Genomic DNA, 144,179 nt, shown 5'->3' on the forward strand with positions numbered 1-144,179 from the left:
AGTAGATGTAAGGATGAAACCATCATATTAAACATGAGGTCTATGTCAATATATATTGTGCATATATTATTATAATGATTCAATTACACCCCCCCACACACACATTTTATCCCAATCCCACTTTTTAAAACAAACCCATATGAAAAAATACTACAGTAATTTATAGTAAATACTTTTGTGTTTTTGAATCATACTATAGTAAATTGTATACTGTATATCAGTGTTTCTCAACTCCAGTCCTCGGGACCCACTGCTCTGCACATTTTGTATGTATCCCTTATTTAACACACCCGATTTAGATCATCAGCTCATTAGGAGAGTCTGCATGAACTGAATTGAGTGTGTCATATAAGAGAGACATACAAAATGTGCAGAGCATTGGGTCCCGAGGACTGGAGTTGAGAACCACTGCTGTATATATTATAGTATTTACAACACTTTGTTAATGAATGTTACAGCATACTGTAGTATTAACTATAGTGAACTGATAAACTGTAAGAAATACTGTAGTATATATTACTTTTTACTGCAGTAAACTAGTGTACATTGTAGTATAATACCCTATAGGCCTAGTTGTAGAAAACTTAGTAGCTACAGTATTGAGTAAAGTAATTTTTGGGTAAAGTTACGCCACTGCATTCAAGGCATAATATATGTGCTACTTGGTGATTAGTATATTGAAACTATTTTAATAAAATTAATGATAATGCTAAATTATATCCAGCAGAAGAGGAGCACATTCCGCTTTTCCGGCTCATGACAACAAAGGCTGAACTGTTTCAATGTTTGGACAGACATTGCCAAAAGTACAGCAGAGAGCACTGAGGACCTCATCTCATTGCCTTATGTGGTTTGTCTAGTATTGTAATGTGGTGCCTGCAACATCTCTTGAATTCTTGAATACAGGCTTTGATTAAATGTTATTTTTTTATTTTTTTACAATGCATCTGATACTATCACCGTACCATGGTGCTACAGCTATAGTATTTTAAGGTACGACTCTCGTTTAGAAATAAGATAAAACTGTAAAAACATTATGAATTGCGAAAGCAAATGAAAATTCCTGACACTCATAATATGATAGATGCATCATCAGGACATACAATTACAAGTTATTTTTTATGCATATTGAACTGATGATACTTACCGTCAGTGGCAGTGCACATGTGTGCAATTACAAATGAAAGCAAGATTATTTTCATCCCCATGACGATCATCTGTCTATTTCCAACTCTAGACGTTTTACTCCAAAATCAATAGGCACGAGTTGGAACCAGATCAGTCTTATTAATATTTCACACAAAAAACATGATGCACACACGCGTAGCCAATTGCACATGCATGAATCCTAATTCACGCAAAACGCAATTCATAGATGTACAACTGCACAAAAAGTTTCGAGTGTTTAAAATTTACGAGTTTATCCTTGAATCTGATTTGCAGATCGTTATTAGCGTGTGAATCAATCGCCTTGGTATTTGTGAGTGTATGTGTGTGTGTGTTTATGTTTGAGCCTGTAAAGGCAGCGCTCTCCTCCCATCAGAATCTGTCTTTAGCCAATCAGATTTAAGCTTTCGACTACAGTTCATGCCATGGCTTAGCAAAGGTGTGTTCAGTTGATCGGTTCATTTCAGATCTGAGAATAGTTATCTGTGGAATGGGGAAGTTATGCTTGATCTGCACAACAGATAAATATAATGCAACAGAAAAAATGACTAAGCAACCTTATCACTCCTCTACTGAAGATCTTAGCATTTCAGTTTTGTCACAAACTGAGAAAAGTAGCTATATTATATACAGTAGGACCTTCACAATATGATTTAGGCTAGGGGAAACCAGGGCATGTTGTTACACTTTTTACTTGAATCAATATTTCACACATTAACATGACAGTTTTGAGAACAGAATAAAGAATATAGGCTATTTAAAAAAATAAAATAAGCTTGTTTGACAACTCCGCTTCGCGTCTTGTCTAACAACGCCCTTCAGCCGTGACTTATTTACAATACGGCACTATTAGATGGCAGCAAAGACTGTCTTTATGAGTGTGTCAGTCAGTAGCGAAGACTTTTAAATTTAAAAAGACTGAACTGTTTCGAAAACGGAACAAGCCACAACTGACAAATGCTTTGACTAGCGCTGTTAGTCACGTGAAAAGAAAACCCCTTAAAGGTGGTACAGAGGATGTTTTGTTTTATACATTTTTGCAATATTACTTGAAACTGTCTTTACTAACTGATAAAAGACTATTTATTAGGTGCACTGAAAGGAATATTATTAATATACATCATCTGTGCACGAGGTAGGGCCTTAAAAACATCAGCCAATCGTTTACGCGAGGCCCTCTGGCTTGTCAATCACTGCCATGACGTTCCTTGTGAGAGACGCGCGGCTGCGCGCTCTTGTAACTTTCCACACTCCGCATGCAATGTTTTTGTCAGGAGACAGGAGTAACAACTGCAGATTATGAGTTACCTGCGGTGAGTCCGACATAATGAATCCACTAAGTGTGTGCGCGGCTTAACGATTGTAAGGCCGATTATGAATGTAAATTGATACTTATGACTGATCGCGCTCAAACGCGTCCAGTCAGAGCCAGTTGCGTTCAGTCTGCGATTACAGTCGGTGTTCAAATTCCATGTGAAAGTATATAAATCTGCTTCAGGAGCAGGAAACTATCGCTGTATGTTGAGCATAGTCAGAATGTTTTAGCTAGTCGTTAAATGTGTGCCCGGCTTAATAACACAGCGAATGCTGGTGGTAAACAACTTGAAATGAGCTGTGAAGGAGGGGGGTTGTTCTTCCACATGTGCTCATTTCAAAAACTCGGTCGACGAAAACAGCCTCTGTACCACCTTTAAATGTTAAAAGGGGGTACATGTGTGTACATGCGGCTTATGAGCGTTCTCATTAGCTGTGTGTTCATGTCTTGTTTTGTTTGAGCACATGGCTGGTGATTTGTTTTGCTGGCCATGTGCTTGAGTTTTTGTCATGTTTTGTGTGAGCACATGGCTTGCTAGGCCTATGTCTTTCCTTTTGCCACCTCCTATTCTGAAACGGAAAACCCAGAGTTTCGCTTATTCCAGGGTTAACATACTCAGAGTTTTCACTGAACCTCCTTTCTGAAAAGGGCCACTGTGTGTGTCTCTCCTTCAAATGTTTCCCTCCCATGTGGTTCCTTGCTGTGTAGTCAAGTCAAGACATGTTTTCCCCCTTGGGGTAGTTTTTGTTTGTTTTATTTTATTTTTATTACTGACTGGCATTGGCTACTGGCATTTTCCATGAATTTGGCACAAACTAGAGCCTGAAACTTTTTTTTTTATTTTCTTTTTTTCTTGTCTTGGTCTCAGACTAAAAGGACTCTTTTTATTTCAAGACCGGTCAAGACCACAAAAGCGGGGATATCACTAAATTGCAGTTGCATTGTCTGATTTCTTTCTTAACATCATTCATTTTATTGGATGTAAAACTTCCTGCTTCAAATGCAATCAACTTATTTCTAATTTCATTTATTTTGTTACTGTTGTGCCGGGTCAGAAATCAACAAGGGATTGTGTCAAAAATGTCACCAAAATTAATACAAATGCCCACAAAATTCAAGATATGATTGCAAAAAAGTACTTGTATAAGATCTTGATATTTATATTATAGCATATGATATAATTGAGCAATATCACAAGAAAGAGAGCTGTTTTCACAAATATGAGCACAATTGCAAACGTGATAGTGATTTTTTTATAAATGTTTAATTATCAAAATTTTATTTTTAAAACATTAATCTCAACATCATTTATGCATTTGTGATTGTACCAATTCAGATGCAACTTCTGTTCCACCTCTGCAGCTCTATATAGTGTCTTATTATTCTAACCGTAATTTTTGATTAAAAATAAGACATTTATCAGGCAGTAAATGTGGATCTTTCAGATGAATTTGAGGAGTGCTAGTCTGGTCTTGATCTTGACTTGGTCTCGACTTGCCTTGGTCTCGACACACACTGGTCTTGGTCTCGACTTGGTCTCGGTTTAAGTGGTCTTGACTACAACACTACCAAATGGTTGCTGGTCCCTATTGAATTCCATGGGGAAAAAAATACTATGGAAGTCAATGGGGGACCGGAAACTATTTGGTTACCAACATGATGAATCTCCCTTCCCTCTGATGCCTAAACGAACACAGTGGTACAACAGGATGCTATTGGTTGGAGAGAAACACACCACAAACTCCATCAGCACGGCGATAACCATAATCACTGCTCTCTTTCGTTTTCCTGAGAGTGATGACGATTTTGCTAATCGAGACTTGCCACTGAGCACATTTATGATGGTAAAGTAGCTCACTAAGGTGACAATGAGTGGCACAAAGTAGTAGAGGCAGGAGAGGATGGAGAACAGGTACATGTATAGCTGATCTGTAGGGTCGTCATGGTCATGGATCAGTGCATTGTGACAACTAACACCCACATCCTTAATCTTGAATGTTTGTCTCAAATGCTGAAACTTCTGTTTATACAACATGCAGTGACTAACCATTCTGTGACTAACCAAATCATGTGAATATGATGTCTGATAACATTCTTTAAAGGTGCGGTCACATTTACCGTTACTGCTTCGTGGGTGAAACCCAGTCATTCCTAGGAATCGGTGCAATCAGGAGTTTTGCGTGAGAGAGAAATGTTCCCCATGCAGATTCCACTCATTTTCAATGGCTCATTTCATCATTGATCACATAAATTTGCCTCACTGACCAACAGAACGCTACTTGGTTTGAAAGGGACTTCTGCATGAGCTGTGCTTTATACATCTTTTGCATATGAGCACTTCTGTTTGGAATTAGAATTTGATCTCCTATGGAAAAGTTTCTGGAAAAGTTTTCAGAATAGATTCTGGAATCATTTCCAGAATGTTCTTTAGAATAGTCTCTTCATCATACAACACCCCATCTGAAAAGGAAACATTTTCTGTTGTCTCATAGGTCTCTGTTGTAACAGCAAAATTGCGTCAAGTCAAAAACAAACTGTCAAGTTTCCATAACATTACCAGACAAGTAAAGGCTAATATGACGAAGAGAACTTTAAGAACATGTAAAGATTAATAAACCCAGTCATAAAACAAAGCCATCTACAGTAAAAAGTACTAGCAACCTAGTCTCTTGTGATTGAGCATTTACAATGTTTTCTATCTGCCTGCAAGGTCATGAATTTAAAGACTTCCTTTTTCTGTTTCAGCCCATAAACAGTTGCTCATTTTCAACAGTGCTGTAGGCCAATTTATAAAAAGTAATTTAATATGAATTCTAGTAGATCAGCAAGTCATAGCACTTTTAATTACTGATGTACTGATGTACCACACATAGGCTATGCACAATTATAGTAGAAAGCAAAAAAAATTTGACCCCCCATCAATCTTCTCACTCTAGACTTAAAAGTCGTCAAACCTCAGTATCTAGATACTTGATACCCTCATACAGTGCTCAGTCTGTTCTGCTGATACAGACACAGACACTATGCTTGCCATTTCTCTTTAAACAGCTATAGGTTAACATATGAGTTTGATAAACACTAACAAATAAACATTGTATTAGATAATACTAGTTTATCAAAGCGATCTAACTCTTATCATAAAAAACAAGGGTTATCGACACTTATATGGTCTGTAAATGATCAACTTGTATTTGAAGTAGTAACCGTGACATTTTATCGGTTAACAGTGCAGACTCAGAGTAAAACATGTTGTGGTTAGATTAACATGCGTGTACTGTATAGTGTTTCCTTGTGCCCTTAAATGCTCTAATTATCTAAATACAAGGGATTAAACATGAAACCTGTTCAACCTATTATTAGTTGTTATGAAAGCTATATATATTTTTTAATCTTTAGATCATTATGATATGAAAATATGAGTTTTGGATTTGGCAAGGCAAGTTTATTTTGTTTAGCACATTTCAACAACAAGGCAATTCAAAGTGCTTTACATAAAACAACAGCAACATAGGTCAATATAAAGACAATATAAAAAGACATTTGAAAATGCTTTAAACAGTGGCAAATGCTTTAAACGCTTTAAGGCAGTGGCAAACAGTAAAGTCTTTTCAATTTTCAAAAATTATGTCAATTTGATGGGGGATTTTTTCGACATCAATTGGACATCAGTGTGTGGACGTCAAATTGACGTAAAAAAAATTGACGTCAATTTAACTTTTTTTTTTTTCAACATCAATTGGACATCAGTGTGTGGACGTCAAATTGATGTAAAAAAAATTGATGTCAATTGAACATTTTTTTTTTTCAACATCAATTGGACATCAGTGTGTGGACGTCAAATTGATGTAAAAAAAATTGATGTCAATTTAACTTTTTTTTATTCGACATCAATTGGACATCAGTGTGTGGACGTCAAATTGACATCAATTTGATGGGTTTTTTTCAACATCAGTGTGTGGACGTCAAATTGACATTAAAAAATTGACATCAATTTGATGGGGGGTTTTTTCGGCATCAATAGGACATCAGTGTGTGGACGTCAAATTGACGTCAAAAAATTTACGTCAATTTGATGGGGGGTTTTTTCGACATCAATTGGACATCAGTGTGTGGACATCAGTCTGATGGGTTTTTTTCCAATATCAATTGGACATCAGTGTGTGGACGTCAAATTGACATAAAAAAATTGGTGTCAATTTGATGGTTTTTTTTTTTTTTACATCAATTGGACATCAGTGTGTGGACGTCAAATTGATGTAAAAAAAATTGACGTCAATTTAATTTTTTTTTTCGACATCAATTGGACATCAGTGTGTGGACGTCAAATTGATGTAAAAAAAATTGATGTCAATTGAACATTTTTTTTTTCAACATCAATTGGACATCAGTGTGTGGACATCAATCTGATGGGGCTTTTTCCAATATCAATTGGACATCAGTGTGTGGACGTCAAATTGACGTAAAAAAAATTGACGTCAATTTAACTTTTTTTTTTTTCAACATCAATTGGACATCAGTGTGTGGACGTCAAATTGATGTAAAAAAAATTGATGTCAATTGAACATTTTTTTTTCGACATCAATTGGACATCAGTGTGTGGACGTCAAATTGATGTAAAAAAAATTGATGTCAATTTAACTTTTTTTTATTCGACATCAATTGGACATCAGTGTGTGGACGTCAAATTGACATCAATTTGATGGGTTTTTTTCAACATCAGTGTGTGGACGTCAAATTGACATAAAAAAATTGACATCAATTTGATGGGGGTTTTTTTCGACATCAATAGGACATCAGTGTGTGGACGTCAAATTGACGTCAAAAAATTTACGTCAATTTGATGGGGGGGTTTTTTCGACATCAATTGGACATCAGTGTGTGGACATCAGTCTGATGGGTTTTTTTCCAATATCAATTGGACATCAGTGTGTGGACGTCAAATTGACATAAAAAAATTGGTGTCAATTTGATGGGTTTTTTTTTTTTACATCAATTGGACATCAGTGTGTGGACGTCAAATTGATGTAAAAAAAATTGACGTCAATTTAACTTTTTTTTTTCAACATCAATTGGACATCAGTGTGTGGACGTCAAATTGATGTAAAAAAAATTGATGTCAATTGAACATTTTTTTTTCGACATCAATTGGACATCAGTGTGTGGATGTCAAATTGACGTAAAAAAATGTACGTCAATTTAACTTTTTTTTTATTCGACATCAATTGGACATCAGTGTGTGGACGTCAAATTGACATAAAAAAATTGGTGTCAATTTGATGGGTTTTTTTTTTTTTACATCAATTGGACATCAGTGTGTGGACGTCAAATTGATGTAAAAAAAATTGACGTCAATTTGATGGGGGTTTTTTCGACATCAATTAGGACATCAGTGTGTGGACGTCAAGTTGATGTCAAAAAATTGACGTCAATTTGAACATGGGGGGTTTTTTCGACATCAATTGGACATCAGTGTGTGGACATCAATCTGATGGGGTTTTTTCCAATATCAATTGGACATCAGTGTGTGGACGTCAAATTGACATAAAAAAATTGGTGTCAATTTGATGTTTTTTTTTTTTACATCAATTGGACATCAGTGTGTGGACGTCAAATTGATGTAAAAAAAATTGATGTCAATTGAACATTTTTTTTTCGACATCAATTGGACATCAGTGTGTGGACATCAATCTGATGGGGTTTTTTCCAATATCAATTGGACATCAGTGTGTGGACGTCAAATTGACATAAAAAAATTACATCAATTTGATGGGGTTTTTTTCAACATTAATTACACATCAGTGTGTGGACGTCAAAAAATTTACACCAATTTGATGTGTTTTTTTCAACATCAATTGGACATCAGTGTGTGGATGATTTGACGTCAATTTGATTGGGGGGTGGGGTGAAGCAGACCTACCACAGATGACCTGAGAGGTCTGGATGGTTCATAATGTAGCAAATTAAATTAAATTGTATTATATTTTAGGGTTTTAAAAAATTCCTTCATGTCAAAATTCAATATGAAGGGGGGTGGTGCGCTGCAGAAGGAGGCTTTTGAGAACACTGCATTGTTTTCGGTCATTAGAGGTATGTGTGTGCGTGCAAACATTGACCAGACAACTGAATGGTGATACACAATGTTTATCTTTTTTTTTCTTCTTTTTTTTTAAGAACTGGTTGAATAAATTATTTTAATGTGACATCAGGCTATATTGATATAAATGATATAGTCTCAGTCTATATTGCTTTGAAAAATATATCCATATATTCCTATAAACTATATTGCCCAGCCCTAGTGTGCATCTAAAAAAAAAAAAGAGAATGACTCCCTTATATCAACAATACTTTTCTCATGCATTTTTTTTCTTATTTGGCAGATGAACTTTCCAGCGGCAACATAGTTAAAGAATGCCATGGAAATAAAACCAACAATTAATCAGATTTTCATCCTTTTTTATTTAACTTTTTTTGAATCATTTTTTGTAAAGTTGTAAAATGTTTCATATTTAAAAAACAAACAAAATTATATTGAATAGTATTGTATTTGTAAAATTGTATTTATTATTTATTTTTCATTTTGTATTATCTTGAGTTCTTTTTCTAATTAAAACCTTTATATTTGTTTGAATGGATTGTCATTTATGAGTTATATTTAAGTGAAAAGAATCCTTTAGACATTATTTTGTTGTCTATTACATGTATATATGTAGTCATTCATTAGCTGTATATTCGATGACTAGTCTATTCTTGGGCTGCGGTTAGACGTCTTTAAGAATGATTTCATAGATGACATTAGTTTCATTAAGAAACTAATGTCAGAGTGACAGTGTCAGCACAATTATATACATATTTAAAAATGTTTGAAATACAGTAGTTTATTAGCACGTTAAAATAACATGTTCAGATCTGAATCGCATAGAAATGATGCTTATCTGTACAGATAAATATAATGCTGTATGAGAAGATCTCAGCATTTCAGTTTTGTCACATAGAACTGAGAAAAGTATACAGTCTGACCTTCTGATACAATATGATAGAGGAGACCAAAGGCATGTTTTACACTTTTTACTCCAATTAATATTTCACACAGTAGTTCATTAACATGACAGTTTTGAGAACAGAAAATAATATTTAAAAAAAAATAAAATAAGCTTGTTTGACAACTAGCCCCTATATTGTAAATATGTTCAATTCACTTATAAAATATAATAATCTAAGAACATATGAATTACATATATTATGTATGTGCACATATTATTAAATGCGAACAAATATTTACACATTCCATCTGGCAATTTTATATAATGCAGTGAAGAACCTGTAAAGCAACAGAGGTTATAGAAAAAACTGTAATATACAATATACAGATAATGCCTTTATATGCATACAATGAAATACACAATTGCAGCTTAACATTTTACGTTCAGAATTACAAATTAGTCAACAAGCACGCATATATATATATATATATATATATATATATATATATATATATATTCAGACACACTTACTATGGTTTTGAATGCCTTCTTTATTTATTATATTTTGCTGGCTGGCACTTTCCACAAATTTGGCGCTAAATAGAGCCTGAAACTTTTTTTTTTTTTTTTTTTTTTTTTTTTAATAAATTGTCAGAAAATGCTGACAAAATATTAAAAGAACAACATATTTATTTGTATGATTTTGCAATTGTCTAGCAATCTACACTGAATAGATATTGAGATAAAAATTCACAATTACTATTTTTATTTTTTAATTCTGTGGTTACTACAGATCTGCAACTTAACTTCAGATTTTTGCAACCTGAAATCTCATGACATTCTCCAGATGTGATCTGAATATAGCAATGTAAAAAAAAATGCTTTCACTGTCACCATATTTCTCACACAAGCTCAGTCACAAACAGGAAATGGAGTCCCTTAAAGATGTGATTACACGGGGTCAATCTGTCAAGCTAACAGCTGGACATTTAACAGCATGGAAGGGAGATTCATCCTGCTTTAGCATGAATCAAGATTTGTGGCTATTTCAGATTCAGTTTTCTGTTAATGGCTCAATGAGCAGCAGTATAAACAATAAAAAGTATTTTGTTTTTTTGAAAAAAAGTTAAAATAATTTTCTAAATAATTCATATCTTTACACTAACACTAGCTTGACTATACTCACAACTCACAAAAGAGGATCCTGTCTGAGTGCTTGTATTTGATAGGTTGTTTTTTGCTCTTCTCCACCAGAACACAGATCTGATCTTCTGTCTGCACTGAGACGAGCCGTAGTAATACAGAAGAGGGTCTAGAAAAACACTTGTGCTCCCCAAACACACAGCCACCAGGTAAACAGCATATGATGAATCTCCCTCTCCGCTGTTTCCTCCAGCTAAACGAACACAGTGGTACAACAGGATGCCATTGGTTGGAGCGAAACACAACACAAACTCCATCAGCACGGCGATAACCATAATCACAGCTCTTTTTCGTTTTTCCGAGAGCGATGGCGATTTTGCTAATCGATTAGACTTGCCACTGAGCACATATATGATGATAAAGTAGCTCACTAAGGTGACAATGAGTGGCACAAAGTAGTAGAGGCAGGAGAGGATGGAGAACAGGTACATGTATAGCTGATCTGTAGGTTCGTCATGGATCAGCGCATCATGACAAGTGACGCCCACATCCTTAATCTTGAATGTTTGTCTTATTGAAAGAAGTGGCACCGTACCAGCGAGCGCCAGCAGCCAGACCAGCACACACACGCATGTGGCTTTCCTTGCACTCCTCCAGGTTAGAGAGGCGACGGGAAACGCCACGGCCAGCAGTCTGTCCACACTCATGCACATCATCAGCAGTATGGAGCAGTACATGTAGCAGTAGTAAGCTGCACTGATCACACGACACGCCACCTCACCGAACACCCAATCTGAAGCGTTCAGCTGGTAGTGGATCTTCAGAGGCAGCAGCAGGGTGAAGAGCAGGTCCACACACGCCAGGTGAGACATGTAGATCACCGCTGGTTTCTTCGCTCGAATCTTACAGGTGAACATCACCAAGGCCAAAGCGTTCAGGGGCAAACTAAAGAGGATGATGAAGATGTAGAATGAGGGCATGACGCGTGTGACCAGCAGGCCTTTGAGGAAGAAAACAGCCTCATCTGAGATCTTCAGGATTGTAGTCTGGTTGCATTTTGCTTCATTCAGATCAGTGCTGTTACATGGATGTGCACCTTTATAGTTAGGCTGAGACAATTCTGGCCGTCTAATAGTATAACTTAAAAAAACAATCCCTGTAACCAAAAACACAACACCATCAGTTACATCTCTTATTACACCAGTAGACAAATGAACATGACTAAGAGGCCTTGATGAAGATTCAGAGTTAAAACAAACACAAGGCCATTTCCTTCATTGTAAAAGTGTTGTTGGTGTGTGTCTATGAGGATTTTGTACCTTCACGGGTTTTATTTGGAGTTGAGGAAGAGTCAGGCAAAGTCTCATCCATGTTGAAGTCAATTGGCTCATCGGTTTGGGTTATTTGGCCACGATTAATTGCAAAACTGCGTGGGGCTGCTGCTGTAACCAAACACAGAAGCATCAGTAATAGCTCTCATAACACTGCCAAACAAATAAATGTTACTGGGACACATTTACACAAAGGCCTTGATAAGTTAAGGCCCGTTCACACCAAGAACTATAACTATACAGATAACTATATTTGCGTCCACATTAACGAACAATAATGGTTTGTTAATTCTAAGCATAGTGATGGCCCATATCTGGTCCGCATGTAATCCACATGTACCAGATGTGGGCTGGATCTGGGCCATGCTACGTTATTGGGTGCGGTTTCAAAGTGTGTACATCATGTTTTTGCTGTTCTTTTTGCATTTACAGACACGGCAGATGTCCTCAGCATGCTAAGTTTCGAGTGAATAGTTAAAAAACAACGCCTAGTCTTTTTCACGGAAAAGCAAGACCTTGTTATCGAAATGGCTTTGGATAGGTAATTTTATGTTACACTGTTTGTTAGCCTGACATAACCCAGATAGCAACATTGTGTCGGCCCAGATCCGGCCCACATCTGGCACATGTGGCATGATGATCTGGCCCACATGCTGCACTGAATTACGATCCTTGTGTGGGCCGTTTCTGTGTGCCAGATCTGGGCCACAAGAAGGCCACAGCAATGCCAGATGTCAGCCAAGAGCAAAGAAATAAACCTAAACTGGACCTTATCTGGGCTGACACAATGTTGCTATCTGGGAATGATCTCATCTCTGTTAATACTTCTCACCGTTTATTCCGAGGGTATATATGACCGTTTGTTTTCCATATATCCATGTTCTTTAAAGTACATTGAAAAGAGGGGTTGACATGTCAAACAGTGGTGGCTTTTTCTGGGCCTCTGCAATTAACTTCTCCGCAATGACGTCTGCCATTTTAAATGCGCAAGCCCTTAAATTAGAGTGGAATCTGATTGGTTGTCAGTGTTTAATCGTTCGATAGCTGGAAAAAAAATAGCTGAAAGTGATCCCAACGATATAGTTTCTCTATATCGTTATAGCTGTGGTGAGGACAGTGCTATTCCTTTATATTTAGAATGATTTAGAACTATATCTTTATAATTATCGTTCTTGGTGTGAATGGGCCTTTAGTCCAAGCTAAAGGCAAGAGCAGCCTACTGTAGCCTATATTAGGACTTTATGTAATAGATTTATGTGTTTTTCTCTGTAAATTATAGTAATTCATAGTTAGTTTACGTACAAAAACTATATATTTGACAGTATTTTACAGTAAAATTACATTTAATGTGATGTTAAACCATTTGCAAAGTTATACTGTACTGTATATGGTAAAGTAATTTACAGTTAACCAATTTACAGGTTTTTACTTTAGCATTTTTACAGTCAAAAAAAATATTTTTTTTTTTCATCCTTTTTTACATTAATGAATGCATTCAAAATCTCCATGATAATGGTAGGGACTCAAAATCTTAAGTGGTTTTCAAAAATATTTTTTTGCAGATTTTTTTTAGGCCTATGCAGTTTGTGGTGATATTAATAAATTGAATAAAAATGTATGGATTTTTAGGGGGAAAACAAACAATTCTTTCCAATGTATAATCTGTATCCCAAAGCAAAACCAGTATTGAACACTAATTTTAATGTCAAAAGTAAGATAGAATTTAGAGGATCTCTTACTATACCTGTTCTGGGTTTCTCATGGTCTGGTGGATTAACTGGCTTAACAGTTGCTGCAGTATCAGCTAAACTGTGTTCAGCACTAACTGTAATCAAACATACAAAAGAAATACATGTTATGTAACACTACTAGACAAATAAAGGAAAAAGACCACATCTGAGATCATGGATCTGTGTTAGACCCTCTGCTATTTTCAATATATATGCTGCCACTTGGTAATATTATAAGACAGAGTGTGTTAAAAATATAAAATATTGGATGACCAGTCATTTTCTTCTATTAAATGTAGTATTACTTATTAACCAAAAACCTGTACACAGAATCTCTTAGAATACAATTAAATACAATTACTTCATCCTATACAGTTAAAGACCTGGGTGTTATATTAGACAGCAACTTATAAAATCATATTTCATATATTACAAAAACAGCCTTCTTCCACCTCAGAAACACTGTTAAGCTACAGAACATGTGTTGTCTGTTTCTAATGCAGAAAAGTTAGTTCATGCATTAATGACCTCTTGATTTCTGTAATGCATTACTAGCTGGTTGTCCTGCATCCTCAATAAACAAGCTACAATTAGTCCAAAATGGAGCTGCTAGAGTTCCTGCTAGGTCAAGAAAATATGATCATATAACATCAATTTTATCATCTCTACACTGGTTACCAATTAAGTTCCGTATATCAGTTATAAAGCATTGCTACTGACCTATAAGCCCCTAAATGGTTTAGCTCCCGTGTGTTTAAAGGATTAGTTCACTTTAAAATGAAAATTGCCCCTTTGGGTCCCACAGTAAAAATTGCATTCTGGGGGCTAAACATCATGTTATTTGGGGTCGCTTCAACCCACAGCAACAGTGTAAAAGTAGCCCAATTCCGTGGGAAAAGCGCGGACTTGGCAACGTCAGTTTTTTTTTTTCGTAAGTTAGATACGGAGGGTGGTCTGGTGGAAGCTAGATATTTTACTTCATAACTTATATTATTTTTCTTACATAAACACATCACTTCACTTCAGAAGGCCTTTATCAACCCCCAGAGCCATGTGAAGTACACTTCATACTCGTTGGTCCTGTTCACTGCCATTATAAAGCTTGGATACATTAGGATATTTATTAAAGGTGCCCTAGATTCAAAATTTGAATTTACCTTGGCATAGTTGAATAACAAGAGTTCAGTACATGGAAAAGACATACATTGAGTTTCAAACTCCATTGCTTTCTCTTTCTTATGTAAATCTCATTTGTTTAAAAGACTTCCGGAAAACACGCGGATCTCAACATAACACCGACTGTTACGTAACAGTCGGGGTGTACGCCCCAATATTTGCATATGCCAGCCCATGTTGAAGCATTAGACAAGGGAAGGCAGTAACGTCTGGATCTGCACAGGTGAATCATCAGACTAGGTAAGCAAGCAAGGACAATAGTGAAAAATGGCAGATGGAGCAATAATAACTGACATGATCATTGATATCATGATATTTTTAGTGATATTTGTAAATTGTCTTTCTAAATGTTTCATTAGCATGTTGCTAATGTACTGTTAAATGAGGTTAAAGTTACCATCGATTATTACTGTATTCACAGAGACAAGAGCCGTCGCTATTTTCATTTTTAAACACTTGCAGTCTGTATAATTCATAAACACAACTTCATTCTTTATAAATCTCTCAAACAGTGTAGCATTAGCCGTTAGCAACGGAGCACAGCCTCAGACTCATAGAGAATCAAATATAAACATCAAAATAAACACTGTACTTATGCGATTAGACATGCTGCATGACGAACACTTTGTAAAGATCCATTTTGAGGGTTATATTAGCTGTGTGAACTTTGTAAATGTGCTGTAATATAATCGAGAGCTCGTGTGGCAGGGAGCACGCGAATTAAAGGGGCGGCGTGCTGAAAAAATCAGTGCATAGTTAATGATGCCCCAAAATAGGCAGTTAAAATTAATTTAAAAAAAATCTATGGGGTATTTTGAGCTGAAACTTTACAGACACATTCAGGGGACACCTTAGACTTATATTACATCTTGTGAAAAAGCATTCTTGGGCACCTTTAATATAACTCCGATTGTGTTCATCAGAAAGAAGAAAGTCATATACAGGATGGCTTGAGGGCGAGTAAAGCTTGGGGTAATTTTCATTTCAAAGTGAACTAATCCTTTAACCGATCTTCTATCTTTGCTGAACAGCAGCTACACTAATTATTCTCCATTTGCTTTTCTGTTTTATCTCAGGATGCCCTTCCCAAGGTGACTAGTCAGCTCCAGTTTTGGATCCAGCCTCCTATGAAGACTTCAGATGCCTCAACACTTGTGAAGAGATGACCCCAACCCCTGTGAGGACTTCAGATGAACTTCACATTGTTTAAATTAATGTTAGCTAACTGCGTGATTTGTATATGTACATTTCTGAAATTACAAAATTTGGACACAGTCACCTCTGATAAAAGATTACTCTAAATTGTAATGTTGACATGCATTTTCTCTAAAGCTGCTTTGAAACAATATTTTTGCGTTATCTACAAATAAATGTGAAATGAAACAAAATCTTTATAAAGGCTGAATAGTCCCAGCCAAACAAACACAGGACATTTCCTAGGAATGCTGTGAACAGACTCTCTATCAGAGCCTTGGTGCTTTTGATGTGCCTGGAAGGATTAAGTTTGAGTATAAACTTAAATGACAAGTTATATTTAAAAAAAATCCTGTTGGTTGGTATTGGTAGCTGTTTTGGAACATGGTAGATACTTTTTAGCTGGTAATTTAACAAAAAAATATCAGGGTGCTTTAAATGAATAAATATATAAATAGTATTCTGTTTTTATCTATTATCACTCATTATTATTATTTTTTTAAAACATTTTTTTTTTTTTTTTTTAAAGAATATATGTGACCCTGGACCACAAAACCAGCCATAAGTAGCACAGGTATATTTGTAGCAATTGCCAACAATACATTGTATGGGTCAAAATTATCAATTTTTCTTTTATGCCAAAAATCATTAGGATATTAACTAAAGACCATGTTCCATTAAGATATTTTGTACATTTTGTACCATAAATATATCAAAAAATTATTTTTGTGAGTGGATATGCATTTGCTAAGGACTATATTTGGACAACTTTAAAGGCGATTTTTTTTTTTTAAATATCCTATCCTAACAAACCATACATCAATGGAAAGTTTATTTATTCAGCTTTCCAGATGATGTATACATCTCAATTTCAAAAAATTGACCCGACTGGATTTGTGGTCCAGGGTCACATACACATATAAAAGTATAGGCTATTTGGGATAATATTTTATTCGAGCAGTAACAATAGTAAAAAGATGATTAAAAGTAGTTCAGTTTCAGTTATTCATTTAAGTTAAAGGGCACCAGCAAAAATATATGCTACAAAAAGTCATGAAAAGTTTGAAAATCATAAGCTCATTTTCTTCATGCACAATTGAACTTACCGTTAAAGATGGCAGTGCATGTGTGCGCATTCAGAATTAAAAACAAGATAGCTTGGATTTCCATTATGTGTGAACAACTGTCCGTTAGAACAAAAAATGCATTTCAGTACGAAAAAAAAAACAAGCTCTTCAAAATGAAGAAAGAAAAGGTTGTTTTGAGAAACAAACTCGCGCGGGAAGTCTTCAGTCGCCGTCTGAACAGCAGTTGCGCTTTCCGCACTGTGATGTGGCTCGAGCTCGAGCGAGGATGTGAGTTACAATGCGGTGACATCACGGACCCACGTCCCATTTAGCTGTTATTATAAAACCCAGACAGTGTGTCCCGTCTGTACCACAGCGCCCCTGGGAAAGTAGGCTGTTACTTACACTTTACAGCTCAACATAGAGAGAAAATGTCGAAAATGCTTCCTATGCGTTAATAAGGTTTTCTGTGTGGTTGCTAAGCAGTTGGTGATAGATGGTTGCTATGACATAGTCAGACGGACAGAAAGAAAGAAAGAAAGAAAGAAAGAAAGAAAGAAAGAAAGAAAGAGAACAGTGCTGAGGGATCTTTGACTCGAAAGCCTGTTGTTAATTTATTACATAATTTCCTGATCTGTACTTGGTGTGTTTTAGATAGTATGTCTGCTGTATTTGAATCTTATATGATCAACAATATATTTCAATGATCTAATTTTGTTTATGCTGCTTTATAGACCTGTTTACAAAATACCAGAATGTTCTAGAAAAATAGCATATTTGCTTATTCTTGTGAGATGCTAGACCTCTGACTGATTAAGATAACAGACACACACATTTACTGTGTTGCCGTTTCCGGTTTGCAAGGAAAGCCAATTCTGGCAGGAAAAGGCATGTGAACAGGGGAAACATAGATCAGAGTCTAATTGCCGTTTAATTCCAGTAAACTAGCTTTTTTAAACAGTGCATTACCATGTTTGTGGACTAGTTGCTGAAATGCTGAGAGGTTGAGGTTTTACATCTGGTGAAATCTGGTCATTCTGGCCTGTTTTTAACATTGAGATTTCAAATGTGACTCAATTTACAGAGATTCATTTATCTCACTACACAGCAAAATCCCCAGAGTTAAATCAACTCTGCTCAGAGAACATATATATTATGGTCCCTCTCTACATAGAGTTAAAATAACATTGAAGCAGAGTTAAAGTTAATGAGATAATATGCTGTTTGTGGAGTTGTTTAATCAGATCTTTAGAGATTTAATGTCTTTTATCTTCAGTCGATTTCATCTAAGGCTGTGGCTGGAAGTAATTCGTAGTTATTGTGTTTCTCTTCAGTGATTTTGTTAACAGCAGGTGTTCATCACTAATGCTCAATCATAACTTAATTAATCACTTAATTATCTCTACCAAGACCAAATACATTAACATTATGCATCTTCAGAGAGTTGTCATGATTGAAATATATATATAACATCTAGCAACTCTGAAAGGATAGTGTTATTATCTTGGTTCATGTGCTTGTTTTCTCACAACCTTGATCTGAAAAAAGATGCACACTTTTAATCACAATCTGAAAAAGTTAATGAGATAATATGCTGTTTGTGGAGTTGTTTAATCAGATCTTGAGCGATTTAATGTCTTTTATCTTCAGTTAATTTCATCTAAGGCTGTGGCTGGAAGTAATTTGCAGTTATTGTGTTTCTCTTCAGTGATTTTGCTTGTTAACAGCAGGTGTTCATCACTAATGCTCAATCATAACTTAATTAATCACTTAATCTCATTAACTTTAACTCTGCTTCAGTGCTACTTTAACACTGTATAGAGAGGGACCATATGTAATCTGAGAAGAGTTCATTTAACTTGCTGTGTACAAATTTAAAGTTGGCATGAAATCAAAATGGGCAATTCTTTTTCAATTCTTTCTTTTTATGGAAAATGGCCGGATATATTACAACCCGAAAACTAAAAGACTTTCAAATCACATGAGCCAATATTTTATTCACAATAGAACATAGATAACATAACAAATGTTTAAACTGAGAAATGTTACAATTTTATGCACAAAATGAGCTCATTTCAAATTTGATGCAATAATCTACAGCAGCAGCGTAGCAGATCTATTCTGCCAAGACCAAATACATTAACATTGTCACACCCATTACCATGCATATTCCGAGAGTTGTCATGATTGAAATATATATATATATAACATCTGGCAACTCTGAAAGGATGTGTTATTATCTTGGTTCATGTGCGTGTTTTCTCACAACCTTGATGTGAAAAAAAGATACACACTTTTAATCACAATCTGTCCAGAGTGATAACGGTTTTATTTGGAGACTGAATAGTAACATTCCATTCACAGGACGTAGAATGTAGAATGCTGATGATATACAACACACACACACACACACACACACACACACACACTTTTAATGCGATATCTAAATGGGGACATACAGCTAAAGACTATAAACTAACCCAAACCCACACCCCCAGACTTTTAAATATGTAAAATAAACATTTTTTTTTTATATTTTAGGCTTTATTGAAATCTTGCAGATTCAGTTTCAGAACTCCTATGAAGAACACATTAAAATCATTTACTGTACATCCACTTGTGATGTTTGTTTTAGACTCCCATCTGTTTTCCATCCTGCTTTACTGTTTATATAAACACTAAACACTGTTCAGTAGCTTTTTGTTCCATCACATTCTAAACAACAATTTAACTTCCAGAAGTAGATTAATCGGCAGTGTTCATTGTGTAATGTAAATTGGAGATTTCTGGTGTTTTACAAAGTGTATCAGAGATGAGTTGAAAACGATGTCACGATAGCAATGAACTCAAGTATAAGCACCATTTGTTTGGGGGGGTTGGGGGTAGAGAGAGATGGGGGAAGATGCCTCCATGAAAGGGATAGTTCACCCAAAAATGAAAATTCTGTCATCATTTACTCAACTTCAAGTTGTTCCAGACCTCTATGAATTTCTTTATTCTGCTGAACATAAAATAATATATTTTGAAAATTATAGGTAGTCTTTTTTCAATAATATGGAAGTCATCAACTGTTTAGTTACCCATTCTTTAAAATATCTTATTTTGTGTTCAACAGAAGAAAGAAACTCATACAGGTTTGGAACAACTTGGGTGCGTAAATGACAGAATTTAATTTTTTTTGGGTGAACTATCCCTTTAAGAACAATGTTGTGCATTTCCTTTTAACACTTAGCCTACTTAATCCTCTTTATCCTATGTAAGAAAAATTTACTTCTAAATTGTAACATATTTTTAGAAATAAGTTTAGCATATAGCACAGTATTATTAAAATGATGGCTTCTTGCCACCTTTGATATAATTCTTTTTTTAAAGTGTCATTAATGTAAAATAAAACAATAGTGACACTTTTACTCACAGAGTAAATGAATCACGGCTGACCGTAAATAGCACGTTTGGTATTTGTAAATGAAAAGTTTTGCCTTTTTGTAACGCTGCATCCTCGCCACTAGATGTCCGTATAAATCCATCGACCAACGTGACTTCCACAAAATATACTGACTGACTGACTGACTACCTGACTACCTGCACTCTTGTGTTTATCGTTATTGTGTAATATTAATTTAGCTGGAACTAGAAGCAGGTGTGATTTGAGCTTGAAGACATTTTTTTTAGTTTAACTCTTGGGTTTTAAATGCTTTAAAATAAAAAAGTGTTTCAGGAAGATCTTTCTGAACGCAGCACTGATCATGACGCATTATTTTTGTACGGTAGGCCTACTTCTACTTTGTCATAAAGTTCCATTTCTTCACTCCTGAAACCAATTTGATCATGGAATTTGTGTAATTATATTTTGACTTGTTAGACTTACAGTGTAAATGTGTGAGAAATTATAGTTTGTTTTGTAATAATGTACACGTACATCCTTTTTGCAATGCCAATTCAAAGTAAACAGCCAAATCTAACTCTAACCTGTATAACGCTGTATAATATCATTCAGAATGCCTTTGTTGTAAACCTAACAGCAGCACAAGTGACACACAGATGGACAGGAAGCGCATGCATCCTGGCATTTCTACATTCACTCCTTCTGATGTTGCTCAGACATTCAGTCTCCTCTAACACATGGTAAATCACAGTGATGAAGTGACGTGTGTGCATGTGTGGGAGAGCATGAACACACTCATGCATGGATGTCTCCAGGGTCGTGTGTGTTTGATTACAAGCATAAAGCCAATCACTGACCTGATCTGTGGCTTAATTCATTAACTCTAAAGACACCGCAATGAGTGCGGTTGGCGTTTACTGAGTCTGTTGGGAACAAAATGTGATTTAATGCAAAGGCTTTAAAGTTATAAGCACACAAATGTTTGTCCAGATAAACAAAACATTACGTTTAACAAATCTCAAAAGTCTACTGTTTATGTTGTCTTAAATTAGATGTCTTAGTCTCACAATCTGGAAACATTATCTTTGCTAAATTGTTTCCTGTCATGAGGTTGGCAGTAATTCTATCAACCTTTATGTCTCCAGAATTTCTTTCTTATAACTCCAATTTAGAGCCCGCCCTAGGCAGAACATTTCACCGGCATAATTAGCCGCCAAGGTCAGAGCTAAAACAATCCATTAGAAAACAAGCTAGTATTTGCCGCCTATTAACCTATCAACCTGCCAGCACTCACAGAGCCAATCAGAGTCAATTTCTGCTCCTTCTGGGCCATTCTTTATGACATCATAATGACCTCTTCCTGCGATTTCCACTGGAATCGCAGGATTCTGCCTGCTTCAATTTCCTAAACCTTTAGTTCTCAAAATAGACACTATCTCAGATCATGCTTAGGAAACTGCAGTGACAGTAAAGACATTTAAACTATTTTCTATTTCAAAGAAATACTGTTGTTTTGAACTTTCCATTTATCAAAGAATCCTGAAAAAAAATCCATCATGGTTTCCAAAAAAATATTAAGCAGCACAGTTGTTTTCAACATTGAAAATAATAAGGAATGTTTCTTGAGCAGCAAATCAGCATATTAGAATGATTTCTGAAAGATCATGTGACACTGAAGACTGGAGTAATGATGCTGAAATTCAGCTTTGATCACATAAATAAATTACATGTTAAAATATATTCAAATAAACCATAGTTATTTTAAATTGTAATAATATTTTAAAATATTACTCTAAGTTTTACTCTATACACAAATAAATGGTGACCATAAGAGACTTCTTTCAAAAACGTTGCATACAAAAACAAAATCTGACAGACCCCAATTTTTTAGCTTTTTTTAAACTTACCAATATCAAATGAATATTTGTTTGTTTTTAAATTTATTACTACTTAAATATAAATACACATATAAAATGAATAAAAAACAAATTAAAGTAAAAAACATGAAAAACAGTGACAGGTTTGGGAAACTTGCTTGGTATATAAATCATTAGGCTACTTTTGCAATTCCACTTGTGATGTAGAAATGACACACTTCACCTTTTTTTTTTTTTTTGTACTCCATTTACAACATGCAGATTGGATGAAAAACTAGATACAGTGGGTACAGACCCCCTTAAATTTTTCACTCTTTGTTATATTGCAGCCATTTGCTAAAATCATTTGTTCATTTTTTTCCTCATTAATGTACACACAGCACCCCATATTGACAGAAAAACACAGAATTGTTGACATTTTTGCAGATTTATTAAAAAAGAAAAACTGAAATATCACATGGTCCTAAGTATTCAGACCCTTTGCTCAGTATTTAGTAGAAGCACCCTTTTGATCTAATACAGCCATGAGTCTTTTTGGGAAAGTTGCAACAAGTTTTTCACACCTGGATTTGGGGATCCTCTGCCATTCCTCCTTGCAGATCCTCTCCAGTTCTGTCAGGTTGGATGGTAAACGTTGATGGACAGCCATTTTTAGGTCTCTCCAGAGATGCTCAATTGGGTTTAAGTCAGGGCTCTGGCTGGGCCATTCAAGAACAGTCACGGGGTTGTTGTGAAGCCACTCCTTCGTTATTTTAGCTGTGTGCTTAGGGTCATTGTCTTGTTGGAAGGTAAACCTTCGGCCCAGTCTGAGGTCCTGAGCAGGACCAGGTCCTGGAAGGTTTTCTTCCAGGATATCCCTGTACTTGGCCGCATTCATCTTTCCCTCGACTGCAACCAGTCGTCCTGTCCCTGCAGCTGAAAAACACCCCCACAGCATGATGCTGCCACCACCATGCTTCACTGTTGGGACTGTATTGGACAGGTGATGAGCAGTGCCTGGTTTTCTCCACACATACCGCTTAGAATTAAGGCCAAAAAGTTCTATCTTGGTCTCATCAGACCAGAGAATCTTATTTCTCACCATCTTGGAGTCCTTCAGGTGTTTTTTTAGCAAACTCCATGCGGGCTTTCATGTGTCTTGCCCTGAGGAGAGGCTTCCGTCGGGCCACTCTGCCATAAAGCCCCGACTGGTGGAGGGCTGCAGTGATGGTTGACTTTCTACAGCTTTCTCCCATCTCCCGACTGCATCTCTGGAGCTCAGCCACAGTGATCTTTGGGTTCTTCTTTACCTCTCTCACCAAGGCTCCTCTCCCCCGATAGCTCAGTTTAGCCAGACGGCCAGCTCTAGGAAGGTTCTGGTCATCCCAAACGTCTTCCATTTAAGGATTATGAAGGCCACTGTGCTCTTATGAACCTTAAGTGCAGCAGAATTGTTTTTGTAAGCTTGGCCAGATCTGTGCCTTGCCACAATTCTGTCTCTGAGCTCTTCAGCCAGTTCCTTTGACCTCATGATTCTCATTTGCTCTGACATGCACTGTGAGCTGTAAGGTCTTATATAGACAGGTGTGTGGCTTTCCTAATCAAGTCCAATCAGTATAATCAAACACAGCTAGACTCAAATGAAGGTGTAGAACCATCTCAAGGATGATCAGAAGAAATGGACAGCACCTGAGTTAAATATATGAGTGTCACAGCAAAGGGTCTGAATACTTAGGACCATGTGATATTTCAGTTTTTCTTTTTTAGTAAATCTGCAAAAATGTCAACAATTCTGTTTTTTTTCCTGTCAATATGGGGTGCTGTGTGTACATTAATGAGGAAAAAAATTAACTTAAATGATTTTAGCAAATGGCTGCAATATAACAAAGAGTGAAATATTTAAGGGGCTCTGAATACTTTCCGTACCAACTGTATTTGTCTGGAGTGAACGTTATGTTTAGGAATCATGTTTGTTTAATAATCATTTCCTTTTCCCTCTAGTTCTGTTTGGTTCCACTAGTGGCGCATAAACAACACACCAGCTCTAATTAGAGATAGAGCTCCAATAAGAGCGTGTGGATGAGTAAAAAAGGAGGGAGGTGATCGGTTCTTGATACTGACATTAATTATAATGATCTCATTCAATAAACATCTCCCAATGAGCCAAACCACATACACACAACACATGTTTTTTTTTTTTCTTTCAAAACATGTCTGTCTGGATGGTGAAATGGAGAATTGGTAAAGAAAGTGTGATGCTCAATGGAAAGTGAAGTTAAATGTATTTGAAATATAAAACATTCTCAGCACTACAATGGAAAAAGAAACCGCAATAGCCTCAGTGAGCCTGGTTAATATAAAACCGGCAATGGTGGAAAGCACTAACTGTTTTCATTTTTAGCTTATCAGAGCCACTTCAGCAGTTCAGCAAACATGCATTTTGACTGCCAAATGTCATCAGTGCTGCTTGTATAAGTGTGTGTTTGTTGTGGAGCTGTGTTACGCTGTCAGCCATTTACTGAGCATCACAAAGTGTTGTGTTAGATTCATTGGAAGGTTTGTTGACTTTAAAGTCTCTGTTCTGGTCAGCATTCTAGAGTATTATAGCGCAAGTAACTTTACCCTCTTGAGTGTTGAATCTCCACCAAGAACACCAAAGAAAATTACATCATGACAACATGCATTGCTGAAGACAGCACAAGAATGTGCACAGTCCCAAGCACTGTGCTCACTATATTTCTTTAAAGTTACATGGGTCATTCCGTGTCAAATCAACCAAACTTGGCTGGCTCATTTCTAGTTTGAACATTATTTATTCTTCAGACATTCCTCTTCAAATGCAATATGTATCAGCTGTGTGCAAAGTGAATCACATTTGGTTTTCAATCACTGAATATGGGTAAAATTCAACAATTTGAGATCTCCATATCTATGGGACTGAACTATACAAGGCCTTGAAAATTAGGATTTCAAAAGGAAAGTTTATTAAGAATGAGAATCTAGAAGGATATTAAGGTATCTTGAATACTTTTAGAGTTACAGGCATGCAAACTTTGGAAAAGGGATATTTATGACACTCAGGCATGTTCTATGCAAATGAGTTGATAGAAAAACACAAGATTATAGTTTCAACATTATTTGTTCTTCAGATATTCCTCTTTGAATGAAAAAAGTATAAACTGTATGCAAAGTGACCCACATTTGGTTTTTGACCACTGAAAATTTATTGAGTTTGCCAATTTACTCATGGTGCCGCATTAAGATCTCAATATCTCTGGGATTGAGCCATCTAGGGCCTTTAAAATGATACCAAAAGGAAAGTTTGTTAAGAACCAGAATCTAACAGGATATTAAAATATTTTTAATACTTCTTGAGTTACAGGCATGCAAACTTGAGGCAAAAAAAAAAAACACAAAAAGTGCTTTTTTCCCCATTTTTGAACAGTCACCGTTGGCACATAATGAAACAAAGATTGCTAAAGTCAACAGATTTTACTAATAGACCTTCCAATCTCTGTGTAAAAGTTAAATAGCTGCCATCTTTCTAAAGTCATCTGTACACCCCTCCAATTTGACTCCAAATCTCAAGAGAAAATTGTCATTTTGACCCCCTACAAAATAGTGGATTATTACTCAGTAATTATACATCTGTGACATTTAATATTTTGGCTTTTATCACTATTTATGTTTATCTTTCTACAGAAAAAAATATTAACAAAATCAAAAATTTGAGCCAGGGACCCTCTGGTTGGGTTGACATGGAACGACACATATAAAGTATATTCACTTTATCCGAGTAATTACATTTTGGGAACTTTTCACCAGGTTCCAAAGAACAATACAAGACTTCAGAAAAACATACTGTTCTTCTTTGTTTTGATGCGACTAAATTCATACCCACTCCTACGCGATGTCTGATTCATGAACAAATCATTCTTTTGAACCAATTCTTTTGAATGAAATGGCTGAACCGGTTCTCAAATCGCCTTCAATGATTCATTAATTAATTCTACTGTTCTGAGTCCAGCAGTCAGTGCTGCCAATTTAGCAATTTTGTCGCTAGATTTAGCGACTTCCACGCTCTTTTTGAAACCCTTTTCAAAAGTCTAGCGACAAATCTAGCAACTTCTTGGACAATCCTTATCTAGATTCCGTGACTCGCCTATTGATCTATATTTATATTAATGTAAATCAGTGGACTCGCCAGTATGATGTCATCTAGCGACATTTAGCGACCAGTAGCAAATGACCCTTCGTCAGGAGTTTGATTGACAAGCGAACTAACCAATTATAACGCCAAATCCACCATTTTGTCCTACAAAGCAGTCAGGAGTTAGAAGATTAACCTCGGTGGACTTGAACTTGAAAAATGGTGTGTATTTACGTCTTTCCGTGTTTGAAACAACACAGAAACAACACGGAAACAACATTCCATGTTCATTCATGTTTCTTTGATGCTATAAATGAACTAGTAGGAAGAGATGATTGGTTCACAAGCCACTTGAACTGAGGCGCTACAGCAATCTGTCACGACACATTAAAGAGCCACAAAATGGTTTTTATTGTTCGAATTTCTTAAAAAATTAAGCTGGGACTTTGTTTTAATATCATAAGTAACCTGCTTTGTCTTGTCTGTCGACGTGTTGTCAGTGTCCTCTTTGCTCCGCAATGTATTTTTCACTGTGTGTGGCGTGACGGCGCCATGGCTTGTCGGACAAAGCAACAGTAACTAAGGGAGGTGGGTCTTTGCGAAGGGTCAGTTGGCAACACTGGCAGCAGTAAGTCAAGAATTGTGGGTAGGCTAAGGGGCTGTTTACACGTCACCATTTTCAACTAAAAACGGAAAACGGTTTATGCGTTTTGGCTGTTCATTTTCACAACAATGGCGTTTTGGTCGCCTGAAAATGCAAACTTTTGAAAAAAGTGCAAGGTTTTGAAAACAGTCTCACAAGAAAAACGTGAAACTGTGAAATTGATGACATTATGCACGTGCATTACACATTCAGTCTATAGTGTTTCATTGTCGTCTAATGGCCTGCCAGCAGAAAACAGTGTTTTTAGTCATTTTCATGGATTCGTATGAATGGGGATCGTCCTTTAGACTTATAGGCCTACTTACTTCTGATGCTTTAGTTCGTAGATTAAAAAGAAGTAGGTTACATTTGTTTATTTATATATATGGAAGTACATTTGTTTATACACAATTCAACTTGCCACTAAAATGCAGAAATGACACACGTACTTCGCCTTTAGGAGTGCAGGGTTGGCACAGCTCTGCCAATAGCCTCATTCTGTTCACACATTTATAATCAGCTGAACAGTATTAAGTCACTTACCAAATCCCTGTAATGATTTTCATCCATATTGCTGTATGGAAATAATAAATCTTGCACCTGCAGGAAACATGGCCCGTCGTCCAAAAGCCTGTCCCAACCACAGCACATCCTAGTGGGCGTAACTGCTATGACAGTTTGCCAGCAAGGCCTGAAACTTCCAGCATTTACAGTTGAATGCCATGACAACCATTTAATGATTTTGTTTATATTCCATGACTCTTGGGTGCAATTGTTTCCTTCAGAAACATTTTCCACAGTACTGACCACAGATGTGAGCCCGTTTTTTCTTCTTCTTCTGCTAAACCATTTTCATAAAAGATTGTTGAAACCTTTGATTAGATTTTCTGTAACTGTTGAGTTGTGTGTATGCATGAAGAACATTCCTCAGTAATCCAGGGTTAAGAGTCAAGTCTATAGGTTAATGAGATTGACACGCGCTCCGTCTCTCGCTCTGTGTGTGTGTGTGTCTGGGAGAATATCTCTGACCTTTCTATCCCTTTGAAGGCTGGAAAATTTGAGTTGAATACACTGGAAGAATGAGTGGGAGAGTAACATAGTGGGGGTGGAATGTCAGTCGTGTCCCATGAACCAGTTTATTCACAGTTTTTGGACTGCTATTTCTGCATTATTCTAATAAACCATGCAAAGGTCAGTGATACTCTCAGAGACAGACAGAGACCAAAAATACGATTCATAAACAGCTTTAATATGTGTTGCTAAGGCAAGCATCAGTATTATTATGTTTTTGCATGGAGAAACACCACAATCAAAAATCTAAATATGATTTTTAAACAAAATGAACTTCATAAAACAATGAATTATATTAATGTTATTCAATTCAATTCAATTCACATTTATTTGTATAGCGCTTTTCACGATTCATATCATTTAAAAGCAGCCAACATTACAAGTTAGAGTGACTCTGTGTAAGTCTTGATGTTATATGCATGATTATATGGTTGACTGCATTTTATTATCTGCATTTATGACAACTAATGCAAGTATTCTGTAATGCAGAGCTCTCGACTGCAGGTGTTTTCTACAGCAGACCCTGACAAGCATCTGGTTTGTGTGGCTTGAGCAAGGCACTTAACCTCAGTCTGCACCAGGAGGACTAACCCTGCCGTAAATGCACTGTAAGTCACTTTAGATAAGAGCATGGTTGTCTTTTGTGGTTTGTACAGTAGTACCCTCTCTCACTTGTTCATAAATGCATACACTTTGATCTTACACATAGTTGATGGCCTTGCAGAAAACCAGAAAATATGTTCCACACTCTTGAAAGTACTTAAAATTTACTGAGCAAACACTACAGTATGTGCGTGTGTGGGTGAAGCATATGTCAGACTGATGTTTGTGCTTGGTTAGCTTGGCTGATTTACATGCTTATGCTTTCCCAGCATGCTGTCTGTCTGGAGGGCATCAGGTGAATGACCTGTGACTTCAGAATCAGCAGGTTTATGAGTTAATGACCATCATCACCTGATTCCCCCCCTCTTCACACACACACACACACACACACACACACACACACACACACACACACACACACACACACACACACACACACACACACACACACACACACAAAAAGCAGCTGGTCATTTGTCTATTGGTCAAAACTGACTAGTTAGTAGGTTGCCTAAACTATTCGGTCCATGCATAATTAGGCTGGTTTGGGGTACACCTGACCCCGATCAGATGCATGTCACATCACCTCAAAATGCAAATTCTCATTAAATATCACTGACTACTTTTTCTTTACATATACTCAGGCTACATTTTCATTAATCTGGATATTTTGTTAAAAAATGCACTCTGTCCACACTGGCATTTTCAAGCGATTTCCAAAAATTGCTAGTCCACACTAAAAACATCACAATACACTTAAATCATCTTCCTGCACATGCATAAAAATAAAATCTCCCTGAGATGATACCGAGGCCCTGTTTACACCTGGTATTAAGATACATTTTGGTTGCTCGGATCACAAGTGGACAACACTAAATACAGGTGTAAACAGGGTGTAAAACATTTTGAGCTTGTCCACTTTCAACCGCTTCCAGAGGAAGTCGGAAACGCATTCGACCGGATTGCTTTCGTACTGTAAACGCTCATGTGGTTGAATGTGTTCAAACAGCTCAAAAGTTCACCTACTCTCCGCCTACTGACCTAAGCGTGCAAGATGAGATTTAAACTTTGTTGGCTGACGACCCAAGTTTGGTTTGAAGATGAAAAATGTACCAAGCACAATGTTCTCTCACCATTCCTAATTTCTAATACACGGTTTCGCGGCTGTCAGAGCAGAAACGAAAGCTGATGCCCTCCATATTTTCCCGTCATCTCTGGGAGCATTCATATGTAAATTGTGCAAGCTTATTTTGTCCATTAGATCAAAATATCTGAAGCCACCCATACATAGACCCTCGTCTCGAAAGGGACTGAAGTGGTTGAAAATGGACAAAAAAGATGGATTAACCCTTAAATGCATGACTGTTTCGCCAATCATTCTTACATATTCGGGTCTTTATCGACCCGGATCAATATCTAACACGGAAGGATCTCTACCTGTCGTGATAAAATAAAACTCCTCTGATATTAGAGTAACAATTACAGAAGAATAAAATAAAGCATATTTTGTTACCTTTTGGAGCGTGAAAGGGCTCCGTTTGAGCAGATGTTTTATGCCATCACCACTGTCCTCGTCAGAGCTCATTTCCCAGTAAATTCAGCAAATAATAGGCCATTTTTATGTTTGAGGTCACTAATATGAGCCCATTCGTGATCTCAAACGTATTCTCAAAACTATATAATTTTCAACATCTTCAAAATCAATATTTTGATTGCTAACAGCTTCACCAGATCCATGCAGTAACAGTTACAGTCATATTTGATTGCGTTCAGTACTTGCTCTGCAATAAATCGCTGAGCCATTTCATGTTTGTTTTATTATTTAGTTTTCTGTCTGAATGAGTCGTCACTTCAGCATTGTGTATCAGACATTGCCACCTTGTGGAATAAAGGTGAATTGCACTTTTTCCATCATCTAAGATTCAATTATTGTTGTGCAGAAAAAATATACGTACACTCATACACACCTCGGGTCGCTAGCGACCCTATACAATTTTTACACAAAATGAACGCAAAAATAGGCATTCTTTTATAATTGTATGATTTTTTTTCTTGTTATATTCTTTATAATAAATTGATTGAGGAATACCAAGATGTCACGGCTACACAACCTGCACCTTCAGACACGGACACCTACGCCACGCCCACTCGTTCACAATCACCGGAATACTGAACACCTGTGCATCATCACCAGAGCCACATATAAGCACACCAGTCCCATTCACTCATTGTCTGGTCTTGCACCGATCCCTACACGTCACTCGACCTCTTTCTACCTGGACATTGTACTTACCTGTTGTCTTCATCGTCTTTGTCTCCAGTCCTGAGTCCTTCATCATCATCTGCGTCATCGTCTACATCTGTCAAGGGAAGTTATCATTATTATATCAGTTGTCTGTTCTACGTGTCAAGATTCCCAACTTGTGTTATCACCTGTGTCTGAAACCTCTGTCAATAAACACTGATGCACTTTACCTCATCTGTGTCCTCGTCTGTGTCTGACACAAGAAGGTTGATGTCTAAATTTAAAAAATGAACAAGGAGGAGGGTAGTGAATGATGTCCCGGTCACCAAAGACCCGAGGTATGCATTTAAGGGTTAAAACATCAGATGTAAACGGGAACATGTCTCCCTCATCTACTATTGATCCTACCAAAACACATCTTAATACCAGGTGTAAACAGGGCCTGAGAGACCATACGTATTAACTTTCCCATGCTATTCTTCTGGCATGATCATTTTATTAGGAAAATATCTCACTATTTACTAGTCTGTCCATGTAGCACTCAATCGGTATTCCATGTACGCAATTACCCTCATGTTTTGCCCCAGGACAGCAATAGACCTATTTCACAGCAGCGCCATCTTTGATTTTTAACAGGAATGAAAGTGAGCCTGTGAGGGATAGACATCTCTTTAGTGGATTGTACTGTTATTTAGGGTATGTTTACAGGACATTGATGTACTAAAAACGGAAAAGTTTTTCTTTCTACAGATGACAATGTTTTCAAAACTATCCCTGTTCACACGGATCCGCGCAAAGACTAAAAACGCTGCATTACGCATACCAGACAAGTAGTTGGCGATGACACTTTTGTAAAAAAAAAAAAAAAAAAAAAAGACTATACGCCTGTTGTCCATGCTGCTCTTGACAAATTAATCAGTAAAATAGTTTAGCAATGTTAAAATCTACATGACATTTCTCACCAGCAAGGTAATGACTGTGTGGTTCTTGAGATAGATAAACTTACAGTTTCGCTATTAGTACACAGTAAATCAACTCTGCTCAGAGCACATATGGTCCCTCTCTAAATAGTGTTAAAGTAACACTGAAGCAGAGTTAAAGTTAATCAGATAACTAAGCAATTAATTAAGTGATGATTGAACATTAATGATGAACACCTGCTCTTAACAATCAGAATCACTGAAGAAAAGAGAATTGCTTAATTATCTCATTAACTTTAACTCTGCTTCAGTGTTATTTTAACACTATTCAGAGAGGGACCAAATGTACTCTGAGCAGAGTTGATTTAACTCTGGGGATTTTGCTATGTAGAGACACTGCTGCAAAACACTGTTGACAGATGCAGAAAATCAGGTAGGCTAATTCACATGCTTATTTTTCTCTCTCTCTCTCTCTCTCATAACTGCGTTAATAACATTAGTCTGCTATTAGCTTGCTAGTTAGCTTGCTAGTTCTGAAATGACGTTTTGAAATTAGCAATGGATACTTGGGATGAGATGTGCAAGAAATTAGTCCCACACAAGAGTGTTTTAAGGACAAAAACCTGACACTGAATAGTATCTTGAATTAGTATCTTGTGTGGTAACAGTAGTATAAGCGGAATAATTGACTCCGGGCCATTGAATTATTTGAAAATAATGCACACCGAGGTGCTCCACTTCGGGTCGTGACCACATTACCATCTCGGATGTGCATTATTTTCTAATAATTCAATGGCCCGTTGTCAATTATTCCTTACGTAATATGAAGAGATCGTACGTACAAAGTAACATTTATCTTTAGCAACACTGTGGAAATGAATAGCACACACAGTAGCAGGCACATGCCTGTATAACCATAGTTAACCATGACTAAACATGACTGAATAACCATGACTAAACATGTCATTGCTTTCGAATACCTGAGTTTTCACAGTCTGCACTACAACACGAAAATTTCTTTTTCAAATGTATCCACTTGGAGAACATCTTCAAAAGCTTTGTGAACGGAAGGCCAAACATAGAAAAAATGAACTGTATGCAGTGCATAAATTGCAAATAAAATAAATGTCTCGTTTCTATATTCTTCTCTGAATCACATTTCTAACATTGTACATTCTGCGATATTCGCATCTTTACTGGATGACATAATTTTCTGCTATTGAAATGAATGTGCAGTCCAATGCGCTGAGACACATCAAGCCTGTAATAATACTCCAGCTTTCAGAGAAGGAAATCCCCCTCACTACACTTGCCGCATTGGAAATCCCCACGTGTTGCGATTGAACAATGGAGGATCTCACATTTTTTCAAATAAAGCATCTTTATTTTGGCCAGGACATGTATGTACAATTGATTTGGAGTGCTGGAACACAAATTGACAAATCCTTTTAGTTTGACGTGATATACGACTGCTGCCCTTCCTAAATCAGTATGTGGCTCACGACTAATTAATTAGTTTTGTTGACAGAAAGGTTTAGCTAATCGATAGATTGATCTAAAGTTGTTTAGACTAGCCAATTACTTTACAAGCTAACATACACAAACAGATGCATAATGCTCAGAAACACACCCATGTCAAAAACAAAAGCCGAGACGGGGCCCAAAATCTGCTGTGTGTTTCATGGATATATGACTGTAGAGTAAACAGAGCAAAGTGTTTTTTATGGTTATGTTTTATGACAAAAATATCAAGGAAATTTAGACGCAGTTCAGGCCTTAGATTTACAAACATACTCAACAATGCTGGCTGATGGTCATTTTTTGTTGTTGTTGTAGTAATAAATATATACTGTATGTATATATATAAATACAGTACAGTCCAAAAGTTTGGAACCACTAAGATTTTTAATGTTTTTAAAAGAAGTTTCGTCTGCTCACCAAGGCTACATTTATTTAATTAAAAATACAGTAAAAAACAATAATATTGTGAAATATTATTACAATTTAAAATAACTGTTTTCTATTTGAATATATTTCACAAAGTAATTTATTTCTGTGATCAAAGCTGAATTTTCAGCATCATTACTCCAGTCTTCAGTGTCACATGATCCTTCAGAAATCATTCTAATATGCTGATCTGCTGATCTGCTGCTCAAGAAACATTTAATGTGTGTACAAAATATTTGTGTACAATATTTTTTTTCAGGATTATTTGATGAATAGAAAGTTCAAAAGAATAGTGTTTATCTGAAATCTAATCTTTTGTAACATTATAAATGTCTTTACTGCCACTTTTGATTGATTTAATGCATCCTTGCTGAATAAAAGTATTCATTCTTTCATTTCTTTTCAAAAAAATAAAAATAAAAATTCTTACTGACCCCAAACTTTTGAACGGTAGTGTATAATGCTACAGAAGCTTTGTATTTCAGATAAATGCTGTTCTTTTGAACTTTCTATTCATCAAGGAATCCTGAAAAAAAAAGTACACAACTGTTTTCAACATTGAAAATAATCATAAATGTTTATTGAGCAGCAAATCAGCATATTAGAATGATTTCTGAAGGATCATGTGACACTGAAGACTGGAGTAACGATGCTGAAAATTCAGCTTTGCATCACAGGAATAAATTACTTTGTCAAATATATTTAAATAGTACACAGTTATTTTAAATTGTAATAATATTTCACAATATTACTGTTTTTACTGTATTTTTAATTAAATAAATGTAGCCTTGGTGAGCAGACGAAACTTCTTTTAAAAACATTAAAAATCTTAGTGGTTCCAAACTTTTGGACTGTACTGTATATAACACTAAATTACAGAATATTACATCACTGTTGCATTGTTACTGGATGTTGGTTACAAAGCCCCGCCCATCTGAGAGCCAGTCACCGCACTCACAAAGAGAAGCTGGGATTTCAGGTGGAAAAAAAATACATTGATTGAAAATCCCATGATAACTATCAGGGCGGCATTTCTCAAAAGCATTGTGTGCTAAATCGATTGTAGTGACCATTGGTGCTTTTGAGGACAGCATCCAAAGACAATTGTTGTCCAATGAATGTTGATCTTTGCTCCTTTGAAGAAATAAGTGTCTGAAGGATGAATTCAATAGGGACTCTATGAACTGAACCTGAAACCAAAAATGGCACCATCCAACACATTGCTCAGAAATAAACGTATGGTTCAGGATGAGTGCAGAGGCAGAGGAAAGTGTGTCAATGGCACTGGCTAAACACTCTCTGTGCTTCAGAAGAGATGGTCAACAATATGATAAATCTTTAGTTGCGTGTCTGCCTAGTGGTACATGTGTTCAGCAGCTTTATGGCTGGTATTTGTGTGTGTGTGTTTCAGTCTTTAGTCCAAGGTCTTAAATGATCCCTTCATATTAATTAAAGAAATTGTCCATCAAGTTGACAATCAAGTATGTTAATTTCCTGTGAAACAGGAAGTGATAAAATATAAAGAGGTTCTTTTTGGGTTCTGAATGTAAAAGGCAGCAGATGGCCTCCAGGCAATGCAGAAATGCAGTAACAGGAATCATCTGCAGCGGAAATAACTCCTCACTCTCATCCGCTCACTCCAACTTCTGCTGCTTTTCCTGCAGCCGTTCTGCCTCTCTTAGCAAAGATTGACCGATTCTCTGATTATTATTTCACTGCCCAGGGAAATGAAGTGATGTTGCTACAAATTATTATTTATTATATAACCTGACTTGCCATTTAGGATGCTTCTGTTGTAGCCTTTATCAATGTTTCTCTTGTTTACATTTTTTTTTATTCTTTGTTCTTCATTTTCTAGAAGTAGAGTTAAAAAAACTTGCTGTAGAAAGAAGGTAGACCACCATCTTGCTCCGATGAAAGTGACTTGAATGCACCTGACGGTGTAAAATCTTCCCACTCATAACTACAATCTTCCCAGGAGGACTTGAATGCACCAAATGTCCACAGTTTGTCAATTAGTCAGCCTTGAGCCCTTTGTTGCTATGCAAGTCTGCCAGCTGAGGAGTGTTTCTTTTGTGTTTACAGGGCACAACCTCAATCTCTGGGGACAACAGCTGGCAAACAGAAGGGAAAATCACCAGAGTCCAGAAACACACAATTTATCTTGCTAAGCCAACATTTTGATTAGAGATTTATGATATAAAGTGCCATTTTATGCGAGTTATTAGGCCTACTCATTATTTTGTGTGTGTGTGTGTGTGTGTCAGCTGCATAAAGCAAAGCCAGTGATCTTTAGCAATGTGCATGTATGCTAGTGTGCATTAAAAGTCAGTGACATTTTACATGTTTGTGCATTTGGCATTTGCTCCACAAGCCTGTGTTCAGTTTGAAGGAGAGATAGAGAATGAGTATAAATGTGTGACGTTTGAAAGAGGGTATGCATTGATCTACAACGTAAAGAGCTCTTTGTTCCCGGTAACAAAGAACAGAGCGTGACATGAGCTAATTAATCACATAGCCTTTAACAAGCCACGGCCTGAGCAAGATTAAATGACTGAGATATCGAGTGAGAAATGAAGGACATGGGAATGTGATCGAGAGATAAAAGGAAAGTCAGTGGGGGAGAAAGGAATACAAAAGGAAAGTACACAGAGACACAACAGTGAAGAAAGTGACAGTACCGGCAGCACATTGCCCTGGGCACCCAGTAAACATTAAATAAACAGTTAATAAAACCCCTTAAACAGTTAATGAACAGCTCATGAATTGGTGAAGATGAAGCCTTTATATTCTCTGAAGTTTTGTTCCTTTTGTGTGTTGTGTGTGGTTTCAAGCTGGCACTAGTGGTTTTCTAGATTGTTTTCAATGCAGAAACATGCTGAAATGTCAATAACAATGGTGATTTTTTTTTTTCTGTTTAGCTTGAAGCATTTTGCTGAAAATTTGTGCACTTTTTAAATGCTAATTAATATTGCATTCTTTGAAATATGGGCAGCCTAAGGTTTTTGGAGCTTATTTTCTGATGAAGTTGTTTTTCTTTTCACATAGAGTGCAACAACCTAACAGTAAAAAAAATTAGTCGATAAAGAAAATAATGAGATTTTTACTTAAAACCTTACTGTTGTGATCTCCAACATCTCTAGCCCCACTTACTGGTCTATATTGATATATTTACTGGTCCCCACTTACTATGTCATTATTAATTGTTAAAAAAAAAATGTTTGTCTTTCCCAGTCCTTCCTCATCCTCACTTCTTTTTCGTTGGGAAATCCAAAATCTATGGAAGCTTGTTTCCACCACTGAATACCAAAAGAAAAAAGGTATAATTGCAACTTTTTTTATCTTGCAATACTGACTTTTTTCTCAGAATTGCGTGATATAAAGTCAGAGTTGCGAGTTATAAAGTCAGAATTGTGAGTTATAAAGTCAGAATTGTGAGTTATAAAGTCAGAATTGCGAGATATAAACTCAAAATTGTGAGTTATAAAGTCAGAATTGTGAGATATAAAGTCAGAATTGTGAGTTATAAAGTCAGAGTTGCGAGATATAAACTCAAAATTGTGAGTTATAAAGTCAGAGTTGTGTTATAAAGTCAGAATTGTGAGTTATAAAGTCAGAGTTGTGAGTTATAAACTCAAAATTGTGAGATATAAAGTCAGAATTGTGAGTTATAAACTCAAAATTGTGAGTTATAAAGTCAGAATTGTGAGTTACAAAGTCAGAGTTGCGAGATATAAAGTCAGAATTGAGTGATATAAAGTCAGAATTGTGTTATAAAGTCAGAGTTGCGAGATATAAAGTCAGAATTGCGAGATATAAACTCAAAATTGTGAGTTATAAAGTCAGAATTGTGAGTTATAAAGTCAGAGTTGTGAGATATAAAGTCAGAATTGAGTGATATAAAGTCAGAATTGTGAGTTATAAAGTCAGAGTTGCGAGATATAAAGTCAGAATTGCGAGATATAAACTCAAAATTGTGAGTTATAAAGTCAGAATTGTGAGTTATAAAGTCAGAATTGTGAGTTATAAAGTCAGAGTTGTGAGATATAAAGTCAGAATTGAGTGATATAAAGTCAGAATTGTGAGTTATAAAGTCAGAGTTGCGAGATATAAACTCAAAATTGTGAGTTATAAAGTCAGAATTGTGAGTTATAAAGTCAGAGTTGTGAGATATAAAGTCAGAATTGAGTGATATAAAGTCAGAATTGTGAGTTATAAAGTCAGAGTTGCGAGATATAAACTCAAAATTGTGAGTTATAAAGTCAGAATTGTGAGTTATAAAGTCAGAATTGTGAGTTATAAAGTCAGAGTTGTGAGATATAAAGTCAGAATTGAGTGATATAAAGTCAGAATTGTGAGTTATAAAGTCAGAATTGCGAGATATAAACTCAAAATTGTGAGTTATAAAGTCAGAATTGTGAGTTATAAAGTCAGAATTGTGAGTTATAAAGTCAGAGTTGTGAGATATAAAGTCAGAATTGAGTGATATAAAGTCAGAATTGTGAGTTATAAAGTCAGAGTTGCGAGATATAAACTCAAAATTGTGAGTTATAAAGTCAGAATTGTGAGTTATAAAGTCAGAATTGTGAGTTATAAAGTCAGAGTTGTGAGATATAAAGTCAGAATTGAGTGATATAAAGTCAGAATTGTGAGTTATAAAGTCAGAGTTGCGAGATATAAACTCAAAATTGTGAGTTATAAAGTCAGAATTGTGAGTTATAAAGTCAGAGTTGTGAGATATAAAGTCAGAATTGAGTGATATAAAGTCAGAATTGTGAGTTATAAAGTCAGAGTTGTGAGATATAAAGTCAGAATTGAGTGATATAAAGTCAGAATTGTGAGTTATAAAGTCAGAGTTGCGAGATATAAACTCAAAATTGTGAGTTATAAAGTCAGAATTGTGAGTTATAAAGTCAGAATTGTGAGTTATAAAGTCAGAGTTGTGAGATATAAAGTCAGAATTGAGTGATATAAAGTCAGAATTGTGAGTTATAAAGTCAGAATTGCGAGATATAAACTCAAAATTGTGAGTTATAAAGTCAGAATTGTGAGTTATAAAGTCAGAATTGTGAGTTATAAAGTCAGAGTTGTGAGATATAAAGTCAGAATTGAGTGATATAAAGTCAGAATTGTGAGTTATAAAGTCAGTTGCGAGATATAAACTCAAAATTGTGAGTTATAAAGTCAGAATTGTGAGTTATAAAGTCAGAGTTGTGAGATATAAAGTCAGAATTGAGTGATATAAAGTCAGAATTGTGAGTTATAAAGTCAGAATTGCGAGATATAAACTCAAAATTGTGAGTTATAAAGTCAGAATTGTGAGTTATAAAGTCAGAATTGTGAGATATAAAGTCAGAATTGTGAGTTATAAAGTCAGAGTTGTGAGATATAAAGTCAGAATTGAGTGATATAAAGTCAGAATTGTGAGTTATAAAGTCAGAGTTGCGAGATATAAAGTCAGAATTGCGAGATATAAACTCAAAATTGTGAGTTATAAAGTCAGAATTGTGAGTTATAAAGTCAGAGTTGTGTTATAAAGTCAGAATTGTGAGATATAAAGTCAGAGTTGCGAGATATAAAGTCACAACTGCTTGTTATAAAGTCAGAATTGCGCAATGCTTTCTCACGGCAATTCGTACGTATTCACATGACCTCACTCGTATGAATTCATACGATTTGTCTAAACCCCAGTGACAGATAGGTTTAGGGGCGGGGTTAGGGGTAGGTAATTCGTACGTATTTGCCACCTCGTAAAATACGTACGAATTGCCATGATCGGGTTGCAAGAATTGTGAGTTTATATCTCGCAATTCTGAGAAAAGAAGTCAGAATTGCAAGGTAAAATTCGCAATTACCTTTTTGAATTTTTTATTTAGTGACGGAAACAAGCTTCCATAAAAATCTGATCAAGTCAAGTCAAGGCCCCCCTTATTTATATAGCGCTTTTTACAATGCAGATTGTGTCAAAGCAGCTTTACATTGATAATTGGTATATAATTTTCCTTTTAAAGAATAGTGTCAATGCAGGCAGATCAAAAGCACTGTTGAATAAATGTCAAGAATACTGTTGAATATCAAATGTCAAGTCAAATTAAATTAAATTAGGGCTGCACGATTAATCGTATTTTAATCACGATAACGATATCTGCTTCTCCCGATTGATTTTAAATAATCGTCACGATATTGGCCCACTCTATGAAAATGAACATAATTTGGAAATATTGGAAGTAATATTAGGAGTTTCGCTGTTTTATCTTTTGAAGTTCCTAAAGGTTTCACCAGTTTTCATAATGTTGATCAGCTAGAAATGATTGTTCTTTGCTTTACAAATTTGCCAGGCAAATTTTGTTCACTCAAAATGAATAACACAAAACCTTTCCTAAAGCTGCATGATTTTTGGTATCAGTCACCACAAACAGAATGGGATGAAATACGCACTAAAGTTTAACACACAACGATAGGGGAAAGCAGGCCAATTTTAACATAAAAACTGCACTTCATATAGTTTACTGCTCTGCCTATACAATCTATTTTCCTCCATAGTTGCATTTTTACAGGCAAATTAACAGTTTGCCTCTTATACAGCAGAGTATTGTAAGGTTAACGCTGATTTTAATTAGTGCTGGACCACCAGATTTACCATCTGGCTGTTTCTGATCTGTCCTGTGGTTATGGAGTTTGGTTTTAATCATAATTCTTTGCTATGCATTTTACAGTGAGGTCTAGCATCCCACAACAAACCTGGACCACAAATATATAAACAAACAGCCACTCACTGCACTGGATCTAGGGATTTCATGGATAATCTCACTTTTGGAGCCCTTCATACCATCATACACTGGTGTCATTTTTTTCATCAGCTAATGGATGGCCGGGGTGAAGGTGCTGACCGATGTTTCAGTGAGTAATAATGATAATGCAGCTGGTGAACTGTACTCTGGTTTATATGGAAATGTAACACAAGTGAATTGAGTCTCAATTTTTATGACTCAATATATTGAGTGAAAGATTAATAGATTAAATGGATGCCAGACTCCCTAGAGGTCTGAAAAGGTGGTGTGTCATTGACAGAGGGGAGGGGCTTATAAATTAGTTTCATTAAAGAGGCGGGGCCAAGACTATTGGGTACAGAACATGTGTGACAATAGGCCTACTTTTGATCATCATTTTGAAAAGTACATTTATTGCTTTATTCAACATCTAACATTGTATATTTTTATTACTAGTGCTTTTTTAAATTAAATGGTTTGACATTATGTTTTCTAATATAATGACATACATACTTTTTTATTTTTTTTGTTTTTGCTTAAAGTTTAGTGCTATATTTAATAAATATTTTTTTATATATATTTGGTTTTATAATACAATTCCATTCATGCTTTGTTGTTTTTTATTTTAATCTCTTTTTGTATATATCTTTTATTGCTAGTGCTATCTTAAAGATTAAAGTTTTCTCATAAAATGACAGTCATATTTTTGTCATTATTTATTGCTTAAACTTTGCTAGTGCTATATATATATATATATTATTGTTTTCTAATGACATTTATGCATTGTTGTTATTTATTTATTTTAGTGTCTGAATGTTTTCATCATCTTAAGCAATTAAAAATATCATCTGAAAGGTCAGAGTAAAATATTGTGTTTTCACAAGCAAGCAAACACAGTTAATCCCTGTTGTGCTCATACGGAGAGAAGAATAAGATCTCAGTTCTCAGAGGCTGTTTTTCTTCAAGACAATCTGATTATTGAAACAAAGAAAGCTCTGCTATACATCAATAATGAAATCCGACTGAAGATCTAACACACATGCACACACCCTCCGCTCTCACTTTGAATCTGTTATGTGTTTCCTATAGATCCATCGACCTGTGTGGAAATATTCATTAAATTGATTTCTTATGTAGAAACCATCAAGTCTTGTAATTTCAACACACCAAGCTCATTGAGAAAGAAGAAGGGTGAAAGTAGATAAAATGTATTTATTTATTTTACAGCAAAAGAGGTGAATCGCTGTCTTCAGGTGCTTTCTGTGTTCAGAATTTGTTAGGCAAGTGAATTGTATAAGTATTTGCTTTTAATATATCCAGATGTCTTATCATTGGCTTTAGTCGCTCACCCCGCATAGTTAATAGGGTGGCACATATTTAATGCGATGATGGCATCTTCATTATTACTGTCGATTAATAATAAAGTCTTCCTGAGACAGTAGTGACCCACCCTGACACCCACAACAATCACATATCATGGCATGTTTGTGTGTGGTTCAGGTAAACCCTACGTTATAGGGACTAAATGTCCCCACAAAGATAGAAATATCTATAATCCTTGTCCTTGTGGGGACATTTTTTTGCTTATAAATCACAATTTTTTTTTTCTGTGATGGGTATAGGTTAAAGGACAGAATATACAGTTTGTACAGTATAAAAATCATTATATATGGAATGTCCCCATAAAACATGAAAACCCATGTGTGTGTGTTTTTTTTCCATGTGCAGATCTTTCCTCGCCTCCAGTTCCAGTTGAATAATCAAAGACTCCGTTGTGTTGTTTCTGAGTCTCTCTTATCTGTTTCTGAAGGACTGTGTGTGAGTGTTTGAGCTGCGGTACAGACAGACACATGATATTTTCAGAAAAGTATTTTCTGTTGACTGAATAGCCAAGGTCAGCTGAGAGCAAAAAACCTTCAGATGCCTCTTAAAAAGATACACACACATTCTCTCCACTGGAGACTTGAAGTCACTCTTAAAAATAAAGATTCTTTACTTGCATATGGTTAAAGAACCTTTAACATCCAATAGAAACTTTCAATTGCATACAAGGTTCTTTATAGTGGAAAAACGGTTCTTTCGTTTTTTTTTAAAAAAATGTTCTTCACACCTTTTTTAAGAACTGTTCACTGCAAGGTTCTTTGGGGAACCAAAAATGGTTCTTCTGTGATTGCTGTGAAAAACCCCCTTTTGTTTTTTAAGTCGGCCTGAAACAGAAGTTGTTAGTAGAAGTCTTTTCTTCTCTATTGTGATGTATATCCAAGTGAAACGGCTTCTCGAATGAGAAAAAATGTAGGGTGGGACTTGATTTTGTAGATCAGGAATTGATTGGATGGTTGTGGTTGAGTGACAGGTTGTCCCACCCTCGCGCCAGTAAACACGTCATCAGAGAAGAAATGTTGCTGCAAGTTATTTTGATTAAAAATTATGGTACATGATTAAAAAAAATCATATAGATAAATAATTTATAAAAATACAGAAATATTCCATAAAAATGCTATTTTATTTTATTATTTTATTTTATTGAAGCCTTTAGATACATTCATTCTGTTATTGCATGAATATCTTCCGACTTCTTTCCTGGGATAAGTCCAAATAAAATCTTTCTCTGCCATGCTTAAACATAATTCAATGAGCACTGCCTCCTTAGGTTTCTTAATTTAGAGCTGATATTCAAAATTTGCTCCATAGAAAACATGAGAATGAAGAGAGTCACTTTCATATTCCCATGAAAGCAAAGAAAAGTCCTGGAAATCCGAATTGTTTGCTTATATTGATGATTCTCCCATTTAAGGGAATCCATGGAGAATCACTGTTATTATCCTGACATCAGGATCAGCTCTAAACTAAAGCTTTTCATTTCCTTGTGTTTTGTTTGGATTGTGCACATTTTCACACTGAAGGAGCAATTCTAAAAGGATAAATTTGACAGCATCATTTACACTAAATGCATTTTCACTAAGGAATTATGCAAACATTTGTATGTTACATTTCCCACAGGCCAGATACCTGAATCAATCAGCTCTATAAAATGCCAAAAGTGTGCATGACTCCGTTGTGGGTTTGGGTTTATGCCTGGTTATAATGCACTTCCCAATCATTTGATTAATTTCTTGCTGTCATGATCAATAAAAACGTACACAAACATCTCTTTTTAATAACATTCCATTTACCGCCTGCTATTCACAACATTAATTGCAGCAGGCAGATAGTGCTGAGTTTTGTAAATAAAATGCAATCTATAATAAAAAGCTTAAAGGATTAGTGCACTTTTAAATACACTTTTCCTGATAAATTTACTCACCCCCATGTCATCCAAGATGTTCATGTCTTTCTTTCGTCAGTCGAAAAGAAATGAAGGTTTTTGAGGCAAACATACTTTCGTACAAACGTACTTTCCGCTTCCGCATTCTTCATAACGCTTACGCTGAATGTTCTACGCCTTCCCTATTCAAGTTACGGAAAAAAACAAAACTGGCGCCGCGTTCGTTCCGTAAGTAGAATAGGGAAGGCGTAGAACATTCAGCGTAAGCGTTATGAAGAATGCGGAAGCGGAAAGTACGTTCAAGGCGATATTTTGTTTATAAAGCATAAACGGTTGTATTTTTTTCGAAAATGACCGATCGATTCGCTAGATAAGACCCTTATTACTCATCTGGTATCGTTTAAAGCCCTTGAAGCTGCACTGAAACTGTAATTTTGACCTTCAATCTGTTGGTAGCCATTGAAATCCACTGTAAGGAGAATAATCCTGGAATGTTTGCATCAAAAACCTTCATTTCTTTTCGACTGACGAAAGAAAGACATGAACATCTTGGATGACATGGGGGTGAGTAAATTTATCAGGAAAAGTGTATTTAAAAGTGGAATAATCCTTTAATTTAGAAGCCATGCTTTTACTAAAAGAAATGACAATGCCTTTATTTGACCTGATAATCATTTAAATCTTGCACAAGACACGCATTACTTCTGCATTCTCCAATTCCAGTGGAAGTCTATGTGAGTGTCGCAGCACTCTTTTTTCCAAGATCTCTTGTCTAAACAAAAATGACAGATGTTTATATTTCTCAAGTCTGACTTTATACTTGCAATTGCCAGTTTATCAAGAAAAGATTTAAATTAATTAATTTTGAGTTAAAAAAGAAAATTCAGTTTGAATGATTCAGTGACTCACTCGTAAAGACTTTGGCTACATCCAAAATCTCATACTTCCCTACTATGTAGTAGGCGAAAAACGGTATATGTGACAAAAGAAGTATGTCCGAATTCACATTACTCATAAAAGAGCAGACAAAAAGTCCCTGGATGACCTACTTTTTTCTGGCGAGATTCTGAAGAGTGCATACAATGGACACTTTACTATCCCATGAGGCCACGGGAGAGGATTTGTGAATGGCGATAAAGCGAAGTAACTGATGCTGGGAGGTCACGTGATAAGGGCAACATGGCGAATGTAGCATGTCTGGATTACATTCATAATACACACATTAATACTATACTTTTTTTAGAGGTCGTGAAGTAATTACTTATTCAAAATAAGTGCCTACTTAAGAGAGTATGCGATTTCAGATTCAGTTTTTAAAAGTTACTTGTCGCCACCTACTGGTGTAATGATGTAATTGATACAATCCTCATCTGAAGCGTCAAGTTACTTTTGATCACTACCGTAGACATCAGTGTTTATATCTGAACTATAAACTTTTATCCCAGTACTTCTGTGATAGTTTGTATTATTGTAACAGTTTGAAATAATGATACTGTGTGGTTGAAAAGATGAAGCTGTTTCATACCTATACATGACAACTGCTTTCTCTGAGTCAGCAGCAGCTCCAACATAGATTTACTGATCGTACTTGTGATCGTAAGGTTTAATAGACAGAGCCGTATCATTGTCTTTTAGGAATAAGATTGCTTAGATGTTCGATTCAAGATCACGGTCTTTTAACGATTAATCGTGCAGCTCTACTGACACTCTTTCCTTTTCCCACTTTTGAAACGAATACAGTTGAGCCATAAGAACAATCACAAATCTCATTCATCAAACGTGCCTTTGACTGCAGCACTTAACCCAGGAAGCCTCAGAGGGATTGTTGCTTTTGGACATTAAATGATAACATATGACACTTTGGTGTCTGTGTGTAGAAGCACAGTTGGAGGACTATAGCTAAATAACCCCTGCTACCCCAGCCCAAATACCACAGGATGAGATGCTAGATAATGAGAGTGAGCTTCCTCTGTTCTATCTAATCTGGGGCTCACTTTTAATCCCTGAAACCTCTGAGGCCTTAACAAATGCACAAACACATATGCCCTGAATGCATGTGTCAGCAGAAAATACACTGCTGGAGCTGGTGAATCAAGCTTGGTAGGTCTAGACCACCGCGAAACGACAACAAACCTACCAGTTACCATGTTCCTTAATCTGGTTGGACCTAGTTTTTCCAGCACTGTGTCATCTAATGCTTGAAAATTTAAATGAGTCAATACATAATCAATCCTTCTTCCAAAATCTGTTTATGTCTTACCCTGTTTGACTACTATGGTAACCCTGTTATAAGTGTTTATATTTTAGGCCTGACAGGATGGTTTTCGCATGAAATTGAGTGCTTTTGTTACTCGCCCATGCGTGTTTCATCATATACATAAATAGAGAAAAGTTGCTATGGCTACTTTGATAATAGCGAATCCGCCTTGGTGCGAACGCAACTGGCTAATAAAGGGAATGGGAGATGAGACTCTGATTGGTTTAATGCACGTTATGCCCAAAACACACCCATTACCTATTAAGAGAATAGGGACAACCCTTTTAGTCCATGCACCGGCACGCCGACCATTTTTATATCCTTAAAGGTGCCCTAGATTCAAAAATTGAATTTACCTCAGCATAGTTGAATAACAAGAGTTCAGTACATGGAAATGACATACAGTGAGTCTCAAACTCCATTGTTTCCTCCTTCTTATATAAATCTCATTTGTTTAAACGACCTCCGAGGAACAGGCGAATCTCAACATAACACCGACTGTTACGTAACAGTCGGGATCATTAATATGTACGCCCCCAATATTTGCATATGCCAGCTCATGTTCAAGCCATTACACAAGGGCAGCCAGTATTAACGTCTGGATGTGCACAGCTGAATCATCAGACTAGGTAAGCAAGCAAGGACAATAGCGAAAAATGGCAGATGGAGCAATAATAACTGACATGATCATTGATATCATGATATTTTTAGTGATGTTTGTAAATTGTCTTTCTAAATGTTTTGTTAGCATGTTGCTAATGTACTGTTAAATGTAGTTAAAGTTACCATCGTTTCTTACTGTATTCACAGAGACAAGACTGTCGTTATTTTCATTTTTTAAACACTTGCAATCTGTGTAATGCATAAACACAAGTTCATTCTTTATAAAGCTCTCCAACAGTGTAGCATTAGCCGTTAGCCACGGAGCACTATCAAACTCATTCAGAATCAAATGTAAACATCCAAATAAATACTATATTTACGTGATTAGACATGCTGCATGACGAATACTTTGTGAAGATCCATTTTGAGGGTTAAATTAGCTGTGTGAACGTTTATGGTGTTTAAGGCAAGCGCGAGCTCTTGGGGCGTGGAGCACGAGATTTAAAGGGGCCGCGTACCCTGAATCGGCGCATTTATAATGATAGGCAGTTAAAAAAATTAATAAAAAAAAAAACTATGGGGTATTTTGAGCTGAAACTTCACAGACACATTCAGGGGACACTTAAGACTTATATTACATCTTTTGAAAACATGTTCTTCGGCACCTTTAAACTAGCAAAAGTGGATTCGGACACGCCCTAAGTGCACTTTTATATTTATATGTCTTTTTTGTCATGTTTATATAGTGTTTATTAAGTTTTGTTTTTTTTTGTTTTTTTGCATGCCTATAGCCTAAACACATTATACACATGTGTACGCATGGTATCGTTTTCAAAAACTTGTACTTTGAAACCTGTTTTCAGGTCACCAGAACACCGTTGTCAGGACATGTAAAGGAATGGTTAAAACACAAAAATCTTTCCTTTTTTAGTTGACAAAAGGTGTTGTGTAAATGGCCCCTTAGTTTGGTTCTCCCTGTGCTCGTTTGCCTGTGTTCTTGATCCTGGTTTGTTTCCTTGCTTGTATTTTTATTTTATTTCTGATGTTTTTTTTTTTTTTATGGCTTTAGTTTTAGGTAACGTTAATATCTGTAATGTTACCAAATGTGAATTATTAACAGCAATGCTCAAACATCCTCTTACTCTCTGTATTTTCTGAGAAAATAGTGTCTCTCTTCTCCTCAAACTATCTGTTAGCTGCAGCCAAAGCCATAAAATGCTTTCAGGCACGTCTCACATCCGCTGCCTGATTCTCTTCATTGTGAGTTTGATTAATTGCAGATTACAAATTTTACAGTTTCATTCTCCATAACATCACTCCACAGTTATTAAAACAAACTTCTCTTGAATTAATCTGAATGATTTACAGACAGTGACTACTGCCAAAAACACTGGACTACCACACAGAACCGCCCATCAGTGAGCGAAACCCGCTCAAAAACAACAAAAACACATTATCTGACCAATTATTCACTGACAATAACACTAAGCATTGCAGCAAAGGCTGATAAAACGCACCCTTTGAATTCAGTCAAATAGATCATTAATGCAAAACATTGAGTATAGTCCTTTCACAGTAATTTTCAAAGCAGAATTGTACTAACAGGCTCAGGAAATGACTGAAGTAACAGCACTGATCTATAGAATAACAGTGAGTATCTGTGTTTGCTTTACTGTGATCTCTTGTGTATTTACAGATTAACTGTAATAGTGTGATGTTCACAGTAGTATACTGGAGCTTGGGTTCCCAGTGTGCATTGTGGAATTAATAAAAGTTATATCGTAATTTTATTGTTTAAATAAAAAATAATGAAATATAAGTCATTCAATTATATTTATAATTACATTTGGATTATGTAACCATGTGCAAATTATTGTCTGGAAATATTATTGCACCATGAAGTAAATTAAGTTAATAAGATCCAAGTTCCCAGTCAAAGGGAACACTGATTATCATAATGGCGAACTATTTACACCAGTGGTCACCAACCTTTTTAAGCCCAAGATCCCTGACCTCGACCTTTATGAAAGACAAGATCTACTTGATAGAAAAAGACAGCCCAGATTGTAGTTGTATTTTTTTCATGGCCAATTTAGATTCTGAATTATTTATTTATTTTTACAAGCAAATTGGCCGATTCTCATACTGGTTGCAGATATTTATTATTATTATTATTATTATTATAAACAAAAATACATAGCCATTTCAAATTAGAGGGAACCACTGCTTTTTAATCACAATCCAAACAAAGATGCTATCACATTGCATGAGCAGTTTTTTTTTTATTTGAATTAATTGAGATTTAATTTCAAGATTTAAAGCAAAAACACAACGGTCTGATTTTATCTTTGTGAAATTTTATGCTACACAAAAAAGCTTGAAACAAAAACAGCAGGCTGAATGAGACGCAAATTCACTCTCTGACAGCAGGTGGCGCTTATGGAGCAGCAGTGACACAGAGTTTCCTTGGTTACCGATGTGTAAACAAAGCTGAACTGCGCTAATAATTAGCTACTTTATTTGGAGATAAAGAGGAAAATAAAATGCCATTACCATCGGTTTTTTTCTGAAGACAGTAATTCCTTTTAGAGATGCATTCATATAACCCTTCACCCCTAATTCAATATTTATATTTTCTTCCTATATTTCGAGCATCGTGAACAGTGAGCTGCTCTGCCTGCTACAGAATTTTCTCCTCTTGTTTACGGTCCGTCTTCAGCGTCTCTGGCCTCTTGTTTACGGCCGTTTACAGACTCGGACATGATCTGGGATATTTACCTTTATCACTGTCCCAGTAGCTCCCGAAAATAACAGAAAAATAAATACAAAAATACAGTACAAAGACTGGAGAAATGTAATGTATTTTTGCACTCATATTTCTGTTGTTTTCGCGAGCTACTGGAACAGTGATAAAGATCGCGATCGACGGGTTGGCGACCACTGATTTACACCATATCCCACAATGCAATACAGTTTCTTTTTTTCAGAGCTCAAAAATGTGACAGCCTACATTGCCTTCCTCAGCAAAATTCTGAATACCAAATATTTTGTAATATTTTATTGATATTCAGAATTTTGCAAGACTTGATTTTATCCATCGGTTGCAACATTTTACCCATTTTTACGGAAGAGGATTAGGGCCAAGCAATAATAGAAAAATAAAACCATCTCGAGATTAAAGTTGTTAAATTTCGAGAAAAAAGTCGAGATAAAATGTTGAGAATAAACTCGTTAAATTACAAGAAAAAAGTCGTTAAATTACGAGAACAAATGTGTTAAATTATGAGAAAAATGTCGTTAAATTTCGTTAAAAAGTCGAGATAAAATGTTGAGAATAAACTCGTTAAATTATGAGAACAAATTTGTTAAATTATGAGAAAAATGTCGTTAAATTTCGAGAAAAAAGTCGAGATAAAATGTTGAGAATAAACTCGTTAAATTACAAGAAAAAAGTCGTTAAATTACGAGAACAAATTTGTTAAATTATGAGAAAAATGTCGTTAAATTTCGTTAAAAAGTCGAGATAAAATGTTGAGAATAAACTCGTTAAATTACGAGAAAAAAACTCGTTAAATTTCGAGAAAAAAGTCAAGATAAAATGTTGAGAATAAAGTCATTAAATTACGAGAAAAAAGTCGTTAAATTATGAGAACAAATTTGTTAAATTATGAGAAAAATGTCGTTAAATTTCGAGAAAAAAGTCGAGATAAAATGTTGAGAATAAACTCGTTAAATTACAAGAAAAAAGTCGTTAAATTACGAGAACAAATTTGTTAAATTATGAGAAAAATGTCGTTAAATTTCGTTAAAAAGTCGAGATAAAATGTTGAGAATAAACTCGTTAAATTACAAGAAAAAAGTCGTTAAATTACGAGAACAAATTTGTTAAATTATGAGAAAAATGTCGTTAAATTTCGAGAAAAAAGTCGAGATAAAATGTTGAGAATAAACTCGTTAAATTACAAGAAAAAAGTCGTTAAATTACGAGAACAAATTTGTTAAATTATGAGAAAAATGTCGTTAAATTTCGTTAAAAAGTCGAGATAAAATGTTGAGAATAAACTCGTTAAATTACGAGAAAAAAACTCGTTAAATTTCGAGAAAAAAGTCGAGATAAAATGTTGAGAATAAAGTCATTAAATTACGAGAAAAAAGTCGTTAAATTATGAGAACAAATTTGTTAAATTATGAGAAAAATGTCGTTAAATTTCATGAAAAAAGTCGAGATAAAATGTTGAGAATAAACTTGTTAAATTACAAGAAAAAAGTCGTTAAATTACGAGAACAAATTTGTTAAATTATGAGAAAAATGTCGTTAAATTTCGTTAAAAAGTCGAGATAAAATGTTGAGAATAAACTCGTTAAATTACGAGAAAAAAACTCGTTAAATTTCGAGAAAAAAGTCGAGATAAAATGTTGAGAATAAAGTCATTAAATTACGAGAAAAAACTCGTTAAATTATGAGAACAAATTTGTTAAATTATGAGAAAAATGTCGTTAAATTTCGAGAAAAAAGTCGAGATAAAATGTTGAGAATAAACTCGTTAAATTACAAGAAAAAAGTTGTTAAATTACGAGAACAAATTTTTTTAAATTATGAGAAAAATGTCGTTAAATTTCGTTAAAAAGTCGAGATAAAATGTTGAGAATAAACTCGTTAAATTACAAGAAAAAAACTCGTTAAATTGAGAAAAAAGTCGAGATAAAATGTTGAGAATAAAGTCATTAAATTACGAGAAAAAACTCGTTAAATTATGAGAACAAATTTGTTAAATTATGAGAAAAATGTCGTTAAATTTCGAGAAAAAAGTCAAGATAAAATGTTGAGAATAAACTCATTAAATTATGAGAAAAAAGTTGTTAAATTACGAGAACAAATTCGTTAAATTACGAATTTGTTCTCATAATTTAACAACTTTTTTCTCGTAATTTAATGACTTTATTCTCATAATTTAATGAGTTTATTCTCGTAATTTAACAACTTTTTTCTTGTAATTTAATGACTTTATTCTCAACAGTTTATCTCGACTTTTTTCTCGAAATTTAACGAGTTTTTTCTCGTAATTTAATGAGTTTATTCTCAACATTTTATTTCGACTTTTTTCTCGAAATTTAACGAGTTTTTTCTCAAAATTTAACAACTTTAATCTCGAGATGGTTTTATTTTTTTTATTATTGCTTGGCCCTAATCCTCTTCCGTATATTTTCCTATCAATTGGATTGTGAAAAGTGATTATTGCATTGGATATCAAGTAAGTCATATCACAAGAAGAGCAAGATACATTTTGATTAAAGATTACAAGACAGAAACAACATGGTAAAAATGCCCAGATTAATCATCCACAATAAGACCAATAACATGCATTAAGAAAACAAATAGGGTCAATTTCAATTTTAATGGCCTTCATTCCCACACACTCTCACAAACCAGAAACTGCTCCCACTTCCATCCCAGCAGTCTTTTTAATATTAGGAATAGGAATATATTTCACAACACCAACTGAACATTTAACAAAATACAATTAGAGTTTATTAAAATCAGACATGCTGCATTGACAGACTCAATCTCTTCCTCTTGGGAAGATTGTGTTTCTAAAACTCAATCAAAACAAAATATTCTGCTATTTACAGTGACCACGAGGACGAGAAACCGCTTTAAAACCACAACAACAACAACAACATTCTAAACACTGTTAAACTGTTTATACATGACATATGTATCCGTACCCATGCATCACACAGGCTTTCCTCACACAACCTGCCTGCTTGATATAAACATTCTATAGTCATTAGAGAGACTCTCAAACATACGCTCTCATTAACACACAAAGCATTCTTTCTCCAATATGATGTCATGCTTTACTAATCCACTGAGGCTATATTGGCCGAAGCACTGGAAGACAATTTTCTGGCACATTCTTGATGTGAAAACAGACACCAACTTTTCTGCAGGTGTGTCTTAAATGCTTGTTATGTTTATAAAATATCATTATAGGTACATGAAAGATTGGTTGTTGCGTTATGTCGTTGGTATAGTTGACATGACATGTTTATTTATAGTAAAGAGGAGCATGTCATGAAACTCTTACCTTAACAGTTTACACGTGTCCTAACCAGGAGCGATGCAAGACATTTGTAAACAAAATTGTGTGAGCAGGATTTTGGACCAATAAGATGCCATGGTAGGCATCGTCTGCTGCTCGAAATCTTATATTCTTAATAAACGCTTTTAATTTACCTGTTAAAATATCTAAAAATCCTTTAAACAAGATCATTTTACTTGGGAAGTAACATTATATTCTACACATTTTGTCTTACTGCACTGGCAGATTTTACTTTCACTTGTTTTTAACTTATTTATGCTAAAAGCAGGTAGAAATTTGTGAGTGACAAGACAAAATACATTAGTATTAAAGATACAATCCATGAAAAAAAGATTTATTTTTTGCATTTTTTTCCTAGTTATCATGTTTAAAAGGATTTTTTTTATTTAAAAAAAAAAAAAAAGAGTAATTAAAAACTTGCATTACTTACATTTTATTACTTAAATTATTATACTTATATTCATTAAAAATTAAACATTTTCATTTATTAAATTTTACTGTATGCATACATGTTATTGTTTGTCACTTTATTGCAGCATGACTGGTTAGGACAGTGTAAATTATGTAAACGTTTTTTAATAGCTATATATATAAAAAAAAAAATTCAACGCTCTACAGGCTGTAATTGAAAACTCTTTAGAACCTTTCACATGAATCGCATTAAGACTTCAGTTTTTGTTCGTCGGCCGACTAAGTTTTCTCAGTGTGTTCCACACCGTCAGCTAAAGTTGGTCCTTGACGGCTTTTTTCGGCCGATTCGACATGTTGAATCGGCGTCGGAGCTCGTCGGTCCGTCGGGCCATCTGATCATTCTGATTGGCTGTTCAGCTACTGCCACCTGCTGGTTCGGAAAGGCATTTAATCTTACGCAGGCGCAGAACGGACGTGCTACTTGGCCGTCAGGTGTCGAGCGTCGGTTTGGTGTGTCAGGCCAACTTTGGACACATACGCTGCTGACGTGAGCCAACCCCGCAGTCTGCTTTCGTCAACACTAGTTCATCAACATCGGCTTGGTGTGTTCCTGCCTTAAAGTGTTAGTTCACCCAAAAATGAAATTTCTGTCTTTAAGTACTCACCCTCATGTTGTCCCAAACCTGTAAGATATTTTTGGTGAGTACTTAATGACAAAACTGTCATTTCTGGGGGAATTAACCCTTTAAGGACTTTTGCCTGCAAAGTGTTTTTTCAGGGTTGCTTAGTAGCAAAAAAACAAAACCGTCATGCGAATTGTCCAAAAATCATACTTTGAAAAGTCAGTCAGTGACTTGTGGGATCAAAGTTGAAACTGGTTAACATTAAGCTTTGTGTAATTGTATGGTAACCATTTGTTGCACTTCAAAATGGGTCAAAGATACAATGCTCAACACTACGCTCGCTCCATTGAGTGCAGTGCATTGGAAATGTTAACGTAAATCATGTGAAAGATTCTTTAGATTCCATTTGTCAGGATTCTAGAACTGGCAGTGAATTCTAGAACTGTAGAGCGGCACGCAACTACTAAGCGGTTATGTAATCCCTTTGTCCTTATATAATCTCGAACAAATGTCTATTAAAGTTCATGAGGACGTGATGAACTGTTCCATGAGGGCGTTTATCATTGGAACCAATGAGGCAGTTGTGATCAGATACACAGGAAGTGGCTTTTGCTTCGCTGGAGCGAAGTGTAGATGGCATTGATAAAGTCTGATTTCATTTCTTTTCCTGCTCAACAAAGTTGATGTTGTAGGTGAGCTGGTGTCCATTGTCCCAGGCGTACAGAATCTTCTCTTTAGGGTTGTAATCGACTTGTGTGGTGAACCCGTATTCGTTAATGAAAGGTAAACGCGGAGACGCCTCTGCCCCTGTGAGCGTGTCGTACGCGTACGAAACCTCCCCTTCCCTCTGATTGTAAATGTCCACTGCGTACAGGACGCCGCATATTATGAAGCAGTTCCCGAATGAATTTCGTCTCAGTCTCGTCCTCCACGTGGTCTCCTTTTTGACCGACAGGTCATTGGGATCTAGTTTACTGACTACAATGACCTCAGCCTGTCCGTAGTCGTCATCAACAGATGGGTAAATGACCCAAAGTCCGTTCTCATCCACAGCGAAGTCGATATCAGAGTGGCCTTTCCACTTCCAAGGTGTGGTGTCTTCATAAACGACGTCGTGGAGCTGAGCCCAGGCGGCTACGTACCGTTGCTTAAGATCGTATTTGATGATGTTCTTCGTGAAGGCACGATTATAGTAAAACCCTCCTCTGTACACAACATGACCCGTTCCAATCCAGTTATAAGGGAGCTTGTACAGGTTACTCCAACGGCCTGCAGGAAAAAAGAGAGGAAAGTGGGTAAAGTGTTGCTATACTTTTGGAGTAAAGGTCACAAAAGTGAAATTTCATGGCAAAAAAGGTCAATTGTTTATTGTCATTAGTGTAGTGATGTATAAAGCACAGCTCAGGCAAGTCACTTTCAAACCAAGCAACTTTCTGTTGGTCAAAGTGGCAAATCCACGAGGCCAGTTTGAACTCGTTGCGAAATTTGCGAAAATGATTCGCCCTCAAGCGAAATTCCTAATCGCATAGATTCCAATTGAAATAAATAGATTTTGCCTGTGAAAATTTGCCGAACAACGATAACACAATCAGAGTTATATTAAAAATATCCTGGCTCGTCCAAGCTTTATAATGGGAGTGATTGGAGGATGAGTTTTTGAAGTCTAAAAAAAGTGCATCCATCCATCCATCCAACGTACTTCACGCAGCTCCGGGGGATAATAAAGGCCTTCTGAAGTGAATCGATGCATTTGTGTAAGACAAAAATCCTTATTTAAAACGCGACGTAGCTTTGGATGTACATCGAATGTGTATGACTGTCACACCAGAAGCTTGTTATTTTACTTTATAAAGTTTTAAATAAGGATATTTGTCTTACACAAATGCATCGATTTACTTCAGAAGGCCTTTATTAACACCCGGAGCCGTGTGGAGTACAGTTTATGATCAATGAATGCACTTTTTTGGACTTCAAAAACTCATCCTCCAATCTCTCCCATTATAAAGCTTGAACAAGCCAGGACATTTTTAATATAACTCTGACTGTGTTTGTCTGAAAGAAGAAAGTCATATACACCTAGGATGGCTTGAGGGTGAGTAAATTATGGGGTGCATACATTTTTGGGTGAACTAACACCTTTAAAACAACAAACCCATTCAAACCGAGGGATTTTATGAGGCAAATGGATTTTAAATGCAACTTAAATTTAATAGATACATTTTTTGAAAAGCTGATTGTAGATAAAAAAAAAGAAAAGAAAAGAAAAGGTATTTGTCTAGAATTCATGAATTTAAAAAAAACTAGCCAATCTTAGTTTTGAATAAAAAAAAAAAAATACAAAGTTCTGTCATGAAACTCTAGATGGCACTGGATGAAATCTGCTTGCAATGACATCATTCTCTATAGGGCGCAGCTGATTGGTTCCTGCTGTATCAGTAGCCAACGAGCTTGCATACCAAACATTCAAATACTTGGGTCAGCATTTGCAGTAGCAGTTGCAGCGCGCATTCTGAAACCCTCCACCTTCCCCAGCTCCACCTGCATAGATCTGCTACAGGTAATTCATGTACGCTATATTGTACAGCAGCAGCATGTCTTACTTGCTCACAGCAGTGTGTCGTGTGTGTATTGGCAGTAGCAAGCCCTGTACTTGCTACTGCCATACTTGCTCTGCAGCAATAACAGCGTCGCATATCTATTCCGCCAAGACCAAACATATCAACATCACCATGCTAAACACTCTCAGAGATGTCATGACAGAACTGTTATTTTATGCATGTATAAAAAAATTATAAATGATTTCATAATTTATAAATCTGATATCAGTTTTTTTTAATCAGGCTCTGTCTATAACAATTGTAATAAGCAAAATTGCAACCAAACTTAAAGCAGTTAAAGTGTTATTCCCCTTTGGTTATCTCACGTATCTTGTGATGCCAGCCAAGATTTCCACTGATGCTGGCTGAAAAAATTCAGTTTATGACTCCCCTGGCTCTGTCTTAACAGGAAATGTTTTAGAAGTCTATTAATACCAGGCACACAAACACACACTTATAAAAATGCGCAATAAAATCATCTGTAACATCTTCCAATCTCTTTCACACACACACACATTCACTCAGCAACACACCCAGGCACACACCCAGACACAAACTGGCTTGTTCTCAAGCACAAACATCAACACCATTCACATTTACAATTATTTAAAATCCCAACCTATTCCAAAGAAAATCCCTAAAAACTATATGAAGAGCTTTTAACTCAAAACACACACTACCCACCCAGGTATTGACTCAAATATCTGTCTAGAAAGCTGCACTGAATGAATCATTAATTTGTATGTCTCTAAAGAGCAGAATTGTTCTACACACCCTGTTTAAAGTTGTCCAAGTTCCGGAACTCTACAAGGTTGTTGCCGTAGTAATAGTTGGTGACGTAGATTTTGGAGTCCTTGGCGGCGGGATCCTTCATCCACGCGCCCTCGTTCCTGCCATAACTGTGCTGTTTCACCGGCAGATCGACTGACGCCAGCGTCCCTTCACAGCTGTGCTCTTTAACTGCCAAAAAAAAGAAAAAAAAAGAAAAATCAATTTCAGCTCAACAACACACATGCACCAGGATTCAACCATTTCACTTGGTTGAAACAATTTTAAGGCACAGTTTTAAGTTTAGCTTAGTTTTTTTACATTTTATTTGCATTATTTTATTTCAGTTTACGCTGTTTTTAAACCAATATGTTTTAGTTTAGGGTCATTTTCGTGGTGCTGCTTTTGTACAAACTGTGTTTTATTGTAAATATATACTGCACCTGCGATGTATGAGTTATTGCCGGTGTTGTCCAGCACTAGTGCAATCGTCGGGGCCGGTCGTTCCTCTCTGTATATTGTTCTGCTAGTTGTTGTTGTCCTCTGGGTTGTTGTTGTTGTGGGAGGAGTGGTTGATGTTGTCGTGGCTACGGTTGCTGGGGAAGTCTCTGTTGCTAAGGTGATGGGAGCTATGGTACTTTGCTCTTCTTCTACTTCTACCTCAAGCAATGTGTCCGTTTCATCAGTTCTCTCGTCACCTGATAGAAATAGAACAGAAACAGAGCAAGAGATTAAAATCACCTCACGTCACACTTCCATAAATGCACTGCACACTCTAAACCAAGGTCAACAACCTTATGTTGCACTGGTATGCAAGTCATTAAAAGTGAGATAAAATAAATATAGTATTTTCTATTTAGCAGTGTAGTTTAGAAGACGGCAACATCTTTACATATATGCATATAATAAAGCTTTGACTGAAATTAAAGTCAAATCAACTTGTCAAATTTGGCCAGAAACCTAAAAATTGTTGTTTAGAAAATGAACTGTGAATTCAAGAATAAACATAATGCAAATCATCAAATACATCAAATCAATCCATACTTGGTAAAATTAATACAAAACACAAACCACATTATAATACTGAAATGCTAAAGGATTAGTCCACTTTTAAATAAACTTTTCCTGATAATTTACTCACCCCCATGTCATCCAAGATGTCCATGTCTTTCTTTCTTCAGTCGAAAAGAAATTAAAGTTTTTGATGAAAACATTCCAGGATTTTTTTCCATATAGTGGACTTCAATGGGCACCAAACAGTTGAAGGTCAAAATTAGGTTCACTGCAGCTTCAAATTGTTCTACACTGTCCCAGATGAGAAATAAGGGTCTTATCTAGTGAAACCATCGCTCATTTTCTGAAAAAAATTGAAAATTATATAAGTTTTAACAATAAATGCTCATCTTGAACTAGCTCTCTTCTTCTTCTCTATTAGAATTCCGGCAGTGTAGACACTGCTAAGTGTATTATTGCCCTCCACAGGTCAAAGTTTGAACTAATTTTTATATGCAATATGCTAGTTCAATAGTATATAACAATTAGTTCAAACTTTGACCTGTGGAGGGCAGTAATACACTTAGCAGAGTCTACACCACCGGATTTCTAATAGAGAAGAAGAAGAGAGCTAGTTCAAGATGAGCATTTATGGTTAAAACTTATATAATTTTCAATTTTTTTCAGAAAATGAGCGATGGTTTCACTAGATAAGACCCTTATTTCTCATCTGGGATTGTGTAGAACAATCTGAAGCTGCAGTGAAACTAATTTTGACCTTCAACTGTTTGGTGCCCATTGAAGTCCACTATATGGAGAATAATCCTGGAATGTTTTCATCAAAAACTTTAATTTCTTTTCGACTGAAGAAAGAAAGACATGGACATCTTGGATGACATGGGGGTGAGTAAATTATCAGGAAGAGTTTATTTAAAAGTGGACTAATCCTTAACAATATATGAATCGACAGATTCGGAAATACTACACAAGAGCAGATTCTAGCCAAATACAGACTCATTTTATTTCCTACACCTGCTCTGTGTGGGTACATGAAGTCTCTGGAAACATTGTACTTCTTTAACCGTCATGCCAATAAAACTTTGTTGACATGTCAGTTTGAGTTTCAAACTTGTTTCTACACCAATTACTCAACACTTCCAGGACAAAATTGCTTGCATATAAAAACAATGTAAGTTGACATTTGAGTGAGTATTTTGACAAACTGCTCTCCAGGAGTATGGTTTGTAACCGCTGTCACGTTGAGCGTATAACACGCTCCATCTCACCATACATTTACTGTGGTGGTGCACCTGCTATGCTATATTTAACGAGAGATGGATTTGATTAATGTACATTAGATCACAGGGTGGGATGACGAAAATAAACATCCTATTTATTAAAGTAATTTATGTTTATTAGAACATTTTTACTTGACTTACGCACGGTCCGCCGGCTTTTGTATTGACTTTGCATTCCTGTCAGGACAGATCATATTGAATCTGCATCACAGCTCTGTTATACATTATCTTAAACCAGTCAAACAAATCCAGTCCAAATGCCAAGACACGCTAACAAAGTTAAATAGTCCTTAGTCAATGGAGATGCCAAATTCAATTAGACTTGAACAAAAACAAGGCTTCTGAGGGACAGAGATCATTTCTTTTAACAGATAAATCACTGAAAATATGCAATTCCACAACATTTCAGCTGACAATAAACATTTAGTGGACAGAAAGCATTGGTTTTGGAAATTAGAAGTGATCTAGGATCTAAAGACAGTACATTTATACATTTGGTAACCACTTTTATCCACGATAACATTCATTTAATTCAAGGTAGACTTATTTAATGCATTCCATGGGAATTGCTAGCACCATGCTCTATTCTTTCTTCCAAGTGATGTAAAAGAAAACGTGATTGATCAGACCAGTCCACCTTCTTACATTGCTCTGTGTTCCAGTTCTGATGCTCACGTTTCCACTGTTGGAGCTTTCGGCTGTGGACAGTGGGCACCCTGACTGGTCTGCGGCTATGCAGCCCCATACGCAACAAACTGCGATGCACTGTGTATTCTGACACCCTTCTATCAGAGCCAGCATTATCTTCTTGAGCAATTTGGGCCACAGTAGCTCGACTGTTGGATCGGACCAGACGGGCCAGCCTTTGCTCCCCATGTGCATCAATGAGCTTTTGACGCCCATGACCCTGGCACCGGTTCACCACTGTTCCTTCCTTGGACCACTTTTGATAGATTCTGACCACTGCAGACCGGTAACACCCCACAAGAGCTGCAGTTTTGGAGATGCTCTGACCTAGTTGTCTAGCCATCTCAATTTGTCCCTTGTCAAACTCACTCAAATCCTTACACTTGGCCATTTTTACTGCTTCTAACACATCAACTTTGAGGACAAAATGTTCACTTGCTGCCTAATATATCCCACCCACTAACAGGTGCCGTGATGAAGAGATCATCAGCGTTATTCACTTCACCTGTCAGTGCTCATAATGTTATGCCTGATCGGTGTTTATATACCCACAACATGAAAGGTGTACCCTGATTTTCAACATTAAGCAAATAAAATACATTATTGTGTCAAAGTCAAAGTTCATCATCTGCAGAGAAAAGTGTGCATTAAAACTGTAAATGATCCTCTGTTGATAATCATACACCTTCAAAATGAATGCTTGCATTGTCGTGTTTCCTTATACAGCGTCTTCCAAAATCTCCAGGGCTGTAATCGCCATTCTTAATTTGACATTTTATACCCCTAATCTTGAATATCTGTTGAATATCCAACATCCAACTTTAAATGGTACACAGAATAAAATGTATAAAATACAGTTTTGATATTGGCACACTGGCACAGTTTCTCTTCCAACATTTTTTTATTATTATCATAAGACATTAGAATTTTAAAACTTAATTTTGGGTTTTTATCTGTAAACCAAAACTGCAATATGAGACGTTTCCAAAGTGCTAGTATACAGACTAAACTTTTCGAAAGTGTGTCCATCTTAGGTCCTTTCAGTTAAAGTAATTTATGCCTTAATCAAATTCCGTTTGATTGTATCTAACGTGCACTGAAATAGTCGGGACCCAATTTGGGAAGCAGCGATTAGGTTATGCCTATGGATAACACAAGATTAGATCAGACCACATTACATGTCACTAAAGCCGCCATTGATTGTGGTGCTTTCAGAATCCTTCTTGTATAATTCAAAGAAAAAAAATCAGCAATCACACAGACTGTCAAGCAAACGGCGGTAACCATGGAGACTGTCGGGCACACATCTAAAGCTTAAACAGGAAGTGAGGCTGAAAGCCCACATGAATGGAAACACTGTTGAATTGGAGACATTTGGCTGTTTTTTGTAGAAACCCTAAAGCCGATATGAATGTCATGTCAGAAACTGAAACTGATTCATTAGTGTATGTTGGCTGTCATTTCAGGCTCTAAAGACACTCTCTGGCTGGCATCCTACACAAGTATCCTGTTAGCTTGAGTGCTGGATCATCTAGTTCCAAGATACTGAGATTGAATCTCACTGTAAGATGTTCATTATGTGAGAGTACAGTGTGTGCATGTACTTGGCTATAGTTTGGAGCCCAAAAATATCCCCAAAGGAGACAGCAATCTGACAAAACCTTCCTTTGAGGACATCTGGAACATCCTCAATTGGAAAATCATATCAAAATAACTTTATTTGCCACTGTAGATGCAGAAGAATTTGTTTTGGTCAGCTTCATAAAAAAGAAAATACTTTCTTTTAACTGTAAAAATGCTATGTTTTATTTCAGGGTTCAAATTAGCATTAGTAGTAATTAAAAGGATAATTCACCCAAAAATGAAAATTTGATGTTTATCTGCTTACCCCCAGGGCATCCAAGATGTAGGTGACTTTGTTTCTTCAGTAGAACACAAATGATGATTTTTAACTCCAACCGTTGCCGTCTGACAGTCGTATAATGCATGTCAATGGGAACACAATCTATAAGAGTAAAAAAAACACGCACAGACAAATCCAAATTAAACCCTGCGGTTTGTGCGAGAAACCAAACAGTATTTATATAATTTTTTTTACCTCTAATACACCACTATGTCCGACTGCCTTGAGCATCTGGTGTGTGAGGTCTGAAAACGCGCTCTGATGCCGGAAGTGATCTTGTGTATATATGTCTATGAGTTATTGATCGCTCACTTCCGGCATCAGAGTGCATTCAGACCTCAACAAACGGATGCTCAACGCAGTTGGACATAGTGGTGTATTAGAGGTAAAAAATGATATAAATACTGTTCGGTTTCTCGCACAAACCGATCACTTCGTGTCTTAGGACATCAATGTGACGTCATGAGCCGCAGGGTTTAATTTGGATTTGTCTGTGCATGTTTTTTTTTACTCTTATAGATGGAGTTCCCATTGACACGCATTATACGACTGACAGACGGCAACGGTTGGAGTTAAAAAGTTTTTATCATACTATAAGAAAACAGTTCCACCCTTTCAACAGATGAAGTGGTCTAAAATGATTGACTGTGTGTAAGAATGTGTGCACATGTGTCTTAAGTTATGAAAGTGTCTGCTAATATCTAAGCGTGAGTGAGTGTGTGTGTGTCTGGACTGGCATGGATACGAGCAGCTGTGCTTCTTCGGGGAACACAAAGGAAACAACATTGTCTCTATAAAGGCCAATTCCCTCTGCACTGACAGATAGCGACCAACGCTGACAATCACCAGATAACAGTACGTCACTTCTCAAACATTCCAAGACCCGACACGAAATGCTGATTTAACATGTTAATTTGGTGAAAACAAGAGCCGGTCAATGCCAACAGACGCTGATGGGGCTAACACACTGTCTGACAGTGTGAATTGGCCTGGATATTGAATATGTGTTTCTGGGTGTGTCTGATCTAGCTATAAATTTGCAAGCAAAATTGGTGAAGTTACTCCCCAGAATTTAGCTAACTCATCCCTCATTACAACACAATCTCTAAAGGCAAAAATGTTTCTAAAGAGAGTAATGTCTTTTATTCAATAACATTGCTTTAGAGGCTAAGATAATGTGCAAAAAACGTGCGTCTTACCTCTGTTTTGGTTGCCCGTCCCGTCGGTTTTGGTGGCTTTGTAATATGTGATTCCCCGGATGAGTCCTGGCTGGTTTTGTGATGGTTTGCTTTTATTGGGCAGTTCTGTTTGCTCTGGTTTACTGGGTTTGTTTGGTTTTGTGGTCTCTTTCTTTGGCTTAGGCAGCTTTTCCTTCACTGGCTTTGGTGGAGGTTTCCCTTTTTCTGGTTTCTTTGCTGGAAACTTTGAAGCATCTTTAATATTTGTCCCCAGTGTGTCCTACAAACATAACACATGTCTAACTCAACAGATGTTAGAGATCTCATCCTAAAAACTACATTAACACTTACATATACTCTATGCAGTTATATAGATATGTCTCATATTACAAATGCACCCGGTTAGGGTTATGCATATTTTCTGTATTCTACCAGAGAAGACTCCTGTATTTTCCATTTCCATTATGACAAATGAAGTGGAAGAGAGAGATCAAATGCAATTTTTAACATCTCATTCTTGACTCATTATTTGATTTGGACAGCCAAAATGGAATTAAAAACGCAAAATAAACCAATCTTATATCAGAGAAGAACTGGATGCCACTATTAAAGGGGGCCTATTATGCCCTTTTTCAAAGTCTTGATTTTGTTTTTGGAGTCTATTAGAATAATAGGTTTTCATGCATTAATATTCAATAACACATTATTTTTCACATATTTTACATTATTGCAGCACCTCTCTTCCCAGTCTGTCAGCAACGTTCTGGTTCTGCCCCTCCTTCCGAAAAGAGCAATGTGCTCTGATTGGTCAGCCGGACCAGTGTGTTGTGATTGGTCAACAGCTTTGTGTGTGTTTAGAAAATGTCATGCCCCGTACCATAACAGCGAGTTTCAACACACTACAAACCTACTCAACCAGACCTCGCCTCCTTTTTTTGTGTATGCCTTGGGCGGGAATCACTTAAATGAGGAATATTGTGACGTGTTCCTTCTTAGAAGAAACTCAAGACTACAATGGAGGCGTTCCAGGGAGTTCAGAAACAGTGCGCACTGATATAGAGAATAACTCCCTTTGGACTGACTTTGAGCTTTGTAACTTTGCAGACCATTTTCATGCTCAAACAGCAACATTACACACTAAAGAAAATTAAAAATGGACCCCTTCAAGGAAAATTAAATGAATAAATACCATAGTATTCAGTATTCCAATCTGAACCATCTGAAATCATCAAAGTCAGAGATGAATCGTCATGACCTTACCTGTGCTTTGCTTTTAGGGCCTGAGGAGGAGGAGTCTTTCTGCAGCAGCTGAAGGCCCAGACTGGACAGCTCCTTCTTTATGCTCATCATGATGTCAGAATGGTTCTCGTACTGCCGTAGCTGATTGGTCAGAGTCGCCACACTGTCTCTCACAAAGTCATTCTCCCGAGAGATGTTCATCTTTATCATCTGGGTGAGGTACAGTACACAACTTTACAACATACTACTACACTTCTGCATATAACTGTACATAAATACATGTGCATAAACTTGTCTTTCAGTTAAACATTTTTACTTAATATAGTCTTGTATTCTCTTCTGCTCACCAAGACTCCATTTACTTGATCAAAAATACAGTAAAAATAGTAATATTGTAAAATTTTATTATATTTTAAAACATTATTTACTTAAAGACTTCAGTGTCACATGATCCTTCAAAAATCATTCTAATAAGCTGATTTGCTGCTAAAGAAACATTCCTTATTATTCTCAATGTTGTGCTACTTAATATTTTTGTGGAAACTGATACGGTTTAAAAATTATTTGATGAATTAAAGAAAAGTGCCTTTTTGAAATAATAGAAATCTTTCATAACATTAAGAATGTTGTTGAATGTCTTCACTTTGACTCTTGGATCAATTTAAAGGTGCCGTAGAACGTCTTTTTAAAAGATGTAATATAAGTCTAAGGTGTCCCCTGAATGTGTCTGTGAAGTTTCAGCTCAAAATACCCCATAGATTTTTTTTAATTCATTTTTTTAACTGCCTATTTTGAGCCATAATTATATATGCGCCGATTCAGGCTGCGGCCCCTTTAAATCTCGTGCTCCCCTCCCCCGGAGCTTGCGCTTGCCTTTAACAGCATAAACAAAGTTCACAAAGCTAATATAACCCTCAAAATGGATCTTTACAAAGTGTTCATCATGCAGCATGTATAATCACGTAAGTATGGTATTTATTTGGATGTTTACATTTGATTCTGAATGAGTTTGATAGTATGCTCCATGGCTAACGGCTAATGCTACACTGTTGGAGAGCTTTATAAAGAATGAACTTGTGTTTATGAATTATACAGACTGCAAGTGTTTAAAAATGAAAATAACGACAGTCTTGTCTCCGTGAATACAGTAATAAACGATGGTAACTTTAACCACATTTAACAGTACATTAGCAACATGCTAACGAAACATTTAGAAAGACAATTTACAAATATCACTAAAAATATCATGATATCATGAATCATGTCAGTTATTATTGCTCCATCTGCCATTTTTCACTATTGTCCTTGCTTGCTTACCTAGTCTGATGATTCAGCTGTGCACAGATCCAGACGTTAATACTGGCTGCCCTTGTGTAATGCATTGAACATGAGATGGCATATGCAAATATTGGGCGTTCATATTAATGATCCCGACTGTTACGTAACAGTCGGTGTTATGTTGAGATTCGCCTGTTCTTCGGAGGTCTTTTAAACAAATGAGATTTATATAAGAAGGAGGAAACAACAGTGTTTGAGACTCACTGTATGTCATTTCCATGTACTGAACTCTTGTTATTTAACTATGCCAAGATAAATTCAATTTATAATTCTAGGGCATCTTTAATGCATCCTTGCTGGATAAAATTTCTTTCAAAAACAAAAAATCGTACTGACCCCAACATTTTGAACGGTACTGTGTAATCAGATTAAAACTATAATTAAATTAGAAAAATGCAAAATAGAAGCATTTTCATAGTGGTCTCAGACTATATAAGTAAGGTATTTGATAATGACCCGCAGTGTACATGCAGTAAATTTATTGCGGTGCCAATTTCTAGCCCAGCTTTACCCAATAACGAGCAAAATTTAATTGGAAATAAAAACAGAGTACATAAGTGTGACTATTACATGACTGTGGTTTTCACCCTTTGGTCATTTCCTCTCTCTGTCCCACTCTTTCTCACACACACATTACTTTCCCATCCCTCAAGCCAAAGCGGAGCTGTATAATGGTTAATAACTTTAGCCAGAGCATTGTGGGTACCCACAGAATGTCCAGTTAAACCCAGCCACGGCTCATTAATGTTCACATGTGTATGGTTACACGCACACGGCCAGTGTAATCACGCTCACCTCCTCCAGGTTGTTCATCTGAGACACCACCTTGTTGATGTACGAGTGAACTTTAAGAAGGTCCATACTGAAGAGAGTTCCTTCCAGAAGGTCCACCATGGACTGCAACTGCACACAAAGAATTAGGGCTTTTTAAAAAATGAAACATGAGTGAAAAATTACTTTTGGAGGTTCACAAAGCAGCTGCTTTGGGTTTCATTTTCAATCTGCAGTAATGTTTGACAGTTTGTCACATCATTCATTGTTAATAATGATTAACATATTGTTACTTCACTCAACCCGCCTCACAAGAAAAACCATGCTGGTGCGCTGGCCAAAACTGATGAAAGCTTGTTTCCACCAGGAAATAAAAAAATAAAAAAGGTAATTGTAACTTTTTTCTCAGAATTGTGATATAACCTTGCAATTGCTAGTTATAATGTCAGAATTGTAAGATATAAACTTGCAATTGTGATTTATAAAGTCAGAATTACAGGATATAAACTAAAAAATCATAATTGTACCTTTATATTGGACTTTTTAACACGCAAAGTTGCAAAGTTTATATATTGCAATTTGGACTTTATAACTCACAATTGCAAGTTTATATCTCTCAATTCTGAGGAAAAAAGTCAGAATTGTGAGATATAAATTGAGAATTGCGATATATTTAACACAATTGTGACTTTTTCTCAGAATTCTGACTTTTTCTTTTGTAATTTTACAAAAAAAGAGATATATACAGTACTTGCAATTCTGACTTTTTTTCTTGCAATTGTTTATATCTCACAATTCTGCCTTTATAATTCACAATTGCAAGAATAAAAAAATTGTGAGATTAAAAAGTCACAATTACCTTTTTCATTTTTTTTTTATTCGTTTGGGAAACATAAAACTTCCATAAAAAGAAAAAAAGCTTGGAGTGAAAAACAGACTGGAGTTTTTTTTTCTTCACGAGAGTGAATTCCTCATATGCTTATTGTTGACGCGTGCTGCAGAAAGTTTAGTCGTGTAACAGCTTGACTGTCGTGATGATTTACAGCTCCATGCAGCATCAACAGATATGAAGAAACTGCAGCGAGGTTAAAACAGAGCCACATGTTTGGAGCTAAACTGCACTAGATCAGCAAATGTTTGAGGTAGAAATATTAATACTATTGTGTTTAACTACTGACTAAAGGTTTCTGAATGATTTTGCAGGCTTTAACAGAGATGTAGTCAGGCCCGTTGTAAGGCAGGGGGTTTGAGGGGGCTTGCAATGATCTCAAGGCCCTCCCCTCCCCCAGGACGCGATTTCAACTGAGGGGGTCCCACCATACACCCCAAAGCACGATTTCACTGCGGTCACTAGCCCCTCTGAGGAATATAAAAGCCCCCCCAAGTCGTGTGTCCTGCCGCCGGGCTTGGCTGTAGTAATACAGAACCCTGGACTGTTCAACAGGATTGTCATGTGGCTCTGAGTGTGTGTAATGTGGAGATATGAACTGAAATGCTCAGACAGATGGACAAAGGAGAAGAAAAGATGGAAAGAGTGAAGCAGACAGGAATGGTGCGGAGGAAAGAGGACAGGTGCTATAAAAACACACTTGCGAACACGTGCGCCGCGTACATGCCCAGAATTCTGCCGTTCAACATTCTCAAGTGAGTCAGTGTGCCGTTAACCTCAAAAAGAGCACTCCTTTCCTACTTCTTTTAAAGTTATGTCACAGTTGTGTTTTAGTAGCATATCAGTAACATCCAAACACATTAGCACATTGTTAAAATACAAAGTTGGGCTCATATTTTTGAGTGCAAACAGGTTGAAGTTGTAGACTGAGCATCATTAATGCTGAATTTGTTTAATAGTCCAATAATATAATGTTTAAATGAGTTAAGTGATAATTTATTGCCTGGATCTGTAAAATTAAATTTAAAAGTACAATTTTAGGCTATCCTTAGAAACATTTACCATGTTTTTACTCAATTAAATCTAACTGTAACATATTTTTGTGGGTAAATGTAGTACTAAATCATCATATACATTTTTATTACAACTGTGGCATTTACAGTATATATTTATAGTTGTAGTTTGTAAAAGGCTATTTATTACTTTTTTCCATTTTAAAATAGTTTTTTTTTTAAATAAAAAAAACGATTTTCAAGTTTGAGGGCGAACAATTTGAGTTTGAGGGCGAACGATTTTCAAGTTTGAGTGCAGATGATTTGAGTTCGAGGGCGAATGATTTTCAAGTTTGAGGGCGAACGATTTGAGTTTGAGGGCGAACAATTTGAGTTTAAGGGCAAACGATTTGAGTTTGAGGGCGAACGATTTGAGTTCGAGGGAGAACTATTTGAGTTTGAGGGCAAACAATTTGAGTTCAAGAGTGAACGATTTGAGTTTGAGGGTGAACAATTTTCAAGTTTGAGGGTGAACGATTTGAGTTCAAGCGCGAACTATTTGAGTTTGAGGGCGAACGATTTTCAAGTTTGAGGGTGAATGATTTTCATGTTTGAGGACGAACAATTTGAGTTTGAGGCCGAACAATTTGAGTTTGAGGGCGAACGATTTGAGTTTGAGGCCGAACAATTCGAGCTCGAGGGCGAACGATTTTCAAGTTTGAGGGTGAACAATTTTCGAGTTTGAGGCCGAACAATTTGAGTTTGAGGGCGAACGATTTGAGTTTGATGCTGAACAATTTGAGATTGAGGGCGAACGATTTTCAAGTTTGAGGGCGAACAATTTTCGAGTTTGAGGCCGAACAATTTGAGTTCGAGGGCAAACAATTTTCAAGTTTGAGGGTGAACGGTTTGAGTTCGAGGGCGAACGATTTTCAAATTTGAGGGCGAATGATTTGAGTTTGAGGCCGAACAATTTGAGTTTAAGGGGGCGAATGATTATCAAGTTTGAGGGCGAACAATTTTCGAATTTGAGGCCAAACTATTTGAGTTCGAGGGCGAATGATTTTCAAGTTTGAGGGCGAACGATTTGAGTTTGAGGGCGAACAATTTGAGTTTAAGGGCAAACGATTTGAGTTTGAGGGCGAACGATTTGAGTTCGAGGGAGAACTATTTGAGTTTGAGGGCAAACAATTTGAGTTCAAGAGTGAACGATTTGAGTTTGAGGGTGAACAATTTTCAAGTTTGAGGGTGAACGATTTGAGTTCAAGCGCGAACTATTTGAGTTTGAGGGCGAACGATTTTCAAGTTTGAGGGTGAATGATTTTCATGTTTGAGGACGAACAATTTGAGTTTGAGGCCGAACAATTTGAGTTTGAGGGCGAACGATTTGAGTTTGAGGCCGAACAATTCGAGCTCGAGGGTGAACGATTTTCAAGTTTGAGGGTGAACAATTTTCGAGTTTGAGGCCGAACAATTTGAGTTTGAGGGCGAACGATTTGAGTTTGATGCTGAACAATTTGAGATTGAGGGCGAACGATTTTCAAGTTTGAGGGCGAACAATTTTCGAGTTTGAGGCCGAACAATTTGAGTTCGAGGGCAAACAATTTTCAAGTTTGAGGGTGAACGGTTTGAGTTCGAGGGCGAACGATTTTCAAATTTGAGGGCGAATGATTTGAGTTTGAGGCCGAACAATTTGAGTTTAAGGGGGCGAATGATTATCAAGTTTGAGGGCGAACAATTTTCGAATTTGAGGCCAAACTATTTGAGTTCGAGGGTAAACAATTTTCGAGTTTGAGGCCGAACTATTTGAGTTTGAGGGCGAATGATTTTTCAAGTTTGAGGGCGAACAATTTTCGAGTTCAAGGTCGAACAATTTGAGTTAGAGGGCAAACAATTTTCGAGTTTGAGGGCGAACGATTTTTCAAGTTTGAGGGTGAACAATTTTCGAGTTCAAGGTTGAACAATTTGAGTTAGAGGGCAAACAATTTTCGAGTTTGAGGGCGAACGATTTTTCAAGTTTGAGGGCGAACAATTTTCGAGTTCAAGGTCGAACAATTTGAGTTAGAGGGCAAACAATTTTCGAGTTTGAGGGCGAACGATTTTTCAAGTTTGAGGGTGAACGATTGGATGGTTGTGGTTTGCTGTTGGTGGATCTTATGTGAATGACAGGTTGCCCCACCCTTGCGCCAGTAAACACGTCATCAGGGAAGAGAAGACACTGGAAGTTCTTTTGATTACACATTATGAGAATTTTGATTACACATTACTTTTTTTTATTTATTTTTTTTAATGATGTGTATGGATGCATCATTTATAGTAAAAAATAAGAATCAACCATTTTGATTTCATGGTGACTTTAATAAGTTCTTTTGTTTTTTCAGTAAAATATCTAAACACAAAATAAAATAAAATAAATTTACTAAGCAAAATTACTAATAAAAACTTGTTTTCATATCTAATATACAGTATATTTCATGCTTATACCATATGCAAATTATTGGGGGAAAAAAATGAGGCATGAAAGAACATATACTGTGGTTATCATGCAAAAACTCTGGATATGGGATATATTTCAAGGGATGTGTTTTAAAAGTAAACAGTGAATCAGGTCTACCTTGAGCAGCTCTGGCGCCTGTTTCTTGAGTTTTTCCATCTTCCATTCATTCTCGCAGGGGTTGAGAGAGGAAGGCGGAGCCGTGCAGGAGCATTTACAGTCGGCTCCGGAACTCACCGTCTCCACCGTGTAAAAATCTTCCACGCGCACACTTCCTGTCCGCAAGCGAGCGCATGCGTCCCGGGTCAAAGGCCGCATGATGCACTTACAGCGGCAGTCGGATCCCTCTGATGTCATGCGGACTTGTTCCTCCCCAAAGATCTAAAAAAGGAAATGGATACAAAGTGAAGGAAATTACATTGTGCGCTGTGACCCAAATTACCTCATTTCTGTCACTTTGCAAAACTATGTTCACTTTAGCTCTCTTTAGAGACATGCAACATCTTTATTTGAATAACGGTCAATCTCAAGCCAGCCTGAGACTTGAGTTTATTGATCAGTACTTTAAACCCGAGCTGCCTTCCTGACATCAGATATGAAAGTTTGAGGTCAAAAGGTCACCAGTGCCACACGACAGAATTAAGCCACATGTCCAACAATGACCTATGACCCTTCCTAGCTCCACGTGTTCATCATTACTCAATTACTAAAATGTAATTAGTATCAAGTCATTTGGCGAATTTACTTTTGCTATTAATCATATAAAGACAAATCCAAAAACAATGAATCTTTTCTCTACCTCTTAACTTCAACAGACCAGTCCCAAATCAACTAGTCAATGTTAACATGAGTAAATCAGTCACATGAGCTGTAGAATACACCATCTTAAGGGTTCATCTGTCTTCTTGGCTGTGATGTCAATGGACTGAGTGGAAAGCAAGCAGATGGTTTCAAATGAGTAACCTTTGACCTCTGAGAACAGAAAACCGCATCGTACAGATTGTGTCCTTATTCAGATCAGTTTAGACACTATGCAAAGGAAGCATAAATGCATTTTGTCAAATAATTGCAGGTATAAGTGTGTGTGTGTGTGTGTGTGTGTGTGTGTGAAGGTTTAACATCTTGGATTACTTATATCCTCTTCAGAAATTCTGAGACCTTCTCAAAAAACAAATGGAAACACAAATCATCAAACCCTGCCAACTTTGGTAATTTAAAGCGTGAGAAAGATCATATTGCTTGATCCGCGTGTCTGATAATGTTTATGTGAAGGGCATGTGGGTGACTGGTGTGTGATTTATGAGCTAACTAGCTGTTCAAACATGTTTGTACTCTATTGCCCCACACTTCTATATGCGTTTGTATCTTTCTGAGGGATCAGTTCATTGACATACATGACGATTTATTTACAGTATAATCAGTTTGCCAATGTCATGTCACTGTGGATGTACGGTCACCCTTTCCCAGCTATTATATGGCATGTTTAGGACAGCAACCGAAGTCTCCAAACAAACAGAGGGCAAGTGTCAGCTGTGTTGTGCTAAAATAAGCGAATCCACTCTAATTTCCACAGCAGGGATGCATTTCTTCCACTGAGATGCTGGCAGCAGGACAAATCCCAAGGAATTAATAGCTATATCGAGTTAAACAAATAGACTTGCTGTGTATTGTAGCAATATTGTTATTTACACCACATAACCATGCTGTTAAAAATAAAAGTATGATAAAAGTAGCCTAAATGACTCCAAAGTCACATGATAGCTTTGAGTGAGGAACAGACCCAATTTAAGTTTAAAATGTTTCATTTTCTCTGCAATTTTTAAAACATATATGTCACATATGCACAGCATGTTTGGGGCGAAATTATGGTGGTTAAATATTAAGATTTTTGAGTAAACTATTGAGTAAAACTAGATGTATTTACCTTTAACTAGATAACTAGATATTGTCTTTTATTTAAAGGTGCCCTAGAACGTTTTTTTTACAAGATGTAATATAAGTCTAAGGCGTCCCCTGAATGTATCTGTGAAGTTTCAGCTCAAAATACCCCATTTTTTTAACTGCCTGTTTTGGGGCATCATTAACTATGCACCGATTCAGGCTGCGGCCCCTTTAAATCTCACGCTCCCTGCCCCCCGAGCTCTCGACTGCCTTAACCGGCATAAACAAAGTTCACACAGATATGTGTTCACACAGATTTATTTGGATGTTTACATTTGATTCTGAATGAGTTTGATAGTGCTCCGTGGCTAAAGCTAACATTACACACTGTTGGAGAGATTTATAAAGAATGAAGTTGTGTTTATGAATTACACAGACTGCAAGTGTTTAAAAATGAAAATAGCGATGGCTCTCTTGTCTCCGTGAATACAGTAAGAAACGATGGTAACTTTAACCACATTTAACAGTACATTAGCAACATGCTAACAAAACATTTAGAAAGACAATTTACAAATATCACTAAAAATATCATGATATCATGGATCATGTCAGTTATTATTGCTCCATCTGCCATTTTTCACTGTTGTCCTTGCTTGCTTACCTAGTCTGATGATTCAGCTGTGCACAGATCCAGATGTTAATACTGCCTGCCCTTGTCTAATGCCTTGAAGATGGGCTGGCATATGCAAATATTGGGGGCGTACATATTAATGATCCCGACTGTTACGTCACAGTCGGTGTTATGTTGAGATTCACCTGTTCTTCAGAGGTCTTTTAAACAAATGAGATTTACATAAGAAGGAGGAAGCAATGGAGTTTGAAACTCAATGTATGTCTTTTCCATGTACTGAACTCTTGTTATTCAACTATGCCAAGGTAAATTCAATTTTTGATTCTAGGGCACCTTTAAGACAATCATCTTAGGAAGATTTTGTAATGTATACATTTTTTCCACTTACAGATTTTCTACTTGCTTTAAGCATAAACCGCCTGAATATATATATATATATTTTTTTTTTTTGCCATGTACACTATACTATTCAAACATTTGGGAGTTTTGAAAGACGTCTCTTATGCTCACCAAAGCTGCATTAAGTGAATCAAAAATACAGTAAGAACAGTAATATTGTGAAATATTATTACAATTTAAAATAACCATTTTTATTTGAATGTATTTTAAAATATATATATTTTTTCTGTAATCAAAGCTGAATTGTCAGCATCATTACGCCAGTCTTCAGTGTCACATGATCCTTCAGAAATTATTGTAATATGCTGACTTGCTGTTTAAGAAACATTTCTTATTATTATCAAAGCTGCTTAATGGAAAGCATGATACATTTTTCAGGATTCTTTCATTGAAAGTTCAAAAGAACAGCATTTTTTAGAAATAGAATGGTTTGCAACATTGAAAAAAGTGATTGATTTAATGTGTCCATGCTGAATAAAAATATTAATTTTGTTCTTACAGACCCAAAAAACTTTGTCTAGTCTGTCCATGCTGAACCTTATAGTTTAATCTCTTTTTGTTGCCCAGTATCGGCTCTGACCGTAACCAAAAAGCACAGGTGCAGAATGATGATCAACACTGATCAGCGGAGCCAAACGGACTGTGCTTCAAACCCCGTGTGGCACAAATACAGTACTTAAAAAGATAAATGCACAAACTCTGATTCACACAGCAGCTGATATAACAACTGTGAGAAACTTCATGAGGAGAGGGCAGATAAATGTGGAAGGACATGAGTAATCCTCCTTATAGGTCAAAACCTCTGTAATCCCATGTGAGGGACCGAACTGACTTTTTGTCCTTCCACTTTCAACTGAGATAATTAGTAATTTAGCTAGATACCAATCTTTGCCAGAACTACTGCCAGGAAAAAACAAAAACAGAAGTCTCACACAGTCTTTCTCTTCTTGTTCCTACCCCTCCTCTATCACCCCTTGAGAGTTTTTTAAATTGGACTGACCCACTTTTAAGTGGCATTTGTTAAAGTCAGCATGAAACAAAAGCTGTGATAGACTTTTCTTCCCTATTGTGACGTATATCTGAGTGAAACGGCTTCTTGAACAAGAATAAATGTAGGGCGGGATTTGATTTTGTCAATGGGGAATTGGTTGGATGGTTGTGGTTTGCTATTGGTGGATCTCATGTGAGTGACAGGTTGCCCCGCCCTCACGCCAGTAAACACGCCATCAGAGAAGAGATGCTGCAGGAGGGAGGGGAAGTTATTTTGATTACAGTTTATGAGGGCACATGATTTTTATTTATTTATTTTTTAAAGATGTACAAGGATAAATCAAATTAGCATCATGCCACCGAGCTTTGCATGGGAAAAAAAAAACGTTTTTGTTTTTTTCCCCCTCTCTGTAATGCTCAGCGAAAATTTAATGCAATGATTCAAACAAGAAAACAATCCTACAAAAGTGAGGATTGGGGCCCTGTCCTTCTCTCCAGTGAGCCGTGAGCTGTGATAAGTGCAGCTTTTGATGCGTTATGACGTCTCAGTGTCGTTTTCTCATGTGTGGTTTTATTCGTAGTAAATCAACCGTATTAGCCGAAGTGACTTTCGCGTGCACACATCAGCCCTTCATCTGTCCGCCACAGCTGGAGGGCTCAAAGAATGCTTCAAATGAAGTGGTAAACACTTCTCGTTAGGTGCCATGTGAACTTTAGGGGTGCAAAACATTGAAGATGTGACCAAAAAAAAAAAAAAAACATTTTGGAGTTTGGAGTGGAGATTATAATGGAAGGATACTGGAAACTATATGATGGATTAGAAAGCAGCTGTCTTGCAGCTTGCTTGATTTTTTTTCTTTTTCTTTTTTCAGATGTCTCTGCACTCTTTCCATATTGTATGTTATGCAAATGCATGATTTAGGATGCTCTGGTTTGCCGCTGGAGATCTACCTTCGTGAGTTCAGATCAACTATAATCAAACACACCTGGGACTCACAGTCTTATGGTTTATCTGAAAATAAGGAAAAATGTATATTGAACATTTTTCTCACTCTTTAAAATAAAGGTTCTATATTGGTATCATTGATTCCATGAAGAACCTTTAACATCTACAGAACCTTCCCAATGGACAAAAGGTTCTTTAAGCCCTGGGTATACTTTGTTTTTTTAACACGTACACACAGTCGAACGCATGGCCTTGCAAAGTATACTTCACTTGAGTTGTGCTTGTACACAGGCGTTCGCAGTTTTGAGCAATCTTTGGCCATGAGTTACAACCCATGTAAATATATTTGTATTCTTTCATGCTAGAGTTGTACAAATGAGGGTACTTTCTAAACCCTTCACACAATCTCTCGTCTATGTAGGCCTCCACTGTCCCTGTAGCTTGCATGTGTTCCGGTCTGTTCTGTTTATGCAGGTTTTCTTTGACTACCTTGTGAATCGATGCCTCCAGGGCACAGTTGCCACCATGTGGATAAACTAATTACTGCAAAAAAATTAAATGCGCAAATGCGACCTGTATGCGCGGTTACAAAAATTCAGTGGTGCGTGTACAGTACGTTCGAACTCTTCTGATGACGAAATTCACGTCACGCGCACTGTACCCTCGCATATGCATAAAAAGTGAAATATACTTTGGGCTTAATACTGGTAAAAGGTTCATAGATTATTAAAATGTAGGTTATTTTAAGTACTGTTTACAAAAAGGTTCTTTGGGGAACCAAAAATAGATCTTCAATGGCATAGAAAAATTGAGTTTTAATTAATAGTGTAGACAGCAATGTAATTAAATAAAGAGCAAATGATCTTTTCCTTCTATGATTTTTCTCCTGAGGACAAAAGAAATGCTCATAATCCTCCTCTAGAAGATCTCAATGTCTCAAAGTGCATTTAGATTTGCCAAGACAAAATATCAGAGATCTCAATATGGACTCTCACATTTCTCATCAGATTCTTCCAAGAGCAAATTATCAGGCTATATACACAGTTTAATTGCCCCATAAAATCATAGAAATTTCAGTAGAAGCATCGGACACAAAGTTGATACTAAATGAATTGCAAACAATAAAAGATTAGAGTCAATATTAGCATTTTTGAGGTCAATTTTGAAAGCAAATTAAATCGGGCTTATTTTTTCCCATTCAGACATATTTTTTAATACCATTCAACTCACAAAAGTATTATTAGAACAGTTTGATGCCTGATTTTGGAGAGGCTTTTTTATACTATTTTATGACAGACAAAACAGTACTGATACTGAGGAACCACTGATACTATCTTCTTGCAAAAACTTCCTGATTCCTAAGTTCCTGATAGAACTGCGGTGAACTGAAAAACTCCAAATGACACCTCTTTTAATTTTAACAATAAATCTAATGTGTATAAATCTCTGAACAATCAGATATTCTTCTGTGCATGTGTATTAGATTATAGTTAGAACAACACAGCAGAAACGTTCAGGAGCAGGACTGAGCACCTGTGATTTTTGACTGTGTTATGATATTTTTCTAATCATGAACTCAAGACCTTTGAACTCGTGCCAGCGGTGCTTGAGTTGTGCGCAGTGTGTGTGCCCTGTTGAAGAGTTTAATCCCAGCACTTTCAAAGTGCCCACCCGTGCGCATAATCATTTTAACTATAAAAACCAAATCCCACTGAACTGAACTGAACATGATCAGATATATCTGCTTTTATCTTCACTGCAAAACAAGCCATTACACTCCCAACTGATAAAAGTTATAATTTAACACTTAATAAAACTGATATTTATAAAATTACATTATATGATGAATAGTTTTTGAATGCAACAGAGTAAACAAAAATTCTAAATTTTGACAGTTCATGCATAAAAGGATTAAATGTTTTAGAATAAGTAAAGCATGATTATAGTGATATTTAGTATAGTATTCTGGAAAAACAGTTCTGCAATAATATCTAAACAAGCTTTTCAATAAATGCACATAAAGTCAAAACTCATTCTCAAACTTGTACTCTTTCTTACCTTGTTCTGAGATGATACATGACTGGACATCATAAGTAAACAAGCCACGAGCTCCACAATCTTCCACATCTCGCCGGTCTATGAAGCTCTGAATGTGTGAGATGTGCGCTGATGCGACTACAGGACTGCAGATCCATCATCATCATCATCCCCTCTCTCTCTCTCCCTCTCTCTCTCTTCTTCTCTCTCAACGCCTCCATCTACAGGACGCCCAAAATAGTACATGAATATGTTTTTTTTGTTTTTTTACTCAAATTATTTGCACGTTAATAATATTAGAATGTAAATTATGATTAAAAATAAATAAATAAAAATAAAATATACATCAAAATATGTCATAACTCATAAAGCGAGCAAATATCATACGCATTATTATTATTATCCGATATATGGGGATGCATTTTCAAAGGTCTAAATTGTGAACTTTTAGACAAACTTTCTCAAAGCACAATGTTCATACTCATTTAATTTTATTTGTCTACTTTAATAATAGATCTACATCAGTAGGCCTAATATCCAACAATTAGCACACATGCATCACGGGAGAATTCTGTCATTTTCAGTCATGAAGATTTCCAACACATCTCAAATCATGTCGTGTTTTTGATAAAAATCTGTGGTGGAAACGACAGTAGTGGTAATTTGAAACATTTTTTTACTGACTTGTTTTGCCGAGGCTAATTTCTAGCATTAAAAATTAAATTATATAATCCACAATTAATATTTACCTCGATACATTACGTTTCTTCACTGCCGTCTTCTCGATAACCAAAAAAGTAGTTGCCGTGGCGGAAATGACGACACAATTGTGGGAACGTCGACATTTGTTTTAGGATTTAGGAAAAATAATTTTCACACAATAAGTATTAAAATTGCATTCTTTATATAGATAAATGTAGTTTTAAAAAAAAATGTAATAATTCTAAAAAGTTTTTCATAGTTCAGCCTACGATTTAACGGCATTGAATCTTAATATTTATACTGAATATTTAGATTATGATAAAGGTTTAACATTAAATTTATATTTTTTTTTTATGTTTTATATATTTTTATAAATGCAATTTACAAGAACAATAGCTACACTGAAATTACGAGAAATATTCAATAAATGAAATCAGTCGTAATAATAAACCAATACTTGAGCAATACAATAAAAACAAAATATAGCCTATATAACATAGCATAACATAACATAAGAATATTTTTTGTGCACCAAAAAAACAAACAAACAAACAAACAAACAAACAAAAAACCCGACTAATATAGTGATGGCCGATTTCAAAACACTGCTTCAGGAAGCTTCGGAGCGTTAATCTTTTTTGTGGAATCAGCGGTTCGGAGCGCCAAAGTCACGTGATTTCAGCCGTTGGCAGTTTGACACGCGATCTGAATCACGATTCGACACGCTGATTCATTGTGCTCTGATGCTTCCTGAAGCAGTGTTTTGAAATCGGCCATCACTATATAAGTTGTTATTTTGTTTTTTTGGCGCACCAAAAATATTCTTCTCGCTTTATAATATTAATATTGAACCACTGTACTCACATGAACCGATTTAAATATGTTTTTAGTACCTTTATGGATCTTGAGAAAGAAAATGTCATTGCTGGCTATGCAGGCCTCATTGAGCCATCGGATTTCAACAAAAATATCTTATGTGTTCTGAAGATGACCGAAGGTCTTACGGGTGTGGAACGACATAAGGGTGAGTAATAAATGACATTATTTTCATTTTTGGTTGAACTAACCCTTTAAAACCTTACAATAAATTGAAATCATTTTAAAGTGAGAAAAATTTAGTTTGGAGTCAGACCATTTCAATTTATGAATGTGAAACTTTCCAATTGTTATGCTTTTATTTATTCTGGTCCTTTTGGTTTGATGTCAGACATTCTTCAAAACCTCAATGACAGATGTGTTGATGTAAATGACCACTGGGTGGCAGCAGAGGACAGTCAAACTTTTGAGTGATAAGGATTGACTGTTTTCTGTCCTTCCCTTATAAACTTTATTACTATTAGTGTTGAGAATGTCTAAAAACCTTACTCTAAAGTTCGTAAAGGCTGTCCTCGTTTATTATAAACAGGAAACCAAAAAGGCATATCTATATACAAAACGTTTTTAGTATACAATAAAGATGCATTTTTAAACATCTGAGAGAGCTAGTCTAAATCTATCTATCTATCTATCTATCTATCTATCTATCTATCTATCTATCTATCTATCTATCTATCTATCTATCTATCTATCTATCTATCTATCTATCTATCTATCCACTTGAACTGCAAATCCCAGATGGCGACACGGGGGCGTGTCGTCACGTGACCCGAGCAAGGTGTTTTCTCGCTGACATGAGCGCTTGACATGAGCGCGCGGAGAGCAGAGGGCTCTCAGAGGTCAGAGCTCAGAGTGCAGGCGGACCGCAGAGAGACACGCTCGCTCAGTTCATCTACAGGAGGATGGAGGTGGAGAACCGACCCAACGGATTTGACTTCTCCAAACGGGACAAATTACTGAGCAGCAGCGGTGAGTTTCTGATGCCCGTGCACAGTTATTCAGTCTCAGAAGACATTTAAGGTGTTCTGAATCTTATATTTAATGTATGAGGTCAAAATTCAGGCAAAGTATATAGGCTTTTGACTCTCTAATTAACTTTCCCAGGTTTACCATAAATAACTTAGTGTATTTTACTGCATTCAGTTTCAGCAATGTTAATGCAATCTGTAGTTTTACCCCTTGTAGCCTATGGAGTAAAATGTGTGTGTAATGTGATGAATGGACGTATAGAGCTGGAGTTTGGGGACAGTGAGGTCTTTTAAAGCGCTGCTGAGGAATGTTTTTTATATGCACGTCCGCGAGGAATCGTAAAAGATGAACTTTTGAACTTGAGCGAATCACCCTCGAGCGCCACAAAAACACGTCAATGACAACAAACAACCAGCTGTAACATTTTTAATCAGTGGTGTTTCTGAAAACAGTGTAGGCAGAATAACAGATTATAAATATATTATATATATATATATATATATATATATATATATATATATACATATATACACATGGAAACATTGTGAAAGTAGAATATGCTGTATTTACTAGCTACTAAAGCCCACATGGTCATTTTGGTAATTGGTGGTCCTAATATCATTGAAAAGATATTGCAGTTTACAGTCCAAGGATGCCACTGCATTTTCAGGATTGAGGGCACCAAATATAACCATTTAATAATAAACAGTCAGTCTATTACTGATATTTTTATTCAAGGGTTTGTGTTCCCTTGTAATTAAGGTCCTGGTTATATGTTAAAAAAAAGTGAAGTTAGTGCAGAAAGTGGATTTTTTTTTTTTTTTTTCCTGCTATGTAATTAATCTCGAGTGTCTGTCCTGACCCTCTGAATAGAGCTGTATCAGATTTACTGGTAATAAGAGAATGATTTAACATTTACTGTCTGAACGGAATGAATGATTGATGTTGGCATAAGTTCAGTTAAAATTATTTATGAATAATGTGTCACTACATTTGTGGGGTAAGTGTTAAGAAAGTTTTTTTTTTTTTTGCACCATGAGCTATTTGAGTTGAGTCTGTTTTGAGTCAGTCAGCTTGATTCAGTCATATTAAATAATATTTTACGACTTTTTAAAAATGAGTTAATTTAGATGTTACCATATGAAACCCAATTAAATTCGTTCAGCTGATGAAGAATGGCTTTATATTGGATTTTTTATTTTTAAATATTTCGTCAAACTGAAATACTACAATGTTTTGTCTTTGATAATTTGTTTCTTTATGTGAGCATTTGTTCCCCTAAGCAAGAGAATTTGGAATCAAAAACTGACTTTTAAGCCATTCTTTATCACTAATATTGTAATGAAGTGTAATATTTAGCTTCTTTTTAGAAATTCCAAATCTTTCAAGTAATGAAAGGGATAATAATAAGGTTAATTTTCTGTAGTTGCGTCCCAAATGATGCACTATACAGTATGTACTTATGCACTATGTATTCATTCATATAGTATATGAATTGTATATGATTATTTTGTCATTCAACATCGAAGTCTGATAGTCCCTCCCAACTACATCATTAAAGCTACGACAGTTGAGCGTCCAACATTCCACACTTCTTTTTTTTTCTATGTGCAATTTTCAGTGTGAACACACTACTCACACTATTAATACTACAAAATGTCATAGAATAGTGCACAAGTACACAAATTGGTGTAATTTGCATACTATTATCCATGCATAGTTTAAATATTTGTACTTGTACATGTGTAAGTGTCCGCAAATGTGTGTTTTTTGAAGAGAGAAAACCCTTCAGTCCAATTTTGTTAATTTTTCAAGAAGGAAACGCATATACACTCTAAGATGACCAGCTTGTTTTTAGCAAACACAAAGGTTGCCAGGACTTCCCAGATTTTACAGCTGCATTTCCAGCATCTGTTTGGCACAGATATGCGTAGTTGCGCACACACCGCAACTGTGAACAACACAAACGCATACAAACTTAAACACGATGCCGTTTCAATTCTTAGCAAACTGAAACTCCTCAATTCAATACTTACATTAAGTCTAGATGATCAGCATTGCTATAGCAACACTGGATTGGTCACTGCACATACCAGAGTACAACTGTATAGTCAACAGCCTTGACCTTTCACTTCTGAGTGACCTTTCTCCTCTCACTGACCTTACAGAGCGGAAAAAGAGATAGAGAAGCCAACATGGATGTGTATTATATGCAACATTTTTCACTACAGAGTTAGGAATAATTCATTTTAGTGATTTCTATAAATCAAGCTTTTATAAAGCAAAAAATGGCACAATTAGGTGAAGGAGATTTTGTGTGAATGTGGTTCAGGTATTTATTCACTACGTTTGGGGACAAAATGTCCCGCACAAGGATAGTAATACCAGTCATATTTTTGGTCCCCATGAGGAAAACTGCTTATAAATCATAGTAAATTAAGTTTTTATTGAAGGTTTGGGGTTAGGGAACAGAATATACAGTTTGTACAGTTTAAAAATCATTATGTCTGTGGAAAGTCCCCATAAAACATGGAAATGTGTGTGTGTGTGTGTACTTGTTTTGACTATACTTGTGAAGAGTAAATATCCTCGCTTATATTGTGAAATACTTTCACAACCCACTACTAGTGAGGATATTTTGACTGGTCCTCACTAGTTTAAAAAGCTTATAAATCAGCCATAAGATGTTTTTATTTAAATGTAGTGTTTTGCACGTTTCTGTAATGGTAGGTTTAGGAGCAGGGGTTGGGTTATGTGATAGAAAATATAATTGACCTGATATAAAATCAGTGGAAGTCTATGCAGTGTCCTCACTAAGATATTTGATTTGAGATTTAGTCTTTAAGGTTGGTAGCCCTGCCCCCACAAATAAACAAACACACAAACACACATCATAAACACATAGAAGATAAACTTCCTGTCCACCCACCCACACAGGGATCATAAAACCCCCCTAGCACTAGTCATTCCATGACCTCTTGTTTTGACCTCCTTGTTGCCATAGAAACTTTGACAGACAAGTCGAACAGGTAGATTCATTCAGCCCCATGAGAGCTTTTTTTAAAGTTAATTTTACAATATTATGTGCGTTTTTAATTGCATTTATTGCATTTTAATGGTGTTGTATCTGTTTTCTATACATTTCAGGTAGATTTTTTTTTTTATATAGATAACGTAACATCTTAAAAAGATCCTTCTCATCTAGTTGGAATTGTATCTTATTTTGAAACTCTTTTAAAACACCAGTAATAAGCAATTAAATGCAGAAATTAAAATGATTATAAATAGATTTTTACATGTTGTGAAGAAAATGTGAGTAGTTGCGCCTGTACAAATGTCACTATCATGATGTTCTTCACTCTTAAAAATAAAGATTCCAAAAGAGGATTTTTGCAGAGATGCCATAGAAGAACCATTTTGGGTTCTTAAAGAACCTTTTCTTAAAAGAACCATGTTTTTTTTTTTTTTTTAAAGAACATTTTAAAATCTAATGAACCTTTTTCCACTATAAAGAACCTTTTGTTCATTAGAAAGTTTCCATGGATGTTAAAGGTTCTTCATGGAACCATCGATGTGTGAGTAGTTTCTGGGCCAAGTCAAAAGAGCCCAGAACTTATTCTTTAGGGGCTTTCGCACCAGAGGAACCTTTTCATAGTTCCTGTAAGTATATAACTAGTGCCTAAAACTAACTTTTTTGCCACACCTGCCAATGGCTGGTGATTTAAGAAAATTTACCAGCCATTAATATTTTTTTTACCAGCCATGAAACAAAGATTAATCCTTATTAAAGTTACAAAAGTTATTCAGTCAAGAGAAATTTATGTTTTATTGTTTGATTAACATTGAAAATACAGACAGCAGAATGTTAGGCTGCTTTAAGAGCTAATGCATGGATCCAATATAATATTACACATGTGTTTTCTTTCTCAACTCTTTATGTTCAGTTAAGACATAATTGACTATGTTTACAAGGATACTGGCATTTTGACATAATTTTGTTTGATTATGTCTGTTCATGCGCAAGTGAAAGATAGCATAATTCAGCATTCACACGCTATCTGGGCGCAGGCGTCGGATGTTTGCACACAGAAAACTTCCCGCACAGCGTGCGAGTAAAGAATTGAGTTCCCTTTCACGTTTCTTGAGCTTGAATATTTAAATTGGATAGAATTAAACTTTCGTGACGATGCAGCACTGGCCTGTCAATTGTCCTGAGCGTCATTCACGTTTGTTTATGTTCATGTTCTCACAATTTTGCATTGTTAGAATTTATTAAAATATTACCGGCCAACTGGCAATTGACTGTTTCATATAGTAGCCAACACCAGTGCTTCCCACACATAGACTTTACTTGGGCGGGCCGCCCACGTATAATAACGGCCGCCCAAGTATATCTGGAGACACATTTTTGCTTTTATTATATTTATCCTCTTATACTTTTATATCCGCGCAAGATAATGAAACCATCCGCGATCGATTAACTAGTCGTTTCGTACCTGCTCGTTATGTGTGCGTCAGAACTGTTTACTCCCGCTAACATTCCCACGGGCGCTGCATTTTGCAAAGTCACAAGGCGGTGCTGTTGCGCGTTCTACAGGCTCGCGCAACAGCGCTTCAGACTGCTTCAAAGTGATTCTCAATCAATGAAAAGCGCAGATTTATGCCAAGCGATTGCTAATGAACTCAAGTTGATGAATTATTACAAAGTCTACTTTATGGCCTTTACATAAAATGTTTTAGACGGTTGTAAGAATCTGAAGGATCAGCCTGCAATAGTACAGACATTTCAAAATAAGAGTCCCGGTGTATTTCGGGCTTGTTTGTAATTAAAAGTCACACGCTAAGTTTTTTCTTTTTTTTTGGGCATTATTGGTATTTTGGTTACACAATAAATTGTATTTATTTTGATTTCCATTTAATTCATAGTAAATTATTGTAGTCTCCCCCACAGGAAGAAAAGACTGAGAACATTATTTGACATATATTATTCAATTTATAAATTTTACTAGTAAAATCTGTGTCCCATTCACTGAGAGAGACACTATATGACAGCAAGGAGAATGTAGGAAAAGGTGAACCATTTAATTGCTGTATAATTTTGCATAATTTACAATGCATAATAATGCATAATATTAGTATGTAATTAAATGTAATATGCTATGTAATTAAAATTAATTTCAATAAATAAAAATACTGTTAAAAATCACACATTATTTGTTTGTCACATGTAGTAGACCATTTTTGTGCCGTGGGTAATAGGAGGATTTTTCGCCCGGCTACCACCGCAAGTATATTTCAAACCTGTGGGAAGCACTGAACACCGTTTTTTACTCGCATTTGGTGCTTGAATATAACTATTGGCGGAAGTGCATGCTTTTTGGCTTTTTGGAACTGGGAATGAATTTAGTTCTAGGAATGCCTTTTGAGGGAACTAAATTAGCACCTTCAGAGTAGGGTCTAACCCAGATTAATAGAAACTACCAGTGTGCGTTGATTGGCCGAACACATGTGAATCACCGGCCCCCCGCATTTTTAAAAAGCCTATATATTTACTCCACGAACATGGAAAATGGTGACAGATGGACCAACGCCAAAGTCCAGGCACTTCTTAAAGGATGACATCGTGTCAGTTTCACTTTTTTCGTAATTTGAATACGGAAGGCGTTGGATGTAGCATAAGAGTTTTGAAATGTGAGAGTTTCACACTTTCTTTGAAAGATGAATACGGAAGGCGGTCTGGTGGAAGCTAGATATTTTACTTTATAAATATGGATATTCTTTTTTACACATCTGCATCGCTTCGCTTCAGAAGGCCTTTTTTAACCCCCTGGGGCCATGTGGAGTATGTTTATAATGGATGGATGCACTTTTTTGAGCTTCATACTCGTTGGTCAGGATATTTATTAATATAACTCCGATTGTGTTCATCAGAAAGAAGAAAGTCATATACACCTAGGATGGCTTGAGGTAAAGTAAAGCTTGGGCTAATTTTCATTTTAAAGTAAACTAATCCTTTAACCTTTACACTAAGTAGGAAATCCAATGCAACTTATAATATTTTGGTATCTAGATATGTCTCGGGTCAGGATTTCAATGTTAAGGTTTTGTTGAAAATTCTAGGCCAACCCTTAAGCAATAGCAGTGAACAGCTGAATTTCTTTAATTACAGGAATTTAACAACGGAATAGTAAAATTATTATACTATTTTCCTCATTACAAAATATTTAGGCGTAAATTTAAAGGTGCCCTAGAATTAAATATTGAATTTATCTTGGCATAGTTGAATAACAAGAGTTCAGTACATGGAAAAGACATACACTGAGTTTCAAACTCCATTGTTTCCTCCTTCTTATATAAATCTCATTTGTTTAAAAGACCTCTGAAGAACAGGCGAATCTCAACATAACACCGACTGTTACGTAACAGTCGGGGTGTACACCCCCAATATTTGCATATGCCAGCCCATGATCGAGGCATTACACAAGGGCAGAACGTCTGGATGTGCACAGCTGAATCATCAGACTAGGTAAGCAAGCAAGGACAATAGCGAAAAATCCGGGGCGGAGGAGCGTGAGATTTAAAGGGGCCGCAACCTATGTATCGGTGCATAGTTAATGATGCCCCAAAATAGGCAGTTAAAAAAATGAATTAAAAAAAATCTATGGGGTATTTTGAGCTGAAACTTCACAGACACATTCAGGGGACACCTTAGACTTATATTACATCTTTTAAAAATAAGTTCTAGCGCACCTTTAAGATTTATGTTTTTGAATTGCATATACATTTTCCATCCATTTGAGTTACACTGTTTTAACATAAACAAACTTATAAACTTAATGTATAATGCATATTTTTAAGTTATACATAAATGAAACGGTGCAAAACAGATACGATTTCTGTTATAGCACAAGTAAACTGAATGTGTTTTGAATACACAGTAACCAAGTTTATATATTTATCATCAATAAATCCAATTTGTTTCAATCTCATACATTTGAACTAAATACTGCCTGTTTCCTGAATAAATGTAATTGTTTTTGTAATGAACAGATTTATGCTGCTTATAAACATTTTGAATAAATGCATTTTGAAAATATGATTGTTTAAATAAAATAGATGTAAAGATCTAATAATAAACCAAGATTTTCTGAGTGCAGAAATACTCTTTTCATATGTATGATTGTCAAATCAAATTATGTTTATGTTAAAATGGTGTAATCCAAATGGGTGGAAGTTTTTATATGCAATTCAAATACAAATCTTAAATTCAGGCCTAAATATTTTTGAGTGTTGATTACCACACATAGCCATGCGCACACACACATTGTGATGAGCAGAGGCACAGGGGGTTGGCTGGGATCTCATGTCCTTGGATCTGAATGATGAAGCCCTGGAAAATGGAAGATAAATGGATATTCAGGTTACATTTCACTACTACATCTGTACACCTCCCCTCCTGATCCCTCTTTCTTTCCATCAGCCAAGTGGAACAGAAGACATCTGGGCAGCCTCATCCTTTTCTTCTGAAGGCTGGGGGTGGGGTGTTGGTATGTGTGTGCGTGTGTTTGTGTGCATATGTCTCTATACCTGTATATTGCTGCCTGTCTGTGACTGTGTGTGTGTGTGTGTGTGTGGTCCTTGTAAACCCTACGTTATGGAGACAAAATGTCCCCACAAAGATGGCAATATCTGTAATCCTTGCCCTTATGGGCAATTATTTAGTCCCCATGAGGAAAACAGCTTATACATCATATTAAGTCATGTTTTTTTTTTGGAAATTTAAAAGTACAGAAAGTTTTCTGTGATGGGGAGGGTTAGGGGACAGAATATACACTTTGTACAGTATAAAAATCATGTCTATGGAAAGTTCCCATAAAACATGGAAACCCATTGTGCGTGTGTGTGTGTGTGTGTGTGTGCGCGCGCATTTGTCCTACATGCATACAGATGGTACAGTGCAGTTCTTAACTTACAGTCTTTTCAGTTGGTTCTCCTGAACTTTAATTTCTGATGTAAATTGGTAGTGATTTATCAGCCTGGTCAATTGAGCCAGTATGTTTTTTGAGACCATCTGCATCAGCTTAGTTAAAGCCATATAAATTACATATAAAATATGAACATGAACATGAACAAAACATATAAAAACCTTTATTGATATTAATATCAGTATATCTATATATTACTAATAAAAAAGTGTCCTTTGCTATCATTAAATTGACAATTAAATTGTAAATAAGACATTTCTTGATATTAATATTCATATATTTATTAGCAATTATAAAAATATTTCCATTTGCTATCATAGAATTGTCGTTTAAATTGTATGTACAATACATGTTTATTGATAATATAGATATTTTTATTTGTTATAAAACATTTACTATAATTAAATTGTCATTTAAATTGTGAATAAATGTTAATTCATATTAATATTACTATATTATCATTCATAAAAACATTTTCATTTGCTATCATGAAATTTTCTTTTATATTTTATATAAAATACACATTTATTGATATTAATTTCAGTATCTATTATTTATTAAAATATTTTCAGTCGCTATCATTTGTTATAAATGTATATTATCGATATTAATATCAGTATATTTATTGTTTATAAAAAATCTTTATTTTCCATCATTAAAATCATGTCAATAAAATGTCATTTTCTCAAAATGTATTTAGTGACACAAAATGTATTTGCAAATTTTAAAGTTACACAAAAATATATGAATTTAATTGCATTAAATTTAAATGATCGAGCCAAGCACCAAATATTTTTATTTCTTATATTATATTTTGATTTATTATTTTAAATAAAAACATTTCACAAAAAGCTTTTAATAATAAAACAATAGATATACTGATATTAATATTATAATGTATCATTTCTGGTTGTCAAACTTTAGTGGAACATGCAAATGCGACTTGTTTAGATTTTTTTCCTCTCAGATGCAATGACATTCAGACATTTTTAATTATGGCTGAAGTATCCAAGTGCTTTTTGGAGCCACTTCATGTGTATAAATAACTGAAAAAACATTTTGGTGAACCAGTATTAGTGGCACTATGAACAGAACCAACCCTGAATACCTTAACCTGTTTAACATGGCCTAGTATCTAAATACTGTAGCTTATTGACCCGATGGAGTGAGAAAATGTGTGTGGCACAGAAGGCAGACGCTGCCTTATTTGCTACTGTAGCTCAATACCAACGGCCTACAGCCATCATAGATATTAGATTATCTTCAAGGAGCCTGTGGTTGGTGGAGTGCGTGTGTGTTCTGGTCCACCATATGCCGTGGATTGCTGGAGTGTGTGTGAGATGCCCTGCGTGTGGCAGATCAAAAATCTGCAGCTGCCAGCGAGCCGAAGATATCACACTCATACACACACACACGTGGCGGTTTCTGTAGAGGCCGCAGAGGTCGTGCCCTGAGGGACAGAAGTGAGAGGACTGGGCAGATGGGTGTGTGTGTGTGAGAGAGAGAGAGAGAAAGATAGATAGAGAAAGTGTTGTTTTAGGAATGAGAAGAGGCTTTGTTTTAAAGCTGTCTTGATGTTCTGTGTGGTAAGATGAGCTACTGTGCAATGTTTAAGTGTGTCCATCATAAGAACATTTTAACATTCATTACAGCATGAAAAAGATGATGATAATGGATGAAATTCCTGTAAACACAATAGTTTAATGGAAATCTTGTCATTATTTAATCGTATCACTTAAAGTCAGTTTACCCTTTATGCCAGGTTCAGACTACACAATATTTTTTCTGTTACGATGCGATTTTGACTTCTAAATTCTTGTCATGGACAAGAAATGTCCTGACTAGTGTTGGGAAAAATTAATTTTAAGAGTAATGCATCACAATATTGCATTACTCCCTAAAAAAAGTAACTATTTGTGTTACTTAGTTACTTTTTCTGAAAAGTAATGTGTTACATTACTTTTGTGTACTTTTTCTCATCTGGGACAGGCTTGCTTGTTTGTTTTTAATAACAACAATAAAAGTTTGGCTAATTTAAAGGCCCTTTCACAACAAAAGTGAAATGAATAAGCTTCAGGCTGAAGGAAATGCATATTTACACCTGTACAGTAGAGGGCGCAGCTCAAACAAACCTTTCAGCTGTGCTGCTATTCTGGATTAAAGAAGAATAGGATACAGGAGAAGGAGGTCTTATTTCACTCTTATTTCTAAATCTAATCTAAAGTCATTTTTGCTTATTACTATGGCTGAATTGAATGTCAGCAGCAAAGACATTGGTTAATAAAAGGAGATTAAATACATACATACAAATATATTTGTGTAATTTAATATATTTAATTATTACAGGTTTGCATAAAATTCTGAGATTGCGTTTCACTGTTTTTATTCATTTTGAGGAATACTGAAAGTTTTTGTGCAAGTGAGATGAGTAATGCATGTTCACATTTAGTCTAGAACTACAATATCATCTTTACACAGTGTACACAACACCTCTGCACTTTATTTCTCTCAACATGGGGACTGTCAATCAATAAATGTGAAAGCAAAGTAACTTATTTGAAAAAGTAACTTGGATATTTTGTTGTAAATTGAAAAAGTAATGCATTACTAGTTACTTGAAAAAAGTAATCTGATTACGTAACTCAATGCGTTACCCCCAACACTGGTCCCGACCAGTCATCGCTTGTCGTCTTTAACGACATGCATGACATCATTGAGTAGGCGGAACTAGCGACTGGCTTCCGGAAACAAGAGCGTAAACAAACAGTAGCTAATGAAGTGGCGTGTTAGCTTAATGCTAATTCCAGTTCTCAACGGGTTGCTGAAGCACCTTCGCTAAAGTTCGTTTATCTGTTTTCACTCTGTCATGGTAGTCCTTCGAAGGAAACATAATAAAGGCAGAAGTATTGTTGACATATCTCCATAAACCTTTCCTCCGTTTGCATAATTCCTCCTAGCAGCACCAATAACATTGTCTCTCTTTCATTTCGCCATGTTTGAAAGCTGTATGTGGAAGAGCTTTTGTGCTCCTATTGGTCAACGTTACAGATGTGGCAGAACCCATTGCGGAGGATTGGAAAAAATTAAACATAGTCTTTTTTAAATTAAAAATCTAAAAATAAAATCTAATTCAAAATATTAATAAATACTGAAATGATACTAAACTAACATCGAATACAACAAATAAAATAAGAAACCACTAATTTATATAAAGCCGAGAGTTTTTTACACTTTTTACGCATACGCGTGGGTCAGCATACAGTGCGTGTGACGCGAATTTCGCCATCAGAAGTGTACGCGCGTATGCACGTTTAATTTTAAGTTATTATTTTATCCACACAGTGGCAACTGTGCCCTGTGGGCGCCGATTCATAAGGTAGTCAAAGAAAACCTGCATAAACAGAACAGACCGGAACGCATGCAAGCTACAGTGACAACGGAGGCCTACATAGACGAGAGATTGTGTGAAGTGGTTAGAAAGTACCCTCATTTGTACAACTCTAACATGAAAGAATACAAATATATTTACATGGGTTGTAACTCGTGGTGAGAAATTGCTCAAAACTGGGCATGCGTCGAACGTTCGTGTACGCGTACGAGTCAAGTGAAGTATACTTTGCAAGGCTGTGCGTTCGACTGTGTGTAAAAGAACGAAGTATACCCAGGGTTTATCAATCAAATTTAGTAATGACTGCCATTTAGCTCACTAACATATTCTATAAATACAATCTCTTTTTAAAGAAACTTTGTAATTCTGCTGTATAAATATCTTCCTAATGTCCTCTTTTCTCATATTTTCTCACTCTTTCCCTCATCTGCAGGTTTTTATGAAGAGAACTCCCTCCAGGATGACACAGGTAAGGAAACGCTGAATGATCTCCATGCTGCCACCTACTGGCTATATTGCATACTCATTTCTGTGCTTTATGTCTCAAACACTTTCATACGGAGCCCTGCATATGACATGGTAGGAAAAAAAATTACTAATTTGTTCTCTCGATTTACTAAATCGTGCGCACGATTTACTATTTCGTTCCATCGATTTATAAATCACGCGCAAGTTTTAGTAAATCGAGGGAATGAAATAGTAAATCATGCGCACAATTTAGTAAATCGAGGGAACGAATTAGTAAATTTTTTTTCTTGCATGTCATGTGCGGGGCTCCGTATTACGTTCCATCGATTTATAAATCATGTGTATAATTTATAAATCGAGGGAAAGAAATAGTAAAATAGTAAATAGTAGGGAACGAATTAGTAAATCGTGTGCACGATTTAGCCTACTTTTTTTTTCTTTTTTTTCCCCCTGCATGTCATGTCCGGGGCTCCGTACTTTCAGACAGAATAGTTCTCCAAAGCTGTGGTGAAAGTGCACGTTGTAGGGGTCAGAATTAGTTCAGGAGCTTCTGATCTTATGTTGCCAACAAGTCTTTCTGTTATACATGCTGTTGTAAAGCTGCACAAGTCAGGGTCGAACACTGTTAGAGAAAGCAGTTGATTTATGTGAGAAACCAATTAAGCTGTAAAGCATCAGAAGAACACACACACACACACACACACACTGGTGACATCACCTTCACTCCCTGTGGCTATGGAGTCAAAGTTAGGTCAGCAATCAGACACAATATGCAAACAAGCAGGAATTGTAAGACTCTGATTGGTTAAAAGCATTTTGGTGATTGGGATTTTTTTTTAAATTTTACAGGATTATAATATTTAATATTATATTGAATGTAATATTTTTAATGTTGTAATTTTACACAACAGTCAATTATACAATTTAGTGTCGTATTAACATTTTTGACCGCTGAATGCTGCAGTTAACCAATCAGAATCCAGTATTCTAGTCAAGTCAAAGCACTTTTATCTATATAGAACTTAATACTAGATTGATTCAAAGCAGCTTCACATTGATAATAAAAACATAACAGTGTTAATGTTGTAAAATTTTTCAATTATGAAACAGATTCAGCTGTAAAGAAGATTAAACACAAGATAATAGTGTCATTATTCAGCTCAGCGTTGTTTCCATTCAGAGCTGTTTAATAAAAACCAAAAGTGCAGCACTGCTTACCTTACGTTTTATACCATCCTGTGCTTATTCAGTGAAGGTTTGAGAGGTTTTTGATAATTTGACATCTGTTTGTCACTGTTTTGTCTGCAAAAGTCTGTCAGTACATATTTCGGTCTGAAGGTCATGAATGTAGTGTCTGAAATGTTGTTCCAGTGTTCCTTCTGCAGTTTGCACTCATTGGTCAGTGAGTCGCTCGCATGTTAAACCCAACGACATCAATGAATGTATATCGCAGCCGTAATAATGAGGAAATCGCCGGTCGGTTTGCTAGGAGAGAGTGTTGACGTGTGTAGTATGTGGTAATCTCAGGGCACAGCCAACGGTCGATGGTTTCTTATGCATCCAAACTCACCGACAGCGTTGAATGTTCCCAGAATGCACCAGGTGTGTATTTGCATGGCCATAACTCAATGTTAAATATTCTGAATCCTATCTAGATTTGCCATTTTGATTAAACAAGATTGTATTTGCTGAAAAAAAAAATGTCAGTAAAGGTCCATATCTTTCACCCCTGCAGTCAATAATTTTATCCCTTAAAACTCAACAAAATGACACATTTAAAAAAAAAAAAATCCTTTGAAAATAATTTAATGTCTTTAAATGGCTGGAATGTAACTCTACACCCTTGCTTCATTTAGTATACTTGGATCCATGATTATGCAAATTAGCTCCGCCTCCACTCAATCACACCAACTCGGACTTCCTGATCCACTCGCTCAACTGTAGTAAATGCTACACAATGACAATTGGAAATACTGGTTTAATTAAAGGGTTAGTTCACCCAAAAATGAAAACGATGTCATTAATGACTCACCCTCATGTCGTTCCAAACCCGTAAGACCTCCATTCATCTTCGGAACACAGTTTAAGATATTTTAGATTTAGTCCGAGAGCTTTCTGTCCCTCCATTGAAAATGTATGTACAGTATACTGTCCATGTCCAGAAAGGTAATAAAAACATCATCAAAGTAGTCCATGTGACATCAGTGGGTTAGTTATAATTTTTTGAAGCATCAAAAATACATTTTGGTCCAAAAATAACAAAAACTACAACTTTATTCAGCATTTTATTCTCTTCTGGAATCCTTTCCATTGAATTGATTCCATTGAATTGATTCCATTGAATCCTTTCATCTGTCGGCGTTGGTAATGCACTTTTACGTCGCCGTGGTTGTTTTTGGCATTTAGGACATGTGCGACATGCACACTTACGCACCATTTTAAAAAATCTAGCAATACCAAAATACAAACAATGTAGAATAGCTTGAATACAGCGTGCGTCTCCCTCAGACTGTAAACGAAGCTGCTTCTTCTTCTTCTTCTTCTTGTTTTACGGCGGTTGGCATCCAGCGTTTTGGTGCATTACCGCCCCCTTCTTGTTCAACGCCGACAGATGAAAGGATTCAATGGAATCAATTCAATGGAATCAATTCAATGGAAAGGATTCCGGAAGAGAATAAAATGCTGAATAAAGTTGTAGTTTTTGTTATTTTTGGACCAAAATGTATTTTCGATGCTTCAAAAAATTCTAACTAACCCACTGATGTCACATGGACTACTTTGATGATGTTTTTATTACCTTTCTGGACATGGACAGTCTACCGTACATACATTTTCAATGGAGGGACAGAAAGCTCTCGGACTAAATCTAAAATATCTTAAACTGTAATTTTCATTTTTGGGTGAACTAACCCTTTAATTCAGCCATTTATGTTTGAACCAGAAACTGATTCAGGAGAAGAGGAAGAGCGAATTATACAGGGTCGTCTAAAAGCCGATGTATCAGAATGGTAATGCGTTTTATGTATCGCTCTCTACAATGTTGTACACGTAACGGTAATTGATATGATACCCTTTGGCTTGACTACATTATCAAACAGCTAATAATGTGTTGCTAATGTTACACAAACCATGTTCCCGTTCGCCATCTCAGAGACAGACAGCTGCCTTCTAACCATCAGCATCCTTAGAAACACTTAGAAAGTCAGTGGAGAAAGTCATATAGTTCATCATAATATACATCATAGACAATTAACCTGCTATATTGCTATATTTACCCAATTTTTCCTGACCCCTCTTGAAGGTGTTTTTGTGCTCACTGTGGAAAAGAGAGTTTTTGAAACCATGTTTTTGAGACTCTCTTTGGTTTAATGCAGTTTTAAGGAAAAAATACTCTGCGTTGGTGTTGACTGATGAATTTGCACATGGTTTGTCTTAAAGCATATTAAAAACACCACACAGACGTATAAACAACATTAAAAACTTGATATTCACCACAGGTGGGGTCTTTAAATCATTTTAACCTTTTTAGCAACTATTATTAGTTCTCTGTTAATTTAATACGAAGAAGAGCATCAAACAGGCAGTGTTAGAACATAATGAGAGATTGTGTAATATATGCTGATTTTTTTTTTTAGTATATAATTATAATTATATTGTATGCTGAGAGAACACACATGTTATTATTTTGAGAGAAAGTGTGTGGTTGCAATCATCTGCTATTGTATAATGGTCTATGATAGTGGTATTCATTCATATTGAAAATGCAAAAGCATACAGAGGGTAAGCATTCTTTTTTTTGTTAGCTTTGCTGAGATTGAAAATAGTATGGTTTTATTTAATTTGCAAAAAATAAAAAGAATCTATCATGGTACATCGATATGATAATCATTCAGTAGCATGGTATGTATAAAAGTATAATGTGGTATTAGTATGTTATTTGATTATGTACCACGGTATTCTTTGAAACAACTTGGTACATGAAAGTAGTGTTAAATCAATACCATGGTATATATGAAAATACTGTGATATTGCAGTGTTTTTATATGTTCCATGATATTCTTTGAAGTAACCTTTTACCATGGTATAAGGATATGATAACAATTCAGTTCCATGGGATGTATAAAAGTACCATGGTATTACCACCTTTTTTTGATTATGTACCATAGTATTCATTGAAATACTGTGGAAACATGAATACAATTCAAAATGGTCAAACTTTGAAGTTTGAATATCATGGTACATGGATATGATAATCATTCAGTACCTATATAGAAAAGTGTCATATACGGTTTTCTTTTAATATAATAATTAGATTATAAATAGCATTGCAGTCATTTGCATATGCAAAATGGATCCAAGTAGAACTGGGTCAGTGTCACAATGCATAAAGCTGAAGCAGCTGAATCAGACAAAAGAGCAACTCGCCATACAGAGAGTGATTGAGAAAGCTACACATATATGAAAAGAAAAAGATTAAGACAATCTTACCTTGATATAGTTACCTTGACTCTCCTGTCATGTTGAGATTGAATGATAACTGTCGTGTTGAAGAGTTGAATGATAACTGGAGGAATGCCTGCTTTCATTTCTCATGCTCTCAAAAAGAAGCTACCATGGTAAACAAACATGCACATTCACTGCTGGATGAGTCACTACAGAGCTCATTGTGAGTTCGGCGTATTTCAGATGAACTATATATGACCCAAATGATATGCTGCTACGAATTTGGCCATGTGCATTGAGTGATGGATTCTGATTGGCTGGGATTCCTGATGCTCTAAATTGGAGCTCTCTGGTTGGCTGATTCTGAGTTCATTTGCGTAGACAGAGAAAGGCAAACTAAAGACAACAGAAAGAGAGAGATGTTGGGGGGCGGGAGACTCTTGGGAATAATTGATGAAAGATATAATGATCAAAGAGGATAGAGGAGATGTGGTAGATGGATACATTTCGCCATCGGGCAGTTTTCGTACGGTTAAAGCATGCGGTTTGTTACGCTTTGCCTTTAGCTGAGAGCAAAAACACACACCTGTCTAATACCTACAAAACATTCTCTGACATTTTGAATGTGTGTGTTTGTTTGTCAGGTTTTGTTTTCTATGTTGCATTGACATTTTTGCCCTAATCATTCTGAACACTCTCGGGGTGCATTTCCCTCAATCCTCTTTGCCTATGGTGACTTTCTTGCACAACTAGGTCAACACACTATGTAGGAACATATGTACTAAACAGACATATCTAAAACCCCATATAATAGGACTGGGGCTCACAGTCCAATGATCTAGATGCTGGATCTGGTCACACCAGGTTCTTCTGCAGGTTTAAATCCTTCCTACCTCTCAATCAGAGAGAGGACTGATAAGTAAAGTCCAAGTCTGAAATTTACATCAAATGTATTCTGTAGTGTAAGGGCTTGTTCACACAGAACACGTTTTTGCTAAACGCAAGACGCGGGCAGTGGAATGAGGAAAAAATGCAAAGTCTAGAGACGCATTTTTTAAAAGTTGAAGTTAGAACGCCATGTCATGCGCGAGACGCTGCAAAAGACGCAAGATGGTTTTGCAAAAGAAAAACAATGGAAAAGTAGCGCATTGGAAAGGAAAAATGCATTCTGTGTGAATGGCCCCTATATCTTTAGCATTCATTCTCTTGTGAAAGAGCAGTACACTTTAGCATACTTTTATAAAAGAGTACTTAGTTACGGAAACAATATGCTTTAAAAGAATATACTTAAGTGATAACTGAATATAATGTTTTTGCACACTTAATTGCATGTTATTTACAATTCATTAGCTTAAATGAAAATGTTCATGTTAAAATTCATATTAAATGCTGTTAGTTTTAACTTAATGCATTTTTAACCCACTTAAGGAAGGCTTAAGTACATCTTTATATGTAATTTTATAATTCTAATGTCTTTGAAATATGGTTACTGACAAGCATTTGTTACAGTTAAATACAATTTAATTTCTTTTCTTTTGATACTTTTGTCGTGTATTTAAATATTCTAATTACACATTTGTAATAATGAAGTTCCAATTTAGTACATTTAAAATGTATGAACTTTAAATGTAATATAAAATAACACACTGATTACAGTTAAAATTCAAGTACTTTGCATGTGCTTTAGTATGTTAGTCAACACATTAAAATAAGTGTATTTTTAAAGCATGACAGGGTTGTTAAAACATAATGCACTTTAAAGTAAAACTTTTTTTTGACATTATAACAGAGTGCCATTTTTAAAGGTGTACTTAAGTATGTTAGGAAACAGTCATGAACATGTCTACTCTCATTAAGTACACTTAAGTGGCCTTTTATTTCATTAATATTATATTATCACCAATTTAAAAAATAAACTTTTATGATTGGAAGTACACTACAAGTGCACATTCAAGTGGACTTCTTTTTTCTCAAGGGTAAAAATAATGTTGTTTTATGTATTAGGGCCAAGCAATAATAAAAAAAAATACAACCATCTCGAGATTAAAGTTGTTAAATTTCGAGAAAAAAATTGTTAAATTTCGAGAAAAAAGTCGAAATAAAATGTTGAGAAGAAACTCGTTAAATTACGAGAAAAAACTCGTCAAATTTCAAGAAAAAGGTCGAGATAAAATGTTGAGAATAAAGTCATCAAATTACGAGAAAAAACTCGTTAAATTACGAGAAAAAAATCGAGATAAAATGTTGAGAATAAAGTCATTAAATTACGAGAAAAAAGTCGTTAAATTACAAGAACAAATTCGTTAAATTACGAGAAAAAAGTCGAGATAAAATGTTGAGAATAAAGTAATCAAATTACGAGAAAAAACTCGTTAAATTTCAAGAAAAAAGTCGAGATAAAATGTTGAGAATAAAGTCATTAAATTACGAGAACAAACTCATTAAATTTCGAGAAAAAGGTCGAGATAAAATGTTGAGAATAAAGTCATCAAATTACGAGAAAAAACTTGTTAAATTTCGAGAAAAAGGTCGACATAAAATGTTGAGAATAAAGTCATCAAATTACGAGAAAAAACTCGTTAAATTACGAGAAAAAAGTAGAGATAAAATGTTGAGAATAAAGTCATTAAATTACGAGAACAAACTCATTAAATTTCGAGAAAAAAGTCGTTAAATTACGAGAACAAATTCGTTAATTTAATGACTATTCTCAACATTTTATCTCGACTTTTTTCTTGAAATTTAACGATTCTCGTAATTTAACGAGTTTATTCTCAACATTTTATCTCGACTTTTTTCTTGAAATTTAACGATTCTCGTAATTTAACGAGTTTATTCTCAACATTTTATCTCGACTTTTTTCTTGAAATTTAACGATTTTTTTTTCGTAATTTAATGAGTTTATTCTCAACATTTTATCTCGACTTTTTTCTCGAAATTTAACGAGTTTTTTCTCGAAATTTAGCAACTTTAATCTCAAGATGGTTTTATTTTTTTTATTATTGCTTGGCCCTAATCTTCTTCCGTATTGTTTTGTGTTGTTTTAGCTGTAAAAAGTGCATCATTGGTAGCACTAAAAGTTTAGCATGCAACAGTTAGCTTGTTGTTTAGCCAACCATTTGTCTGTTTTAGTCCTCCTCCTCATCATTTTCAGAACCTTCAATCTACATACTTATAGACTGTTTAAAATCATGATAACATAAAATAACAGCTGATCTCCTGGTCATTTTTTAGCTTTTACATTCATCTTTTACCAGTTTCAAGATTAGACATTATCTTTTTGATGAAGCCCATTTTATTTTAACAATTTACTCTAAAGCCATTACTTTTTCAGCGGTTTGGTGTACGTGTGAGTGATATAAATGAGCTAAAGTGCTAGAAAGAGATAGCAAGACACAGAAGGCTTTTGATTTCCATTGCTTCTGAATGTAGAAGGCAGTAATACATACTGACAGATCTAGAACAACATGAACGGGGATATGGAGAGAGATGGAGTGACAATGACACAGGGATGTTGGGAAATCAAGGGATTTGTTGCTCCTGCTGTTTCCTCTGGTGCTGTGAAGTGAACTATATGAGCCAACATCATCATCACACGCTGACTGTGAAATGGCCGTTTCTTCTGATCAGCAGAATCAAAGGCTTGTTCAGAGTTCTAGCTTACTGAATACCGTATGAAGGATGCACTGTGTACGAACTACTCTTTTTAAATGGCTTGTAAAACAGTACGCATTATGCAATGATAAACATTTATGCTGATACTGATACTAGTTTAAAGATACTACTAAGTTTAAAAAAAATGAATAGAAAGTTTTTATTTGAAATAGAATAAATCTTTTATAACATTACAAATGTCACTTTTGATCAATTTAATGCATCCTTGCTGAAGGTATTAACTCTTTCTCCGCCGTTAACTTTTGGAAGAATACAGAATCTCTGGATCAAAACATACTGTGGGCGAAGAAGCAGAGACAAGCGATAAAAGTATTGTTTATGCACATGTAAAATAACACGATCATCAAATATTAAACACCATATAAATCAAAACTGCCTAAAGTTACCGAATTCATGACAGAGGCTCTGTTCTTTCTTGTGATATATTGTATGTTCAGATATTCATAAAACAAAATATTCAGGGGGCCGTGAAAGTTTTGTGAAAATTATCAAAAATGCTGGAGCTGGCTGCAACAAAAAAAAAAAAAAATGCTGGCAGGGAAAGTATTTCTTTAAAAAAAAATGATAGTGAGATGACCAATAAAATAACTTTTAGATGCTTCTTGCGTTCAAATCAGGCTAAAAGCTCTGTTTTTCAGGTCAGCCTATTATATACATGTGTGTTTCAGAGTAAGGATTGTCGTAAAAAGATCGTCAATACTTTTACCAATTGACTCCATTAATTAAAAAGCAAAATTTCCTGTCGTAAAGCTGTCACGTTAAGTGTTCACAACTGTTTTTTTTTTTAATTATTATTATTTCAGGGCCAATGATGTACATTTGACATCAGGTGACCACCCAACACAATGAAAAAACTAACGATACAAAAAAATTCCACAAAATGTATTAAAATTCCCATCTGCATGCAAAATCAGATCCAGCTGCATGCAAAATTGCTTAAATAACAAATAATTTTGCATTAATGTTGTCAAAAGTACAGACTTTGATACTGAAAGTCAGTACTGAAATTTTAAAAATGTGACGCTTTGAGCGCTGTCGAGCAGATTCGTAAACACCTCTGATTGGTCTCTGTGTTCACGCACTCAACAGATACGTCTGTGATTGGCTACAATGATCAACGCACAGGAGCGTTCCCGTGTGTACCAGTGTAAGCGCTTGGTGAAGAGCGTCATTGATGCCTTTTTACAACATGTTTTTGAAGCGTTGATCATTGTAGCCAATCACAGACATATCTGATGAGCACGTAAACACAGTGGCCAATCAGAGGTGTTTACGAATCCGCTCAACAGCGCTCAAAGCATCACATTTTTAAAATTTCAGTACCGACTTGGTACCGAATTCAGTACTTTTGACAACTCTAATTTGCATTTATCACTCTTTTTCCGCCCTGCTGTCTGTCAGAGTCTGAACAGACCTAAGATCAATTTCTGGGTTGCGACCTATCAATTGACAACCACTTTTTTTACAAGTGGCCTGTTACTTCCTTATTGTGTCTCTGTCAGAATGTGATGGGATCAGATTGGATGCATGATGATTATGACGGTGTGTATATTTTTAAAATCCTTTTATTGGTTTTATTTAGACATTGGGCTCATTAGAGCGAGTCAGAGTAAGTGAGTGTGTGTGTGTGTGTGTGTACGTGTATTTCACCCAGTTCAATTTAAAAAAAAAATGTGTGTTCCATAGTTCCGGTTTGCTATAAAGTTTGACCTGTGTTTGACCCAATCCTCAACAATACTGTGCCCTTACAACACACAACCTTCCTGAGGGTTGTAAAATGGCTCTAGAGTTCAGGGTTAGGTTGAGTGCTTTCCGTACCATTTACGACTTTCAGGCTTTTAGAAGACCTCTCTGTGACCCCTGCGCTCACCTGCTCCCTCTACAGTTCACCAGCATTTCTGAGAAATGAAGATGCCTGTCAAGTTATCAGATTATTTTCTGTGAATCCGTTCTTCACAGATTCATTTAAATGATCATCTCAGTGTGTTCCCGCATGGAATTTTAAATATTCTTTTGTTTGAATTTCAGTCCAGCTGTTATATCGTGTGATATTGTTTAAATATAGATTGCATCAAATATTGCGTTCAGTTGTCTTTCTTTCTATGTTTCCCATCCCCCTTCCTCCCGGCTCACCGTCTCTTCGGTTTGTAGTAAAATCTGGGTCACGCCGCATGATGCTGTAAGTCATTTCAAACGCACAGTGAGACTGCAGAAGATTCCTGGCATACGTGTGTGTGCCGGGCGATGTATTTGCGTAATCCTGCTCTCTATTGCTCTGAGATTTAGATAAGAACTTTTAGAACTTCTTTTTAAAATTTGTAAGTTTAAGATTTCAACAGCTCAATAAACTCAGATTAACCTACTATCAGACATCACAGAGATACCTGCATTCTTATCATTCTTCCTGTTCTTAATGTCAACTGAAATAGTTGGTTTTTTTTTGCCAGATTATATTTGCACATATATTTATATCCCTTTTACGGATACTTAGTGCTCAGGCAATATGTGTTTTAATGGCTGATATATATAAGACAAAAATATAAATGTATTAATTTAATTTTAAAAATGAATTAAAGTAAAATTCAGCATTTCATAATTTTATATATTTTATATTTCATCATGACATTTATCTTGTTTTATTATTAATAAATGTATTATTTTAATAAAATATTAGAATAAAAAAATAATTATAATTATTTATTATTTTATTTCAGTGTATTAAAACAAAAAAGTATATTACATTTAATTTTATTATATTTTAATAATGTATTAAAATAACATTAAATAATTTATTTTATTAACTTAATATATTTTTAATTTTATTTTTAAAAATAACAACAAAAGTATTATTACATTTTTATAATATATTAAAATAACATTGAATATTTTTTTATTAATTATATATATATTTTTATATTTTATGTAATGTTTTATATTTTATTTTATTTTAATAATATATTTAAATAAAATGCAATTATATAATTTATTACTTTTGTGTATTTTATTTTATTATTTTAATTTGTTTTACATTTTTAGATTTTATTTTATTATTAATGTATTTATAATTTTATTTTGAAATGTTTAGATTTTGATTAAGATATTATTTGGTAGATTGTTCATGATTTTCTATACATCTGGTCCCCACAAAGATAGCAAAAACCTCATACATACACAGTTACCTACACCTAGCCATCCAAATGAGGACATACCATAGGCTTTTATTGTTTTCATACATACACTACCGCTCAAAAGTTTGGAACCACTAAGATTTTTAATGTTTTTAAAAGAAGTTTCGTCTGCTTACCAAGGCTTAATTTATTTAATTAAAAATACAGTAAAAACAGTAATATTGTGAAATATTATTACAATTTAAAATAAATGTTTTCTATTTGAAAATATTTTAAAATGTAATTTATTCCTGTGATGCAAAGCTGAATTTTCAGCATCATTACTCCAGTCTTCAGTGTCACATGATCCTTCAGAAATCATTCTAATATGTCAATTTGCTGCACAAGAAACATTTACTGTTTACAATTGTACAAAATATTTGTGTACAATATTTTTTTTCAGGATTCTTTGATGAATAGAAAGTTCAAAAGAACAGTGTTTATCTGAAATCTAATCTTTTGTAACATTATAAATGTCTTTACTGCCACTTTTGATTGATTTAATGCATCCTTGCTGAATAAAAGTATTCATTTCTTTCATTTCTTTTCAAAAAAATAAAAATAAAAATTCTTACTGACCCCAAACTTTTGAACGGTAGTGTATAATGCTACAGAAGCTTTGTATTTCAGATAAATGCTGTTCTTTTGAACTTTCTATTCATCAAGGAATCCTGAAAAAAAAAATACACATTGTTCAACATTGATAATAACAAATATTTCTTGAGGAACTAATCATCATATTAGAGTGATTTCTGAAGGATCATGTGACACTGAAGACTGGAGTAACGATGCTGAAAATTCAGCTTTGCATCACAGGAATAAATTACTTTGTCAAATATATTCAAATAGAAAACAGTTATTTTAAATTGTAATAATTTTTCACAATATTACTGTTTTTACTGTATTTTTAATTAAATAAATGTAGCCTTGGTGAGCAGACGAAACTTCTTTTAAAAACATAAAAAATCTTACCGATCCCAAACTTTTGAGTGGTAGTGTAGTTGATTACTAATTACTATGGACTTCCCTGAATATTGAAAAATGAAGAACGGGGGACAGCACAAATGAGAAAATGAGGCCTCTCACTTGAATTTGCGTGTAATTAAATGACATTTTATTTTATGACAATGTCTTTCTTTCCCTGTAGAGGACGGGGGTGAACGCTGGTGTCTGATCTGCGGTGACCGGGCATCCGGACTGCACTATGGCATCATTTCCTGTGAGGGGTGTAAGGGCTTCTTCAAACGCAGTATTTGCAACAAGCGCATCTACCGTTGCAACAGGGACAAGAACTGCCAGATGTCCCGCAAGCAACGCAACCGCTGTCAGTACTGCAGACTGCAGAAATGCCTTCAGATGGGAATGAACCGCAAGGGTGAGCGAAACATGGTCACACACACAAACACACGCAGGTGATGATGATTTAAACCAGCAGATTTCGTCCTGATTAAATCCAACATGTTTACATACATGGGCATGAGCATACAAACCTGTGCTTAAGAAATGCAGTGAGAAACCTGTTTATTACTATTAAAATGAAAACTAAATTTAAAAATAAAACATTCATTATCTAAAATAGAAACTTTACAATAAGGTTCCATTTGTCAGCATTAGTTAACCACATTAGTTCACATGAACTAGCAATAAAAAAGCATTTATTAATCTTAGTTAATGTCAACATCTAATAATACTTTATTAAAATAAAACAGTTAATATTGTTTAATGGACCTGAGCTAATGTTAACTAACAATGAACAATTGTATTTTTATTAACTAATGTTAACAAATATTAATAAATGCTGTTACTAATGTATTGCTCAATGCTAATTTTAGTTAATGCATTAACTAATGGCACCTTATTGTAAAGTGTTACCAAATAAAAACATATGAAATAATAACCATTAAGTTTTCTTAGTTTAATGCTTTGATACTATGAATATTATAAGATTTTATATTTTTAAAACTTAACTATTATTGAACTACATAAACATCCTTTAATCTTTTTCTTTGCCCTCGTTTTTTCCCTGTGCTTTTTTCTTTTCCTCTCTTCTTTTTACGCATATCCATTAAGAATTACAATTTCACCCTAATTATGCAACATCTTTTGTATAAACACAAAAACAAAATGTTCAAGGTTTATGCATTTACCTCTCAACTCTGTCCCTCTCGTCTGTTCTTTGATGCTGCTTCATTAGAAGCAAATATCTGATCTTTCCACTATGCAAATTAGGTGATATAGATCAGGGTTTGATTAACCATACCTGAAGGGGAAAAAAAAACTCACAGAATTCAGATTGAAGATCTGGGTTGCACCGCAGCATGTATAATCATGAGAGGTGCTCAGATGGTGCTGATAACAAATTTCTTGATCCAGAGCATGCTGTCCTTCTCTGTCTGATACTTGGGGCAAAACTCTCTTACACATATACATAATTTACAATTTGTACACTTTAGCCTAGGGCACACACTGTTGATTGTACTTGCCTCCAGTGTGCAACAGAGGGGGCTGTTGGTCTTCATTGCTGTACCATCCACCAACTTCCTCCTGGCAATGTTTGATTTGCAATACTAACGACTTGCTTACTGCATACTGCACAGTATATATATATATATATATATATATACACTTTATACATACAGTTAAAGTGCACCAATGTGATTATATATATATATATATATATATATATATATATATATATATATATATATATATATATATATATACAGTACAGTCCAAAAGTTTGGAACCACTAAGATTTTTAATGTTTTTAAAAGAAGTTTCGTCTGCTCACCAAGGCTACATTTATTTAATTAAAAATACAGTAAAAAACAGTAATATTGTGAAATATTATTACAATTTAAAATAACTGTTTTCTATTTGAATATATTTGACAAAGTAATTTATTCCTGTGATCAAAGCTGAATTTTCAGCATCATTACTCCAGTCTTCAGTGTCACATGATCCTTCAGAAATCATTCTAATATGCTGATCTGCTGCTCAAGAAACATTTAATGTGTACAATTGTACAAAATATTTGTGTACAATATTTTTTTTCAGGATTATTTGATGAATAGAAAGTTCAAAAGAACAGTGTTTATCTGAAATCTAATCTTTTGTAACATTATAAATGTCTTTACTGCCACTTTTGATTGATTTAATGCATCCTTGCTGAATAAAAGTATTCATTTCTTTTAATTTCTTTTCAAAAAAATAAAAATAAAAATTCTTACTGACCCCAAACTTTTGAACGGTAGTGTATAATGCTACAGAAGCTTTGTATTTCAGATAAATGCTGTTCTTTTGAACTTTCTATTCATCAAGGAATCCTGAAAAAAAAAAAAAGTACACAACTGTTTTCAACATTGAAAATAATCATAAATGTTTATTGAGCAGCAAATCAGCATATTAGAATGATTTCTGAAGGATCATGTGACACTGAAGACTGGAGTAATGATGCTGAAAATTCAGCTTTGCATCACAGGAATAAATTACTTTGTCAAATATATTTAAATAGTACACAGTTATTTTAAATTGTAATAATATTTCACAATATTACTGTTTTTTACTGTATTTTTAATTAAATAAATGTAGCCTTGGTGAGCAGACGAAACTTCTTTTAAAAACATTAAAAATCTTAGTGGTTCCAAACTTTTGGACTGTACTGTATATTTATTTATGTATTTATGTATTTATTTATTTATTTATTTATTTATTTATTTATTTATTTATTTAGTGCTAAAATCAGAATCCAGAATCATAGTCAAACAGTCGTGGGTCAAGTAAACAGGAATTATCAAAGGTCCAAAAAAAATACACAAACACAAACTCCAAATAATCACTCACAATCAATCTCTCTGGCACGACACTAGACTAAACAAAACAATACGAAGTAATGGCAAAGAGGTACACGATCAAAGACACGATGGCACAATGATGGCGGAAGTGGTGTTTGGGGCGGTCCTTATATCTGGATCAGGTGAAGAGGAGAACCAATTGCAGCCTCCAAAAGATTTATCACAAGTCACCGCCAATCTGTAACACAAACATGCACAGGCACATACACCGAGAGAGGACATAGACAAGATACACACAGGACAACAGAATGAAATGAATGAATAAATAACTTCGGCTCGTAACAAAGTAAAAATGCTTAAAACACTAACTTGATGAGATTGACTTGGTTTTAATAAATAGAACATTAATTACATTGGTAATGTAAAAATACAAAATAGAATTGTATTTGGTTTCTTTTTGAATTCACATTTGATTTAAAATAATATATTAAAAAATAATATATTAATATATTGTATAATAATATATTGTTTGCCTCCTCATTTCAGAACGCCACTGATATATATATATATATATATATATATATATATATATATATATATATATATATATATATATATATATATATATATATATATATATACTGAAAATTACAGAAACAGTATTTGTAAAATGGTGGTATGCTATTCCTAACATATCTTCTTTATCTCTCTTTAAGCAATCAGAGAGGATGGGATGCCAGGAGGGAGGAATAAAATGATTGGACCTGTTCAGGTAAGACAACTGTGTGTATGTTTACATAGCTATCGTTAGGGTACAAATTTGTCCTTAGAAATTAGCTAAATCTAAACCAAGATGGCAAACCAATGAATATCGCACAAGAAGCAACGTGCAAACATTGCGCAAGAGTTATGCCGGTGGAAAAGTATTCACTACAGAAAGTAATAAGTGACAGAGCTGTCTGACACTGCATTAAAGGTGCTATGTGTAAAATTTAGGAGAATCTATTAACAGAAATGCAATATAATATACATAACTATGTTTTCAGTCATACATAAAGACCTTACATAATGAACCATTATGTTTTATTACCTTCGAATGAGCCATTTCTATCTCATACACTGCGGGTGTCAAGTCGCCATTATGCGCCGCCATGTTTCTACAGCAGCCCTAAACGGACAAACACTCTACAGAGTGCGTTTCGTCACTATGTTGTTCTTCTAAATCATTTGTGTTTTTATAGGCAGCTGGCATTGTTGTTGAATACGCACAAAGTAGTAGTAGTAGTGATAGTAGTTGTCTGGTTTATTAGAAGCAGAGAACATGTGAGGGGTGTGCGCTGTTAGTTGCAGTTCGCAACCTCACCGCTAGATGCCACTAAAATCTACACACTGCACCTTTATTGGAGCATATTCTCTCAGAGACGATGATAGACGAATTTCAACATAATACACTGAGAACGGCATAATTTATTCCATTATTTCTCCTGTGGCCCGTACATATAGTGTAACAAATGAGAAGATAGTATTTTGTGTTATTTCGTGTTCGTTCTGCTTGAAGTAAAGCTGCTGTTAAATTTCATTGATGACTGCAGTGTTACACTGTAAAAAGTAATACACTCTATCTATTCAATAAAATTGTAGCAACAGATTACAAGCAATATTATTAATTAAATTCAACATATAAAAATTGAGTTAGAATTTATCAAATTAATTCCTTAAAATGTGTAAAATTAGCAAACACCATTACAAAAACCATTATAAAATGCAAAGAGTCAAACCGACCAACTAAATGAAACACTGATCACCATAACGGTGACCAACATCTAAACCTCTGTTAATTCTTGTATTTCTCTTTGCTTCAGTGATTCTGCTTGTTATTATCAGGTCTCTTGACAATAAAAAATAAAGAGTTGTTAATTCATCTTTGATGTCTGTGTAAATTATTTTTGTTTAAATTTTACTTAAATTTTACTCATTTTAAATGGTTGACATCTAAGTATTTAATTTGATTAATTCTGACTCAATTCTGTTTGTTGAATTTAATTAATAATATTGCTTGTTGCCAAAATTTTATGGAGTAGATATAGCGTATTACTTTTTATATTATAGACGGTTAATAATTTGATTTATAGGCCTGTAATTCAATTCATTGTAGCCTACATTAGACCTAAAAAAAAATTTTAAATCATTTTTAAAGAGGAGCTTATAGCCTAGTCTTTTATTTTTCTCACAGCACATCAGTTAAGCTCTGATGCGCTATGAAATTATTGCAGGGCAAATTTATTATATTATTAATTTAAAGGTGCTGTAGAATGTCTTTTCAAAAGATGTATTATAAGTCTAAGGTGTCCCCTGAATGTGTCTGTGAAGTTTCAGCTCAAAATACCCCATAGATTTTTTTAATTATTTTTTTTAACTGCCTATTTTGTGGCCTCATTAACTATGCGCCGATTCAGGCTGCGCTGCCCCTTTAAATCTCTCGCTCCCTGCCCTCCCGAGCTCTTGACTACAAGAGCAGTTATACAGTGCGTAAACAAAGTTCTCACAGCTAATATAACCCTCAAATGGATCTTTACAAAATGTTCGTCATGCATGCTGCATGCATGCATCGGGTCATGTGAGTATAGTATTTATTTGGATGTTTACATTTGATTCTGAATGAGTTTAATAGTGCTCCGTGGCTAATGGGCTAATGCTACGCTGTTGGAGAGATTTATAAAGAATGAAGTTGTGTTTATGCATTATACAGACTGCAAGTGTTTAAAAATGAAAATAACGACGGCTCTTGTCTCCGCGAATACAGTAAGAAACGATGGTAACTTTAACCACATTTAACAGTACATTAGCAACATGCTAACGAAACATTTAGAAAGACAATTTACAAATATTACTAAAAATATCATGTAATCATGGATCATGTCAGTTATTATTGCTCCATCTGCCATTTTTCGCTATTGTTCTTGCTTGCTTACCTAGTCTGATGATTCAGCTGTGCACAGATCCAGACGTTAATACTGCCTGCCCTTGTGTAATGCCTTGAACATGGGCTGGCATATGCAAATATTGGGGGAGTACATATTAATGATCCCGACTATTACGTAACAGTCGGTGTTATGTTGAGATTCGCCTGTTTTCCGGAGGTCTTTTAAACAAATTTATATAAGAAGGAGGAAACAATGGAGTTTGAAACTCAATGTATGTCTTTTCCATGTACTGAACTCTTGCTTTTCAACTATGCCAAGGTAAATTCAATTTTTGATTCTAGGGCACCTTTAATAATAAAATTAGCCTAACCTAATAGTAATAATAATGGACTAGAAGAATGAAACAGGACTAACATGCCAAATCCTCTTAAAATTGCCAATATTTGGTGCTTTTGACAATATCTCTGGCTGTCGTCGACATATGATCATCGTCTGTTGACACAACCCAGCACAGGGGGGTTATCGCGGGGCATGCCCGTCCGCTATGCCACTGTCTCCACACAAACTCAGCACACTCTTGCAGAATTGAACCTGAAGTGCTTTGTGTTTCCTCTGAGAGCTCAGTGAGATTCTGAAGGCCACGCATGGAGATCAATTGTTATAAGCAGAAACCCTCTCCTCCTCTCTCTCTCTTTCTTAAAAGTATGTATACAGCACATAAATCTATAGAGAATGTGAATGAGATGTGTATGTTTGTTTCTTGGTGTCCTTGTTATCTGCACTGAAGTGTTTGTTAGCGTTGCTGCTGACTCTCCCTTATTCTAGAACTTGAATATTAGTTTACATCCCACTCTGTTTAAAAACACAATTGACGGATCCATCGCTTTCAGCCTGGCACGGAGGATGATAATCAAGGTGGACACAAAATAAGCAAGAGCATGTTTGGGGCCCCCCATTCCCTATTGATTTCATCTCTTATTGGCGGATTAAAAGTGACAAAAATAAATCAGAGGAAAAGAGAATATATAAAGAGCGAGCACATTCAACAATTTCAGCTTTGTTCACAATACATCGCTTCGTATTGACCGATCTCCATCTTTCATTTCACAGCGATATTGTGCAGCTGATGGCAAGCATTCTTCTCTGTTTCTCTCTCTGTAGATCTCGCTGGAGGAGATCGAACGAATTATGTCTGGCCAGGAGTTTAAAGAAGGAGCTGAACTATCAGATACGTGGAGCCACGGCTACAGTAACCACAGTTCACCTGGCAACAGTATCTCCGAGGGCGGTCAGACCTTATCTTTCTCCGCGCTGTCAACCAGGTGTGACCCGAATGAGATGTTCTAATGCGTTTACACACGGACGCGCTGACCCGCGTCTGCCCTTTTTATGCGCAGGGACAAATGGCTTTGATTAAATTGGATTATGAGATTTTTGTGTCGTGGACCAAACCAACAAACACCAGCAGAGAATCGAAACAAGATAAAGAGACGCTCAAAATTGAGGCAGTTTAATTCATTGATTCCCTGTGTATGTGATTCCAAAGAGAATTAAAGCTGTAAGCAGCGATTAAAGGGCCCTTGAACCTGCTGGCTTTAGGAAAACCAAGTACGGTGGGCAATATGCATTTAAGTATATACATATAGGAGGACTACGTCAGTCATTTGTATTTGCCGCACTTCCTGCCACCAGCTGGTGGCGCTGTGTCTATGAATTTTGGCGTGTAGATGTCTTCAGGTCAGGGCACTTATCAATCGTGAAGTTTGAGGCAGATTGGACATAGTGTGCTTGATTTACTATAAATTCCTGTTTCATGAAGATAATAGCATGTTTGGCTTCATGGCAAATACAACTTTGTTCTTGTTTTCTCTCTGCAGCCGTTCTGTGGATATGAGCACATACTCTGTGTCCTGTAGAGATCAATGCAGCAGTCCTCAGCTAACCCACTCTTTCCTGTTGTGTAAATATCCTTTGCCGCCTCCTACTGGCAGCAGCCTGAAGACGCAATCGCACACATTTTCGGCCCAGCTACTCGCTGCTGAAGACCTCACTCCTCTCACTACACCCATGGTCATAGAGGAGGGGTAAGACACACACACACACACACACACACAGAATTACATATCAAACACAACTTTTGTGTTGGATTCGAATGGATTTACACTTTTTGAGTTGGATTTGACTGGATTTTCACACTTACTTGCCCATTAGCTTTTCAAAAGTCTGTTTGCAGTCATATCTAATGGCCTAGACCTGATATAAAAACTCTGGCACCATCTTTATCTAAATGTAATATGCAGCATGTCGTGAAAAGACAGCTGACCTTGAGCTAAATGTTGACACAATTTTAGTTATTTTTTAATGGATAATTTTCAAAAAAAATGAAAAAAAAACAAGCAAAAACATTTTGAATTTTGGAGCCACGTTTGTCGCCTAATGTGTTTTTAAAAATAAATAAATAAATAAATAAATTTTCTGAGTTCTTTTATGTTACTTGCTATATAAGGGTTAATAGCATCACTTTTATTGCTTGGAAAGTTTGTTTAATTTCAGTGAATCTTTTCCTTCAAACTGTCTGTTTCAATTAATTTTTCAAAACACAGATGATTTGCTTGTATCATCATTCAAAAATATTTCCAGAAGCTCCTGAGAGACATTGTATACTTTGAAATCTTTTTTTGTAGATTTTTGTTGTTGTGAAAGAAATTAATACTTTTATTCTGCACAGATGCTTTCAAGTGATATTAAAGATAGATAACTATTTCAAATAAATCCTGTTCCTTTTGAACTTTCTATTCAGCAAACAATCCTGAAAAAAAATGTATCATGGTTTCCACAAAAAGTTTAAGCAGCACAACTGTTTTCAACATTGCGAATCATCAGAAATGTTTCTTGAGCAGCAAATCAGCATATTAGAATGATTTCTGAAGGATCATGTGACACTGAAGACTGGACATTTTTAATGAGCCTTAATGAGCATAAGAGACTCCTTTTTAAAAAAAATCTTACCGATCAAAATGTTTTAATATGTATACCTTTATTTGTGCATATAAATAAAAAATGATTAATATCATTGTTATATTGCTATATCAATTCTGTATTACCCTCCCATAAACATAATGGAAAAGGATTTTCATTGCTCTGTTAAAGGTGCCCTAGATTATGTTTTTAAAAGATGTAATATAAGTCTAAGGTGTCCCCTGAATGTGTCTGTGAAGTTTCAGATCAAAATACCCCATAGATTTTTTTTTATTAATTTTTTTAACTGCCTATTTTGGGGCATCATTATAAACGCGCCGATTTTATGCTGCGGCCCCTTTAAATCCCGTGGTCCACGCCCACAGAGCTCGCGCTTGCCTTGAACAGTGCCTTAAAGTTTACACAGCTAATATAACCCTCAAAATGGATCTTTACAAAGTGTTCGTCATGCATGCGGCATGCATGCGTCGGAGTATTTGAGTATTGTATACTGTAATATTGTTTACTTCTGATTTTGAATGGGTTTGATAGTGCTCCATGGCTAACGGCTAATGCTACTCTGTTGGAGAGATTTATAAAGAATGAAGTTGTGTTTATGCATTATACAGACTGCAAGTGTTTAAAAATGAAAATAGCAACGGCTCTTGTCTCTGTGAATACAGTAATAACCGATGGTAACTTTAACCACATTTAACAGTACATTAGCAACATGCTAACGAAACATTTAGAAAGACAATTTACAAATATCACTAAAAATATCATGATATCATGGATCACGTCAGTTATTATTGCTCCATCTGCCATTTTTCGCTATTGTTCTTGCTTGCTTACCTAGTCTGATGATTTGGTTGTGCACAGATCCAGACGTTAATACTGGCTGCCCTTGTCTAATGCCTTTTATAATGTTGGAAACGTGGGCTGGCATATGCAAATATTGGGGGCGTACACCCCGACTGTTACGTAACAGTCGGTGTTATGTTGAGATTCGCCTGTTCTTCTGAGGTCTTTTAAACAAATGAGATTTATATAAAAAGGAGGAAACAATGGAGTTTGAGACTCACTGTATGTCATTTCCATGTGCTGAACTCTTGTTATTTAACTATGCCAAAATAAATTCAATTTTTCATTCGAGGGCACCTTTAAGGGAGTCATTTACATATAAAAGTCTTAAAGATGCTGAAAGAAGCAGCCTGTTAAGTTTCTTTCTTTCTCATTTGTTCAGGTATATCGTGACTCAGTCGGAGCTGCTGGCTCTGCTGTGCCGTATAGCTGATGAACTGTTATTCAGACAGATTGTCTGGCTGAAGCGTTTACCGTTCTACAGTGATCTGTCCATCAAAGACTGCACTCGTTTACTGGGCGCTTCCTGGCATCAGCTCATCCTGCTCTCCTTGCTCACGGTGCACAGCAGACAGATACTGGCAGAGCTAGCCAACATCACACACCAGTACACACCCTCCAACCTGACACTACAGGGGTGAGATATAAGTGAATGGCCATCAAAGTCGGCATCATATTCTTTTCTTCCCGATTGTGACGTACATCCCAGTGAAATGGCTTTTTGAACGAGAATAAATGTAGGGCAGGACTTGATTTTGTCCATCGGGAATTGATTGGATGGTTGTGGTTTGCAATTGGTCGATCTCATGTGAGTGACAGGTTGCCCCGCCCTCGCACCAGTAAACATCAGAGAAGAGATGCTGCAAGAGGGAGAGGAAGTTATTTTGATTAAAAATAACAAATATCAACAAATAATGATGTGCATGGATAAATCAATTGTACTAGATATTACATTATTCCATAAAAGGAACCCATTTTGTTTTCATGGTGACTGACAATGAGCAATTTTGCCAGCACGGGTCATATATGTATTGAATATGATATATGCATGTGTGTGTACAGATTTGGTGAGGATGCTATGGAGGTCATGGAAAGCTTAAATTTTCTCTTCCGTAAGTTTCATCAACTAAGCATCAGCAATGAGGAGTTCAGCTGCTTAAAGACCGTCACCCTGCTCAATCAAGGTAACTGACACACACACGCACTAACCCGGATTCATACTGAGATCTTTTGTCGACATAGCAGATGTGTGTAATTTGAGTGTGTGTGTTGTAGATGTGGCAGGTTTGTGCAACACACCCATGCTGGAGCAGTTAAGTGAACGTTACTGGTCTGTGTGTCGTGACCTGACAGAACAACTCCACCCTCACCGGCCCAAACGCTTCTCTGACATCATCACCTGCCTTTCTGAGATACGCCACACTTCAGGTGTGTATATCAAGTTTGGAGAGAAATTGCAGATGAGAGCGAATGAACACAAAAAGATGATTTTTTTTCTTTTTTTTCTACCATTCAAAAGTTTGGTGTCAGTAAGATTTTTTTTTTTATCTAATACTTTTGTTCAGCAAGGATGCATTAAATTGATAAAATATGACAGTTATAATGTTATAAAATATTTCTATTTCAAATAAATGCTGCTTCTGAACTTTCTATTCATCAAAGAATCTTGAAAATAGTATCATATATTAAAATATATTATTTTTTATTGGTTTTACTGTATTTTTGATCAAATGAATGCAGCCTTGGTGAGCATCAGAGACTTTTTTCAAGAACATTAAATAATATTACCAAACTTTTGAACAGTGGTTCAAAATAAAGATGTTCACACAACTTATTTCCATGCAATAAAAGCATTTAGAGACTTGGGAATGTCTAACTCCAGCTAAAAAAAAAAAAAAAAAAAGCCACAGCAACAAATCTTTGCAGCACAATATTTCAGACTCGGTGTGAAGTATTCCATAGACAGTGCTGGGTAGTAAGTACGGAAGAGGATTAGGGCCAAGCAATAATAAAAAAATAAAACCATCTCGAGATTAAAGTTGTTCAATTTCAAGAAAAAACTCGTTAAATTTCACGAAAAAAGTCTAAATAAAATGTTGAGAATAAAGTCATTAAATTATGAGAAATTAGTTAAATTACAAATTTGTTCTCATAATTTAACGACTTTTTTCTCGTAATTTAATGACTTTATTCTCATAATTTAATGAGTTTATTCTCAACATTTTATCTCGACTTTTTTCTCGAAATTTAACGACATTTTTCTCATAATTTAATGAATTTTTTTCTCGTAATTTAATGACTTTATTCTCAACATTTTATCTCGACTTTTTTCTTGAAATTTAACGAGTTTTTTCTCGTAATTTAATGACTTTATTCTCAACATTTTATTTCGACTTTTTTCTCAAAATTTAACGAGTTTTTTCTCGAAATTTAACAACTTTAATCTGGAGATGGTTTTATTTTTTTATTATTGCTTGGCCCTAATCCTCTTCCGTAAGTAACTGATTGCATGTATTATGTAATCAGATTCCAAAAATGAAGTACTTGTAATTGGATTATATTAAATTTTAAAATTCTCATTTTCAGACTACTGTTTATTGATTACATGATTATATATTCATTGATTGTCTCCAAATCTTTTTTATCTTTACAATTTTTCCTTCTAAAAAAGCCTATCACTTATATATGTTCGTAAAGTCTTCCGACTTGAGGAATCGCACACACCAGCCCTAGTCAAGTAGCTATAATTTCATGGAAAATGATTTCATTTCATTTCTCAGTATTGCATATCTAATCAACTCCTGATAAACACATTTTAATGATTATTCAAATGATCACTCAGTGAGTCATTTAACCATTTATTTGAAGGATTTCCCCTTTCAAACATATTAAAATGCACAAATTAATGTCAATTCATATTTACATGTAATGCAGTTATTGCCAAACATTTTAGTCAGCTGAACCTCTTTTCACCTAATATATTTGATAATTAAGTCAAAAACACATTTGCATAATCATTGTTCACTTATGTCGATTAATGGTCACATGACATGCAGGTAAACAACTAAAATAATCTTTTTTGGTATGTGTTGATCTGTTTTTCTGTATTTATTTTCTATGATTTAATTAATTATTAGCTTTCTATGAATTCACTAACCCCCTGTAGTTCCTTCACAAACAACTGTTTGGGAAACCCTGATGTAATTTATTGTTTAATGCCTTGTTATATTGTTTTCTTGCACTTTGTATTTTTTATATTAATATGCTATCAATAAGATTGTGCTATTAGGTCAAAAGTAATCTAAAAGTAATCCAAAAGTAGTCAGAATATATAAACTAAAATATGTAATGTTACACATTACATTTCTGGACAAATCTACTCAGCACTGTTCATAGAGATGCATTAATTTCCTTTTTAATATTGTGTGCATGTGTTTCATAATGAAAATTTGGATGCTGTGTGAATACGCAGTTTGAATGTGCAATAGTTAGTTATTAAAGGGTTAGTTCACCCAAAAATTTAAATTCAGTCATTAATTACGTTCCACAACCGTAAGACATCACTTCATTCATCTTCGGAACACAAATTGAGATAATTTTGATAAAATCCGATGGCTCAGTGAGGCCTTCATTGATAGCAAGATAATTAACACTTTCAGTGCCCAGAAAGCTACTAAAGACATATTTAAAACAGTTCATGTGACAACAGTGGTTCAACCTTAGTGTTATGAAGCAACGCAAATACTTTTGTGCACCAAATAAACAAAATAACGACTTTATTCAACAATATCAATGGGCGATTTCAAAACACTCCTTCATGAAGCTTTGAAGCTTTTACGAATCTTTGGTTCGGAGGTTGAACCACTGTAGTCACATGAACTGTTTTGGCAATAGAGGCCTCACTGAGCCATCGCATTTTATCAAAAATATCTGAATTTGTGTTCTGAAGATGAACGAAGGTCTTACGGGTGTATAACGACAGAATTAATGACAGAATTTTCATTTTTGGGTGAACTAACCCTTTAATAACTCATTTAATTACAGTTATTTAATTGTTGGTTCCAGGTAAGATGATGGCCGTTCCCCTGGAGCAGCTCCCACTGCTGTTTAAGGCAGTACTGTACTCCTGCACAACCAATCAAAACCCCTGGCTAGCCAACAGCTCCGCCTCCGGGACATAAGCCACGGATCCAGCTAGCTGTCTTTATTTCCTCCCCCCAATGTATTTATTACATGACAAAGTTGAATGTAAAACAGATTTGTGTGTGATTTCGAACTGTAGCAAATGTAGCAAATTACCAAATTACATTTTAAGATGCCTGCAAAGATTACCTCAGGAACATAGCCTTTGAAGGAAAGACTTCTGAATTATCAAGTGAACAAAACCATTGTGTTAATGATCAAAATGAATATGAAGAACCGCAAATGAACGCACTGCAATCCTTTGTTGAATTATGCAGCCACTAGCCATTATATTAAAATGTCCTTGTGTTACAGGATGTCACTGATAAAATATGCCTGTTGATGTTGAAATAATGAAGATGCCAAGTGCTGCATTTCAGTCGAATATCAATGTTTCTTATTCAAATGGTAGCTACGTTTTGAGCTAATAGGGATTTCAAATGATAGGTAGTTGAAATGATTGACATTTAGACCATCCGCAGCTCACAAACTTAGTTCTGTTGTTGAGTACCAAAGTTGAGTGTGCCACAACATTCATGCTGTTGACCATCGTTTCTTTTGGATGGAGACTTCCGGTAATGTTTGAGCCAGTCGCCGGGGTAACGAAATGCAATAAGCACACTCTTTTTAGCCCAGGTGTGTGTGTGTGTGTGTGTTACATGTGTGATTTCCTCTCACACGTGTCTTCAAGGAAGTGTGAATGTTTGAACAGGGTTTATGTGTTTGTATTTTGGCGTAGTTGTAGTTTTGTTGGAAATGTTATTCCTCATTTCAGTGTCTTTGGATCATTTTTAATCCTATTTTTGAACATGTTTATATGTGTTTTAACTGTTAATAAAGGAGCCATTTCTCAGGAAGGCCTTTATGTCTGATGAGGGTCGAGTTTGATGAAACCTCATCGAGTTGTGCTGAGGAACATTCCAAGTATTACGAAACATTGGAAGAATTTTATGTGGTTTTAACCTTTCATTCCTTTGAAAGTTTACATTTCTGTTTTTTGCCGCAGCAGCAGACAATGAGAGGATAGAGTATTAGCAGCAAACTCGCGGATAGCATGCGAGGGTCGCTCTGATAGATAGCGAAGGCGGGGGGTAATCATTTTCTTTGTGTGTGTGATGTTTCTCTCTCTATTTTGTTACCATCTGAGGCCTTGAAGTGCCTCTGTAGTTGATGGCATATAAAGACCAGGCGGCAAACGGACTGTGTCGCTCAGCTATCTGCCTTTCTGTTTATATTCATTGTTCATCTGATTAGCGTCGTCTTTTTTTTTCTTCTTCTTCTCTATATTTGAATGTTTGCAGCATTAAATATAACATTGTACTTTTTTCATTTCATAAAGAAGGCCCGATAAACATATTTCTGTGTGTTGATTTATCATCAGTGTCTCTGTTTGGTCTTTTACACTGTGCTCTACATTCCATATTGTGTTTTCCCGTTTCTGTGGCCTTGCAGATCTACTCTAACATACTCCATGACTGTTTTTAGACAATATGTGTTCACTTTGAGGCTGTCTATGTGCTAGGGTAAATGGTGACAAATTTAACTATACACACAACACATGGGGCCTGTCCGAATACCCACACTTGCGGTCTTGGCCACTTGAGAGCATGTGTCGTGCATGCAACAGGAAGTAAGTGCATAAAATTGTCCTAGGTCTGAAAAATGCTGATGTACTAAAAATGGAAAAGTATTTCCTTTGACAACAATGTTGTCAAAACGATCCCCGTTCACATGGATCTGCAAAAATGACTAAAAACGCTGTAATATGCATGCCAGGCCAGTAGTTGGCGATTTCACTTTGTAAAGAAACACTACATGCCTATCCGCTTAAGTCATGAAGTAAGGAATGCCGTTTCTGGGTCCAAGCCTCAACTCGTTTCACTTGAGAATGCCATCGCGACAGCAGTTTATGAGCGCTATTTATTCACACAGTGATTAAGTGTGTCCCACTGAGTAACCAAAAATTTTAAACGGCCACTTCAAAACTTTGGCCACACTCTGGAAATACATCATATATAAGTAGACTAGTTGTCAAGTACAAAAACCCCAAGTGTGCATATTTAGACAGGCCCATGATTTACATTCATTCTCTTATAGGAAACGGATTAAAATTAAATTATTGATGACTCATCCTGCACTACGCATACTTTTGTCCAATCAAATGCTCTCTAGGATGAGAATGCCCCTCCCATTAATACCACCTCCAACCGAATAGCATCAAGGCAATTTTTTATCACAGCTGAGAAATAACAGCAGCATTTCTAAAGATTTATTTGAAAATTTGTAAAAAGGTGGGAAAATACAATATGTATCCTCTCTGAGAGGATATTAAGGTGGTCAGCAACATTTTAGTTCACCCAAAAATGAAAATTCTGTCATTAATTACTCACCCTCATGTCGCTCCACACCCATAAGACCTTCGTTCATCTTCAAAACACATTAAGATATTTTTGATGAGATCTGATGGCTCAGTGAGGCCTGCATTGACAGCAAGTTGATTTACACTTTCAAACGGCCAGAAAGGTACTAAAGTTATATTTAAAACAGTTAATGTGAGTACAGTGGTCCAACCTTAATGTTATGAAGCAACGAGAATACTTTTTGTGCGCCAAACAAACAAAATAATGACTTTATTCAACAATATCTAGTGATGGGTGATTTCAAAACACTGCTAGTAGATAGATATTTATGTGACTAAATACTGGATAGCACTCCGACTGATCAAAATGCACAAACTGACTGGCCTTTGATAACTCTGTGTAGTTCCTTAGGACTAGGTCTGATTTATCTGTCCATGTTCTCTTCATGAATTGAGAATGAAGCCTAAGGAAAATTTACAGGAAGACTTTGGCCACTGAGAGAGAGAAAAACATTTATTAATGTGTAAATTGTATAAATCTCAGCTGTCAAAACTTGCAGAGTTGCCTTTAAGTGCCGAATATAGAAGCATGTCTTTGTCTCTTTTTGACTTGTGAGCACAATTTTTGAGTGTCCACTTGAACTAATATAGATGCCCATGACCTTGTTCACTCTTCAATTTTCTTTCCTCCCTCTCTCTCTCCCTCTCTCCTTTTCTCAATCACAGTCTGTTATGATGGAGTAGTTTGGATAAACCGAACAATACAACATATTTAGCAAACTTAGAGAGTCAGATATCCTGAATCATCATAATAGAGTTTTGGAAGTTCTAAGCGAAGATCCTGTTTCCTGTGTCAGGCTCCGCCCCTTCCTGCGGGGAGTAGCTAGCATACAGAAATCGTGACTGTTTTTAGCACAGCCTTTTCTACTTCTCTTCCTTAGTCTAATTTTCCCACTCCATTCTTAAAAAGAAAACATATCCATCCTCTCATATGACATTTTCTTTGGTGACTAATTCTTATAAAAACACACAAACAAACATCTCGTAACCTCTCCTCAACAATATAGCCTAGATGCAGCTTCATATCTTTAAAATATAGGCTACATTATGAATAGCCTATCGGGAAATTACTAGCTCATCTGTAGGCTATAACAAATAGCCTATCACTACAATGCTCAAAAAGCCTTAAAGGGATAATTCACCCAAAAATGAAAATTTGATGTTTATCTGCTTACCTCCAGCGCATCCAAGATGTAGGTGACTTTGTTTCTTCAGTAGAACACAAATTATGTTTTTTAACTCCAACTGTTGCGGTCTCTCTGTCGTATAATGCGTGTCAATGGAACTCCATCTATAAGAGTCAAAAAAACATGCACAGACAAATCCAAATTAAACCCTGCAGCTCGTGACGACACATTGATGTCCTAAGACACGAAACGATCGGTTTGTGCGAGAAACCGAACAATATTTATATCATTTTTTTACCTTTAAAAAAACCACTATGTCCAACTGCCCTCCACATCCGGTTAGTGAGATGTGATCGCGCTCTGACAACGGAAGTGATGTCTTGCACTCATTGAAGCAAAGCGTGAGAGATCACTTCCGTCATCAGAGTGCGTTTTTTGACCTCACTCACTAGATGCTGAACACAGTTGGACAGTGGTGTATTAGAGGTAAAAAATGATATAAATACTGTTCGGTTTCTCGCACAAACCGATCGTTTCGTGTCTTAGGACATCAATGTGTCGTCATGAGCTGCAGGGTTTAATTTAGATTTGTTTTTTTGACTCTTATAGATGGAGTTACCATTGACACATTATACGACTGACAGACGGCAACGGTTGGAGTTAAAAATCATCATTTGTGTTCTACTGAAGAAACAAAGTCACCTACATCTTGGATGCCCTGGAGGTAAGCAGATAAACATCAAATTTTCATTTTTGGGTGAACTATCCCTTTAAGGAAAATGTGATTGACAGATTGAGTCCCCGTAATTGTGCAGTTTGAAATATTGTGCTCAAAAATAATACAGGCTAGTTTAAAAAAATATCTCTCATAGCTTAATCTCTCATGTAGCTACACACCTATTAATACAACCCGACCTTCCAAAAAAAGGGGCATGCCATCACTTTTAAATAAATTTTCAAGGAACAAACATACATTGTGTGTTTCTTTCATCGTGCAAATGTGTACGTGCAAATGCAAAATGTTCAAATTCACTGGTCGATCGATCCCTGCATCGGCCGTGTTGCGTCTTTTGAATGGCGACTTCACTTGCGCATGCGTGCAAATTCGCGTTTTCACCTTCACAAACTGGAACTGTGAACAAAAACAATGCCTCAGTTCGTGTTCCCGCGGTTTGTGAGAGCCGTTCACAGCAGTATCGACGACACTGACAGGTACAAGGACAAATATTTAAAGTTTTTTGTTCTCAGTTGTTTCAAAGTCACATGTTGGGTTAGTTTGAGAGGCACATCTGTAAAATTAAAGCAGTTTCAGATAGTTCAGTTTCTTTTATGTTGTGTTAAAACGTTCAATTTTGGATTATAAAATATACAGTTATCTAGCCAAGACTGAGTGCATCTTTTTTATTGTTTTCAATTGCCTGTTGTTTGATTAATATATACTAATTACTAATTTATGAATGAAAATGCTGCACTTCTTCCAAAATGAAATATAAAAGTCACTGATATGCTTCAGAAATGACTTTACCAACTGATTGTTTCCTCTACAGTCATTGCTCACTTCCTGCAACTTATTTTTTTGGTGGCATTATGTCATTTTATCCACCTTTTTCCTGAACAATGGGTGTTTCCATGATTATTGTTTTTCATGTCCGGTATTATTAAAATAATAGAAGCTACAAGTACACTATGAGCCTAAATAGAGTTAAATAAGAGTTTAATATGAAAGTGTAGCGTTAGTTCTGTCAGTCACATCAGTCAAGTTCACAGTTCGTCCAGTCAGGATTTGGCCTTCTGATTCCCCTTTGAATCAGACTGATTTCTTGTGTATACATTAAATTATTGGACATTATCGATATCTGCAATACCTTTAATGGAATCTCCTCTCCCTGCTCTTATCCATGCTAGGCTGCATGGATGCGTAGGGAGTTATTGCCATGAACAGAACCATACCGCCAATCCAAACTGTATGCTATGTCAATAATCTTTGACGATAGTGATCCTGACAGAGCTCATATTTGATACACTATGTATTGTTGTTGATTTCAACAGAAATAAGATTTATTCCTATAGCTGCATGGGCAGCAGTTGAAATATATATCTTATCAAAATGAACAATTCCTCCTCTAATTAATAATAAACCTATTTATTGAACATTTATTGACTCATATTGCCCCCCCCCCCCCCCCCCCACACACACACTTTTTTTTTTTTTTTTTTTTGTTTTGCAATAGGCCAATCTGTCAATGAGTTGCAGGGATTTTTACTACACATAGACTTGTTGCCTTAGTTTTCTGTACAGGATCTCATTGGCTATTACTACACATCTCTTGTAAAATGTACAAATCTCTCTTTTTCACTCACGATTTTGGTCATCTGTGATGAACACGCATACACAGGTTCACTCTGACATGAGTAATCTTATCTGAGCTGAACATTCAAAATACTCCTGATGGCTCAGATAAGAAACTAAAACACACAGAGACCTTCACACACTAAACACTCCTGATTCACACACAGGCACACGTGGCTTAAGGACCGTGGTCAGAGTTAGTTATATGGCTGAGTGTGTGTGTGTGTTTGTACATGAATTAGAGCATTTGAAATAATATGTGTAACAGACTCAAGGTTTCGAGGCTCTTGAGGTGAAACATTTTACGTCATTGCAGCACAGATCTCAGGGCCGGGGCAATGCCTAATGCCACACTCACACACTCACGTTACCACATTTCTACAGTATCTATCTATCTATCTATCTATCGTTATATATATAATATATATTATATATATAATTTATATGGCAGCAGCCATTTACACTAAGTGAAAATAGCAATATTTTCTTTGCACTAAGTGTAAATAATTGTTAAATGCTATTTAATCTTATTGCAAACAGTGGCAAATACTATTAGCACCACAGTGTATTGTAGTATATTATAAAACAGTATACAATAGTGACAACATATTCAGTTTATATGATTATATTATTAAAATCATAAATGGATGCTGCTTTTTTGGGACATTACTTGTACTTGACAATACCTCCCCTATACCCGTAAAACACTTTATTAAAGGTCCTGTTCTTCGTGATCCCATGTTTCAAACTTTAGTTAGTGTGTAATGTTGTTGTTAGAGTATAAATAAAATCTGTAAAATTTTAAAGCTCAAAGTTCAATGCCAAGCGAGATATTTTATTTAACAGAAGTCGCCTACATCGAACGGCCAGTTTGGACTACATCCCTCTAATTCCTTCTTTAATGACGTCACTAAAACAGTTTTTTGACTAACCTCCGCCCACAAGAATACACAAGAGTTGCGTTTGTAGAGTGTGTTTGTCGCCATGTCGTCGAAACGCTGTTATTTTCATCCCGCAGTCCAATCACCGGGTCTGATTCCGGCTCAAATTGATAGGGTAAAATTAAAGACATGTTTACAATAACACTGAGCGCGTGCATCTCCACGTTATGGTAAGAGGCGTGACCTTTCCGGGCAAGGTTCGTTCGCTAAGCTGCTGTCGAATCACAACACAGGAACCGCTGGCACAATCAGAACTTGTTACATATTTCTGAAGGAGGGACTTCATAGAACAAGGAAGTCATCAGCCCGTTTTTATGACAGTGGAAACAGCGGTATACAGATAAGTAAATTATGTGAAAAATACTGTGTTTTTTACACGCGAAACATGAACACATGTTATATTGCACACTATAAACACAATCAAAGCTTCAAAAAACCACGAAAAACGGGACCTTTAACAATCCCACTATTAACTTTATGGAGTAGTGGATGGAGTTAGTGTGAATAGGTTCCGGCTATTTACACTTGGTGTGAATGGACACTCTGAATATGTATTTTAAATTTTAAACCCACCATGGATCCCGTACAGAAAATTCACAGACTCTTGATTAAAACTACTGTCGTTAACATCAAAACTTTGTGTGTGGAAATCTCTAAATGAGCTTTATTCAAATTACAGAGTGTGAATTAACCTTACATCAACAAAACCGAGTAATTTTTAAAGGTTCTGAATGTTTTCAGCTTTAACTTAAACAAAGGCCAGTTTACCATTCTGTGAGCATAAAAAGAAAGCTACATGCTTTCAATTTATATGACACATACATGATGGAGTGACAAGATCCTGCTGTTATAGACCTACATACTTAACACACTTGACATGTGTAATTGTGTGTATTTGAGAAGCAATCTTCAGAAGTGTGGTGTAGAGAGAGTTTGTTGCGGGTGAAGGACAGATAAGATTAGAGACCACCATGGTCATACACACGCACACACACACACACACACACGCAGTTTGTGCTGTCTTCGTGGAGACTTTCTATAGACATGATTTTTATTCTGTACAAACTGTATATTCTGTCCCCTAAACCTACCCAATCACTTTCTGCATTTTTACATTTTCAAATAAGCATCATTTAGTATGTTTATTAATCCGTTTCCCCAAATTTAGGCAATCTCAGGTTTTATTATCCTTGTAATCTCACTTTTAACAAAGTGCATTTAAGTGTGGCCAGTATGAAAGCAAATACTTTTTAGGGACTTTTTTTCTTCTTATTTCTCATTCTTTTTCTTTTCTTCATCTATTCATCTTTTATCCTGGAATATCATTTTAATTCAACTATAGTCGGTGTAAAGGTTACGAAGGTCAGAGACTACAAAGACTCTTTTGAATCTCTCGTTATTCCCTTTCTTTCTTTCTTTCTCCTCTCTTTTAAAAATAAAATCAGGTGCGATGTTCGGATCTTATTTGAGCTAGAAGTGACAACTCCATTGGACGTTCGGGGTTTCGACCTTGCCAGAGTTCTTTTGTTGGGGCACACAAAGTCTCTCTCTCTTTTTTTTATAAATTTTTTTCTTTACAATATTTTGATGGACAGACTATACTGTATATAAAAATATCTGTCTGAGGTGAACATCCATCACATCAGTGAATGGGAACCATGTGTCGTGCATGACAATAACCGCTCTTTTAAGCTTTTTATTAATATTTCTTAGACTGTCACTGCTTTATAGGAGGTGGTGTCTTAAATAGATCCTTTTTGTGATGATAAATGGCCAATATGATAATATTGATAGTTTTATGTTATATTATATTATAACAAAAAAATAGGATTTTTAAAATTAAATTCTTGTGCACTAAACGCTATAGTGAAGTAAAATATGCCAAAGCATTTTTGCTTCTGTGTATCCAGTGTTTGGGTGTGGCTAATACTGAATTATAATAATGTGCCAAACACAATAATGATGTAAAACCATATGCCTTTTTTTTTTTTTTTTTTTTTAAACCTACCAAATGTTTGGATGTAAGATAATAGTGATGCATGCCAATAATATAAATATAAATAAATTGTAATAATTGTATGCTTTAATAAATAATATATCAAATATAAATATATAATATAGCCTATACAATATAAATTAAATTATCAACAAATATAATATTTTATTCTAATAATAAAATCAAATAGGCCTATTTTATACTTTCTTGTTTAATTTGCTATTTATTTATTCAGTTATAAATGAAAGGATACACCAGCTTCAGCATTCACAGTTGTAATTTTCACAATGGTGATTTTCATTTATTCTGGGTTATTTTTTCATCTGTGGGGAGGGGGTATATTTTAGAAGAAGGAAGTCAAGAACAGGGAAACAAAGCGCCTAATTGAAACAATTAGTCCTGCATTCATGCAGATTCATGTGATTATTTGTGTCAAACGGTGACACATGACCTCATCCTCAATGACAAAACCTGTCCCAATCACCCTGAATTCACCCTATATGTTATAGTCCGTATGTTGTTCTGGCACTCACCCTCTGATCTGTGTTACTTAAATGTTTCCTGAAGTGTATTAATTAATATGCTAATGAGAAATTAAAGTGTGCCGTCAGCTATTGTGCACAAACACATGTTCCACGTGTCTTTGATGGAGAATGAGAGAGAGAGAGAGAGAGAGAGAGAGGTCTTTAGCACCTCAGCACGTTGTCTTTAGAGTTCGTTATTGATTAAGTAGCACAATGACTGATGGGAATCACGCCATATGGAGACACTCGTGTGCAGGAGTCACAGATTTTTTTTTTTTTTTTTTTTTTTTTTTTTTTGCGTGTGTGTGCGGTTAGAAAAACAAGTGCCGATTGCTTCATTAAAATAAATAGCCTACTTAAAATATGTATTAATTGAGGCTGTTAATAGCAATCGTGCAAACAGTTTGATTCAGTGTGAAAACATTCAAATAAATAGCGGTCTGTGTACACAGATAGCCATTTGATTCAAGGCACACAATTTTCTCTTTTGATGATTATATGTAGATAACATATCGAGAAATAAGAGGCATTCTCTACTAGCCTACTATTTTATTATTTCATAAGAAAATTCTTCCTCAGTTTAAATCGAAATGTTTTAATTGTTAAATAAAAAGGTAGGCCTATCCTTACGAAATATGAAATAATTACCGTCTTTGAAATGGGTATATCTCTCTTTTTTCGTTTTATTTGTATTCATATTTTATTGTTTAAATGAAATGGTAATAAGAGATCGTCTGTGGATCGTTCCTGAGAAGGAAACATTTGTGGGGATTTATTAGTCGAGTATGATTGTGATGAATATGTCCCAGAAAAAAAAAAAAATGTAAATAGTAAAAATGTCAGTAGCATTTTAATCAACTGTTATGATGTACAACAATAACAACAAAAACAATACACATGGTTCATCAGAAAATTTAGGTTTATTTATTTATTTATTGCAAGTCTGTATTAAATCTCAACGATTTTGGGTCATGTAAATAAAAGGAAATTAATATTGGACAAATTTTGATTTAAGAGTTGAACTATAAAGCATATCAAATCACAGTCTGTCGTTGGTATGCTAGTAGATATGCTATTCAATTTAAATATCACGTGGATATTGATCTTTCAGCTTTTATGCACTCTTAATAATAAAAGTTCTTTACTGGCATCAATAGTTCCACGAAGAACCTTTAACATCCACGGAACCTATCAATTAGGCCTTCGCAAACGGTTCTTTAGATTTTTAAAACGTTCTTCACGCTAATAAAATGGTTCTTTTAAGAAAAGTTCTTTGAGGAACCTCTTCTAGACATGGCTTAAGAGTTCACTTCATTATCAGAAATTTTTCAGAGACTTTATCTGAACTAAAATGTTTTCATGTCTCCTCCCCATCCTCAGTACCTGTTGCAATAGGCGCTTCTTCCTGTCGCTCATTTACTCCTTTTTGTATGTGTGTGCGTGCGCGCGCGTGTGCGTGAATATGAGGGCACGTCTACTGTGTGAACGCACGAGGCCAAACACTAATAAAGAGCTGCTGCCCTCGCAGACATCACACAGGTTTTTTACCCGGGAAACACGCACAAAGTGAACCGGCAGGATCGCGCGGGTGTCGCGGCTCTAGTGATTAAATTCCTCGCGCAGAGATCAGCAGCACTGAAGCACCGCAGAGGAGCAGAGAGTCACTGACAGGTAAGAGTTCTTTCACTTCTACATCACATGCTTTCGTTTCGTTGATTTGGACCCGTTTGCATTCCAGCCAAACAGCTTGAAAGATTGATTATTTTATTAGTAAACTGATATTTTTGATGTTTATGACACCTGTAGCGGCTAATATGTTGATATGTAACGAAATAATGCAAAGAGGCACATGGCTTTAGTATTATTATTATTATTGAATTAAATGTATTAAACGATACCGATGTAATATTTTCTCTTATTTAATGTGATGTGATTCTATAAACATTTGCTGTTAAAAATCAGTTTGAGCTTAGATGAAGCACCACAAATGTTAACTATAATGAAATCTTAAAATGCACTTAAAATGAAAGGAAAATAAATGCCTGCTTTTTATTAGACTATATCGGGTATTAGATACAGGCCTATTGAATGCAACTATTTCAAGGCCTTATTATGCCATTCCTATCACTTCACACTTAACATTAACATTACAATTAGAACCAATGCAACTAACTGATAGAACGTGTTTAACCGCAACGTTTTTGATAAGAAGAAGGTTCTTTGCTGAACCACTGAAGAAGCTTTATTTTAGCAGTGTGTGTTTATGTGTGTGTGTGTGTGTGTGCGCAGGCGCTCGGCGGGGCGGGATGGACTACAGTTATGATACGGACCTGGAAGAGTTGTGTCCGGTGTGTGGCGATAAAGTTTCTGGCTATCATTATGGTTTATTAACCTGCGAGAGCTGCAAGGTATTAAATCGGCCTAAACAGACAGTTTTAACCTACTGTAAAATGTTTCAGGTGACCTAAAAATGTGATGACATTTACTTGTTTTATTCATTTGTTTAATCTAAATATTTAGTCTAATATACTGCATTTGTATTTACTAAATTCATATGACAGAATCAACCAGGCCGCATTAGGAAAGTATTTTTATGAAGTAGAAACAGCTCTTTAAGCTTGACAAATGCAGTTGCATTTTTTTTTTTTACATTGTATCAAATGATACATTTAGTTGTTGTTGATAGGTCTATACTAGATTATTTTTTCGATGTTTCCGTCACTGCGAACAAATTAATCATTAGTTCCAGCTACCATGGCAATTTATTTATTGAATTGCATTTTTAAAGATATTATTTATTGTTGTTTTGTTTTTTCTTTACCTTTGACGAATCGTAACAGTATTTTTCCCCCTTCATTTTAAAGGGTTTCTTTAAGAGGACCGTACAGAATAACAAACGGTACACATGTGCAGAGAGTCAAGACTGTAAGATTGATAAAACCCAGAGAAAACGGTGTCCATTCTGCCGCTTCCAGAAATGTCTGAACGTCGGGATGCGGCTGGAGGGTGAGCGGAACAGCCTGTTTAATCTCTAATTCAGTTCTGTATGAACTGCATCTGAAATACAGAAATTATATTTCGAGGTCAAATAATAGTTAATTAAATGATTACATTTGTAAGTATTTTCGTAAAAATGGGCTATTGTTCATCCATATGTTTTATTCTTAGAGCTGTTTGTTTTTATTAAATTGCGTACTATCTTCTTATTATTTTTATCTTATTTATTATTAAAATGTATGTATTATAAACCCGCATGTGACAAGATCCACATATTTCCTTATAAAAAAAAATGACTAAAAAAACGATTTAATCATATTTTGTAATGCAGGTCTGTTTTTAAAAAAAGCGAATTAGAATTTAAATTGCATTGCAGCCGGTTGATTAGTTTTCAGATGTAGATGTAGAATTAGAAAAAAAAGACAAGAAAAAAAATCCACAGTGAAAAAAAACAAAAAAAACAAAACAAAACAAAAACAAAGAAAGAAATTGCAGTGTTTCTTGCAAGGTCGCTGTTATCTGCAAGCACCTTTGCGTTGCCGGCTGCGCGCGCGTTGCTACAGGATCAAGGTTAAGTATTCATTTAAGCACGGCTCTATTTTAATCAGTCAGGCTATAGAGATATTTTTAACTAGTTCGTGAGTTAATAGAAGGATGAATTTTATAGAAACGGACAAGAAGAAACATTCAACTTGTAGAACCTGATCCTTCACTTCACTTCCAATTAGAATTAAACACGGTTTTACATTTTTATGTCATAGAAGAATATTGTAAAGTTCATCAAATACATTATTATTATTACTATTTTATTTAATTATTTATTTATTAGAAAACAACTAGTTACTTTAACCAGCAGCAGAAACCAGTACACTGATCTGAAGAACTTCAAAGCAACAAATGATATATATATAATTTATTTAATATTTTTATAAATTATTACACATAAATTTAATACAGAGCATGTTTCTTACTGTTTTTATTTTATTATATTGTTTTTATATAAATCTTTTACTTTTTACTTATATTAATTTTTATTTATAATATCAATACTTTTATTAAAAGTGAATATTGTAATATAAATGAACATTAATTATGAAGTTCAATTTGTGCTCACAGCTGTCCGTGCTGACAGGATGCGAGGAGGGCGCAATAAATTCGGCCCCATGTACAAACGAGACCGGGCGTTAAAGCAGCAGAAGAAAGCTCTCATCCGGGCGAGTGGCGTAAAGATGGAAGCCACGCCCCCTTTGCTGTCATCACCGCAGTCTGACTACAGCTTCAGCACTGCTCTCTCGGTTCCAGCTCAAAAAAACACCCACCCGAACATCGGCACCCCGGTGGCCCCTACCGATTATGAACGCAGCCTGTACGCATCCAGTTCCTTGAGCTTATCTCTCCCCATCCCGGCCCACACCCCTCTGCCAGCACAGTACCCGTATCCAAACCTGCCCAGCCGTGCCATCAAGTCTGAGTATCCCGACCACTACACAAGCTCAGAGCACTACACCAGCACCAGCTCCCCAGAATCGGTTCCAGGCTATACGTACATCGATCAGACGCGAGTGTCGACCAGCCCAGCCGTGGCCCTGCCGGGCTTGACGGTACCGCCGTTGGTTCTGGAGTTTGTTCGCTGTGAGCAAGACGAGCTGCAGGTGCAAAGCAAGATAAGCGCTCACCTGGCCCACCTGCAGCAGGAACAGAACTCTCGGAGTGCGGCGGCCAATCAGGAACAGAACACACGCCTCGCAGCCAAACAGGAACGACTCAGCACCTTCGGCCTGATGTGCCACATGGCCGATCAGACGCTCTTCTCCATCGTGGAATGGGCACGTAGCTGCATCTTCTTTAAGGAGCTCAAGGTGAGTGTGAACACAGGCGAAACTGAATTAGAAACCGAATTGCAGAGGATTGAAAGTAATGCACACCTCATCAATACACACACACACACACAATAGTGTTTGCATGAACAGAGCGGATGCAGTCAGCATGATGAGATGATGCTGACATGGATGAACAGGGAGCGTGTGTGTGTGTGTGTTTCCAGATAAACAGTCATGGCCTGCTGTGTTTGCTCTGGCTCGCTGTCACATTTATAATAGCAGCGATGTCTGATGTGATTCAATCAACAGGAAAGTATTCGAGGAAAGTATTCTGGTTGTTCTTGTTTTAAAAAGACCGTATGTGGTTTTGTGACGTAATTAACAGGAAACATTGGATTGCAATGATGGTTTGAGCTGCTGTTGATGGCAAAGACTGAATATATTAGACTGAATAAATATAATCACTATTGTGCATGTTGTGGGCACATTTATGTACACTAGTGTTCAAATGTTTGGGGTCTGGAAGATTTTTTAAATGTTTTTGAAAGAAGTCCATCAAGGCTGGATTTATTTGATCAAGAATTATACCGTATTATAGTGAAATATTATTACATTTTAAAATATCTGTTTGCTATTTGAATGTTTTTAATTTAAAAATCAAATCAAAGCTGAATTTTCCGCATCAGTCTTCAGTGTCACGTGATCCTTTAGAAATCATTCTGATGTGCTGATTTGCTGCTCAAGAAATATTTATTATTATCATCAATGTGTAATAAGTTGTGCTGCACAATATTTTTCTGGAAACCGTGATACTTTTTGCAGGATTCTTTGATGAATAGAAAGAACAGCATTAAAGGTGCAATATGTAAGAATTTTGCAGTAAAATATCCAAAAATCACTAGGCCAGTGTTATATATTTTCTTCACTTGAGTACTTACAATATCCCAAATGTTTACAACTATTTGTAAATCATGAGAAAATTGCAGTTTTAACCAAGGCTCCGGGATGTCAATTGCATCATACCCGCGTTACCCACAATTTATTTTGTAGAAACCATGGAAACACCAAAGGCGCTTTAATATTTACATGTTTTAATAGGCAAGGGAACAACTGTTTGGTTACATTTATAGACAGAAAACTAATTATTGTTATATAGCTCAACACGTTTAGTCTTATTGTTTAAATCTAATTTTCTTAATTTTTTGCAAGTACCATGCTTTACCATGCCTCAGAGAAAAACACTATTTTGCTAAGTAGCTAACATAGCATAATCAGATGCAGCTTTATTTTTAGTAACAGTAATACAGAATTTTCTCCATCATACAATAACGCCGAGCGAAACCACAGAGTAACGTTATAACATCATTTTCAACACACTCAAATGTATCTAATATGATAAACAGAGCTGCGTTACCTCATACTCATGACCGGAAAAGCGGAAGCGGCGCCAGCGACTGTGTCATAATAAAAGTCCCGCTGCTCGTGAGGCGTGTGTTGCGCAATCGCTCCAGCAGCCTCGTTCAGCTCCCCCAAGACACGGTCCTGCTCTGCTTCATACTACAGTAACATTAATAATCGCATCTATGAACATGATTTCTTCCCGAGTCCTATCCCAATTCTATTCCACAGTCAGTTGAGGTGAAGACCACATGTTCCAAGATTCCGCGCTCAAACTTGGCGTCATCGAGCTACGCCTTTGTTTTGAATAGGCCTCTAGCGGCCTCTAGCGGACAGAAAATATTACATATTGCACCTTTAACTTGAAATTTGTAACATTATAAATGTCTTTACAGTCAGTTCTGATCAATTTAATGCATCTTTGCTGAATAGAAGTATTAATTTCTTTAAAATAAAAAAAAAAAAATTACTATCCCCAAACTTTTGAACAATAGTGAGGTTATGTGTATTACCAAAATAAAATATTGTGATATCACAGAAATTAAAATATCTATTTTTTGAGAATACTGCATACTCAACTAAATTCATTTAATAGCAATTATTTGACATCACAAGATTATTAAACCTGTAACATGACTGATTTGCTGCCGATTTAGCGGTATTTTCACGAATCTTTTATTTAATTAAAGGCACAATATGTAAGATTTTTTCGATTAAAATATCCATAAACCACTTGATCAGTGTTATATATTTTGCTGACTTGTGTACATACACAATCACAGATGTTTTCAAGAATGTTTAAATACAGAAAAAATAAGCCATTTTAACCAGGACACGGACCGTGTCCGTGCGTCACCTATCAATGACATCATACCCGCATTACCCTCAATTTCCGGTTTTATTTTGCAGAAACCATGGAAACACCAAAGATGCTTTAATATATTACATGTTTTATTACACAAGGGAACAACTGTCTGGATACATTTATAGACACAAAACAAATCATTGTTATATAGCTCAACAAGTTTAGTCTTATTGTTTGAATCTCGTTTTCTTAATTATATTAATAAGATATTCTAATATCGATACTGCAGTGTGCAGTGGCAGCCGCTGAGCGAACGCTCAGAGTAATGTTATAACATGTTTTTCAACACACTCAAATGTATCTAATATGATAAACTGAGCTGCGTTACCCCACGGAGGAAGCGGAAGTGGCGACTGTGGCATAATAAAAGTCCCGCTGCTCTCGAGCCGTGTGTCGCACTCGTCTCTCACTAGGAATCTCTACAGTGCCTCGTCCTGCTCCAACAGCGCTCAGCCCTGCTCTGCTTCATTCTACAGTAACGTTAATAATCTCATCCATGAACATGATTTCTACCCGAGTCCCGTCGGATTCTTTTCCCCTGGCTGTGAGGTGAAGACAACACCTCCCATGATTCCGCGCTCAATCTTGGCATCATCAAGCTACGCCTTTGTTTTTAATAGGCGCCCTCTAGTGGCGAAAAATGACATATTGTGCCTTTAATCCGTTAATATAATCTGACTTGAAGAGGGGTCATTTCTTTCATATTTAAATTGCAATGATTGTGGAAGTTTTTGATTGCAGTGACTGTGGATTTATTGATAGTCCAAAATGCTGAGATATATTTCGGGTTCACTTCAGGTTCGTTAACTTTTCTGGAAAATAATCGTGTCATAAATTTGAGAGCTCCAGCTATATCGTGTCCTTTATAACCTGTGGCATTGAGGGGTCTTTAAATAAAACACTTGATTTTTGGTGGTCCTGAAGAGCTCTTTAAATAAACTCTAGAGTGTTTGTTGTCTTAGAGGAAATAGAGGATACACTCCTTTCTTTTGTCCATTCTAAGCTCCTGTCGCTCTCTGTAGTGTTTCCAAACCTTGCTGAGAATGCAGCATGCACACAATGATACAGTACAGCATTTCAGTCACACACACAATATACATAGTAACACTGGCCATTATTCTCTCTCTCACACAAACACGGACATACTCTGCGAAATCACACACACACACACTCACACATAATTGCATAACCTTCTCAAAACACACACACACACACACACTTCTCAAAACACACAGATACACACACACACACAAATTGAGAGGCTTGGAAAACAATAGGAAGGCCAAAGTAAAATCTGAAATATTTTATTTTTACATTTTAATATATAAATTATTAAAATGTAAAAAAAAAAAAAAAAGCAAAGAGAAACACATGCTACTATTGCATTGAAATAGCAACATAGAATCATTAAAAGTTTCTATGAAAAATACAAGACAAAAATAAGAAACACAACGCTTCTGAATTTGATTTAAACAACTGTTAGTGTCTGTATCAGAGAGGACTGGATTTTTTACATTACATTTTTCAATTTTCAATGATTTCTAGTCCCTCGGGTGGTCCTGATAAACCCTATGTTATAGGGACAAAATGTCCAGCACAAAAATGGCAATGTCCGAAGTCTTGTTCTTGTGGGGACATTGTTTGGTCCCCGTGAGGAAAATGGCTAATAAATCATACTAAGTGATTTTTTTTTGAAAATTTAAAAATGTAGATAAAATGTCTGTGGAAAGTCCCCATAAAACATGGAAACGTGTGTGTGTGTGTGTGTGTGTGTGCTATGTGTGTGGGGGTTAGCAACAGCATTCCACTCCAGATAAGGGGAGAATGTGAATGTGTCCGTGTATTCAGTCTGGCCTACGCATGTGAAGGTTTTTCTTATTCAAAGTCTCTCTCATTTTAATTCATCAGATTCCTCCAGAAAATAGTTTTACTCATTTGATTATTATTCAATCCTAAAAATAAAGATTCAAGAAACAGTATTTTTTTATTCCGAAAATCTTTTTACAGACCTTTTTATTAAGTAGTTCTCTAGAAATCAATACTCTGATCTGAAGAACCTAAAATGTGACATCAAGGTGTTTTTTAAAGGGTCATGAAACCCCAGAACACATTTTTAGAGCTGTGAACAGATACGTATAGGCTGCACATAATTGAAAACACTAAAGGTACTCATTAATTTTATTTGAAAGTTGAAATTATTTTTGCATTTTTCAGATCGATTTCTGTCTTCCGGTTTGAAAAGCAAAGTCGGCGCAACGTCACAAAATCTGACGTCATCGTGTACTAGCGGCAAGATCCGGAGTGTTGGTTGGCTCCAGTATGGGCTGGTCGAACATGCTGACGTCAACAGTTTCTGTATTTATTCATTACGAAAAGCTCATTCAATCCAATCACTGCGCTGTAGTATGTATACGATTATAATTGCGGTACTATAAAAATGCGTTTTCCTACAACTCGACCAGAGCAGAAGTTTGGGTGCATGTGGATTGTTTTGCTGTAATCTACCAGCACAAATGGAAAATATGTTTGCATTAGATCGCATTACAGCGGAGAATTCAAATGTCACAAAAGTGCGGCTCATTCACCTCTGCGTTCGAACACGCGAGCCGTGTGTATATTTCCCCCAGCACAGCAGCACATGAGTGATTTTTGTATTTTTCCTGCGGTCAGAACTGGAGTTTGAAAACGAACACATCAAAAATACAATTGTTATGATATACACACGGAGCGCGCATATGATCGGTTTCAATGCGGAGCTCCGCGATGAGTTTAACAACACTAGCCACGTAGATCATAGCTCATATACAGAATAAAGTATCTGTGTTTAAAGTTTTTATAGACATATTTCACATATTCTCCTGCACCAAACATGAACCAGCACGGTGTATGCACACATATTTCATCAAGTTCTTTAAATAAATTATATGTGCAAATTGGACACCGATACAGTGATGTCTGAACGCGATGACACGATTATTCTGATACACAAAAGACTGATTTAGATCGAAAATTCAAAGAAGAATGGACAAAAAATAAACTATGTTTGTATTATTTCTGTGTTAAACTATGTGTTGTTTATCATGAGACTGCAGTGCTTGTAAATGTAATCAAAGTAGCCTATTATTAGCCCTTTTAAATATTCTTTCGCATTTCTTCCTTGTGCTTGGGAGTTTGTTGTCATTTTTCTCCGTGCTCATATATTAATATTCATTATTAACACCCACTGTTAATGTTTCTCTTTGTGAGGTTTGGTTAATGGTGTCTGAAATGCATCTTTACGCACAACTGCCAGCCAGCATGGAGAGCTTCTTGAGACTCCAGAAACACCAGGAGCTTCAAATACCTGTTTGCTGCTCAACACTGGCTTTTTTATAGCTGCCCTTTTAATACAATTCATTTTTTTGACAGGAACTTTCATTAATAAGCCTTTATCTGACCGAGTTCTGCTGTGCTCTAAATCACTCACAAATCTTACGATAATTCGATAATCTCCATTCAGTTTTCACAAAATATTAGTTGTTTTCATGCCTTTTGCACATGCTTTTCATCTTCAGAAAGATCTTTCTTCCTCCCCATATTGCATGAGAACTGTGACTTGATTAATAATGTGGAACAACCTCTAAGTAGGGTTTCCATAGATCTGGCAAATTATTTTGTCTGAGATTGATACCAGTTATCTAAAAAGACATGGATAAATAAACAAACAAACAAACATTTTCTTAGAAAAACTAAAATCTAAATGTTTATTCTACTGAAATCTTACCGATATGTCACTTGCATAATAATTTGGAACGTGGTGTAAAACGGTGGTTTTAAAAAAACAGGGGGGTTTCATAACCCTTTAATGTCCAAAGTAGCCAATGAAAAGACCAAACATTCATTTTAAGAGTGAGTGTGTGCAGTTTACGTTGTAGAACAAAACATTCAAGTATTGTCAGGTTATGTTTATCACACCTTATTTTACTCATAAATTGAAAAGCACTATTATAGGAAAACTCTATAGAAAAATCTCGAAGGTCTTCCGGGTTTTGACGTCATCCCTGCACCACTCTATTAGAGATGCAGTAAATGTCCATTTGATTTAGTCTGCCAACTCTGGAGATGATGTTTCTAAATAACATGATTGAATTATTGTCTTTTAATATTTGTTTGTCAGTGTTCTTGCCTGTCGTTTTTAGGCAAAATACACTGTTTTCAGTGGACAAAATATTCCATCTTTTAGTCTGTTGGTGTATTTTTGGCTGTTGTAAAGAGGCATCATTGTTTCACAATTAATATTAATTCCCTTTTCTTTTCTTTTTTTTTTAAAGTACTGTGGTGCAGGGTTATTATCATTAAATAAAAACACTACATATATAATTTTCTTTAATAATAATAATAATACCTTGTATTTATAGGTGCCTTTCATATCACTCAAGGACACCATACAACACAAAAGCAAATTCAATAGTAAATCAATGCTACTAAAATAAATTCTGTCATGGTGTCCATTCGTAATATCAGTACTTTGATATAGGCCTAAAGTACAATATATATGTAAGATATAATAATGGTAATTTCTGTAAGTGATATGACACTGACTCTAAACACAATGAGACAGGGCACTACAGTACTAATACCATCATCACTTCCTCTGTCTGTGTTGATGGATTGTTTCCACCTCACACTGCTACCTGGACAGGTGTGTTTCATACACACATATCACACCCACACACACGCCGGATGTGAACTGTTAGTTTATTTACCCTCTGAAGACAAATATATGCAGTCCTCATTCAGTGTGTCTGTGTGTTTGTGACAGTTTGAAAGATGTTTTGGATGGTTTGTGTGCATCTCAGTCTACAGCCATGCACTCTATAGCGTATACTTGCAAACAATTTGCAATATGAAATTTTCTTTGCATGCCCGCAATACACTGATGACTTACATTTCGTTCAAAAGTTTGGGGTCTTTAAAATAGTTTATGTTTTTGAAAGATTTTTTATTATGCTGCATTTACTGTGAAACATTATACAAAATTAATAATTGAATATGTTTTAAAATGTAATTTATTCCTGTGATGGTAAAGCTGAATTTTCAGCATCATTACTCCAGACTTCAGCGTCACATGATCCTGGTAATTACGATATGGTGCAACAATTACGAGATTCTGACTGGTTAAAAGCGTTCATAGAACTCATAGAACTCGTAATTACAACTTGTAAACTGGGAATTTTCTGAGAGTTCTGACTTGTATGTAACTGCTGAACCACTCGAACACAACAGATTCATTTAAGCATTGATCGTGTTGCCATAGAAACACATCATTCCGAGTCTGAGGATGTGAACAGCTCCAAGTAGAAATGAAATTTGAGCATATTAATTTTCTTAATGCATGTATCTGGTTATACTGTAGTCAAATAGCTGTTTAGATATTGTTTTTAGCAAACCCACATTCTCTTATTCTGGTATGTAAAACCCAGTTTTCAGAATAAAATCAGTAATAGATGAGGGAAAAAAAAAAATCTTTTTTCATTTGGAAATACAACACATTAAAGAAAAGGGTTGCAAAATGTAACTTGAAATATTATAAACACTATACAGCAGTAAGCTGTAAACTGCATTCTGAAAGTAGCTTCTGTCCTCTTTGGTGTGATTTTTACTTCCTCATTCACACAGCTGGATATTTGTGTCCTCCTAGGTCAAAATCCCAAATTCCTAAAACACAAAAAGAGGCGGGTTTATTCCACAAAGATACAACGGAGAGAGAAAAAGCTACAAGAATAAAAGATGTGTTGTGGAAGTCTGGGGCAGCGGGCAGGTATTATCGCTGATAAATGAGGGTTACAAAATATATAAAGCGCTGACAGGGAAGTGTTGCGGTGTTCAAGTGTGGACGTGAATGTGTATGTGTCTGTGTGTGATTTCAGAGTCAACAGCTATTGCTGAGAAATGGACAAGGGTCTTGTTTTACTCATAATCTTTTCAGAGCAAAGCTTTTTCTCTGTCCCATATAATAGCCCACACTAGGGTGCCAAGGGCATTTGACACTCTCCAAAAGCGGCCTCACACAGCACTTATGGTGATGCCGCCGAGGACAAACTGAAAAATGCTACGCTAATGGTAGTAAGTTGCAAGTCCAGTATTTAAAAGGGAAGTCTGTTTTTCTTTACTTTAGAGCCTTAGATGAGAAAAGACCAAATTTTCACACAAAATGCAATTAAAAACAAACAAAAAACTGAATGCCACTCAACGCTCAATGAATTAAACAAACGTGTAGCTATTAATGTGCTATTAATGTTTGCATATTCCTTATTGTTGCACAATGCATTGTTTTATACTACTTTTATATGAAACAACTAACTTCACTTTCAAAATGGCAATATGTCTGTCTATCTATCTATCTGTCTGTATAATCTTTATAGCAATTCTATTTATTTATAAATTTATTTGCATTCAAAATGCATAGTTTTAAAGGGACTGATACTGATCATTATAATGGCTCACTGCTTTGTTTTGAGATTTCTAGTTGTCTAGTTTTACTGTAGCAGTTGTAATGTGACTCTGAATGTTATTTCTGAACTTATTCCTACTTTAATCGTGGACACTTTGCTGTTAATCATACTGTCATTGATTTGATTCTTTAGCTAGCATTGCGAAACATTTTCACTTCAAGTCAAATATAAGTGAATTTTTTTGTTTATTCATGAAGGCTGCTTGAAATGCAGAAAGCTTTTTCTTTTCAAGTATTAAATGACTTGCTTCAAAAGCGCTTCAGCAGCTGTATTCTAACTATAGTCATAACATTCACTAACTTTAGCCTACTTCACTTCAATAAGCTAGCATTACTTGCTTTTTCTCCATTTATTTGTATGCAAATGACAAGATCTTGAAAAAGGATAGCTTAAAAATGAAAATATCTTTTATTTAAAGTTTAAAGGAATTAAATAATTATTAAGTATTAAAAGGATTAAGGGAAAAATAAGTCAAATAAGTTCTACTGCAGTTGTGAAGTAATCAATTGAAAATATTTGCAAATAATATTTTGTTTTAAAATATGCACGTTCAGTTATGAGTTATGAGTTACATGAAATTACATGTATTGAGTTGCTTGTATCTCTGGATATTACTGTCGGTCGTTCAGCATTCCTCTTGTAAAACAGTTAAATATTAATGTTTAGCTGCTACTTACTTCATCTTCTGTAAACAGTAAGACCTGCCTTCTTTGATTTGATTGGCCATCTCACTCATTTTAACATTGACGAGCACTGTTAGACAGTTAAGACAGAGCAACCTAAAAACTTTTAAAACTCTTTGTCATACAAATATCAAACAGAGCTGTGGGTATAGTGGAGTGCAGAGCCGTATCAAGAATATCAAATATTGAGGGACAATTTGGACATTTCTAGTTTTTGGGGAGACTCTAAATGTCCCTCTAAATGTCTATGGTGGCTATATACACTATATTGCCAAAAGTTTTGGGACGCCTGCCTTTAATGAACTTTAATGACGTCCCATTCTTAATCCGTAGGGTTTAATATGGAGTTGGCCCACCTTTTGCAGCTATAACAGCTTCAACTCTTCTGGGAAGGCTTTCCACAAGGTTTAGGAGTGTGTTTATGGGGATTTTTGACCATTCTTCTAAAAACACATTTGTGAGGTCAGGTAGTGATGATGGAGAGAAGGCCTGGCTCACAGTCTCCGCTCTAATTCATCCCAAAGGTGTTCTGTCGAGTTGAGGTCAGGACTCTGTGCAGGCCAGTCAAGTTTCTCCACACCAAACTCGCTCATCCATGTCTTTATGGACCTTTGCTTTGGGCACTGGTGCGCAGTCATGTTGGAACAGGAAGGGGCCATCCCCAAACTGTTCCCAGAAAGATGGGAGCATGAAATTGTCCACAATGTCTTGGTATGCTGAAGCATTAAGAGTTCCTTTCACTGGAACTGAGGGTCAAGCCCAACCCCTGAAAAACAACCCCACACCATAATCACCCTCCACCAAACTTTACACTTGGCACAATGCAGACAGGCAAGTACCGTTCTCCTGGCAACCGCCAAACCCAGACTCGTCCATCAGATTGCCAGACGGAGAAGCGTGATTCTTCACTCCAGAGAACACGTCTCCACTGCTCCACTGGACTTATTGCACAGATGGCAACCTATCATGAGCTCCTGAGAGCGACCCATTCTTTCACAAATGTTTGTAGACGCAGTCTGCATGGCTTGATTTTATACACCTGTGGCCATGGAAGTGATTGGACCACCTGAATTCAGTTGTATCATATCTTCTGCATTTAAAATGAATAATGAATGACTGCATACAAAGAGTCAAAAGCACATCTTAGGCCTATACCTAATGCAGAGGAAACTGCCTCTTTTCTGAATTACATAGATGTTGATAGTGGAAGCATCAGAGTTGGAGCCCTCTCTCCTTTAGTTGGTTGGTTTATTTAAAAAAAAACGATGAATAAATATCCATCTTGTTTAGTTATCCTGCTATTTAGCATAAGCCTCAACTATAACGGGAACAGAACAAGAAGAGAGTCATCTCACGTAACACGATATGATTCACGAGTTGGGAGAGAATGGGTTTTTTATGGTATTTAAAAATTATTTAGCCCTAATTTACTCATCCTACTCACTTAAATAATAGAATAAGACAAAATGAGAAAATTTGAATTCTATAGTTTATTTTTATTGAATAGCTCCCACAAAATCATAAATGGCTCTGGTCTGGGGGAACTCCGCCTATGCATTTCACCCTCATGTCATGTCATTTCAACTACACATGACTGTCATTCTTCCTCTTTTGGATTTTTGGGTGAACTGTAAAGACATATTTGATTTTATATTTGTGAACACTAGTTGCTTGCAACTAGTAATCAGCTGATTGCAAGGATACAGAAATTGTACTATTCCTTAGATTTGAAATGATTTCTTTACAGTAGATATTACAGATTAATAACATTCACCTCAGCATTCATTGCTGTCCTCCATTTGCATAGAAAGCTCTTGCGTGTGTGTTTTTGTCTGTCTGATATGCAGGTACACAGTGTGCAATAGATAGACAAAAACGCACATGCAAGAATCCAGCTTCCTTCACTGTGTGCCGAATGTGCCGTACAATCTCTCGTCATGGCAACAGGAGTGTGGCATAAAGGGAGTGATGGATCTAGCGTCCAATTCTATGTGCTTTAAAAAAATGCAGAGTACGTTTTTGCTGCAATTAAATGTGCCGCCCCGAGGGGCTTCTGTGGGGTCACGAATCTCGTATGCAAAAGTGAGCTGAAAATTGTCTCTGTTGAATTATATCATCCACATAACTGCCTATTTTCAATTCAATTGCACCTGCTAAACTGGACTGTGAATAAGCACAATAGTGGC

General features: G+C 35.7%; 5 protein-coding genes and 1 long non-coding RNA gene across 9 annotated transcripts in view; 3 read left to right on the forward strand and 3 right to left on the reverse strand.

Annotated features, from left to right (window-relative positions):
* The window catches only part of LOC125252933 (proteinase-activated receptor 1-like), a 5,308-nt gene extending 3,831 nt beyond the window's left edge, over positions 1-1,477 (reverse strand). The window contains exon 1 of the mRNA XM_048166612.1: positions 1,148-1,477. Within this exon, the coding sequence (XP_048022569.1) occupies positions 1,148-1,217 (70 nt within the window). The 5' untranslated portion in view covers positions 1,218-1,477. The remainder of the gene's footprint in view (positions 1-1,147) is intronic.
* Positions 1,478-4,056: 2,579 nt separating this feature from the next.
* Positions 4,057-17,468, reverse strand: LOC125253132 (proteinase-activated receptor 1-like). 3 transcript variants are annotated; one of them, XM_048166933.1, is made up of 5 exons: positions 17,143-17,468; positions 13,681-13,761; positions 11,925-12,047; positions 11,108-11,761; positions 4,057-4,411 (listed from the first exon to the last, which is right to left on the reverse strand). In XM_048166933.1, exons 1-5 carry the CDS (start codon positions 17,204-17,206, stop codon positions 4,131-4,133), a joined length of 1,203 nt encoding a protein of 400 aa, XP_048022890.1. In that variant the 5' UTR covers positions 17,207-17,468; the 3' UTR covers positions 4,057-4,130. The 3 variants fall into 3 exon arrangements, with proteins under 3 accessions (XP_048022890.1, XP_048022889.1, XP_048022888.1); XM_048166932.1 differs by lacking the exon at positions 4,057-4,411 and having other exon boundaries at positions 9,342-11,761; positions 11,925-12,044; positions 17,143-17,410; XM_048166931.1 differs by lacking the exon at positions 4,057-4,411 and having other exon boundaries at positions 9,342-11,761; positions 17,143-17,410.
* A 2,571-nt stretch (positions 17,469-20,039) lies between these two features.
* On the forward strand, positions 20,040-36,141 carry LOC125253229. Of its 2 annotated transcripts, none has more exons than XR_007181381.1 (3): positions 20,040-20,870; positions 28,698-28,816; positions 36,009-36,141. It is a non-coding gene; the product is annotated as an uncharacterized LOC125253229 (long non-coding RNA). The 2 variants fall into 2 exon arrangements; XR_007181382.1 differs by lacking the exon at positions 20,040-20,870 and adding an exon at positions 21,125-21,228.
* Positions 36,142-53,958: 17,817 nt separating this feature from the next.
* On the reverse strand, positions 53,959-78,203 carry LOC125253056 (olfactomedin-like protein 2A). The gene is made up of 8 exons (XM_048166800.1): positions 78,009-78,203; positions 71,224-71,484; positions 66,753-66,860; positions 64,641-64,829; positions 63,402-63,660; positions 57,765-58,019; positions 57,328-57,513; positions 53,959-55,225 (listed from the first exon to the last, which is right to left on the reverse strand). Exons 1-8 carry the CDS (start codon positions 78,075-78,077, stop codon positions 54,612-54,614), a joined length of 1,941 nt encoding a protein of 646 aa, XP_048022757.1. The 5' UTR covers positions 78,078-78,203; the 3' UTR covers positions 53,959-54,611.
* A 2,121-nt stretch (positions 78,204-80,324) lies between these two features.
* On the forward strand, positions 80,325-119,754 carry nr6a1b (nuclear receptor subfamily 6, group A, member 1b). The gene is made up of 10 exons (XM_048166567.1): positions 80,325-80,534; positions 92,341-92,376; positions 104,808-105,035; positions 108,171-108,226; positions 111,540-111,700; positions 112,256-112,462; positions 114,580-114,834; positions 115,260-115,381; positions 115,473-115,625; positions 118,263-119,754. The coding sequence occupies exons 1-10, from the start codon at positions 80,468-80,470 to the stop codon at positions 118,376-118,378; spliced, it is 1,401 nt and encodes a 466-aa protein (XP_048022524.1). The 5' UTR covers positions 80,325-80,467; the 3' UTR covers positions 118,379-119,754.
* A 9,347-nt stretch (positions 119,755-129,101) lies between these two features.
* nr5a1b (nuclear receptor subfamily 5, group A, member 1b) overlaps positions 129,102-144,179 on the forward strand; it is a 21,890-nt gene continuing 6,812 nt past the window's right edge. Inside the window, exons 1-4 of the mRNA XM_048166566.1 lie at positions 129,102-129,407; positions 130,026-130,144; positions 130,601-130,742; positions 131,850-132,592. Coding sequence (XP_048022523.1) covers positions 130,043-130,144; positions 130,601-130,742; positions 131,850-132,592 — 987 coding nt within the window. The 5' untranslated portion in view covers positions 129,102-129,407; positions 130,026-130,042. The remainder of the gene's footprint in view (positions 129,408-130,025; positions 130,145-130,600; positions 130,743-131,849; positions 132,593-144,179) is intronic.

This window comes from Megalobrama amblycephala, linkage group LG18, assembly GCF_018812025.1.
Source record: "Megalobrama amblycephala isolate DHTTF-2021 linkage group LG18, ASM1881202v1, whole genome shotgun sequence".
Lineage (NCBI taxonomy): Eukaryota > Metazoa > Chordata > Actinopteri > Cypriniformes > Xenocyprididae > Megalobrama > Megalobrama amblycephala.

What these genes read in the sequence shown, in the direction of transcription:
- nr6a1b (XM_048166567.1), top strand. Translation starts at nt 80,468, where the DNA reads ATGGAGGTGGAGAACCGACCCAACGGATTTGACTTCTCCAAACGGGAC. An exon ending in CAAATTACTGAGCAGCAGCG is followed by an intron (nt 80,535 to 92,340) that starts GTGAGTTTCTGA and finishes CCTCATCTGCAG; the next exon opens with GTTTTTATGAAGAGAACTCC. An exon ending in CGTCACCCTGCTCAATCAAG is followed by an intron (nt 115,382 to 115,472) that starts GTAACTGACACA and finishes TGTGTGTTGTAG; the next exon opens with ATGTGGCAGGTTTGTGCAAC.
- LOC125253056 (XM_048166800.1), bottom strand. Translation starts at nt 78,077, where the DNA reads ATGTGGAAGATTGTGGAGCTCGTGGCTTGTTTACTTATGATGTCCAGT. An exon ending in ATGTATCATCTCAGAACAAG is followed by an intron (nt 71,485 to 78,008) that starts GTAAGAAAGAGT and finishes TTCCTTTTTTAG; the next exon opens with ATCTTTGGGGAGGAACAAGT. An exon ending in GACGGGCAACCAAAACAGAG is followed by an intron (nt 58,020 to 63,401) that starts GTAAGACGCACG and finishes TATTTCTATCAG; the next exon opens with GTGACGAGAGAACTGATGAA.
- LOC125253132 (XM_048166931.1), bottom strand. Translation starts at nt 17,206, where the DNA reads ATGGAAATCCAAGCTATCTTGTTTTTAATTCTGAATGCGCACACATGC. An exon ending in ATGCACTGCCATCTTTAACG is followed by an intron (nt 13,762 to 17,142) that starts GTAAGTTCAATT and finishes GTTTGATTACAG; the next exon opens with TTAGTGCTGAACACAGTTTA. An exon ending in TCCAAATAAAACCCGTGAAG is followed by an intron (nt 11,762 to 11,924) that starts GTACAAAATCCT and finishes TTTTGGTTACAG; the next exon opens with GGATTGTTTTTTTAAGTTAT.